This window comes from Polyodon spathula, chromosome 16 (assembly GCF_017654505.1).
Source record: "Polyodon spathula isolate WHYD16114869_AA chromosome 16, ASM1765450v1, whole genome shotgun sequence".
Classification (NCBI taxonomy): Eukaryota; Metazoa; Chordata; class Actinopteri; order Acipenseriformes; family Polyodontidae; genus Polyodon; species Polyodon spathula.
In genome coordinates, this window is record NC_054549.1 from 5,250,457 (window position 1) to 5,384,199 (window position 133,743).

Consider the following 133,743-nt stretch of genomic DNA (forward strand, 5'->3'; position numbering starts at 1 on the left):
ACCAGGGTATACCAGGAGAATGTGCCTCACACCAGGGTATACCAGGAGATGCCCCACACCAGGGTATGCCAGGAGAACGTGCCCCACACCAGGGTATACCAGGAGAACATGCCCCACACCAGGGTATGCCAGGAGAATGTGCCCCACACCAGGGTATGCCAGGAGAATATGCCCCACACCAGGGTATACCAGGAGAACATGCCCCACACCAGGCTATTCCAGGAGAACATGCCCCACACCAGGGCGATGCCACATCCAATCAGGTAGACAGGTCCTATAAAGTGGCCAGGCAGTGAATCTTCCTGATAATGCATAGGATCCTGCAGCCCCTTGTCCAGACACTTTGTGGTTAAATTTTTTTGTCCACTGGGGTCCAAGTCACTTCAATGCCGCCCTGTTTAATGTGTCACTCTTCTCTTTGATCTTCAACTCCAGGCTCAATAAAAGATAAAACATAACAATGTTTGTGTCAGGGTATTTTTTTGTTGAATCTGTAAGGCACTCATTGTCAGAGTGTGGGGTGCAGAACCTTTCTTGTGCAAGTGCATGTTTTTTTTTAGTGGAAACAGTTTTTACTTTGGGTTTTTATTTTTATTTTCATATATTGTTGGGCGTTTAATACCTAGTTTCAGGAGTTTATCATTTTTTTAAGAGCAGTTATGCCTGCAACTGTCATTTTTTTTGTAGTGTTTCATTAGTTTCATTTTTACTTCAAAGTTTGTAAACACTTTGGATGATGTGTCTAAATACTGTATATATACATCGTAGTTACTCAGTGAATACATGTGTACTAACACATACTTACAATGTTATTATGCACAGTAACAATGTACTTAATGTGTAGATCTTTTTGTATTATCTAACCCTAACCCTAGCCCTAACCCTAACCCTTTTCTGATATACTTACGTTGTGTCCCAGTGCTATTAGCCTTGTTGTTCTCCCTAATTTAGATTATGCTCCCTCAACGCCGCAGCTCCTTACAGCAGCTCAGGAGAACTGAAGCTCGGTGGACATCTTCTGATCCCACCCGCCGGGGATGTTCCGGCACCTGAAGGTACCGGAACACTGCTAAAATGCAGACAATGTACAAATTCCCATTGTATTTATATACCGAACTTCTAGGAACACATATAACAGGTAATGCATTTAGCACATTTCTATGAGTATTTCCACAAAGTATTTCTCCAGCTTCATTTGTGTTTGTGTCCACAGTCGTAGTCTGCCCCTGTCGTCTTTGTCTTAGCCTTTTTAAAGTATTTCTTAATAGAAGAAGTTCCTAATGCTCTTTTCATTGTGTCATGAGGACGAGTGACTGAATCAGACCGTTGTGTGGGAGATGCGAGTCATGTGACTTAGCTTGCCCGTTATACGAGTCCCGGCTCGACTACTGCGCTTCTGCCAGGCCAGTCAGGACTTTACTCCCAGGCCGCTTGACAGCAGATGTTGGTAAGATAGCAGGCACTGGAGGACAAAGGCCAGCCCTGCATGTGTCAGCTTGCACTCACTCGGTGTGTGGCTGAAGTGCATGCCAAAATTTCCTCCCTAACCAGAAGAATGGTCAGAGCCAATTTTCCGCTGTTGAATTCACAGCCTGGACCCTGAGCTACCCTGACTGTGTGACTCACCCTGCACACTACGCGGTCATGCCTTTACCTGGTGAGCCTCTATATCTTAAACTTTACTTGTCATATGATGGGATTGTATGTAAGAAAGCAGTGTAATGTGTTCTTTAAATACAAAACTGCCTTCTGCAGTCTTGGTCGGTCATGCCTGTCTGTCTGTCTTGGATAGTCTCTGTGGCTGTTGTATGATGTCATACTTCAATACGATTTTCCCACTAGGTATCCAGGTTCATATTTTCAATGTAAAATGTGCTAGCTTGTTAGTCAGGGCAGTGACTGTTTATTTGTTTAGTTCTGATTGGTGGAAAACAATGATGCTAAATATGATGCCCCCATCAACTATAATTCGATCCATTCTTGCAAGGGCTATATTACAGGGTGTGGACAGTTTAATAGGAACACTGGAAACTACAGAGAGCCCCCATCTTAAATCAATGAACCCTGCCTTATAAATAGCCGAAAAAGATTGAACAAATAACAAACCTTACTCAGTTTGTCAATCAATAACTTAAGAGGTACATTTTTTAACTTTTTGTTTCTAGCTTGTACTAAAATTATTAGCAGTTTGAAATCATTGTTGCAAAAAATAAATAAATAAAAAACATACATACATAAATAACTGAGGAGGTAATTTCTTTGAGAATTAAATTAAATGTGAAATGTATACTTCATTAAACTGTGTGACATTACTGTCAGATATAAAAATAGTATTTAAAATACCCATATTATTATTTTGTTTTGCTTGGTACAGTACAGTTGACATGTGAACATTTAACTCACTCTATGTCATGGAACTAGTTCAGCAGTGATGTCATGGGGCTGCTCCCACCAGGTAAGAGGCTGTGACAGGGAGGTCTATGTCACTGTGCCTGTGTCTTTACTCTGCACACCATGGTGGCTCTTCATGGCCCAACACTTTATTTCTCAGCAGCACTTAGCTGCTTGCTTTTTCATGGAATTGCAGCTGTGTGTGGTCCAGGTAAGTCTGTTTTCTTCATTTTAACATTTTCTTAAATTTCCAAGGATAAAAAAAAAAAAAAAAAAAAAATATTTGAACTATACTCAGAGTAAATAATCTTCATAACTTAAAAAAAAAAAATGAAAAAAGAAGAAGAAAAAGAAAATGGACATCAAATGGTCCTGTCTAGTTTTAAAATTGGGGTGAAAGTCACCATAGTACTTGTTTCATGTGAACGTGTATTCTGTGCTGTCAAACAGGATGCCATGTGGAAACCAGTTCCTGTAAAATGCATATAGTACTGTGTATGCGTTTTACACATACTGTGTGCCACATATAACACAGGGTTTTCAGTGGGATTGTTTAATGTGTCTGTCATACTATCTCATACATGAGGCACATACTGCCCATGTTTCATACAGGAGTCTGTACATTCAGTTGTAAGAAGGGCACATTGTAGCTTTGCTAAAATCCAATGATCGAAAGACTTTCAAATCCTCTAGAACATGCACGCCTTCAAAGTTTTACTGTAGATTGTAAAATACTTGATTATATGTGTGGCTGCAGTGAAACAGCATGATATAAGCATGTGTAAAACCAGATGCAGGGATAGCATTGTTAACACCTTCATAGAGACTCGCTAACTCTGTATAAGGAACGCTGCTGTCTTTCTGCAGTACTTTGTAGCCTTCGAAATGTCACGTTGTGTCTAGCTTTAAAGCATAACCACATCCATGTCAATTCTAAACAACTTGTACAGCAGCAGATGAGAAGTTTGGACTGCTTTAAGGAAATCTAACAGCAACCACCAATAATTGAAGGAGAGAATAAGTATATTCCTATATGATTGCATGGGGTATACATTTTAAGTATGGGTTATAAATATGGAAAACATTAATATATGTTTTATCTCTTGAAATACATCAATTTGATCATTTTAAACATATTTTTCTATAAGGAGACTTCCATTGAGTGTTTTCCATTTCCAGCTGTACCGTAATTATCAAAAAATAACAACCAATACTGCCCTCTACTGACAGGATCAGCTCACCCCTGGTATCCGAACAGCACCCCTGTAACCTCATAGAGACAATGGGAACACTGACAGGAATTACTACAGTGGATAATGTATTGGCAAGTGCAGGGTCTGCATTGCAATTATTTCTGGTGTTTTCTTAATTTTACACAAATAATCTGGTTATCTAAACACGTTACAAAATGTGACAAACAAAAGCTGGTTCCTATTAGTTTGGTAATGATTAAAAATAGGAAAAAGGATCCTGTGAGCCCACAACTGCAATAGCAGTCCTGCCTATTGGCATGTTGTTTGATTACTGACAGACAATACTGTTCATCAATAACAAACACTTTACATAGTGTCTCTTATTACTCTGTATTAACATAGTAGCTACTTAGCAAATACATGTGTACTTACATGTAATTACAATGTTATTATGCACAGTTACAATGTACTTTATGCGTAAATGTTTTTTTCATATAACTCTAACCACTCTGACCCTTTTCTGAATTATGTATTTATATATATCGTGCAAAAAGAGTCACACATTCAATACATGGTAACTATGCATAATAACATTGTAATAACCTAATAACATTATAATAATTGTCTTAATTTGCAAATGTAACTTCTTGTGAAGAGCAGTTTTGCACATGTGATCCCTGTTAGAAATCCCAGGTATTTTACTGGTCAGAGCAGCCAATTGGTTTTGCTGGGTCAAGCATGTTATTTTGAATGGAGTCTTTCTTTCCACATTGTCCAGGAAAGAAAAGGATGCGTGGCTCTGGGCGCTGTGAGAGCTGCCCTGAAGGGAGGTTCCAGGAAAGGAACGCGGATGTGGATGACTGTCAATCCTGCTTAGTATGTGAAGACCAAAGTAAGAAGCAAAATGAAAGTGGATTGCGCACTAAATGCATTGCAAAGAATCGCGTCACAAATGCTGACTTGCAATATTTCAAATTCTAACATGCTGTACTTTGTTATTATGACAGATCTGGGGAAAGACAAGTAAATATAAAATGGAGGGCGGGTTATAAACGTTTACCCCTGTATTGTTGCAGTTCTAGCATGCTTTTCCCATGGTTACAGTATGCATTTACAATAGGTTACCCTAATTTGCCATGCTTATTAATATGCTTTACCACAGCTCGCTATTCTTTACAATGCTTACCTAAGCTTTATCATGCTTTCACTATGCTTTAGTGCTATGCTTTTACCGTAGGAAACTTTTATAAGGGAAAGCAAGTGAACAAATCTCAACAAACAGAAAACTATGTTTTCGAAACTAGATTAGTTTAAAAAAATATTCAAATTAGTCATGTGGGTGGGGGCTAGAAGACTGGAAGACACAGTGTTGGTGTACTATATATATATATATATATATATATATATATATATATATATATATATATATATATATAGTGATGACATCATATGATTACAATGTTTGTAAAGGTTAATGTTTTTGTGTTATCTCTTCTTGACATAACCAGTACTGTACAGTTTTTGTTAGATATGTGAAGCTTATTTTTTCTCTTCCCTTGTTAATTAGAATGGAGTATTGAAGTGAAGGCATGCACATCGGTTTCTAATACAAAGTGTAGATGTACTGATGGATTCCGGTGCTCAGGAGAAGAGTGTGAGGAATGCTACTGTGATGTAGGCAGTGGCCAGGAGAACAATGGTAGGTGAAATGTGTCCGTTGTTTTCATGGCTGCTATTAAACAGGAGGCAGGCCATGTCTCGTTAGTTATCTAAAGATACGAAGGGAATGTTTGGTCAAGGAATGTTTTTAAAGCCCATTTCACTGAAGTTTGATTTCAACTAAAAAAATAAAAATAAAAAAAGGCCCCCAAAAATTGCCTGTGTAAATCTTTTAACCTGCCAAGTGCCAAAGCCAATGGCAAAGCGTCTTTTTCAGCTGTCGACCAATCACTGACGGTCAGGCGAGCTGTTGATAGTTTCCAGGAAGTACCTGTAATTTCAAGCATCTCTACACATAAATGGATTCATTTTTCTGAGCTCTTTCTGCAGTGCCATGCTTGCAATTTAATAATGTCTTTTTCTTTTTATAATGAACAGCATGTCAGCCCTGTCCAGATGGATATTATACAGACCAACTGAACATGAAATGTAAAAAATGGACCAAGTAAGTATGGTGTAAAGATTCCTTGAAAGTAGCGTTCCATGTTGATTGAAGTATCATTAACTTGATTTACCTTGGTTGTAAAGATATTTAGCCTAGCAATAAGAAAATCACTATCAATGAAGCAATAGTGCGTGAGCGTGCGTGCGTGTGTGTGTGTGTATGTGTGTGTGTCTGTGTGCATGTGCTTGAACGTGCGTGCGTGCATGTGTGTGTGTGTGTGTACATGTGCGTGAGCGTGTGTGTGTGTGCATGTGCGTGAGCGTGGGTGCATGCGTGCGTGCATGTGTGTGTTGTGGGGAAGGGTCTGGAGTGCAGCAGGGTTTGGCCATGCTGGGGTATCCTTTTGTCTCAAGGTCTAGGATTACCCTGATAAAGGCATTAGCTGAAACATTTTGGCAGCTTCATTTAATGGATTGTTTCTCAATGCAGCTGTTCAGAACTTGGGGTGAAAACAAATGGGACCAGAACTAGTGATGTGGTCTGCCATGAGGCTTCTCGTACCATTATACCAGCGAGAACTGCCTCAACAACCAGGGCTACAGCCCCAGCAGTGACTACAGTAGCAGGATTCTCCATTGATACTATTGTCACAAGAGTAACCACTACACATATACCTCCAGGTGAATCAAATGTTCCGTTTGGTGAGTGTTCTGTTTTTGAAATTCTGTTTGAAGCTCAATTGAAAGTTTTTTTGGGGGGTGTGGTTTACATCAAAAATATATTACAATGATAATAAACTTTATAATTTACATTTATGTCAGAGGGCCAATGCTTGGGTATATACAAAAATATACTTTAGTTTAGGAAATAAGTGGCTATACATTCTTACAACTTATTACAGGGAAAAACATATTTGAAACGTGTCGTGCCATTCAGTGTTATTACAAATAATTATAATCTATAACTACTAATTGCATAGTTAATATAAAGAATCGTGTACACCCAGCTGTACATAAAAAGGCTGTAATTCTGTTTTGTATTTCGATTTTGCTGTTGGTTAATACAGCTGTTGGTATTTGTGTTCATACTGCCCTGTTTTCTCCACAGTGGGTTTAGTTATAGTCGGCATGTTTCTGGTGCTTGCCCCAGTTGTTGCATTTTCCAGACTGGTCAGGCCTTGCATTATCAATAGGAATAAACCTGTGACAAAGACTGCACGAGGTAAGTGAATCTTAGCTGTTATTCTCTGTCCTGTTTAACACATTGAAGATTGTTTATTAATGATGTTGCTATGCTCAGTATGTGCGTGTGTTCTTTCTGAGTGGTTCTGCAATACTGAGTTATCAGGGCTAATTTTCAAAACCCTTTTCTCGAAACAGTAAATTACTAATTTTTTTTTAAAATTACGCAGCTAGAATTGAACACTGAAAAATATTCTATAAATCTTCCTTTGAGCTTGTCTGGAGCTTCCCACAGTAAGTGCCGGGACTTTTTCAACTCTGGGAACCTGTTCTACATAAAAATTGATAGGGGGAGTAAGAGGGGCTGGCCGAGCTGCAAGGTCAACTTGTCAAATGTTAAAAATGACAAAATACAGACTCTGTTTTCTTATTTGTTACAGACAACAGCTGCCGGATCCCAATTCAGGAGGAAGATGAGAAAAGCAATTCTACAATAGTTAAAAACTAATCTGCGGAAAAATAAGACGTCTGGGTTTTTTTTGTTTTGTTTTGTTTTGTTTTGTTTTGAAACCAAATGTTTAACCTCAGGCTTGCAGTCAAACTTTAACATGTGCATTTTGCTATCGCAAAAAAAAAAAAAAAAAAAAAAAAAAAATAATAATTTACATTTGTAATACAAATATTAAATTATTGTATCTTGCCAAATTTGTGATAGACACAACTTGGAAACAGTATATGAATTTGCTCATATGAAACTCCTTAAGTAGGCCTCTATAAAACAGTATATATAATGGCTGCAGACTCAACTTTGAGCAAGACTCTTCCTCTGGCTTTATGACCTATATCCCTTGTTTTAAAGGCATTTATGGACTTTGTCTAGGTCCCCTGGGATTACGTTATCTGATTAACACTGTGAATTATGAGGATTTTGGCAATTCCAGACACAGGTCCAATCCACATGCTGCTGCTTCCTATATTTGCACCTCATTCCAGGGGCTAGCTTGCATCCTAAAACACAGTGAATGACTAGGTGCCAGGAAGTGGATTTGTTTATCTACAGCGATGTACAGAAGTGTGTATATCCTGAATTAAAGTCTATAACAAATCTAAATGATTTAAATCAGACAAGAAGATGTATTTCCAAACCTCTTTGAACTGCATGAACGGAGATCACGCACAACTCTGTGTTGGTGCGTGTAGAGATTCTGTTCTGTGAATAGTGTGCAATATGTTTACTGTTCAAGGCCATTTATGTTATGTCCTGTGTAGAGCACATTTATACTGTACTATCAGCGTTTCTAATCAATGCTAAGGGAAACTAATTGCATAGCACAGAAACAGGTACAGATTTATAAGGTAAAATTGTAAGAAAAGAAGTCAAGTATACAAACCCCTGAACCACATGGTCATTTCTAAATGGGTACACTGAAGACTGTACAAGCCAAAACTTTTGTAGAGTTGACTTAGTTTCTCGTACTTTTACCTGAAAGCCCTGTATCTGCAGGCTTGTTCTTTCCAGCAAGGGAATCCAACAATGTGAATGAGGGGCATCTTGAATAAGCAACCACACAGCCCTATAGTGAAAGCGTAGTTCAGTTTTCACTGTAAAAAGACAAGGAATACATGCATTTGTATTATTAGCCAGCAATGCATAACTTCAAGCACCGATAACACATTTATTAAGTGTCTCTAAGTACACTCTAATCGCATTGTAAGTGTAAATACAGAACCACATGTGTAAATATAGTCCAATTATAAAAGCAACTGTCAACATCTTACATTGTGTAATTATAGATGATGTTGCTTTGTAACTATGGAGCCCTATGTGTAATTACTGGATTTAAAGTATAATTACTGTGAAGTTCCAGACTCTTAAAGGAACTAGTATTACTTAAAGGCATTTTGTAAAAAAAAAAAAAAAAAAAGGTGAGGATTTTATTTTTCAGTCAGGTTTTAAAAAGAAATGTGTTATTATTTACTGGTATTGCTAAAATCGTATTACTTATGACTTATTTCTAAAGTTGTATTGCTCACATTTGTGGAGCATTTTCGCAGTGTAATGTTCTATATTACAATCTTTTTTTCAGATGCATCTATATACTGTATTAGAATGCTTTCAGTTGGGGCGTTTTTAGTATGGGGTTGTCACTTCCACACACCTCACTCAAAAATGTTGAACCCCACAGTAATATAATGTCTATATATGTTACCTTTTAAGTATTTATAAATCATGCATCAAATAAATAAATATATACAACATAATTCTAATTTATGCCAAGCTTCTGTAAACTGTTTATGAACTATTTAGAACTACCAGGAGTGTAGGGAAATTGTGTTTAGAGTTTATTTCCCAGCGTCTCATTGGCTTATACCCATTAACTTTCAATAGATGACCAGGAAATAAAAAGTACCGGCATAAGTGCCTTTTCAGATGGACAGACATCCTTGAGCCATCTAATGTTCTTGTTTTAAACCAAAAAACTTGTTTCTGTCTTTTTTTTTTTTTTGTAACAGTTGCCCATTTTCTAAGTGCAATGAGACCCTCTGGTGTGGGCTGTATGGGGAAATACCGGACCTTTCAGGCGCTTTAAGGGCAATAGTGCCACCCTGACGGGTCTTATTGCTTACATATATGATATAGAATATGTTAACACAGCTGTAAAATGTTGCTTGCACAGACACCTTTGTACTGAATGTTTTAAAACTTATTTAAATTGCTTCTGTTCACAGTTTCTATGCATCCCATTAAGGTAGTTTTATTGGCTTCCTCCCAAATTGAAACCTAGAATATTATAATAAATATCAAACTAAAATAAAAAATAATTCTAGTACATTTTCATAGCTTACTTCTTAGTTTTTTGGTTTTTTTTAGGTTTTTTTGTTTTCCAGGAAGCTGTTTATTCAAACTACACAAGCGCTTTGTATTGGTTTAGAGATAAGATTCACAGAAAGCTACAGCACAATTTGAATGAAAAAAAAAAAAAAAAACATTATCAGCAATTCGATCTTATTGTATTTATAATAACGTTGTATGTATGTAATAGTATCCTGATGGCACCCGTGCAGTATGAAAAGATTATTAAAACCTCTACTTGCTGTGATACTCATGGATACTGCACAACACATTGATTTTACATTACTGCAAACAGTGCCAGTTGTATTGGACCTCTCTCACAGTCTACATTGTTGTCTACAGTACTGACTCATTCGTTTGATTCAGGCATGTTTCCCTTGTTTTACATAGGTTTGTTAGCAGTAAGTTCCCCTGGGCTCTTCATACATAACTTGACATTTATGAGTCATAGCTTAGTTCCATAAACTTTCCACTGGTGTTTCAACCACTCATTGTTCATCCATTACAAAATGTCAAATCATATTCTGTTCACTTCTTCTATCTTTAGCAGTCAAAAAGAGATATAAAAATGATTCACTGTACAATAAATCAATCAGCCACTATCACAATTACAGATTTGCTAACTTACCTGTATTCAGATGTTATCCCGTGCATAGAGCACATTTAAAAGCGATGACATTTTTATGATTTCTAATAAGTTGAGGGAACACAAAGCCACTCTGTGACTTGGAACTTGGTTTGAGGAGACAAGGTTTCAAGCCTCTGCATGTCACAGCAGGGGAGCCTTGGGGTTTGCTACTGCCTCATATAGGTCTCCCTGTTGTCTCCTGGAACCAGGTTTCAAGCCACTGTTCCTGAAAAAATGGCTTTGTGTTCCCTCAGCTTTAGACTTAGGCATGAAACACAGCAGAAAGTAACCTTTCTCTCAGGAGCAGGGATCTTTACAAAAAGCTTTAGTAGAAGAAATATGACTTTGCTGTTCTTGCACACCAAACTACAAGAGATGATATCCCTTTTACAATTACCCAATTCACAATGTACTGACTTAGAAAAAAAAGACTTTGTTTTAAAAGAGGAAAACCATCAACCCATACAAAACGTGTCTGATTCCGTGTGATTTTAACCTTTTATCCCCCAGCTACAGTGGAAATGGATGGAAATCCCTTTTTATGTTTGGGTTGAAATATAACTGCTATGGAAATGAACGCACCGACATTGTTTTGCTATATATTTTAATAACTGGTATTGATTGACATCATTCTCAACCAACAAAGTACTAACCCTTTATTTCTAATTATAACTGATGGTTTGAAAACATGTTTTTAATTATGTGTTCAATAGCAGGGTGGCACGGTGGCACGGTGGCACGGTGGGTAGCAATGCTACCTCACAGCACCATGGTCCTGGGTTTTCTCCAAGTATTCTGGTTAGATCCCACAGTCCAAAGACATGCTGTTTAGTTTACTCTAAATTGCCCTGAGTGTGTGTGTGGTGCCCTGTGTCCAGGGTGTGGTCCCACCTTGTGCCCTGTGTCTGCCAGATTAGGCTCCAGCTCACCACAACCTTGTAAAGGATTAAGCAGTTAATGATGATGGATGGATGTTCAATAGCATAGAGTTCATTTAGGTGAGAAAAAAAACTATAAAGGGTGACAATTTATTATATTTAGAGCCTGATTTACAAAGTTTTGCTTTAAAATATCAATGCTTTTTACGCCATTTTCTGAAAGAACACTTTCCAAAGTTTCCTGTTGCTTTTGCCATGGTTTATTATGCACATCTCATTTTACCATGTTTGCCACGTTTGTTTTAATGTTTCACCATACCTCTACGTGATTTGCAATGCTTACCAATGCTTTTCCATGCTTTCACCATGCTGTATTACACTTTGATAGGCTTTTTAACTATAGTACACTTTTATAAAGGAAAGAGAGTATTTACAAAGCTGCAAAGCCATTAATTACACAATGCAATGTACTCAAATAAAGCTGTTAATCATATAAAACTAATAACAAGCAACTCATCTGTTTAATTGAAGGATTTCAAGGTCTGCCTACAACGGTTGCTATTGTTAGCCTACATCAATATTTGACAAATTGCATTTTGGGAAACACGCAATCAGTAAAGTTACTAAAACTGAAATAAACAGATCAGGCATTTCATTTCCAGTAGGTGCTTCACATGCTAAGAATATGATGATAAATGTAATGAAATCCCTAGTTCTATCCTCAGCGTTGACGGATGCATACATGTTTTTTTTAGTTTTTTGTGCAATCAGATGTTTCCAGTTAACGGCTCATTCACTTTCTCACTTGCGTTTAAGTAGAAGTATACACATTAGAAAGTGTGTCAATATTAATGAATTGTGATTTCCACTCTCTCTTTCCCCACCTTCGCATGCAACCCTCTTTAAAGATCTAAGGCTAACGAGTGACTCATTGTCTTCAACTGTGAATTCCAGACGCGCGTGATGGTTTATTATTTCAGTTTAAATGGGTGTATCTAATATAATAATGTCATAAATCTTACTTGTCTTGCATGTCTATTGTCTACACAGGTCTTAAATGTACTATTTTGAAATGAACACATGATGTTTCAAATATGGATTTTCATTTTGATCTTGTTCTAAAATAAGTTGAAGAAAGTTCTCTGTTTGCCTTGCCTTTCTGTTACACTTTCACTTTCTAGATCATTTCACTCGGCATTGTCTTCAGGGTCAAACATCTTACTGGCTGCAAAGATTGTCAGTCATTAAGGGAAGCAGCTGGCTGGTTAATGACGCTGAAGGGGTGGTGACAATTTCACTCTCAGGGTAAAAATGACCATGGAAGTGCGAACAGAGGTTTCTATAAGGTGGTGTGATAAAGTAACACATTTGATAGCTATATAGTGCATGGGTGTGCATGTCGTCATGGAAAATGCACAGTATGTCATTATTTATATATCGACAATCACTTTAAAGGAAGTGTGACGGGGAAGATGACTCTTAAGAATGTAAAAACCTGAACTGCCGGAGCAAATTGTTTAAATACAAGTCGTTCACAGAATATGTTGAAGTTCTGTCTCATTCCCTCATTCCCGTTGTCTCCTCAACAGCTCCACTTCAGGGGCTCAGTGGAGCAGCCTGGGTTAACCTGGGGCTGATAAGATCCAGGGCCACACCAATTCATTACTAACTCAGTAGTTTAAATTAGATTTTTTTCACTCAAAATGTTAAGTTTCAACCGTTTTGGGGTTATTTGTTTTAGCTCTGGATCAGCACTTGATGTCATATTGGCTTGTGGTGGACCTGGTTCTTTTTTATCCATTATACACAGTATTACAGTCAAGATAATGCAATGCAGTATGAAACCAGCAGGTGGCGACAGAACATAGAGCATGCATAAAGATACAGTTGGAATTTTTGTTATTTTTATTTCCACTTTTGTAATTTCTGTTTCTGAAAAGCAGATGTAAGAATGACAATGTCGGTGGTTGTCATGGGAAGAATTTTAATATGTTTATTGTAAAAAAAAATTAACAGATAAACAATGCAACAGAACAGACAATAAGCAGCGAATACTGTGCCATTTCTCTTTGCATCTTGCACAAATTCAGTAAGTGCACTTCAGGAGTTAGAGATTTCTATCTCTTTTACCTGAATCTGTTGCGTAAATGTCATAAGTAAAAATGAGCATGCTCATTAGCAACAGTTTGTAGAACAGGGTCTTTTCTTACATTGTATTGCCCTTGAATTTAGAGAAAAGGAAAGGGGGAAACTATGAAGTTCAGTATGAAAAAAAAACGTTTTTAAAGATCCAGGCTGTGGTCTTGGTTGTGACTACAGTGTGTTTTCCATACCTGCCCAACAAAATACTAACCACACAATCTAATTCCCTTCCCAGGCTGTGTTACCCTCATTGGATAAGAATGCGACTGCTTTGGATTCTTAGAGACATCACTGTGGAATTCAAGGGAGCCATGAAACTTTGATAAGTGTGCTACTCACGGCTGTTCAAGCAATATGGCACTACTGTTGCGAACATATTAAATAGTTATGTGAAGAAAAACAAAGGTTAATAATTGAAGCCACTTCAGTTTACAGAATGACATTACATAAGTCCGATGCTGTGCTGTATAGAATTTTAGGGAAGTGGAAATGACTCTGAGAAGGGCTAAACCATGCATATGTTGACATCACAACTGCCATTTTGTAAGCTGTTGGTTCTTCATATGCAACTCTCTTTGCATTGCTTCCATGACTCCAGTCTGGGATAAGCTGGTTTGAGGTTCCTGAAAACACACAAGGGACAAGAACGTTTTCTGAACGGAAGTAGACAGATGATTTAGCAAACTGTCTTTTTCCATTTTTGCCTGCCTTCCTTTTAAAAAAAAAAAAAAGTTATTGTAGAAATGACAAGTGCAGCCAAGTTCCAATAAGTGTGGCTCACTGTGCACTCCAAAGGAAAACCACAGTGCAACCCAGACCAAACAGAGCATCACCCAATACATTCCCATGTAACGTGGGTGTGTGCAACTGAACAAACTTTCCTGTACACTGAGGGAGGGCAGTTCCGCTATTCTCCCCACCTCCTCATGCAAATTACCAGGCAAATCAGACAGTGACTAACCCAGGATAGCTGGAAACATCATCGCTGTCACCGTTGTCATCTTTGTTTACACAACAAATGTTGAGAGATTTAGCCAGGAATAAATTGTTCATGTTCAATGCTGCTGAGTGATTATTATTATTATTATTATTATTATTATTATTATTATTATTATTATTATTATTATTATTATTACCAGTTTTCATTTTGGAATCTATTCTGCATTCATTCAAATCCAACGGCAGAGCGATCAGGCAAATCACAAAGCTCACATTAATTACACTGCATTGCTTAGCAGATGCAGACCTTAATCTAAAAAAGGCAATTCTCAGAATCCAGCAGTTTAATTTACAGTAGCTTTATGAGTTCTTGTCCATACATTGAATTTGTTATATAATCAGCTTCACAATCCCTATTTGTGGAATAACTACAGTTGGCTTCTTTGGATTTTCATGGTGTCTCCTGTCCTTTGTACTGGTATATACAATCCTGCTCTGCATCTGAATATCACACAAGAAAGAAATGTAATTCTTGTAGCATGCTCTCCATCATCTCGTACAATATCTACAATATATCGTAGTGTTGAAGAGAAACCATCAATGGGGCTAGAGCTCGGCTTCTATCTAACTTTTTTTTTACGCTCTCATTCTTATGAGAAAAAAGCACAACATTTCTGCCAGTGAACAGAAGTGTGATGCAATTCTACTCAAATAACCCATATCAGTATGTTATTTAAGTTGAATGAAGTGCTCCACCCAGGCCAGTCTGCCTGCTTGGTCTGTTTTAAATTTTTTGAGTTGCAGCACATTTAAAATCAGCTTAAAGACTAATAAAGGGCTTCCAGAAAATACAACGTTACACTTGCCCATGTGTTGCTGCAACTGTTTATATAGAGTTTTCGAATGACGTTTCAAGCCACGTGATCCTTATTGTGTGTCTCGAGCTGATGGGCAGACAAGCCGTATCTTTGTTTCATTTAAAGAGGTCTCAGACCTTAAAAATAGTTTAGTTTGCTTTTATGAAAAAATAGTGAACACTTGTGTAGTCATTGGCTGTTACAATAGGCACGGACGAGACACCGTTTTATGACGTCATGGAAAACGATCTATAGCTTTCCTGTCATTTTCCTTTTCATTGTCTGCTCTAGTGCACTGATATAAGGATTATTGCCCACACTGTCAAACAAACACAACAATAACAAAACAGGTTATTATTCTTTTTTTTTTTTTTTTTTTTTGTAACATATTTCAAACTCCAGTGCACTAGAGCAGACCTTTTGAAAAGAGCTTTAAACAAACTTTAAAGTTATAAGTGTAAAAAGTTGTCAGGATGTTAACAATGAAAATAATTATATATATATATATATATATATATATATATATATATATATATATATATATATATATATATATATATATATACACACACTCCCCTTTATCAAGATTGTTATCATTCTGGCTGATCTATATCTGTCTTTAGCATGCTTTACCCGGCTGTGATCATTGAACAGACTTCCATTAAAATCACGTGACAATGTCCTTTCAACTCTCTTAGCCTTTTCAAAGATATTGCCGGTATTACAGAATATATGTTCCCCCAGGAACGAATATTCACTCCCATTAGAAACCAGTATTTGGAAATATTTGTACCCCCTTATTTATTTGTAACACGGTCATCTTTCTTTGCATATAAATTGATAGCCATGCATTTTCAACCAAACCCTTAATTTTAAAACAACTTTCCCTAAACCTAACCCATCCAGTCCTCTTTGACAGGTCTAATCTCTCGTAATTTACAATAAATGCTTGTTGGTTAGAACAGCTATGTGTTCACAGTTTAGCCAGCTCATGGGATGGGTATAGATTTCCAATGGACAAGGCCATGGGCCAAAATGTATATTTCGTTCCTTCATAGGCATGGCTTAGTCGAATGCAATAAAGTAAGTACCCAATGGCCTCTGAGCTAGTGGCTCGTTGTGATAGTAATCTTATCTGTAATGTCATCTCTGACGTGTGGTGCTTGAGAACTCATGTCTCTGTGGTTTGCTCTGCCTAGAAGCTGGATAAACACGGAGATGATTTCAGCTTGTGTGTTTGCTAATCTAATTTTTACCCAGTTTGATTTATTTGATGAATTGCTATTGACTAGCATCAGAGCTGCTTGTGTTTTAAAGCAACACTAGATGATAGCGCTTTATGTTATACGCCAAATTCTCAACATATTGGGTTAAAATGTTGGGAACTTGCAGTGATACCAAATCAGTTAATGATTTGAAGTTGCCATTGCAATCTTACAGTTACACACCCCCTCACCCCCTGGAACAGAGCAAGTGCCAGCAGTGAGCTTTCAGAACAGCAAATCAGAATCAAATTCTGCTGAGGCAAATGCTATGAGGTTGAATCAGAGGTAACACTTTACTTTAAATGTCTCTAATTACATTGTATTTACATAGTAGTTACTTAGTAAATACATGTGCACTTAATAATTACAATGTTGTTATGCATAGTTACAATGCACTTAATGTGTAAATTTTTTTGCATGATATATGTAAGAACACTTACATCAGAAAAGGGTTAAGGTTTTATATATATATATATATATATATATATATATATATATATATATATATATATATATATATATAAATATACACATTAAGAACATTGTAATTATGCATAACAACATTGTAATTATGTGTAAGCACAGATGTATTCACTAAGTAACTACTATAGACACTGTAATTAGAGACACTTAATGTAAAATGTTACTGAATCAGGTTTATGTAGCTGAAAGTGCATACATTGCTATGATCAAAAGGAATAAAAAAATACAAAATACAAAAAATCATGCTTACTGTAAGGCTGATATCTCTAGGTAATTCCTTTACTGATGCTGGGATACACAACAGGTATTGATATACCTTTGGTATTGGAGTCATTCCAGAGATCCTCCAACACAGGCACCATGCATATCCTGCCCCTTTGGCATGACTTTTTTCCCCACCCACAGAAGCATCAGCATTGTTGTTGAAGCTGACACCCTGGGATCCTTCAAGAAGCTGCTTGATGAGATTCTGGGATCAATAAGCTACTGACAACCAAACGAGCAAGATGGGCTGAATGGCCTCCTCTCGTTTGTAAACTTTCTTATGTTCTTTTGTTCTTATGTTCTCATTCTTCACAATGTACAAACCAGTAGGAGGAAGTCGCTAAGGGGAACAATAGACACATTGCTTTTGATGTTCTGTAGCTATAGCAGAGCTTACTGCTACATGTAAAATTGAACATGATGGATGTTGGGGCTGTGAGATAACAAAATGTAAAAATATTACATAGAAGTACTGTGGTATTTTCGAATGGCTCAGGATGCAAATATAGCCTTCATTCATCCATGGATTACACACACACACACACACACACACATATATATATATATATATATAGAGAGAGAGAGAGAGAGAGAGAGAGAGAGAGAGAGAGAGAGAGAGAGAGAGAGAGAGAGAGAGAGAGAGAGAGAGAGAGAGATAATATCAGTACAAGGCTGTCTGTTTAACATATTGTATTTCTTATACAGTTTACAGTAGCTTTAATACAGAAGGTCACTTGTTGGAATTCACAGTGAAAGGTAACTGCTTCTCCACGTGTACCGCAATATTACATACAGAAACCAGTCAGTTAATGCTTTGTGAATAGCGCTCACAGTTTTGTGCGTACAGCCCACAGAAATTCCTGCTAGCAAAGTTTATGAGAAACTCACACAAGCTACAGCACAGCTGCAGACGTCACAGGGGAATCTATAAAGCCTCAAACACCACAGAGCAAGTCACACATCGCTAGTGACCGACAAAACAGTAACCATGCGGATAACTCAGCCGCTCCTATCCACAGTGTGTGTGCTTCTCCTGTCTGGGATGTGTATCTTTGGAGAGGGCTTTTCAAACAGTGCTGCTATCAAGGGCACACCAGAGCCCTGCTGTGATGGGTGCCCCCCTGGTAAGAAGCTTTTGTGATGAACATTACTGACAGTCATTAACTAGGCATGTTGTTGTTGGTGCGTTGCGCTGGAATCTGAAATATAGGCATATGCAATGCACGATATGTAAAATAAGATTTAGAGTAAGGTTCTCTAGAAAAGTCGTATTTTTTTTGGCATTTCCTTCTTTTTTTTTACTTTGTATATTTTCATTGATCCTGATTTTTTCATTTCAGTTGTAGAAATTTGAAAAGAGTTTCTGTGAACTCTATGCAGTTCGTGATGTTGCCCTGGCAAAACGTTTGAATCTTGAAATGCTGGAATTGTCACACGGCTAACTTGTCTTCTTTTCAGGAACTTACAAGACAGGCACCAGCAATCTGTGCACTAATTGTTCGCTGGGCACATTTTCTTCAGAGTGGAACGCTGACAAGTGTAAGCCATGCCAATGCAAGGAAGGTAAGTACGTACACTACACTGGTACAAAGAGAGTGTTATATCAGCATAGGTGCAGAAAGACCGGCCACACTCTTTACCTGGTACAGAAAGACTGGCCACGCTGTTTACCTGCTACAGAAAGACTGTCCACACTCGTTACCTGGTACAGAAAGCTGGCCATGCTCTTTACCTGGTACAGAAAGACTGGCCACGCTCTTTACCTGGTACAGAAAGACTGGCCACGCTCTTTACCTGGTACAGAAAGACTGGCCACGCTCTTTACCTGGTACAGAAAGACTGGCCACGCTCTTTACCTGATACAGAAAGACTGCCCACACTCTTTACCTGGTACAGAAAGACGGGCCAATGTAAAGCCACATTCTTTTGATTAGGGTACGGGTTAGGGTTAAGCTGAAATCTTAAACTCAGTATTCACATTCATGATTTTTTGTTCTTGTGATGTGTTATTACCCTATCCCTAACTCTTTTCTGATACAATTGTATAGTTGCATGTATTGTGGTAACAATGGGCTTAAAGATTGTATTTTCATAAAGATACAATACTCTTTTTTTTTGTTAGATAATTATCTGCAGTGCAATGCTACCAGCGAGGAATGCCACTGTAAAACTGGCTATGTCTACAAGAATCCTGAACATAGTCGCTGTATACCAATGGAGAATTGCAAGAGAGGGACTGAACTTAAAAGATTAGGTAAGAACTCAAAGTCTTATTTGAAAGCTAAGCAGAACTATACTTGTAAAAACTCCATCGAAAAGGGAGAATTTGCTCAAAGCCCACCTCTTATTGTACCACAGCTATTGAAAAACTGGCAGATATAGAGTGGTTATATTTTTAAAGGTTGTTGAAAGTTTGTTGAGCAAGAGAAGTTGTCCTTTTCTACTGAAACAGGTGCAGCTTGATTTCACCTTGTCAAAAGCAGAGCTATTTGCAATGGCTGTTGCAGTATATACTGTGTTATGGCACAAGTGCTATTGAGTTATAGTCTTTTACATTTTCAGGCACTATCACCTATACATATAGATGTGAACAGTGTATGAACAATACCTTTTCGGACACAGAAGCAGGCACCTGCAAGCCATGGACTGAGTAAGTACTATATCTTCAATTTGAATTGGCCTCCTAACCTTTACAAAAGTTGCAAAACATGCTAAGTGAAGTTGTAAAATCAATTTTCTCAAAGCAATATTATCGCTGTTATCTCTTTTCTTCTATGAGATACAGTTATTTGCATCTGTTTTTCTACTTAAATTTAGAATATGCAGGTTCTTCAACGAGGAGTACTAATTTAATTGACTTGCTGAATAATATCTTAACATTGACATGAATACAAGCAACTGTCCCGTGGCATAAGACTGGATTTCAGAATTACAAATGACAATCGTCTTCCCCATCTATATTGCTTAGTTCTGCAAAATGTGCACATGAGCATTTAATACAAAACCTCAGAGTCTTGCAAAATTGAGAACAAAGTCCAAGTATATCTGTTTTCTGTAGCTCAGTGTCAGTGTTTTTCTTACAGTGGCATCAAATAGGTACAAAACAAACTGATCTACTTGTCATTGTTTTACATAGCTCATGGTAAAATGAATAATTTATAACACTTTACAGTGTGTCTCTAATCACTATGTATTTACATAGTAGTCAATTAGTAAACACATGTGTACTTACACATAATTACAAAGTTATTATGCATAGTTATTACTAATGTGTACGTAAGTACACAATTGTATCAGAAAAGTATGTATGTTTACTTCACATAAATGCATAATTATATCTGAATTACTGACACTTATTGTGTGTGTAATCAATATTAACGGTGGGCTGTGGAAACATATAACATTCTTAGGTGTATCCATTCTGAAACGGCAGTAGAGAGTTTCATTGGTTTAAATGTGATCTCTGAATATTTATGGTTTTCTGTCTGTAAGTTGTCAGGCTTTGGGTCTGATTACAGTCACCCCTGGTAACCATACCCACAATGCAAAGTGCGGATGTGAGAACGGTAAGAATAACATTTTCTATGGTTCCTCTTTTAAAAGTGATCTTTAAATTAGATGAACAGTCCATTAAGATATTTAGTAGCCAAGTTGTGATTTGAACAAGTCCTGTAGATGTTTGTATTTTCCATTGTAATACAGGTGTATTCTGAGAGAAACATTGTACAATGCTGAAAAATGCCAATGAGTAACGTCTGCTTCTTTCTTGTTTTATTTCCGAAGATACCAGATACCAAACCATTACTGTGGTGGCTGCATTGATTTTATTTTTTTTCTCCATGATACTTCTTTTTGTGAGTCTCTTGATATGGAAGGCTCAATGTAAGAGCTGGACAATGACGACTATTGCAGGTAAGTTTTCACTTACTAATTATGTACCTACAAACTTGCACCATGGACCAAGACAGGCCTGGGGTTATACTATTGGAATTGGATCATTTGTAATTATATTATGTTATTATTTTATAATAACATAATATAATTACATTATAATTATGTATTACATATACAATGCATGTCATTGCAATTGTAATTGAATTCAGGATCAATTGCAGTTCAATTAAACATTTATTTAGCTTACTTTTTCTTCAAAATTTTAGAATTTGGTAAACATGTAATTGTAAATCATAATTATAATTGACCCCAGGTCTGGGTCAACTTTCCAAACATGTAATCAACCTGGTATATGGGCACTTCTCTAGGTGTGGTTTAATTGCTCTGGAATTACCTCTGTGTATTAATTACTCACACCTTCCATTAATTACCTGCTAGTGGTGAGGTGCGTCTGAGAAATTTAACATGATTTCTACCTACCAGAAATAGTACATTCAACATAACAATAATCATGTGGTCATGTGAAACATTTACTGAACAGAGAGGAAACAGAAAACATACTAGAATGATTCTTATCGTTTAATTCCAGATAACAGCTTCATCAAGCTCCTTTTTGATCTTTCGCCAAGGCAGCGTTGTAGTAACTTTATGAATGACATGCAGTTAACACCTCTTAATCCTGGTACCTAATTAACTTGAAATTAAGACTGCCTTTTAAAGCAGCTCTAAATGAATTGTCTGCTCCTTTGCTGTTTTGTTAATTACTCCAATGCACTTATTTCTATGATGTGCTGCAGAGTGTAATGTTCTCTTATGTATAAGGTGGGTGTGTAACAGGCAGAGGCTGGGTGCAAACCGACAACCCAGCGCACCACAAGCGAACGTCTCAACCACAGTGCGAAAGAGCCGGGCTCCTCTGCAGTCTTGAATTTATCTCAAGAGTCATCTCATCTCACCAACAGGATCCATAACCACAGTGCTTCACATACAACGCTGCCCGTTACACCTGATACACTTTCTAAGTATCCAAATGTAATGTTTTATGACTTTCATCTTTCAGAAGCAGGTCTCAATCCATTGTTGAAAGAAAGATGCCAACCGGAAGATGCCTGTAGCTGTCAGATATCAAAAGAGGAAAGTGGAGACAAGTCAGTAGAGGATGACAATATAAAAAGCCACATTATCGGTGCATAGGATCCGAGTTAGAAGAGCGGCCGGTGGCAAAAGCATACCTCAGACAAGGAGTGAAGTTTTGATTGGTCTTCAGAAACCTCAGCAGCCTCAGTATGGTATCAGAGGAAAATGAACTTCCAATTGGCTTTTAAAACAATTTGTAAGAACAAAATCTCCGGTTGGACGAACAACTTTACCAATATTTACAAATAATCACCCTTAGTAAGCTATGACCTGCAGAGCATTGCTGTTATCTTAAAGGAAATGTGTTTCCTCTCGGATAAGATGAAACTTCACTAGAAAACCAAGTCCTGTCCACAAAACTTGAACCTACGCAAAGACATATATATATATCTATATATATATAAGAACATATATATATATATATATATATATATATATATATTATATGCTTTTTTTTAATGCTTTTTTAAACCCTCTAGTGCTAACAGAGGAAACAATCAAAGAACCTGAGCTTGCGTACACAAAGTGTTGAATAAGTTCCCTGGGCTCTCACTATATGGCAGCATCAACTAAAGAGTTTGCAAAGAAGTCGAACCGTTCTGGCCTTGTTGTTGTTGCTATTGTTTGCACAATCAGTTCAGCAAACAAAAAAAAAGACAAAGTGAATTCCACAGTGTGTAGACACTTTTGCATCTCCTCATCCAACACCAACTCAGTCTAAAAAAAAGGTAAAGTTTAAAAAATATTTAGCAATGACAATTTTGTAACAATGTCAGATGGGGGGAGAGGGGGGGGAATGCAGATCAGCTTGTATCATACAACCCTCTACACAATATACTCTATTTAGTACCAGTGTGATAACAAACCAGGAACACTTTGCGATATTGTTTTCATTACCTACAGAGTTGACATTGTTTTAATGCTGTGGGCTGGTTATAGTTTAGTGTTCTGTGAAAATCATACAGTATTAAAATGGTGTCTCAATGATATTTCACTTTATCCTTTAAGGGAAAACAGAAAACAACGCCAGTGGCACTGTTTGTTTTGTTTTTTAATGGAATCTACCTCTGACCTGTAATATGTTGATATGCAACTAATGTGTTTGCAATAAGATTGAGCTGCAGTGCATTAAAACAAATATTTGTATAGACAAGCTTTATATGCATCTGTGTTGGCTAAAGATGCTATACAAATGTAAATTAATAAATAAATAAATAAAATCTTTGTTGTACAGTATGTAAATATTTTTTTGGGGGGGGGGGTTTCACAAAAGAACTGTTGAATGGCACCTGCGGTTCTTAAAGTGTGACCTTTTAAAAACGTGAAAAATGTTGCATGTGTAAATTTGCAAAAAAAGAGACACAGTGTTGTACCTTTCCATTGTCTTACCTGTTGCATGTCTGATGCCTACCCATCAGTTAGTACATCCATCAATAGGGGCAAAAGACCCATTGTAAAGCACTGAAGCCCCACACATAGTCACTATACTATTCTATAGAAACTTTGGTGTTTCTATTGCACAACACACTTGCAGCACAGCAGTCTGAACTTGTGCATAGCTGTAGTTATACCAACACTGCGTATTAATGTTTTATAAATATATAATAGATGTTTAATAACTATGTAATAGAGTGTTAATAAAGCATCATATATAGTTTATAACCATGCTATAGCCATATACAGAATTACGTTTAAACACCCGAAGTACAATAAATAACTAAAAACTGTCCCCTTCATAAAATAGTAATTTATGGCTATTGCATGGTTATAAACCATCTACTATGCTTTATTAATACTATATAACATAGTTATTAAGCACATATTATATATTTATACAACATTTATAAAACATTAATAAGCAGCACCTTAATATAAAGTGTTACCACTAAACTTTTACACCTTATTAATCAATGTCAGCTTATCTACTGGTTTTTCATTGCATACAGGCATATGAGCAGCCTGCAGAAATGTGAGCATTTCACTGACATTACCTTGAAAAGCTGAGCTGTCACATGTAATCCTGACAGCCTACTGCTACCAAACCACAAGATGTAAACATTGACCAAACATGGTTCCTAACAACCGTGGGAGAGCACATACAGCAATAACAGAAAACAACAAGTTTATTATAAGAGAGGCGTGTGCTGTAAGTTCATTTACAAGAAACCCTTGCACCAAGCTGAATGTATTGTGTGTGAGCACTGTGGTGACACTTTTACAATGCACAATGTGATACAGCATACCACCACTTTTTTCAGTTAATGCATTATTTTTTATACTGCAGTGCTCAAATAGAAGACTTAAACTTCTGAGTAACTGTGATGAGCAAGTGGCTGTGATGAGAGCAAGCTTTTCTATATCGTGACATGCATTCTGAAAACAATGCATTTAAGAGATACAGACTTTCTAAAATATATATTATATATATATATAAAATTTCAAATTATAATTATAATTTCATCTCTCTAATGTTAGTTCGAAAACTAAGTGTCCTTTGCTTTCCTTAAATGGACTGTGCTTCATGCAGACCATTTGTGAAATATGCATTCCAATAGGATTGAAATAAGACTCCTATTGCACAGCAGTTTCACCCATTCCAGGTTTTAATATGTGGATCAAACTGCTATGGAAAGGGAGTCGTATTTCCTTCCCTATAAGCACACATTGTAGGTCTGTGTGCTGACCTTTTCAGGTCTGGTTTATTAACAAAGGCGTTCTCCCAATCCTCGTTGCTTTATTTTCATGTATGTTTGTGATAAAGTGAGGGTCAGATTTAAAGCTGTGTGGGTTGATATTTTACACCTGGGATTCAATCTTTAACGACATGTCAAAACATTAGTCAAATGAGTTTTAATGGGTGTAGGTGAGTGCACTACACTTCACATATACAGTAGCTTGGCATTTCCCTGAAAACCACTTAAATGTCACCTTCCATTCTGACAGTGGTTCAGACACATTTTGCAGCATAGACAGTAAGTGATTCAGTAAGAAACTCAAACTAAAAGTTGTTTTTGTTTATTTTTTTCTAGTAAAATCCCAACTGCTCAAATACAAACGTGCCAGTTAATGATGAGGTAATGTTGATGTCCCAAGAGTGGACAGATTCATATTTCTGATAACGGCGACAGATGTTGGTTCATATTTATATAGCAAAAACTCTTCAGTAAACCACTTTCTTTTTTCACATTACATTCACGCTCACAAAAACAAAAAAACAATTTCAGTCATACAGAACATTAAGCATGGAGGCTGTTCAATATGTTTTATATTTATTTTATATTACATTGCCATTTCATGGTTGACATAAAGGGTAACTTGATTCAGGTCTGGAATATCACAGTTATTTTAACTAATGTATTTTTTTTCTTGTTTAGAATCACATTGTGGGAAGTTACAGAGAAGTCTTGTTTTAGAACACTTTTTGTGGCAGTTTTAGTTTCTTGTCCATTTTTAGTCCAGACCCTTGTCTCATTCAACTCTACAAACTTTCACAGCATTGCCATACAGAACTCCAGCTTTTTATTAAGCATGTTTTCTTAGCAGATATATATTTCTGACAGGAAGCCAAGCCATTGTCATTGAGCTTAACTACACTGTTGAAATATGGAGTTCCTTCATCGATGATAAACACATTACCACCACTTTCTTTCTTTGACGTGACTCAGAAGATGCAGTACCTTATATTTTACAGTAATTCTTAACATATCTGTGTTACACCAACACAGTCATAGTTTTAGCAACCATATCTGACTGGACTGTGAGAAGAAACAAGATACTTTGTTTTTAAAGTGCAGTAACAAAGGCCTAGCAGAACCCAACAAGCCTCACAGAAGCTGTGGCATATCATAAACAGATCTGTTTTTTTTTTATTATTTTGGAAATGCTGTTCTCTGCTTTACAGTTAAGGGCGAATACATTTCAAGCAGCTTCTTAAAATAAATACTCTCCATTATTTGTTATTCAGCGCGTCTTTGAAAGGAACAGTTTGTCCATACTTTTAGTGTAAACTCTAGTCTCTCTAGAGCCTGTCTGCTGATGTGCCAGCAACAGCCCGGCTATAAAAACACTGTCTCATGCTCGCAGGCTATCGGAAGTCACATGCGTTTTTTTCTTCTGTTCATCATTTTTGGGAGGGTAGACACAAGGTGACTGTGGTTGACACCTGCTGTTCAAACTCCATAGCTTTCATCTCATCTGCAGTGGCACCACAGGATTAACTCTTCTGCTTCTTTGGTATCAGAGGGGGAGGCTCTTCTGTGATGGCACTGAAAGTTTGTTCGGGCTGAAAGAAAGAAAAAAAAAAGAGATTTGTATTACTATTCTATTTCATTGTAAGAATGCAGGTGATGGTCCCTATTTCAGTCAGGAAGCATTGAACTATTGATCTCAAAATATATTTTTACAATGTTCCTCCAGCTTACTATAATCATAGCGGTCCAGTTGGCTGACTTCTCAACAGCCAGGGAACCATAGACAGGAGGTATAGGCCTGAAATAAACAGGCCTTCACGTGCCGTCATGGCAGCAAACGGAGACATGTAGGCCATGACATGCAAACCACTTTATATGACCCTATATGTTTGAAAAACATAAGGCCCCAGGTCTGCTACACACTTTAAAGATGGGGACCAACACACCATACCTTCTGCAGTCGGAAGAGCCAGTTCTCATAGTCTTCAGAAGAGAAGCAGGAGACGAGCATGGGCTCCATCATGTCCCCTGCAATGAGGAGTGTGGCTTTTAAAAAAACCATAAAACAGGCGTCTAATAAACACACTGCAGTCACATATTGAAGAGTTAGGGGTTTGAGGAGATAACAGCCTTCTGAGTGGATACAAACTTTAATAAACACACTGCAGTCACATAATGAAGAGATAGGGGTGTGAGGAAATAACAGTCTTCTGAGTGGATACAAACTTCAGCAAAGTGCATTTTATGAGCCCTTGCAGTTATACCTATTATATGTTACATGTTTTGTTTGTTTTTCTTTTCAAAAAGTCATGTGTTGCTTCTGCTTGGAGTCTGACTTTCAACTGACTGATGCATCAAGGACTAAAGCGCACAGAGACATTGCCCCCGCAAATCATGTCTTAATTGCATGTTGTGTGTGTTTTATAAATCCCATCCAAGAATTCAGAACCCTCAGGACGTGTTTTACGGTTGTAAAACATGCGCAATCCTTTTATAAATGTGGGCCTATGTGCTCAACGCACCTGTAATTTCAAACTCCAGTCTTCCCAGCAGTGCTGATTTCTCCACAGCCTGGATGATGGTTAGGGGTAGACGTCCCTGAAGGGAGAGAAAATCACATCAACCAGGTGGTGTTAACAGTAGAGATGCATGTGTCAGTAATTCTGGGCAGGAAGCCCAACATGAGGACAAAAAGGACTAGAAAAATTCAAATACAAATGTTTTTAAAATAATATTAACAAGCCATATGCCATTGCCATCAATATACCTGAACACAGTATTGCATTTTTCATTTGGTGGTCTAACCGCTAATGAAGGTATTCTATAAATGAATGTATTACAGACTGCAGCCAAAAATCTGCCACCCCCACATATGTGGTCTTTTATCTAGCTGCATGGTGACGTGTCATTGTAGTGCTCATTGACGGTGCGTTTCACTGCTCCCACGCACTACTTTCCACATAATCAGATACGTCATAAACCATAAACGCCACTTCTCTGTCATCTAGTACAAAGAAAGAGTTTTGAAAAGGTTATCTTAGCTATGAGTCTTGAGTGAAAAAAATATCATAGAGCGCACATCTAAATGTCTGAAGTTTACAGTAGTGAGACCTCACGATGAAAAGGGAGACCTCGTTTGTACACAGGTGGCTTTTGATAAAACACAATTGTGGCCTATCTTGGGTCTTGTTCAGGTCTGCCTCGTTGCATTGAGCTGAAAGTTACCATTCATTTTTGTCTAGGTCCTACAGTATTATTAATGAGTCATTTAGCAGATGCTTTTATCTACTTTGGTAGAATGCCAGCTGTGGGCAGGGGCCTGCCAAGTCCGTTTCATTCTCTGAAATGGCCACTGGATTAACATGAAGCATTGACTAGCAGAACATATCAGATTGATCAGCGCAGCCTGATATAACACAGCACTGTTATTGGTAAACTTAGATTGGTATGATTGAGCCAGTGTAATGATTCACAAAGCAATCAGTATTTTACATCAATGTCCCATGATGACACGGGCAATTGCCACAGCTGTAGCCTGTGAGACTGAGACTGCTGTGAAACACAATCCGGTTCCACTGCAGTGCAGAAAAATGGGAGTTTCCAGACTGCAGAGCGACCTGATCTTGAACTGCTTGGAAACTGCAGCTGTGGGGCAATAATCTGCAGTCTAACTTCAGTCCTGTGGATTTTATAACCAATCAAATATATATATATATATATATATATATATATATATATATATATATATATATATATATATATATATATATGCTTTTTTGTAAACTGCAATTTGCAACTTTCTTATAATATCATATTCATATTTTTAATACAATATATTAAACACGTTAATAAAGTAGTTTGAAATGTACAGCTTGTTAGATTAATAACTGAACTGTGTTCTCATTTTCTTAAGGAATTCTAATAAAAAGCAAAATGGGCATATTGTGCCCTCAGGTTGGCAAGCTTAAATCGCATAGTAGCTTTACGTTTTCTCAACAAAGCTATTCCAATTCTACACCTCCTCAGGAGTTATCTTGCTACACAAGCTACTTGCTACTGCTGTGGCAGTAAAACGTCTATACACTATTGTATTCAATATATTTTTTACTGATGGATTTACCAGAGTATTTACCACTGATTTAAATATGTTTGTAGAAGCTGGCAATAGGAATAAGAATGCTGGCCGCTATAGGTCAGCCCCTCGCCTTTCAACAAATGTTAAATTCATCACCAGTATCTTGAAAAGCCCTTTAACCACCAGGGACACCCCCTCCCAGGGGTGGTTCAAAGAGCTGTAGGTGTGCAAATCCATTCAAGTGCACACCTGTATTTAGAAACTGCACTTTCACTCTGACTTGTGTGAAAAGACCACCGTTTATTTCATCACAACCATCTTCGACCCGCATTAAAAACCAAAACCATTACTGACAGGTAGCAATCTAAGGGGGTAGGGTGCAAAATCAATGCTGTATGATTTACTAAGACCACTGCGCCACCTTGCTGTTAATCTATAACTGTCTAACACCACACTGCTTCCCGGGATAGCTGGTCATGTGGTTCACAATGAAGTATACCAGCCCATACACACACAATACGAAACAACCATTTAAAAAATAAAACTACATTTCTCGGAAATAAACAATGTTGGTATTCCCAGTACAGTATAGCATGCCTTCATTTTGAGTGCACACATCTTACAAGCCCAATCAACGACCCTTCAAATCTATTTCATTTTTCAGTTGCATTTTTCCAATTTGAAAAGCCTTTCGTACTAAAATTTTCCTTTGTGCACCCTTGAAATTCAAAGCGAGGCAAACAAAGCGGTCTATCCTGCAATGGACCATATTCAAGCTCAATAGAACTATATATATATATATATATATATATATATATATATATATAAAATTATTATTTTAATACATTAGATATTAAAATAAGCATCTTCTAGTTGGAATCTTCTTGCTCTTAATATAGCCCCCTATGCAATTCAACCCAAAACCATTTCAAGAACAGATGTACTGCAAAATAAAAGCACATTAACAAGTTCCCTGTTGCTACAAGCACACAACTCTGTACGTTAACAACATATTTAAGCACTAGCATTAAAAATTGTAACAAAGGGGCAAGCACAGCGCAGTTAATGTATCGGTATTTTGTGTTTCAAACTTGATGCATCCCAGCCAGTCAATATGATTTTAAAGCACACTAGCGTGAAAAAGAAAATGTGAAGATCTGTACGCTTGGCACCCTCTGGTGTTTGAATACACGTATGTTTTGAAGTAGAACATTCATAATTGATTAGTTCTGATGATGTTACATTATCAAAAACTATACCTGGTAAAGGATGTTGGCTCTTTGAAAGTCAAAGGACAGTATAACTAGCTCACTGGGAAACAGCACCAGAAGTCTTGTTTGATTTCCCTGCAGAAACAATAAAGGCAGTGGTTAAATTACACAGATGGCATTTTTCCCTTTCTTTGTTTTTAAACACTATGTAGAGGAACCCTCTCTTCCATGTCCCTCAGAACCCCAATGCAGCCACACTAGGAGGAGTCCTGAGGAGAGGGCTGCTTGAAGAACCAGTTTGGACCAATTCAAACCTACCTCCTGGTTTGAGTTGGTGACAGCAACCATAGATATATATTGTATGTTTCCCAGGTGTTGGATTGGAGTTCCCTCCCAGTTCAATATTGGATTGAGCAGCAAATGCTTCTCCAGCTCATTCTTCTTCCACTTCACATCAAAAGGCATCTATTGATTTAAAGAAAGAAAAACAAATCCTTATATAGCAGTAATACGATTGCACTAAATAGAGTGGGTGTATTACCTGCGGTCCTACCCATTGATGGCGCTATTAACAAACGATGAGATGTTGGTTTGACAATAAATTAGAAATGCTTTACCCTAACAGTCAGCAGGGTGTAGAGCCACCATAGACAGCCAGGATAGCAAAATTGCTGTCAAGCAGGGCCTCTGCTATAATGGTTCACTGCTATTAAACATCCCAATCCCAATAAATACATAGAAATGTGAAAATGTGTTCTCCCTACAATCAAACTCCTTTCTATTGCTTTTAGTGCTGACATTGCACATGTAGATCATAAATGTGGATAGAGCTGATGCTTCAATACAAAGAGTTGTATTTTGAAATAAGCCCAAGAACCTAACAGGATAGTTCTTGTGATTAAACTTCTGCCTTGTCAGGCATCTGGCATTTGAGAGAGAATATGTGCACAGTATTAATGTGATGCAGACTCCCTGATACCATCTTGTGGCCCGTCAGGGCCCCCGGCCCCTAGTTTGGGATCCTCTCTTCTAGAAGGTTTAGGTGTCTTGGTACGTTGTCCTCTAAATGTTTGTATTTTTAAGTTCATTAACTATTCAGAGCAATGTAAGACTGGTGTATAAAAAAAAAAAAAATGAAATCTACTCTTTATGCAGAGTGAGGATTAAAATAAAATTAGTTGTTTCATAAGCTTGAGATCTTCGTATGGTTGTTTTTTTGATCCACCAGTCATACCTTGAGCTGCTTAATTAGTCAATTGGGGAAAGTACCTTCTGCTCGGAATTACTTTGGTTTGGCTGCATTTAAAAGAAAAACAAATGAAAGACAAACCGCGAGGGTGCCGTGTGTTATCAGTGTTTTGTGTTAACGTTTGTTTTTGTACTTGATAAATTGCTAAGAAACCCCGGGAACTGTAACTAACATGACGCAGCCCCACCCCAGAATTCACTGCGCTAAAACACCCTGTTGCAAACAGCTGTTCACCCACTGGCCTTTGACTTTGAGTTTCTGTTAGTGTGTCTTGTGTTGTTATGTTTGCAGCTCCGTTTTGAAGCGTTATTATTTTGGGGATAGAAACCCATGTTTTCCAGGCTGCGTGTTACACTTAGTTGTGTATCATCAGCCACCTATTGTCTTCAAAAAGGAACCACCAAGGAAGAGCAGTAACCCTATCCTTTGAACTTTGAGTGGTTCACATCATTTTCTGCACTGCATCACTTCCGCAGCTGTGCACTACTAACTTTGCCACAGTCGGATATGTGAGTGCTGACTGTAGATGAGTTACTCACTGAACTAACAAGTATCATAATGAAATTCATCCCTGCCACTACAGTTAACAGATGACTAACTTCATGTTGAAGAACATTTTCAGAGCGAAATAAAATAATTTTATCACTACAAATCGATTAATTTCATCATTCCTTCATGTGCGGTTAACACACTGTTTCCTGTTAATTTTACACCAATACACAGTTGTTTTATTTATTTATCTATTTACTTGCTTGTTTCTTTTTATCTTGGTAAACATGCATGTAACTCTTTCCCTAGTCTAACCCAAGATTACAAAGGGAATTTCATACCAAACAGGATAAAACACTCTGAAAGGGCACCATGTGCTGCGTCATGGATTTCTGCACCCGGTCCCTGATGTTATCAACCCAGAACCTCCGCTCTGTAGGACTGGTGCAGATGACCATCTTAGGCTCAACCATTGGAGCTGTGGAGACAGAATCATACTGCAGTATCAGAAACAGTTTTCAATTCAATTGTCAGCAGGTAGATGTAGACTCACTCTCTGTAACGGTAGAGAGAAAAAAAAAAGCCTTCCAAAAACCCACTCATGCAAAAACATTAATGTTATTTTTATTTTTACATTGAATGTTCAGGGCAACGTGCAAGTGCAGTTAAAATGTAAAGTGTAAATAAGTGCAGACAGGCACAACCATTAATATCTTCCGTGCTATGAGACAGAACCACGGATCGCAATTTAATAGTCGAGGCAATTAATGCGTCCCAGCTAAAAAGGATCTGAAAACATTTGCAGGTCTATTTAATGGATCTTAACAGTAACTGCTCTAAATACCATCATCATTCAGATCAATAAAAAAAACTTCTACAAGTTTGATATGCTGTTACTGAAGGAAATACAGTAAAAAAAAAAGTCAGGAGCTGGAAATCAGACTGCACAGCAGTTTCACCCACCTATTAAACCAGGAATGGATCAAACAGCTATGCAGTGGGAGTCTTATTTCCATCCCTGTAATTCTGTTACATTAATTCTTTCAGTGGTTTCAAAACATATTGTAATGCAGTTATTGAAACCAATTAGTAATTTAAAGTGCTCCTTGAGAGTATTTCCCTTCACAGAGTACGTTGCGAGACTGCGTATGTTCTACAATTTAATACAAGAACAACATGAAAGTACATTTAAAACGCATATTGCTCTGAATACGGGTACTTTTGAAAACAAGTGGTTTCGGTTTTTGGTGCAGACAGGAAATGTATTTTTCATTTTGATCTGTCGCGATGTATGATTGTTCTGCTAAGCTGTCGGAGAGTATGATTGTTCTTCTAAGAGAGAGAGATATAGGAAGCTTTTACAAAAGTTGTGTGCTTGTGTTATTGAACATGTGAGACTGATGAAACAAAGTAAAGCTTCACCAGGTTCTATCAACAGCTACCATTAGCATTCAAACCTGGTATTTTGACCTTTCTGTCTTTGCAGTGTGCATCGTGCTCAGAGTGGATATGCTCACCTGTAATTTCAAACACGTTTGAAACATTTTCACTGTTGTTTACTTCTTGTATGGTCATTCCTGAGAGAGGGAGAATCCCCTACAATAAAGTAACCTGGTTATTAAAGACATGTAATGAGAGACATGCCTACATCCCATCCAGTGCTCTTGACATCACATTATTACAGAGTGAATATTCATTTTGTAGTCAGGGTTCTAATAATAATAATAATCAATGCATTCGATTTGTTCTTTTTTATTTTCTCATTATAAATGAGGGATGAGAAGTCAGGCAGTCAGTGTTAAGGATTTATCAGTTTCCAGTTATGCCCTGTGTATAGGTGTGGTCCCAGGCATCTAACACCTTTTTATATTTAACAGTATTTCCTGAGCATAAGATCAGTTAAACTGTGACTACACATCGCGTATTAACTTTGTGTTGCATGTATCTCTTTCATTACATTAGTAACACTGGGCATGCTAACATTACTACTTTTCACATAGTTTGCTGTTTTGCACATCAACATGTTAACAATACGCTACTAATTTACAGAACATGGCACGTTTGCAGTTAGCACTAGCCATCTTGCAGACATGTGAATCCCACCTTATCTTCATATTCAACCTCAATTTAATGTAACAACTCCTAGCTGTGTGCACTGATGGGATTCACCAACCCTCTATTCTGTACATGTACTCTTTTTAATTGACACAAGAGTTTGGATCTCGTCTTCTTGTCTAGCAGTTTGATAGAATAGCAAAGTGGGTGGTTGTGTTGGACACAATTAACCTCTTTTACCCTAACCTATAATGAAAGAAAAAAAGAAAGAGACACTAACCTGGTACACAAACCCTCTTTTAGCATGGTCCACAGCTAATATTAGCAGGTGGAAAGAAAACAAAACCAGATATATTTCGCTTCTTTCCTATAAATAAACAAAAGGAGTTAGTAGGTACAGTGGGACTTTTGTATGACTTAAGATCATGAACAGTGAGTTTTACACAGCTATTGGAAACTGAAATGGGTTTGTCTAAAGATTCAGGTCTGTGTTCTATTATATGCAATAATTTGGACTGGCTTCAGGGATGAAAGCTGCATGCAGGTGAGACTGGTTCTGATTTTATTTAGTAATTGCCAATTGACCCAATTTGAAATGTCCAATTGTATTTTTTTCCTTTTAGACTATCACCCCGGTTGGCAGTGGAATAGCCTGGACTCAAACCAGCGACCTCCAGGCTATAGGGTGCATCTTGCCCTCCACACGAAGCGCCTTTACCAGGTGTGCCACTCAGGAGCCCCCTGACTGGGTGTGATTTTTATCAACAGATATTTTCTTTACCCCAGAAGACCTTTACAAGTATGAGGTTGGTTAGCAACCAGCGTTGGGGTCAATTCCAATTCCATTTTTAATATCTTTTTTTAAATCAATTCCCTAATCCAATTCCAAATCACCATTGATAAAAATTGCAATTTGCAGTATTCTGTTAAAAGGAGCTTCACCAGTGGCAACACATTACTTCAGTTGAAGTCTCTGGTAGTCAATTAAATTGGCTTCAGATGAGAGCAGTGGAACAATCACAACAATTATGTCTCTAAATTCTAATTCCAGTTCCTTCAAATTTAATGTATTTTAAAAAGGGATTGGAATTGACCCCAACCCTGTTAGCAACTTTACAATCCTGTTGTATTTTGAATGATGTAAATTGAAGAGTGGTATTCCCTATCTGCAATTATCTTTGTGGCCTTTGCACACTGCTATTCATTTCCAATACATTGCTTTGAAACCTCTCTGAAAGCACAACAGGGACCTTGCAGCCCTCTGCTCCATGAGAGCACCCCACTGCCATTACAGCAGGATAGGGGAACAGGCATTCTCAATGGAAAGTAAAGGAAAGCACAGAGAGCTCTCATAGATTCAAAACAGCATGTAAATGAGGGCTTCCTCTCTTCAGTGGCATACAGTACCGCTACACATTTTTATCCCTCCCTTTCAGTCTTTAGCGCTGTATGTTAACATATGCTGTTGGAAATCACATGGGAACCTCACAGGACTCCTAGGTCCCAGTCTAAGCTAGAGTATAAATGCATGTAAAAAATACGTCTTGTTCTCATGTGTACTCAATAAAGGAGTTCCCGTTTGAATTATATAGCTTAATTTCAACAAAAAATATTCGGGACTGAAAGGGTTAAGGAGTGTGTGAGTCTGCAAAGTAAATTTATGTGAACAATGAAATGAATTCCTAATAATATTAAAACCACCCGTTATGATAATAAAATGACAGAGCAGCTGTCCTTGCTTATCAAGGGAATATTACCTGAGTATGACTGTTGAGCAGATTTGCTAACGAGGACCAGATGATTTCTCTGTAGGTGTGGATGGCCTGTCCTTCCCAGCCGTCTATATGATCGTTATATATCTTGCTATGGAGAGTTTCTCTAGTCTGCCCCCAAAGTACAGCCTAAAGGAAAAGGGCAGCAGCAGGAGTCAGTAGCTGACAATGTATTTGACTTTTCCCAGATTAAAAGTTAACTGAATCTGTCTCAGTGTGCAGGAAGCAGCCCATACAAATATACAGTAACTTACCTCATGCAGAGTTTTGTTCGATATTCCACTGGATACTGGGCTCTAGAAATAATGTAAACAGTTTTATTCAATGTTGTATCTTAAACACTGGATCGATATCTACTGCAAGCATTCTTACCACAATAGCAGTGACAACAGCGTGTGCAAGCTATTGACTTTTCGTTTTTGACAAGTACATTTTGTAATTGATTAATGCTATCTCAAAACAGGTAATTTGTACAATAACCTTCAGTGATGCTGTAAACTCATGAATAGTGTCTGACATAAATACATATCATATAATCTACACTGGCAAATCCAAATGAATGTCCTGAGTTAAAATGACTCAGCCCATGAAAGAATTTGGGCAAGGCTTTGTTAACTCAAAAATTTGGATTGTGTTGGTGGTTTGTTTACCTCCTCCTGCAGGCTGAGCCCTAACACCATGAGGGACGTGGTATGCTGTTACTCACCTGAGGAGGGAAATCAGCAGAATATCCTGATGTGTTTTGTAGTGGAACACAGTGGCTTGTCTCACCTAGAGACCATATACTAAAACAAAATAAAAACGTTTTATGAATGACTTTTTTTTAAATGTACAGTATGCTGAATTTGCTGCCTGTTTACTACGTTCTTGCAAAGCGTTTCCATGCTTTCCTCAGAAGGAAGAAATGTAGAAAAGCACCCTGAACTGCACATGTCAGTGTCTGCATATGCATCTCTGCAGAACAGGAAAACACAACGTTTGAGTTCAGGTTTCATTATTGGCCTGGCTTGCTCACAATTCCTCTTTTTAGAGTGAATCTCCATAGCTCATGGGGTTCTTTTTCAATGCAGGCCTCAGTGGACTCATTAGTCTTGCTTCTTTATTGCAAGTGGCTTATGTAGAATTTGAAGAAGCTGTTTAATCACAAAGAAACACAAGCCGCCAATTAAAGATTTTTCATGGCCCATTTCCGTGGTTATTTTGTTTGGGTTTACTGTATACTATTATTGCATGCTTTATCACAGTTGGGAAGTTTTTTTTACAAATATTTACCCTGTTTTCCTGTGCTTTACCCTGCTTTTAATGAACGCTTTACCACTTTGCTATGCTTTTCACATGGTATCCCACAAGAAGCATGCAGATCCTTTTTTACGTCACTTACACTGCACAGTAGTTGCCAATAAAATAACCAAATAAGTGAAGCAATCACCTATAAATCAGTCAAATGAATACTTTATTAAGATTAATTGATTCATTTACATGATGGACTTGAAATGACCAACAAAATATTCTGGTGCAAATAGATTCGATTTGAGTAAGAATGCCTTTACAAATACAGACACCTTGTTGGCACTTGGTACTTACAAAGGAAAAAAAGAAAGGATCTGTTACAAAACACACAATACAGCATCTATACATGTGTTATAGGAAATGTAATAACACTAATAATAGCAATGGTAATACAAGTATAGAAAGTATAACACATGCAATAACGTAATTATAAGAAACTATCACTGCTTTATAACAAGGATTTCTAAAGTTTAAAATTGTAAACAAAAAACAACAACAAAAAAAAAACCTATAGTCCATGTCGAGAACTGTCATTATTACTGTTGTTGTTATTAAGGAATCATTAAACAGTAGACCATGAATTTCACTTGCTAATATTCTGTAAGTAAGCTAACTGATTTGGCTGAAGCATGCTGGAAGCCTATACTGATGAGCGTGGGCTCAGTCTTTTTCTCCTGAGTGGCAGTTTAGAAAATGCATACACTTACCCTCCGTTCCCTGTTTCTAGGAGCTCCATTTCTTCAGGCCCAACCTGGTCAGTCCCAGAATGCCTCTGGGTCACGCTACAGCACCCCATTCCGCTTGGAATCCCCGCAGTCCTTCGATCGGAGAGCTTGCAGGTTTCAGTCTTCAAACTGGGAAATCATAGACAACTTCCTCATCACTAGATAGTTTCACAGTGTCTGTGTGTCAAAGAATCTGTCGGTGAGGACAGGCAGTTTGGAAAGCAGCTCCACTAAGATGGCTAGTTGCATAGAACAGTGAACAAATAGATAACCTAATGCGATTCTCTTCAAGAGCTGAGTTTGTATTGGAACGGATGTACTTGTCACCTGACTGACCGAAAAGAAACGAAAAGCCGCTCTTTCCTGTTGGTTTGAGCCTCACTAGCTGTTACACATGCTACTTCCTGTTTGACACTTTCTGTATGGGAAAGCAAGCAAGCAAGTTTGTGCTTACAACACACAGGATTACTGACATGATGAGTAAGTTAATGCAGAGCAGCATGGTGTGAAACCTATCAACCAACAACCTACCCCAGACAAAAAGTTGTGATAAAACCTTCAGGGCTTTTCATAAGCGCAAACTGTACAGCAGTAATTGTCTTAGTAACTGCAATGACTAGCCTAATGGTAAATGAACGATAACAATGAGCATGAATATGTGTGCAAGAATTTCATTCCGGCAGCAGAAGTGTTGATTTACAAACCCCAACACCAGCATAAGCATTTCTTTTTAAAGTTATCGCGATTGTGCATCAGAATTGCATGAGTAATGCAGTGCTCAAAGAGTTTCCGGTCTCATTAGACCACCCCTTTCCATCGTCCTGTTCCCTCCTTTTTATGGGGCTTGGTTGACAGTGTCAGAAACAGGGAGTGAGATCCTATCCTATCATTCCCTTAAATACATGTTCCAACACTTAATCGCGCAGCCGTCTCACGTATTGAATAGGAGTCCCAACAGTAGTATCAGAACTGGGCTTACGAAAAGTTTTATACAGCAATTACAGTGGAGAATTCAATGCTGAAATCCCAATTGCACAGCAAGAATGTTCTGGAACACAAAAAACAATAAAAACCTGTGTTGTACAAACAGTTCGTCTTGCGGTATGTCTTTTACAGGTCGGAGAGAGAATTATCAAAAACAATCGACTAAACTGCTGCATTTATAAGCTGGAATGGTCTTGCTTGCTTTCATTCAGTTGTAGAATGGCTATGTGTGTGGCACGTCCAACAAAGCCTGTAACTCATGGTGATTTCTGTCACTTTCACAGTTGCGAATGCTAGAAGCAGCAAACCACATCTTCCGTTCTACATATTGTTTGTACTTCAGCATCAACCTCTGTAGATACGTACAATGAATCACAATATCCCTTCAATACCTAGAGAACAAAAATACCAGCCCAGAGCAATGGCAATGCAATGGCTTCAGAATATTGCAAATGAGTCCTAATAAGTTATTATGTCATTACAGTAGATGTGGTGTTCTATGCATGGGATGACATCTGCACACAGGATAAGAGGTAGTGAAATGTTGGTAAATACATCACTATTATTGGTTGATTTCATATATGCGATTTACAATGTAGCAAATTGTCTGGTAAGAAGCTTCATACCGTACCATCATAATGCCACTGATAGGTCAAAATATTAAAATGTTGTGGTATATTTTAACAGTCATTATAATGGGCACAGAAGTCTCCAGATGTCATTTTGCCAACCAGGTCCAACTTCCATTAAAATATACCGTGCATCTTCATAAAAAAATAAACCACCTCAATTTTATTTTTATTTATTTCAAATATCTCCTACATTTAAATATGTACATGTAATTATATATATATATATATATATATATATATATATATATATATATATATATATATATATATATATATATATATATATAATTATAAAATAACCGTGAACAAATGACAACAAAATTATACAGTTTGCGTTTCATATATTGTATAATTAAATCACATCTGAAACAAAGTGACCAATTTGTTGCACAGATTCCTTCGGCCCTCAGTAAGGAAGATCAAGCCCCTCGGTTGGGCACTTCCTTTCCTGGTTTGGGATCTTCCTCTGAAGACCTTTGGTGGTCTTCTGCAGGGTCAGCTGCCATTATCTCCTCTTTGTTCAAAATCTTTGCTGCAGGAACCCTGGGCTGGAGTTTTACTGCTGTAACCTGGGCGCTGCCTAACCCAAAGTAACCATAGCTCCTGCTGTTGGACGCAGGAGACTTTTCCGTGGAAAAAGATCGTGGGCGTGAAGAGGTGAAAGACCTTTCTGACAAGACTGGCATCGAAACAGTGGCGTCTTTCGCTTTCTCTGTGCCTAAAATTGGGGAAGTAAGATTTCCGAGATCCAATGAACTGAGGTCATTCCTATAGGATAAGGTGCTTTTGCTTTGCTTTAATTCCGTCTTGTTTTTTGGCTTAACTGAGCTTGGAGATGGGTTGTTCGGTGTCTCTGTGCCCTCCCCCTGTGCTGGTCTTTGAAGAGGCTGGCTCGCTGCACTGATGGACACCTTGGCTGTGAAAGGTCCTGCCTGCCTCTGCTTTTTCTCGGATGGTTTGGGAGGGGGTGGAGCCGCGCTCTTGGGCCGCGTTGCTGTTTGAAAGTTCGCCCCAGCTGCTCTGGTTCTCATTGGCTTCACAAGGATGTCGTTGAGTTCCCCGCTGTACAACAAGTTAAAGTCCTTCTGAGCACCCAAGGGCATGATAGTTTGACCTTTCCGGAGCTTGTTAAAAATCTCAAAGGCTAGATCTAAAATAAAAAAATAAAAAAAAAATGGAGAGAGAAATGAGTTCAATTTACAGTATACTTTTTTCACTTTGTTCACAAAGAAAAACGCCACCCATGCTTTGCATTAATATTGTTTCTCTTTAGTAAAACAAAAATATTTTAATAACATTCAAACATGTGTTTACCTCATGAAATCTCTCTGCTAAAACAATATCTCACTTACAGTAAGCGCTGTAATTAGAGCACCTACACTGTCAATGCAGCAACTTGGAGAACAACAAAGAAGGTCTTCTTCGGTGAGCATTTGGTGCAAGAATAGAAATAAAGCAAACATCTGTCATGGTCATGGCACTTTCGGCATCCCACATACACTCTGTATATTGTCAAGACAATATTATGGTGGGTATTAACATGTGTAAAGTTAAAAAAGACAAGTACAGCTTACCTAAGGTTTCACTGACAACACTGGGAATGACCTCCTTCAGAACCTCACAGTTAGTGTTCATCTCCAGGAGCCATACCTAAATACGAAAATAAAAACACATGCTGTGTATTGTACGCTCAGTGTTAAAACCAGATCACATTTTATTGAGTGATGTAACAATGATTTTCCATTGCAATAACAGATTAAGATAGCGTGTATTTAGTGCTTGGAGTAGAGCCGGTGTTAATAGTAACGTGAGAGAGAAATACGTGTGCAAGAAGTGTAAAAGGAGGACTGCAAACGTCCAAGTGGAACTGTGTCATGGTATATTTAAATAGTGTGGAGTTGAATCTGTCTTTCTTTGTCTGGTTGAAATTAGATATGCATTCTTTTTTATATGGGCTCCTTAGATACACAGACCTCCTCACACACACACAAGGACCATATGACATATCTCCTTCACTAGACTGGGGCCTGTCTACAAATGCCAATACTCTCTTTTGCAGGGACTCTCTATAAATTCTTATATTTAAAAATGTATGAACCCCCTTTGCTAAACACAGGCACACATAAATTAACCACCTCTTGTAGCTCTGGATGTGATTGTGAATTGGGCTCATGCTGGGAAACTGGATTAAAGGCTCATGTAAAATGTCCTCTACAAAAGGGCAAAGGGGATTAAGACATTAACGAGGGTCTCTGGCCACAGCTCCTGTTAAGGAAATTAACAAGGTTCATTTGAAATTTTAATTGAGTAGCATAGCAGCATATTTTGACCCTCACTTGCACTTTCCCTGAGTAGATGGATTAATTTAGTCTGGCATCTTCTAAATCTTTACAATCTAATTAAACCTGACAGGATTGTAGATTAAAATGTTTTGTTTCCTGTTTGCCACAGGATGGCAGTATTACTTCAGCAACCATAGGATCTGATCTCATTTACAGAAAACCTGCCTGGATTCAGGAGTGGACTTAAATAAAACACACATCCATATACTGTATGAAAAAGATATGTGGGCATGTATATAGTTGAGCATACATACATTCTGAATTAAGTTATCTTTCCTAAACCTGTGCGCAGGCTGTAGTGCTGAAGGAGTCAGTGGACTTAATAAATAATAATAATTCTGAAAATGTTTCTTCTGAAGTAGCCTTTACAAACTAAAAAGGCAACAAGAACTCCACACTGTAATTCCACTCAAACACTCACATATTTACTTTTTGGCTGCATCTGAACACAGTAATAAATAATACTGAGTCACCTGCTTTCTAAAGGAACTTTGCCTAATGTGATCAGAGGTCTCTTTGCAAGGCGTAGAGCAACACACTGTTGTAAGGTGACAGCCTGTTTGAGGGATAACTATAGCAGCAGTAGTACAGACCTGTATGTCTCTGTCCTGCCTGTTGTAAGTAGACGGTGACAGTCTTAGAATTAAAACTACAGTCTTCGCAACAGTCGAGAAGCGCTAAGGTTATGGGTCTATATTTTGCATGACTGCACGGTTTGCTTTTTATAATAGTAAAATCCAGGGGCGTCCTATTTATTGGTACTTGATTTCCTGGCTGCATCTGGTGGCCACTTTCATGTCTGTGATTCAAACTGTTTAATCATAAAAGCTGCCCATTTTGTGGACAGCTAACTGCTCCAGGCCTGATACACTGCAAGGTCCATCTCCTGAGCATTGTCACAGGATGTGGCTGCTTTATTTCCCACTCATTTACTCAGCTTTGCATTTCATCTCTGCCCAACTTAAACACCTTTAAAGTAGGTCACTTTGCACACCGCAGGACATGCTTAAAAGGAAGGCACTAGACAGCCACACGGTCAAAAGCAAAGCTGAAAAATCTCCGTGTTTTTTATGTCAGAACATTCTTTACTGAGAGAGCTTCTAATACTTTATAAATCTACTATGCAGGCTGTTAATAAGAAGTAGTATTCCAGGTCAAAAAAAAAAAAATCCCGGTCAAAAAACAAAATATTGGTATTTGCTTTGTTTCCATTGAAATTGTTCGGCATTGCTGCTAGTGGTTTTAGTATCATTTTAGACAAGATTAATTACATTGTATTTTACTATAATAAAAAGGACGTTTTCAAAGAACATTAAATAATGCCTTTTACAGTGAGACTTTGTCTCTGGTGCAGGAAAGGTACAATGAAGTTTTTATTTGCTGAAATTGCCAGTAGCATGTTGGAGTACGATACTACATTTCAGAGACAAACGTGGAACAGTAAATGAAAGGTGAGGCTCCCTGCATAGCTGTGGGGAGGGGGAGCAGGGGGTAGCGTTACTATTCCCTATCATGGAAACTGCTTCTAATAGCCAGGCTGCTAAGAGGTGTGCAGCTAAGTAAATGTAACAGGTAGGGTCTGGATTCAGCTTTGTGTTTTCAGGTCTGCCTTTTGTTTCATCCTTATGATTCACACAATGGTGGTACCTGTCTAAAGACTTTCAATACTATTTTTAGTGTGCTTCTTCTATAGCAACTGCAAAATAAAAGCACTCTTAAGCACAGGCTAAACAATGGAGCCTTCAAGCACATTATAACTGGGGAACAGTAAAGGTGTTCTTAATTAAGCGCAATACTTGACAATTAATTGCAATGATAAAATGTCAGCCAGTATGGTGCAGTCAAAAATGAGAAAATACTATATATATATATATATGTATATATATATACACACACACACACACACACACACACATATATATATATATATATATATATATATATATATATATATATATATATATATATATATATATATTAGATGGGCAGAATGAGAAATAGTTTGCACTGTATGATAAAGTAGTGGCTGGATCACCGCGTGTTATTTCCTTAGCTGTGTATATAACAGTGCCGGTTTGTGCTGTGAAGCCCACACATGGCTGCAGTTAATGAAGACTGCACGATGAAAGATCAGTCCTGGCACGTCTTACTTGAACTCGCTGAGTTTCAGAATGATTGGCTCGTGGGCAGAGCTCCAAACATAATCTCATTCCAGCGTGGCAAGAGATCAAAAACCTAGACAAATTCCCATTCTGTGGATGAATTCAAAATGTGGGCTTTTTTTTTTTTGTTTCGTTTTGCATTTAATATTTGGGCACGTAAATTACTGTACATGCTCGTTTGGCCACCGGAATAAACTCAGTTGTTTTTTTTTTCCTTCAGTTCTACTTGCCTGCCACTTATGCACGTCTCAGGCTGGCTCAGCCACAGTGTCTGTATAGAAGTGAAAGCCCATAGCATCCAGTGATTTGCCACTTTGAATCTTCCCTTAATTTATCCTTTCGCTTTGCTGGTATAAAAACACGTTGGCTGATCTGACCTACTTTGCATTTGTCCATTTCAGGCAACTAGAACTGAATAGCAGCTGCTGAACTAGTCTAAGCAATCGAACACAGACTTTAGCAGAGACTAAAACACAATAATACAGGAGTCATTTCAATAAGAACCACCAACATGACAATGCTGTAAGTGGAATAGTAAATACAACTAAGAAAGTGGATTTAAGTTACTTTCTCTTTACTCCTCCTCCCTGCCTCCCACGGCTAGCACCTGTATTATCATTTTAAATGGAGCAACACAGCGTGATTGATATCGGAAAATATGTTCCTCCTGAGTTCATCAAGTAAAACAAGGTTTACAGAAACACATTTGCAACAGCAAGCACGAGAAATAAAAGACCCGGTCTGTATAAACGGGAACACGAACGAGCGTCTGCAATCTTCAAGGAATACCGATGCAAAGCAGATATTTAAACCATTCATAAGCGTGGTGGAGTTTATACCTAATTAATGCTAGGCTGGACCAACTGCTGTCACACCTAATAATAAGATCATAATAGAGGGGTGCAGGGCATTGCTTTCTGTTGTTAGGCCTGTGGGGTCTGCAGCATTGCTCTAAATGCCATTTTACTGAAACTTGAAACGTCTTTGCTTTCTAATTTACCAGCAAACCTTGTCTGCTTTCCATTCACTCTGTTCCAACAATAGCTGCCATTGTTCAGCCAGTTGCATGTTTTTGAAAATGTCAGGGTGATCTAATCCAGTCCCTCTGCTACCACTTAATTTGCATGAATCAGTGTGTTTATCTCAGATTGCTGGGATATTGCTAAGCAACAGGCTCTCAGGTGTTCTGTGTATGTTGTGTTACTAAGGAGGACCGGATCTTGTTTACACCTGGATTTCAAGAGCACTAGACCTGCTTTGCAAAAACTGCAGCTGCAGCTTCTGTAATTCTATAACTCCTTTGGTAGTGTAGCAATATCAAGGTACAACGTGGTTCTGTAATTAAGCACATAAGGAGAAGTGTAACGACCAGGTAAATATATGGAATTTCAGCCAGCTTGGCTAAGGGGGCAGCTCCTTCACCTTGCTTTGAGCCAGTTAAAAAAAAAAAAAGCATTAGCCAGCAGCCTCTGACTTGTAACAAAATGTTTTGATATTGTGATCTACATGCCCTGGATCGTTTATCAGCTGGGGGTTGCTAATTAAACACTTTCACACCCCTTCACGTCATATTGTCACTGCTGTGTTTTCAGAAACCTCTCTTAACATCTGCTGTTGTTGAAACAAAGAAAACAACAGATCGGTTGAGGGGGCTAAGGTCAATTTGAGCAGAATCCTCTGAGAGCCTTTAATCTTGGGTATGCTTATTCTGCATTGCATCATCTGTTATTTAGAAGAAGAAAATTATCTACATTCTATATTTTTAAGAATGTGATGTAACTGGAGTGAATGGTTCCCTCATTTTTCCTTGGGGAACCCCCCCGCCCCCACCAAAGGAATTATGTGTGCCATCAGTCATGGGGTTATCCCAGATTGAGCAAAAATAATCTGATATAAGATGCATTCTTCTAACCTTAAAGACTGTGTACAATTCAAAACAACATTGTAAATATGTGGCCATATATATATATATATATATATATATATATATATATATATATATATATATATATATATATATATATATATATATATATATATGTTAATGAAATCATCAATAGACAACAATAGGAAGGTTGATGTTATTCATGAAACAGACTTTGAAAAGGCGTTCTTTAAATAACCTATAAAGGTTTGTGAATACAGACTATTGTATACTACTGGTATATTACCTTATATTTATTTTCCCTATGGGCAATTTCATTCTAACAGTCTTTAAATGCTGCATGTTATTTTTGTGAACTGATCTCACCCAATCGAAGGGAGTGGAGCGTGCTGTCTGCGTTTAGATAACTAGTCTATTCTTTCAAAGGAGATCCTCTATATCTGGGAAGCTTTAAATCAGCAGTCTGCTTGTCTAGTTTATCAATTGCAGGGAGTAAAGCATGGCCTGGTGTCTCGCTTCAGGGCCCACACCCACTTGTGTATTTGAATCCCTTCCAAGCTGGCCAGTGCAGGGGTAGGGGGCCAGCTACAGGGACGCCTCACCTTAAAGTCTTCATCAATCAAAAAGTCGCAGCCAATGAGGTCGAAGTAGCCCAGTTTTCACTCCAGTTTGGATTTGACTGTGAGGAAGCTCTGCATCACAACCTGCTGCATTCGCTTCTAATTGGGTACAGAATATATCAGATCAGAACTTCATTACCAACCAAATCTGAGTTCTCCTCTTAAAAAAATACCAATGCTGCTTATTAAGTGGATCTGTATTATAATCTTCATGAAGGTCTGTTTTTAATGTCTCTTGCTTTGCACCTGAGTTAGATGCCTGTTATACTTGAGCTAAATTCACTGAGCACTACACAATGTTAGCTTCCTGCCATTGTTTTAATTGCAGCCTGTTTGATGTTAGCTGTGTTGACCCCATCTGCTCCATTGTATAGTTGAAAGGTCACTGGGCCATGTGATTTTCTGTATTGAAGAAATCAAGCACAAAGGCAGACAGCACCGCAAGTCCTCAGCGAATGTATTGCAACAAACTAACCAGTAGTCCAACAGAACCATGAGAATGATTCAAGAAAAGATCAAATCCCTGTAGCATTCCCTCCCACAGAGCTCAACTGTGACTCCTACAAAAATATTTCAGTCTCTGAACTTTGGCCAGTGCTGAAACCAGCTGTGAAATTATCAGGGTGCAGTACAGTTTTCAATTCACAGTACTGAACCCCTTCTCTCAGTAAATCTACCCAAATGAAAAAAGCAAAAAAGCTAGGATATTGCAGTTTATATAATTTAAATATCACTATGTTGTCTCTGAAATCTATACACCGATACAGTTTGACAGATGAGAATATATATTCAGAATATAAAGTATACCCACAATAAATCACGTGTTTGAGAAATGCAATATATTTCATTTGAAATATTAAATACATGTGAAAATACCACAGCTATGGCCAAAAGTTTTAGACCACTTAGAATGTTAGGGTTGAGACATAATTTAATAAAATAAAAAATAAAATAGAACCATAATTTAGATATTTTATTTAACACCATGTAATCAAAGAAATGACACTGCGCAAGTCTACCTGAAGCAATAATAGCAGTAGTACAGTATTTCATGTTATATTTTGAAACGTCACACTTATCAGCTTGTGTCAGTTTTTCGTAAGTATATGGAAAACTACAAAGATGTATGCAATTCAATATGTTAACATAACATTATTCAACAGGTTTTATTCGACTTCATGAAGCAGAATTGGTTAATTCTATAGGGGGATGCAACACTTTCGGACATAGCTGTATATTTTTTCATATAGTTTACTGTACACAATGAGTAGTAATATACTCTATAATATATTCAATATATCTTTTGAAAACACCCACAAAAGATTAAAAACAAGCCTTTTCATCACACTTTCTGGTTCTAATCATATTACCAAGGTGCTGGCTGTGTTGTCAAAAGGCTTCCATGGCAACAAAGGAACATCACCTGCATCATCCATGCTGTTTGTTTCCCTCCCTCCCCACCCCACCCCTGAGACCTGGCTCACTGAGAAGAGGTCCCATGATCCTAATTAGGATCTCCTACATCAGCTCTTGCACGCAACTTACTGTAAAAACAGTGTAGACCCAGTCCTCAGGGAGCCCTTTGGCAGCTCTAGACTTCTCATTAACATAGTCGTTGAAGCGCTCCATGGACCAGACTGTCTCTTCCTTCAGCTCATTATAGAGCGGATTCTTCTTCTGCATGTACTGTGGGTGAGGGCACACAGAGTAACAATTAGCACAGCCAACGAGTCCCTTCCAGGGAGAGGAGGGGTGAGATTGGTCAATCACCCTTGCACCTGGCTGTCTCACGAGTTTAGACTCTAGCTGTAGAGTGACTGAAAACCACAACGCAATGGCAGTCTGTGCTTTCCAGTGTGACTTCGCCTCCTGTCCACCCCAATTTTAGAAAACTTGATTTCACACTCGGCACCTTTGAGCAGATTGTTGGACAGACATGCAGCCAGGCAGGCAAACAGACAGTTTGTTATTCTAAGTTAATGCATAAAGTTATTCTAAGTTAATACATTGTGTGTGTAGGGTTTGTATTGTAGGGTTTGTATTTATGTTATAATAACAGACCCCTTACGCACCACGTGTTTACTTATTACAAATCACAAAATCAAAGATTGTAATCAAGAACAACTATTGAACGCATAATGTGTTCGAGTAATATGCTCAGTGCATGGGATGACATCTATACACAAGGTAAGATGTACCGGATTGTTGACAAATCTTTCACAGAGATTGCTTGATTTCTCAGGGGTGATTTATCATGGTGGAATGATATCAGATTGGCAGTACTGTCATTTCTTTCACACACCACATTAAATAAACCGCTGGTAATCCATTACCAGGATGTTACTATCTCAGCAGCACTGTGCAATATTTACAATCCTTGTGTTGCCTTTGCAGGCAGAGCTGTTTCATCAGGGTAATATACTGGTGTTTTAATGGTATCCCAGTGGTGATGCTTTCCAAGGGAAGACAGTACATCACATGTATATTCAGTGACGCTGTCAGTTCCAGAGTCTTTTTCTCCATTGAATATGACCTTATTGAAGTACATTTCCCTATGCACCAACACTGTGCACAATGCATGACTCCGTTCTCTCAGAAAGCACTCTGTATTTACATGTGGAGTCCCACAGCAGGCAAAAGGCGCAGTTTGATGTGCATTTCAAATGAAATGCATGTCTTGGGACGTGTGATGAAATTATGAAATAAATATTAATAACAACAACAATAATAATAATAATAATAATAATAGTAATACAGTAATCTGTCACGTATCCACCCTAACCATTTATCTGCTATGATCAATCTCTTCAGTAGCGTTAATTTATTATTGATTAGTTCAGAGATTGTAGATCCTACCAAAGTTTTCGTACACTGTATTGTATGTACTCTGTGCACCACCGTTGCTGGTAGTGTCACTGTTCGCCTGAGGGGGGCATATCAACTTGAACCTCCGTCTCGCTCTCCTGCCTGTCACTCAGCAACAAGGGATTTAGGGGAGCTCCCTATTAAAAGCTGAATCTCAAAACAATAATAGTGCAAATATAATAATTGTTACAGCTGTGTATAATCGCATTTAAAACTTTTGACATATCCGCCCTTACTCTGGTTCCACCGCAGTCAGATACGCGACAGATTACTGTAATAAACTAAAATTGAAATAAACACAGCCAATAGAAATGAGTTAAAATGTACCGGTGTTTCAATCTTCGTGAAGATAAAGAAGTATGGACCAGCCAATCTATATAAATCACAATGATGAACAGAATAACCCAAGCTGGTTAGAAATCTCAGTGCAGAATGGTACAAAGGATACAGTAATCTTAAGACCATGGTAGCCTTGGTTTGCATTAGAAAGACCTACAGCTCAGTCAGTTGTGCTCAGTTTTACATTGCAGTGTGAAGATTTCACGAAGTTTTCCATTTTTATTTTGACGACAAGAGTCAACGTGTCACTCGGCGTTCAGTCAAGGAGGATTCGATTCTACAGCTGCATGCATAGGCGGCCCGCCACTGGTAACTAACTCTTATCTTATATTCCCCAAGCTGTAATGGCACAAGCTTATTGAAGCCTGCTTTCCACAATGTTAATCAGACCTATTTGCAGCAGTACTAGTGTTCTACAGGTTTTTGAAAAGTTTGAAAAGACGGTGTACTTAGTGATTTCTGGGCGTATGGATAACACTGTTATTGTGTGGCTTTATTACAGCATGAGCTAGAACTGTCAAAATATAACAAAATCAAAGGCACAGAGAAGAAAAAGAAAAAACTAACGAGCCGCAGCATGTCACAAATGGAAGTGACACAGTGTAACAGACGTGAAGCAATTGCCTTTATGTTGAACGCCCCAGGCAGATCAATCTTCACAGGTAGAGAACAATAATATATGGTTAAAAGGAAGCTAGAAAGTGGAAATGTAACTTAGTTTTACTTTTTCAAGCTATATTGCGGAGCTGGATAAACGGCTGGAAATTGAATTTAAAAAAAAAAAAGAAAAAAAGGTGAAGGTTTAAATTTAAAGTTAACATTGTGTGTTTCAAGGGTTGTTAAACAAAAAGGTACCAGACCTTATCTGTAAGGAAGAGGGATAGCATTTTTCTCAATAGCCCTAATTGACTGACTGATTTACAGTGAGTAGATTCCATACAGGATAGTTCTCATCTGCTGTGGTGTCAGTAGAGACAACCTTTGCCTAGCAGTGTTCAAGTTTGAATAATACCAGCAGCGGGGTGACTAATCTGATGAACAGGATGATAACATAACTGCTGTTAAGAGTGCTCATATTTTGGCGTTGTTTTTGAGAGTAATACAAATAGTAATTGTCTTATTCTTAGAGATCGCATCTTACAACATATTACAGTACACTACTGCCATTCAATTCATGAACCATATGGTTCATCATTTGCAAACTGACAAAAAGGCCCAAATGAACTACTGGTGTGTTTTGGGTCTTAGCCTTCCAACCAGAATTTTAAAGTTAGGCATGAAAGAACAGGACACATGTACAAGCTCCAGTCTAATATTTAAAAGCTAGAAATAAGCTCATAGGTTTACAAAATCGAAAAAAAAAAAAACCCTACAGCGCAGCTAGATTTACAAACTGTCCATTGCTGGTTTATGATATAGATTTTTGTTATTGTGTAATAAACATGCCCACCTGTCCAGGTGAGTTTCCTAGCCCCGCCTCTGCCAGTTTCCTGTGCTAATGAACACCTGTCCCTAGGGTGAGTGCAGCTGTTACCAGGACTCTCATCTGTGCTAGAGTATCCCCCCCAGAGCACAGCCTGAGCAAATACACTGCCAACGAAAACAGCCACCACGCACCTGAGGGTAAAGAGCCAGCATAATCTGATTCCCAGTCCTCACTTTGAAAGATATATACAGGATTACATTCACATCCTGGCTCTGTGCTGGGTAATGATTCTTTTATTTTTTTTTATCTAAATGGTCTGGCAATAAAATCTTCTTGGTAAAATTGGTATTTTTATTTTTCTGATCACATAAAGATCTAACAAAGATGCTGAGCCCATATGATTGGGTGCTGTAAGGTCACTAGAGTTAGGGGTTGTAAAAAAGTGAAGTCTTTGACCATGTTTTTCATATATGTAAATGTACCAATCATAATGTACCATAGCTTGTCATGTTTTTCACCATGTTTTATCAGATTTGTAAATGCTATGATTACAGTAGTGCTCGGTTAGCGTGCCTGAGCATGATTTAGCTATACAGCACTAAGTGAAAATCTCTCCTTGTAGCATTTATTTCCCCCTGCAGATACCTTTTTGCTAGAAAATATTAAACAAAAAAGATCTGTTCATAAACAACTCTTGATTTCTTGTCCCCTATTATTAGAATTATCTGGTAATATATTCAGTGCATTATATTACATTGTTATTGAATATAATAATATCTTCACTTTTATAAAGCACCTTTCATAGTGGACTCCATCACAAAGTGCATTACACAGGTAGGTTGTGAACTGTGCATTATATGCAGAGTCACTTACAATAAGACACTGATTTAACATCTCATCTGCAGGATGGAGCACAAGGAGGTTAAGTGATTGCTCAGGGTCACACAGTGAGTCAATCAGTGGCAGAGGTGGGATTTGAACCAGTGACCTTCTGATTACAAGCCCTGGACTTTAACCACTGGCACAGAATTATACAAAATATTCTAAAACATCATAGTTTGCCAGGGATAGACCCAGCATTGTGGTTTCACCAAATCCAGGTTTTACTACAAGCTTGATTAGCTACAGTGCATAAGCTCAGGTGTGTCATAGTGAAACCAGGAATGGATCAAACTGCTATGCAATGGGATTCATCCCTGGTTTGCAACTACTGAGTAGTACAACTGACTTTTTAAAAGAATAATAAAAGGTTCTTTACACTTGCAATGGTGTTTGTGTTTTTGGGTAGTTGGCCAGTATTTCTGCATTTTGTGTAGAATTCTATGTTCTAGTTCTAATTCTAATTCTATTCTATGGGAAACAGCATTCTCTTCCTGCTCTATGTGGATATCTTTACCTATTGACCTGTACAGGAATCAATTGAGATCTGTTCTGTAAACAGAATGTTCGAAGGTCATTTAGATGTCATGAACTGTAGCTTATTTTTTTGTAACATAACGGCTGTCAGCACTGGTGAAACGCTGTACAATATATACTGTACTGAACTATCTATAACCTTTTAATTCGATTTTTTTTCTCTCTGGACTTTTTATCCTTTTACAATAGCATCCCTGTTAAAGATTTGAGCTTACGGGCAGTGTGTCTGGCAGAACTCGTAGCGCCCAAGCCAGTCTTAACCACCACACAAGAGAATCAAATACTTTTGGAAGGGTAGACCTCTCATATCCCATTACTTTATCTTAACCACAAGGGTCAACAGGTTCCTTAACAAGAGATACGCCAATGCCAGCTACACCAGCAGAACAGGTTTAAAGCTGGTTGGAGCTAATTTGCTGTTTTTCAGCCTGTCGTGTTATTTTAAAAAGACTAAAAAACCAAACTCATCATGTATGGGTTTTCTGATCATGACTTTTGATATTTGATCTTGCAAAGAAGGCAAACCCACCTGATTGGTTAAGTGTGCTGTGAGGTCATTGGAGTTGGGGTCATAGGATTCACAGGTCAATCTGACGTAACCATGGCGGAAAAATACCATGTAAGGCACCGTGCTGGCAATAAGGAAGTAGGAACGGATGTCAAACTTCTTTCCTTCTAGGAGCAGAGGGTTTTGAACATACCTGTAAACAGATGCAAGGAATTAGACAAAAGGATCCAATAATACTGGAGGATCTCCAGACACTCTCATTGTTAATACAACGTTAAAGTATTGTCTTTAACAATTTGAAAGTTTCTTTTTATTTATTTATTTTGAGTATTTGAAGCAGTTGGAAAACAAAATAAGCTTCAATATTTGCACTAGCCTGAACCATTGCCTAAAAACAAGGAAGGCAGCTATGTTGAAACCTGACTCTGTCAGATTTATTTAAAGAATCAGTGTGTGGGTTGTTTGCTTGACTAGTCTACAGCAGGGGGTGCTGTAAACCAATAAACTGTACTGATAAATGCCTGGAAGCGCCAGACCACTGATGCATTCCAAAACTATTTTTTAATCAACGTAATAAATACCATTTTGGGATTCTAGTCAGACTTTAAGTATATGAATGTACAGTAAAAATGTAAAACAAGAAGCTATGTACTCTGTTTTATCTCCCCAATCCTGGCAAGATTCCATAGGGGGGGGGGGGGGGGGGAAGGGATTGCATCTGCATTATTGGAATTCATTGGATCATTGCATTTTGTATTACATTTAAGTCCCTTATTGGTTAATTTTATGGCCAAAAGCATATTTCATAATGCAATATAATTCCCATATAATATGCTCTCAATCTAAATTTGTTTTATATTGTTTAACACTCTTCTTAGTTCAAAGATGTTTGTGTTACTGGTATTAACTAGCAATGAGTCTTGATTGGCACGGAATTCAGGTAATGGAATGATGTAGCCAGACATATACTGTGTGTGTCCACTAGATGACATCATGTAAGAAGCATGCCTGAGAACACTCCAGCGGAACTTGTAATACAGGGAGTAGATGGATAGCAATTTTGGATGTAGAGAGTGCGTCTGTTGAGATGCTGTGTTAGGTAAGGACAGTGTGGCACAATGACAGCTTGCGTGGGTAGATGCAGGCGCCCTATTTTGGGAAACGTTCAGTGACTACCTCCTATGTACATGTGAGTCAGTTTGTTATGCATTGATCACCTGAGTGTGAAGGTACAGTTTCTAAAGAATAAAATCAAGGGCAGAATGATACAAAATAAATAAATTAGGTGGCAACATCTCCAATCAAATCTGAAAAAAGCTGAAATTGAAAAAAAAAATGAAAAAAAATAATTGCAGAAGTGAGAAAATCTAATTATACATACGAATGTCACACAGCCAATCAGAAATACCTATTTGTTCCAACTGTTACTTTGCTATGTAATTAACTGTCACATTAAAGATCACACAGACTGCCAAACCATAATGCTAACGAAATTAAAAAGATGCTCAGAGCTGGCCGCTGCCAAACTGAGGGCAGCGCAAACACGCCACATCATTTCGCTCCTGCTTTGCAAGTATCTAAATGAGATGTGATTATGCTCTAGACCCATTCTGACTCTGGCCTTTTAAAAGACTTTAGGAGGGAGAAGCATGAAAATCGACAGATGCCCGTTTTTAAAGGGGAACTACATGTATCAGAGTAATGTTGTGAGGTATATTCACTTCACCTAAAGTGGCGGATCGAATCATTAACATGTGTACACCTCTAGTGCAATGGTGATGTTAGCATCCACCCCCATTTAGATCAATTGATTCGATGCCAGTGTTTTAAAGAAGAGTGTATTCTATACTTTATGCTTTTTTAAAATGATAGCACTTGTATATTTATTCTAGCAGTGTCTATTTAAACTATACAATGTCATCAGAAGTATTATTCCTATGCAACTTGAGAAGAACCAAAAAACTCTAATAAAGGCAGTAGTTTCCCCCAGTTTTTCGTCTCTCTCTCTCATGTGTTATTGCTCAATTGTTACAACTTTCTTTCTGTGTTATTTTCCCTGTTGCATGCAGTTCCCCTTTAAGACACAAACCCTACAGAAGGAAAATTCCTTTACCGTTTCTCTGAACAAGAAAGTGTAGGCAGGTACACTCTTGAAACATTGGAAATGAGGTGAAGCAATCAGGCAACACAAAAACACTGCCATACTTAAAGCTTTAAAAAAAAAAAAAAAAGAAGATCTTTTCAGAGTAACTTCTAGTAGGCGCACCCTTATAATGAGAGGGCCCACAGCATACCTCTGCATGTCTGAGAGTAACTACTTTTTCCCTTCTGTCTTAGTCACAACTTTCGACAAAGAAACTTCTTGTCAAGACCAGGTCTCTTGGTTAATTGACTGCTTTACTTAAGAGATGAACTATTAGACACACACCACAATTATGAGACAAGGTTTCAGGATTACCTAACACTGTGATTTTTATAACAGACGATGCTTCCTGTGTGCTATCATTTTAACCCTATCAAACCGCACAGGGACTTTTTATTTAGACAAGGGTGAGATAGATAGATAGTGTGATGAGACAGAATCAGAAGACATTTGGTAGCAATTCTCCAGTCAAAAAGTAAACTAAAATGTCAATCACTACAGTACTTATGAATGATTTAGTTCACAGAGATTGAGGAGTGGTTTCTCAAGTGTACTATCCTACCTTTGTACTATTCTAGCCTGAGGCGATTTGAAAGGTATCTTTCTGTAAAGTGGGTTCTCTTCAATGTTCTGCAGCCTGGAGAGAAAGTTTTCCATATCTTCAGGTGTCTTCGGTAGGAAGATCCCGCGACCTTGATTCAGACCTGTGGGCTTACAAATCCATACCTGTCTCTCTGCACCACAAACCAAGACAGGAAGTTAGCCAGGATACAGGGCATTAAGGAAAACCTACAGATCTACCGTGAACCTACTATGTGTGTGCGTGTGTGTGTGTGCATGTGTGCGTGTGCATGTGCATGTGTGCGTGTGCGTGTGCGTGTGCGTGTGTTTTAACTTAATCAAAAATGATCAGGTGATACTTAAACTGATTACAGTGATAATCTCTTTTTTTTTAACCCTGTATTTACAGGTGTCTTAAAAAAAACAAAAAAAACCTTTTGATATGATTTTGACTACAGAGATATTTCAAACTTTAATTTCACTTTGACTCAGGTGAAGCTCCTGCCCCCACACTATAAAACTCCACTTCCTGTGCAGCAGGAAGAAAGAAACATGTGGCGCTCTAACACTTGCTGCATAGCAAGTTAATCTATGGCAGTGGTGTCCAATCCTGGTCCCGGAGAACTATTCCACTCCAGGTTTAACAGGTAACATTATAAAATTAACTACTTCAGGGTCTGGATGGAGGTAATATTGGATCAATTAAACAATTTAGAACAAGGTTGGAACAAAGACCAGGAGTAGAAGGGACCACTTTGGACAGCCCTCATTTACAATGTGCTGGAATTACTCTCTTGTTTTGTTTTTTTTCAGATTGTCCACCCCCAGTCTGCTAACCCTCTGAGATCTAACCAAAGGTAGTAATTATCAAAGATTATAAACAGATTGCATCTCAAGATTATGTTCCCAGTTTATTACAGCAAACATATTGTATTAAGCAATGCTATATAAACATAATTGTATAAAAGCTTTACACTGAATATACTATCAAAAAGCCTGTATAAGACAGAAATGATAGATATTTGGCCAGCTTCACCTTCATACAGTGCAAAGAAAGCTTCCCTTTCTTCCTTTACATCCATGTGGAATGTGTCAGGGAATAAATCTTCCAGTTTTAATAGCCTGCAGAAAAGAAAATAAAAGGCTGTCATCGGGAAGTAAACAGCAGAGCAGCAGTGACAATACAACACGCCACACAAAATCATCTCTGAGAAAAACACACATGGGATGGGTGTGATAAAGCAGAAACTAATTTATTCTGGGTGTTATCTGTATAGAAGTTGTGTGCTTGGCTTCAAAAATTCCTTATATTTCCACCAGCCTTTTTCTATGTGACTTCTTAAAGTCTTGCTTATTCTAGTGCTTGGTCATCTGTTGTGACATAAATAATACAGTAACCCTTGGCTTAGTGGCCACACAATCTTCTCAACAGTAAATGTGGACATATTAGTAAGTATATATTGTATTATTATTATTATTATTATTATTATATGTTGTGTTTATGTGCGAGCTGACGAACTGTCCATTATTATATATTATTTGAGACCGGTGAAAAGCCGGCTATATAATGTGTAGCTGGGTGGATGGGGTTAATTCCCCATCCCTATATAAAGCTTCTGGGAATGTAAGGCTGGAGCCTTGATAAGGTAATTGTTTAATGGGTAATTAAGGCTCCAGCCACAGAATATAAAAGACCCACTGCAGGCTCAGAGGGGGAAGAGAGCTGTCAGTTAAATAGACCAAGAGTAAATGCTACCAGCCAGCAAACAAGATACTCGTTTTTGTAAAATATAGTTTGTTTTTGTTTTGTTGGCCAGTGTGCCGTGAATGGGAAGTCGGGCTTGCCTTGTGGAGACGGCTGGTCCATGTTAAAGGCCAGCCCCTTGAGCCTGACACTTACTTTGAAGCTCTGCCCTGCTGGACCTTGGTGACAACCCGTTCATACTCCCTCAGGCTGCTCAGGAGGCCTATCTTGGTGGTCAGGACCTTGTTATTGGGGATTTGGTAAACAAGCTGCTCACCTGTAGTGATGAAAGAAAGAGGACGGAAATATAGCTACACGGCTGTTCACACCCAACACATAGAGAGAAAGACATGGTGGGGCAGGGCAGAAGAAGAGCACATAATTAAATGTGTTGTGCTTATTTAGCACAGGTGAATGCATGCTTATGATTTAAAATGTATTGTTTAAGTTTATTTAAAACAGGTGATGTTATTTTTGTTGTGTTTGAATGTATTTTGTGTTTATTTAAAAAAAAAAAAAAAAAAAAAAAAAAATTTTTTTTTTGTTTATTATTGTTAATTTAAATGTGGTCTGGCAGAGGCAGTGTTAGCAGTGTGTCTCTGCCAGACAGCTCGTGAGACTGTCTGGCAGACTGTGCCAATAGTATTGTTTGGATCCTAGTTAAATGTTTCATGCTCGTCAGTTTTTCTTTCGCGTTTGTTAGTGTAGTACCCAATTGTGAGAGCTGGGGAGTGACCTGAGAAAGCTTTGGGTTGTGTGTACTGTATTCAGAGATTCTTATTTCCTGTATACCATGCAAGTGGATCTATAAACTCCTCGGTTTTCTTTACCTTGGTGAAAGTTGCTGTACGTGGCATAGGATTTGGTCATGCACCATTTCAGATAATAATCCTCTCTGTTCCTGTTGTTGATGCGCTGCCAGCCTTTACTTAAACAATAGGCACCCACCCTGAATTAGAAATTAAGAAATAAACAAACATACCAACCTTGTTACAGTTTCCAGATTGCATACTTCCACTTCTAGTATAGAACTTTTTACAATGTCTCTTAATCACATTCTACAGCTACAAGAATGATATACATATACAAGCTTGTGCGAATGAGAAGACTGTATAGAAACATATGTGGGAGCTGCTGTCCCGCTCATATCTATCTGTAGATGAGCTCTGTATGTGAGCTACACCATGAAGCAGAGACGCACTGGCAATGGGTTCATCTTGCATTAAAAGAGGCTAGGTGGCAGCAGTGCTAGACGAGTGCCACTAAAGCATACAGTGCAAGAATGCATGTTATACACTGGTGCACATCGTATACTGATAATTACAGTATCCACTGCAATTAGATTCACCCACCTTTAACCTTTTACGACCTTGTTTTAAAAATGCTAATTTGAGTTGTTGTCTGTGCAAGTTCCAGCTCGGTCCACTTTGATTTGAAATATCATGATAAAGACTGGGCTCTTAGAGCAGAGGTATCTGAGCAGAATTGCCTTTTGATTATTCCAGTATCAGAACAACAGACACAGTCAGCAGATAAGCAGACTGGCGCAGCTCACACAGGACAGGTGTCTTGATTAATGTACAACCAAACAACCAGGAAGAAATCCAACTCCTGCTATCTGCTCATAAACATAACGGACTCTGCAGCTTTACAGCTCTTCCTGACCTTCAAATCACTGCATCTTTTTGTAGGTTTGGAGCTGTGCAAAACTTGAATGATTTGCTGCAAATTACCTCATTCGAACATGACTTTCATGCACTTAAAATTAAACATAAATAGAAAATGTTTTATTGAAGATTAAAATAATAAAAGTACTGTACATGTTTTTTCGTGTGTTGACATTGTGAGGAAGACTATTGTCCACCAGGCTCTAAACAGAGACCCCTAAACTGATGACGTTTAGAAACTGACCCAGATTTGAACCTAGGCTTCCAGAAGGTAAAATCTTGGGAATTAGCCCACATTCCTATCCTAGAACAGTAGAGAAGGTTAAAATCACTCACAGGGCGCTCCTGTTTGCTTCTCCTATATAAAAGAAAGGCCCAGGTCCTTTGGGCTCCTGTTTTTTGTCAGACTCTGAGCTTCTTCTAAAGCTAAATTTGCTGGGGCCTTCTGCTTCCCTACAGTCCGGAGACTCGATTACGAGGCCGTCTGGGGCTAAACAAAAGATCACATTTAAAAAAAAAAAGCATTATTATTTTCTACAATTTTATTGTCTAACTAAAAATCAAATGGTAAAAATAAATATTTAGTATCCCTTTTGTAATAGTAAAATGTTATGGGTTCCCACTGTGATGTCATAATCAACATCTTTGGAATAAATGAATGAGACCATAACTTTTATCACATGTGTGAAAGTGTCATGCCACTGATAAAAGTTGCTATCACATACTAATGCAATATCTGCTATTTACACATGCTACACATGTATGGGGACAGAGAAATAGAATACTTATAATCAATAATGCATCACTTTTGAAACGGTTTCTTACATGCAAACATACCTGGGAAATTGTAAGTTCTCCTGTCAGTGAATTTTGGAATGAATTGGGGGATGCCGCAGAGGCTACTCTTGAAGACCTGTTGCACAAAGAGAATAAGGCATACCTTATCCTGAAGCCATGTCATCTCCAGGTGGGTTGTACGTAGGCTGTTGCAACAGTAGGTTGAGTTAGAGAGCAGGGCATCATAAAGCCAAGGCATACAGGAAGTGCTAACCTTTTGTGCCTTGTGCTTTGTTACACACCGCTGATCAGGTGTCAGGGCTGAGAGTGAAAGCTAGCAGCTCCGTATCACTTTTCTATGTCAGTTATAGCAGATCACACTTACCTGGACGTCTGTTCTTTTTACGAAAGAGTAGGAAGCACTGACATTTTGTTACAATCCCTTCAGTCACAATTTTTTACTTTTTTTATATGAACTTAGTGGGGTACGAGAAGTTAGCCTGCCAATTTATGGATTATAAAAAGTATAGCTGAAATGAGAAACTTAACACTGAACAATGTAGTGACCGAAAGGAATACTTACATATTTAAAGTTAATAGAATCATTGCTGTTTTTTTAGACAGTAATATTTTCAAACGTCACTGTTATTATGACATCAGGTGATTAACCAACACCTCCTTCAGAACTGCTACAGAGAAGTTGGTTTGGGGTTTGGAAAATTATTGGTAGTTATGTGGTTGCATGCAGGTTGGGATTGGGTTGGGTTGATGATATCAGCTAAAACAGACAGCCTCATAAGGGTTTGTGTGAAACAAGTAGAGACTTTTTTAAAGTAATTTTAAGAAATGGGAATGGCCAGGCTAGTTGATGTTGTGTTACGTTGGCTTTTGATTAATGGAAGGTGATATGAGGTGTGACATGACATCTCAAGCAATTATTTAAACACTGCAAATGAAAACAGTGGTTTTGAGTAAAGCAATTTTACATGTGCATATATGCGACCGTATGGTATTATCCTAGTGTATTATCCTAGCGTATTATCCATCCAGTAAATGATCAAATAGGAGATATTATATATCCTATTTACTCAGCTGCAGGGAAATAGGACTGAGGATTTCATTTCCTTAGATTTTAGACAATGGGAAATATGGGCAAAGTGCATTACATGTTTTGCATGCTCTGAGTTACACACACACAAGGTAGGCTGTACTGTAATGTGCTATATAATGGAAAATGTTCACAGCTCACTGGGAATCAAACAAATTGCTTCTTTATTTAAAAATATATATATTTATAATAACCATGGTTGAATAATAGAGTGGTTGAAGCAGACCATATTTGCAGACATTAAATCTTTACATTGAAACCAACAATTGTGCAACAAAAGCTATAATTGATGGGCATTCTGTGGTTGTTATGGCAACTCCTGAATTGACGTACACAGTTCTGGGCACCTCTTAGGTTAAGAATGTGAAAGGAGACATAAACATGCCCTTAAATACCACCGCTGCCTAAAAACCCTGTTAGATTCCTGAGAATGTACTCAAATAGCAACTGGTACAGGACTGTTCATAATTTGTTTAGTTTACTAATTATAAAAAAAAAAAAAAATAAATAAATAAATAAATAAATACATTAATGCAATAGAAGCATCATATACAGTAGTGTAGCTTCATAGAGCTCATTTGTCATGCATTTTTATTTGTTAAATAATAAAGTTTATTACACAGATCATTGAAGGGAAATACTGTACCCAAACAAATTAAATACACTTCATTGTATAGAATATATCTTTATTCAATTCTTGCAATGGTGTAATTAATGAATGAATGTCAGTTATTTCAATTGAATAATTAATATATGTGTATGATTCAGCATGGTGGTAATTAACCACATAGTTTTTTTTTTTTTTTTTTAGTTTTAGTTTTTTTCAATTTAACACAATTCTAAGTGAAGAAAGAACATGGAAAACCAGTGTATGATTTTTAAAGCAATAGTCTTTTATGATTAACTCTTTGAAGCTGGTTTAATTCCAAATGGCTGGATGTCAAGTGAGCTTCCCTTGTTCAAGTCTTTCATAAGCAACACAGCCATGACTTTGCCAAGGCTACAGGGAGATGGCTGCTCTCAATGGGGGATTATTTTAATGATCTATTTAGTGGCAGATCTGCATACCCTTATTGTAGATTATGTATGCAATATAGTATGATGCATTCATGAATATATATATATAGGTGTGTGTGTGTGTGTGAACTGATGTGTAAATATAGTATGTAACTCTCTATAATATATATGCTGTATATATTTATGGATATTAAAATGAATGTGTATAGCTAGTTAATAGGCATCTAACTTAAACTTTAAAATTTGAATGATTTATTACTAATGAATTTCTGTTTTTAATCATAATGTGCTACTCTTTTGAGAACCACTGCCCTAAATGATATACACTATATTCAGATTGATTTGTAAAGCTACAGCACATGATAATTGTACATTATTCTTAGTGTCGTTATCTATCTTGATTACACTAGTCCTATTTCCACAGACACACTCTTTTGAGGTCCCAGCTAATAAAACAGAATACTTGCACACAGATACGTTTTTTTTAACTGCACAGAATATTAAATCAAATAACTCTTGAGGATACATGCTAACACAACTGCAAGCACACATATAACAAGAGTTGCCGTGGTAACCCCATAGCCCAGCACCCCTGGCCCACCTTCCTCAGCTGCTGGTCCTGAAGCACACTGCTGCTCCTGCTCTTCCCCTTGACCTCTGCACTCCACCTTCTTCTTCTTCTTCTTCTTCTTCACTTTCCTTGCGGTCGCCCCGGCCGTCTTTGGGTTTGCGCTGGAATCCATCTTTGTTTCTGTTTTATAGTCGTTCAAAATATTGTTACTTTTGCTTTCTGGCTTGGCATCTGGGTGGTAAGTTTCCTGAGCTTGGTTGTCCAGTGCACGGACCTCCCTCTCCTTTGGTGAAGCGCACCCCCCTCCCTTCTCTGTGCTTGGGGAGTTGATATTAATCTCTCCCTCACTGTGAACCTTTGATCCAGTCTCAGGAAAATCCTGTAAGTCCTTAGCTTTCTCTGGCTTGGCTTCACTTGGCTCTGTTTGGTCTCCATGTTTCAGCTGCATGATGCCCGGCTCACTGTTTGACTCCTCTGGTTCGATCTCCTCTTCAGAGGGTTCCTGCACATCCTCCTTGTAGAAGATGGATTTTGGACTTGGCAGCTGCTTTGGAAAACCCCACTTGTGTTGACTGCAGTGACTGTGAAAGAAATAGTAAAACGATAGACTCAAGCTTTAACTAAAAGCTTAAAATAGGTTTAGAAAGACCTACTTTATACCATATGTTATTCAGTTTTTCATTTACAATACATTGAAACTACATAGAAAAAAACAAGATTAAAAATTGTAAACTAATAAAAGGTGATGTCATAAACCAAAAGTTTCTACAAGGGCGATGTCATAAAAAGAATATGACAGGTTAACAATAAAATATTGAGTACAGGTTTGCTGGTGAAAGCTAAACAGACTGTTATATGCAAGCTATATAACATAAATGTAGTAGTAGAATACCCATCTAAAACATGGTTACAAATAGCTTGGAGTTTGAAACTGGTCAGCAGTAAGGTCATCTTCAGGGAAAATTATCTTGGTAATACAATAAATCTCTCAGGTTTTGAAATTTAAAAAGTGAATAATCCATTAATTGGATAAATAGTGGATAGTCACTACAGTACAGTGTAACTACAGGGATTAAATGAGCATTTTTTCAAGTGTATTTCTAAGTAATGACATTTAGTTTTTGTTTTTTAATTATATAAACATATATAGCTATTCCTACACTCAAGTTTTCAGTTTACCATACTTGTTCTGTATTTTATATTCCTATGCTTATATATATATATATATATATATATATATATATATAGACGGGTCTATTGAAAAACATTACCAATCAGGGTGTTTTCCTCCCAGATATTTCTACTTTGTTGTACAAAAGTTGCTGAACAAGGTTCAGTAAACCCTTGGCACTGCTTGTTGTCCTAGCAACTGCTGTCTTGGTAACTGTTGCTGATTGTAGATGGATTCTAAAAACTAGGTATTGAACAACTTCCTTGTGGCAGTGTGAGCAGGAAATTATTATTATTATTATTATTATTATTATTATTATTATTAATAAAAGCACACGGTCTTGCATACATTTTTTCTTCAATATTTTAAGGTGAATCATTCCAGACCACCAATACAATTTAAACAAAGTTAACAATAGGATGTAATATCCCACCCACACCCAGACCAACGGTTAAAACTGAATGCAAACAAAGCTACACCACCCCCTTTATTTAAACAACAGTAGAAATAAATAGCATTAAAGTGTGCAGGGGTGTACAGAAACAGACCAGAGCATACAAACCCCTGTCCCGCCACACTCCAATGCACGGACTGTTTAAATTGCCAGCTGGCATCAGAACCTCAGCATGTATCTGTCTAGCAACTGAGCTCTCATCCTAAAACAAGCAAGTGAACTAACATAAAATACAACAGCTTAAATTGACAGGGGAAACACTCGCAATGACTAAAAACACTGCCAGTTAACCAATTATTTAAACCTGCCTTACAGGTTCAGCCTGACTATAAACACCATGAGCGGTGTGCTCCCTGGCATGTTGCAGCCTGCTTAGGCCTTTCCTGCAGTTAGTATCCCATGAAATACTTTGTAGTTTAGTGTGACAGATTCTGTCACAGTGGTGCATGCGGGTGGTGACGTCAAACCAATTAATGAAACAATAACAATACATGCACGGGGCAAAACGGCGCGGCTGCACTTGTATTTTATTAATTAAATATAAAGATTTAAACAAAAACACACAAAGAAAAAGGCACTCTGGAGTAAAACAAACACTAACAAATAATTATTTTATATATAAAAACTAGTACCTTTGTTCACTGGCTTGGTAGCATTCGCTCTGACTGTCCTTCACTCTCCTCTCGACTTTTTGTCCGTCCGCACACATATATACAAAAATATATAATAATAATAATAATAATAATAATAATAATATAATAATAATAATAATAATAATAATAATAATCATCATCATACATAAATAATAAGAGGGGTGGGCACCTTGCCACATGCAATCATGACTCTGAATTGCTGGTAGATTATTAAAGACTGTGTTCTGGTTCAAATACATGAGACATGGTACTAGGGATTTCCTTGCCGTCCTGGTTACAGCTTTCATGAAAGATTCCTTGCTTGAGATGAGCAGGTTATAGTGGCAGTATCCATAAGTACTGCACATCAGGATACTATTATAGTATTCATGTGTAGGAGTTCAAAGTACAGTAGCATATTGTTATCATGCTAGGCATAAACTACAGATAGGAACCATATTAAGTACTGAGCCATTAAAAAAAAAAAAAAAAAAAACTCTGTGGTTGCTGTTCAGCTCTACCACACCTCAAGCTATATAGTCCTCTATCCCAGCTACCTTTTCCAGTAACAATTACTTGCAAGATGCATTAACTTTCAATGCTTGTGCATGATATTTCATATACTTTAAAGCACTGTGTCCTATCCGTAAATACCAAGGATTCCAGTTTCTCTGCATAGTCTGACAGTGCTGCTGGAGTAGTGATTTACGAGGAGAATGCTAAGTTAATTTCACAGTGTTGCCTGTACGAAGATGCTTGCCTACTCTTCCACGTGCCATTTAAAAAGCATCGAACGGAAACCGGAAAGCAGCGCTACAGGCACATTAGCTGCTTTCTGGGAAATCTTGAGTGGCTCTACAGATAGCCTGAAGATAATGAATAAATAACAAACGCCAAGGTACCGAGCACCCTGCTGGGAAGACCTTCGCATCTGTTTATTGACTTGTCAAACACAAGAGCAGACTGCATCTCCCTTTAAAGTGCACTAAACTTACTGATATCACAGCAGTGTAACCATTCGCTGAAAGATAGCGCAGTAGAAATGTACGGCCAAAGAAAACAGGCTGGTGTTTATCAAATAGTACACAAAAAGAGGAAAGTGCTGTTGTTCCCATAACTTTTGATGGAAGGGCAGCATAGAAGTATTGGATCAAAGCTGTGCTTATTCCACGCTGATGTCTGGAAAGCAAGTGGATGTGCAGTAGATTGTGTTTTTTTTTCCACCAAGGAGATGCCTGCAGAGACAGCCAGGATCAGTCGGACTATGGTTGCTATATTACGGTAAAAACTCACTCGCTCTCCAACTGCACTCAAGCATGCACTCCTATTTATCTCTTTGCATTAAACCGCTCCCTCCATCCGCCTTCACCAATCCTGGGCATGCAATTCGGACCCCAACCTTCACATTTTACGGGTACAAATGCATGTCCAGGATTGGTGAAGCCAGATAGACTGGCAACCAAATCAGACCACTGTGAAAAGTGTTTAGTTGTGCTAATGTGGCGAACCTAGCAGTTCCCGCTGGCAGAGGTTTCTCACAGGCGGAGGTGGGACGTCAATCCGGGACCTCCCGCTCTGAAGCATAGCGCCGATACCGCTGGTCACCAACCAACCCTGACTCCTACTCCCGTGCATGCTACACTAACTTAAATTTTTTAATAATTAAAAAAAAAAAGAATAAATCGACACTTCTCAGAGAGCATGGCAAACAAGGTAAGAGCGTTCCCCAACGTTATTAGATACAGCAGGGGTGTTAAATGCATGGGCCTGCATGTCACAAGGTAATGTTTGTTGTCCTTTGCTCTATTTTTTAGTACTAATAACGTTACATCAAAGAACTAGTAATATCGCTGTTGCAGCATTTTAAAAATGTTTTACACACAATAGTTTTAGATATATTACTTGCCAGTAGCTATTGAGTTTAAATAGGTATGTACCAGTCCAACACTGGAGAGGATACCTTTAGTTCATGTTGTGCCCCAAGACTTATGAGATGAGCACAGCCTTTCCTGCACCTTACTGACCTTACACAGATTCCTTGGAGCCACGTTTCAATCGATTTGAACTGGTAATTCATTTCACTGTATGAAGAAGAAACAAACTTGTAGGAGTCGAAGACCTGCACTTTGCCCTGATGCCAGCGAGCCCCCAGGGTGCGCTCTCCTTCCCCTAGCCAGATCTCCACATGAACCATGTCATGGGTCTGCTGCTTCACTGGAACATGCCATAGAAGAACAAAAATAAACAGCAATTCAGGAGTTATAGCGATGTGGTGCTGTGAAGTGGCTAGGAGGCGCAGTTGGACTTGTATTTCAATACAGTGTCAAATTAAAATGTGCTTTCCTGGGAAGAAATGCAAGTCTATTCTCCATGAGTCCTGGGAAAGGAACAGCTTCTGATCCTCCCATTAATGCCCTCAATGAAATCACTTCAATGACTCCATATAGGGTAGTGCAGTTAGAGTAGGAGTAGGTCGGAGCACAGCAAGCGTGGGCTGTGATCCATGTATGATAGGTGGGGTGAGGTGAGGGGAGTCACAAGTGGCTGCTTTAAAACAGCACTTTCTTCATCACATTTTATTACATTTTCTACAAGCTTCTGCCAGGACAAAAACTGAAACAGCACTTTCGTTGATAGCAGTGGCAAGCTTTGCATTACAATGCAGATAATATTTCACACTTAAAAAAAGCTATGTGATCCAGTTTCTTATATAGCCTCTTTTTTGCTGTACATTATGCTGCACTGAGAAGCATAATGTACAGCAAAAAAAGTAACTTAGAAGTACTGCATGTTCACACTGAGACTTTAAAACTCAAAATCCTTGTATATGTATATGTATATAGTTATATGTACATACGTGTGTGTGTATATTTATATATGTATATGTACAGTTGTAGTCAAAAGTTTACATACCCAATGGAAATGTATAATTTCTAGAAATTTCTCAAAACAAAGAATTTTAGAAAAAAAACTTTTGTAGCAAAAGTTTTGCTTTTGTGGATGAGGAAAAAAAAGTTAGACAAATAGATGTCTACAATTATTTATTTCAGCAATTTTTTTTTGCAAAACTCCAAAAATGCTCATTCAAAAGTATTCATGCTCTTTGGTGCTATGATAGTATTGTCTACAAGGCGCTAGAAATTTCAATATGATAATGCAGAACCTAATTCTAGAAAAGTCTGAAAATGCCGGATTGTAGGTGAACATTCGTATAGGGTATAAAAGGGTTAGGTATAGGATGATTACTGTCATTACCAATAAGTCATTATGGGAAAAAGTAAAGAGCTTTCTGAAGACCTTAAACAGAAAATTATTTACTCATAAAGCTGGAGTAGGATACAAGAAGATTTCCAAGTATTTGAGAATAGGAGGTGGTAATATCCTACAATGGGGCTGTTTTTCCTCTAATGGCACAGGAAATGTAGTTCTAATACCAGGTAAAATGGATTTCATAGCATACCAAAAGATATTGGCCAATCACCTGAAACCCTCCGCTACCCTCCGCTCTAAAGTGCAACTGGACGTTCCAACACAACAACGATCCAAAGCACACATCAAAATCTACTTCAGAATGGTTAAAGAATAATAAAATCAAGGTTCTGGAATGGCCTCGTCAAGGTCCCAGTCTAAATCGCATTGATAATCTTCGGTATGAGCTGAAGAAGGCTGTGCACAAGAGAAGTCCTCAGAATTTGAATGAACTGGAACAAGTTTGCGATGAGGAATGCTCAAAAATCAATAAAGAATCATGGCAAAAGCTCACTGACAAATATCCTAATCATTTAAAAGAGGTTATTATTACTAAAGGTGCCTCAACTAGCTATTAATTTAATTTTCCTTGACAGGGTATGAATACTTTGGAATTAGCATTTTTGCCAAAAGATTGCTGAAATAAATAATTATAGACATCTAGTTCTTGTAACTTTTTACAAAAAAACTTTTTCATCCACAAAGCAAAACTTTTGCTACAAAAGATTTTTGCTACAATTATTCTGTCTGTAAACTTTTGACTGCACTATATATATATATATATATATATATATATATATATATATATATATATATATATATACACACACATATGTGTGTGTGTGTGTGTGTGTGTGTGTGTGTGTGTACATTGAGTATATGAAGTAGGGCCCTAATGTTGTTGTTTTTCTTAATGGTGGTGTTTTACAGGACTTATATTGTCATTTCTCCCAAATATCAGCAATGTGCTTCATTTCTAGAGAAGCAACGAGTTCCCATCTGATAACTGTCCATTACTGGCATGGGCACGTTACTTTGGGGATTGAAGTATGATCCGGAGATGAAGACAAGGTCCCCAGGTTTCATATCGGCCTCTGTTGCCAAGGTGATAGGGAGGGTGTCGTATTGATAGGCCTGGTTTCCGGGACCAATAACAAAGCCAAAATCCTCCTTCAGGTCAAGCAGCACTTTTCGAACCAGCCCACAGCAATCCAGAAACAGAGGGGACTCGTACTCCGGAGCTGAAAACCAGGGGAGATAGAAGAGCGACCCCTGTCTGAATCAAGTCAAGTGACAAACCCAAACCCTTCACTTTAAACACTCAATCACAAGGCACGAGGCTGTGTTTTCAAAGTGCTGTCTACAGTCTTTGAAAATCTGGCCCATATTACTGGACCTTTTTTAAATGTTTGTCTAAACTACTGCTTTCTCTCAATACAACTATAGACTTGTAGAGAGCAATACGACACTATTTCAATGATCAAAAGCAATGCTGTCCAAACTTTCTGGTGAGAAAAGAGAGAGATGCTGATTACCAGGGAGTTGTAATAGTAAGAGAGAAAAACATTGTTTCATTTAATAAAAAACAGACTACATTGTAGTTTTCTGCTCATTAAATATTGCAAGTTTGAACATCAGTTTGATTACTTGCTATTACCTAAGACTACAGATTGTCATTGTAATCAAACCCATTAAAAACCTTAAGTGGGATACATATTAACATTGCTACATACAAATACAGGTTTGTAAAGTTTAGGGTGATAGTATTAAGATCTGCCACTGATTAGATCATTAAAATAGACCTCCTTCTTCTCTACAGTAGTCATATCTGCAGTCAATTCGATTTGTCTGGCCATTGCTCTGTTACCAGAAATAGAATTAGCGTTGGCCATGTTGACTGCATAATCAAAGTATTTGAAATATCTGAGTTAATATTAATAGCACATTCTGTGCAGGAGAATGTTTATGAATACTCTAAGCTGGCCTCAACTGTTGACGACCACTACTTTGAAAATGTTGAATGTAGAAATTGTTTCTTTATTATATGAGACATGGTAATCCGTTGTATATCCGCCCGTCACATATCCACCCTAACCATTTATCTGCCACGATCAAGACCTTCAGTACAGTGGGTGTGTGTGAGAGAGACAGAGAGAAAGAACCAGAACCAGGGTTGGTTACCTAAGAGTGAGTAAGCAAGTCAAAACCACTGACAACCGGGCAAGTAGCCCGAGTTTGTTTATTATTGAACAGAGAAGATTAGTTCAGAGATTATAGGTACCACAAAAAAGTTTTCGAGCTGTTCAGTGTGTTGACATGTAAATAAATCCTGTTCTCCTGTGGGGTGTATCAACTTCAACCTCCGTCTCCTGCCTGTCACTCAGCAGCAAATGCATGCATTCACACGGCAGACGGCTACTCTGTCACAAACATTAATGCCCTGTATCTTTCTAAACAAGGGATTTAGGGGAGCTCCCTAATAAAAGCTGAATCTCAAAACAATAACTGTGTGAATATAGTAATTGTCACAGCTGTGTATAATACTATTCAAAACAGGATTCATTCATCAGGCTTTTACATATCCGCCCTTACTCTGGTCCCACTGCAGTCTGATAAGTGACGGTTTACTGTGATTGGTCAATTAACAGATATGAAAGCATTTAAAAATGCTGTTACAGAAATTCCGCAAAAATAATCCAATTAGTAGCTGCAATCCATTAAGTTTCCTCAATATCATTGGGCAGTTACACAAGACAGCAGTAACCTGTGATGCGATTCTGATGAAATATGACATGTTTGTGGACTTACATCCAGGCTGGTGGTACCTCTTGTGGTACGGCACCCCAATGTAGCTTTTAGCTTGCTGCAGGAACTTCATCCGCAGTTCCCATCTTCGATCTGGATCTTGCAGCCGCCGCTGGACATTGACTTTCATCTGTTTCAGCTTCTTGAGTCTTTTCTGAGCAGAACGGAAGACATTGCTTAATTCAGCCCATTTCAAATGGATGTCCAACCTGATAACTCCTGCGCTGTGTTACCAAAGCTTCAACATTGGGGATTGAGGTGTAGGAGATAATGTACCTTTTACCACCTTTTAATGACTATCTTTATAAGAGTTTACCTTGGTAAACGTGCACAGTAATGTTGCCCTTTTCCCATAGTTATACTATGCATTTACCATAGTTTACCATTGATTACATGTTTTTTTTAATATGCTTTACCAACCTCACGTTACGCTTTGCTAGGCTTTTATGGTAAACGTCTGTAATAACATTTACAGTATCGTAGACATGCTAGCCTTGGGCTCTAAATTCAAACAGCAATTTAATGCTTTCATTGACTTTGAATGACTCACACTATAATACCTGTTCTCGTCCAGAATTGTATCACAATATGTGTTTTTCAAATATTCACAATGTTTCTCTTAATTTCAAAATGATATATTTCCAGGCAGGCTTGGTACAACAATAGGTGTATAATAGCGTATTACATAACATAAGCAAATTAGCAGACCTCAACAGAATGCTACTATAGCACATTATATAAAGAGAGAGAGAGAGAGAGAGAGAGAGAGAGAGAGAGAGAGAGAGAGAGAGAGAGAGAGAGAGAGAGAGATTATACCAGAAATTATAAATTGCATGAAAGGCAGGAACTATTGTTTTGTCAAAGGAACACGTCTGTCTGGTTTCCCAGCTAGAGGCAATATGCGCGCCTGCCTGGTAAACAGTCACTAGAGCAGGTATTCATTGACCGGATAGGGCCCACCTGAGGAGGCGGTGTCATCTAATCTCATTCTTACATTTTTAACTGTTTAGAATTCCGGCTGCAATGGTTTTAAAGCAGCAGGTATCGTTCCTGTCTATATAAATAAACAGGGTTGAGATGTATGGAAATATATTTCAAGTTATTAATAAAAGGTTTCTAAAATGACAGCATAGCCACTTTTACCCGAAAGCTGTTCCTGTTAAATGCAATGCATCCTGGCTCCATGGAACCACGTGGTCTAAGTAGTGCTATCGCATTGTTATAATTTAAACTACATAACCCCTCAAATTGATTTGTGAGTTCAGTTTCCCATCTAAACTTAATATGCAGTGATAGCAAAGAAACACTAACAAAAGTAATCTTATTTTGGTGCAGCAATATAGGATCTAGAGAAAAGCATTCAGAAAACTTTTCCCAGGGATAAAAGATATGATTTGTGAAGTTAAGTTTAGTTTAGAGCACAGAAGGGTTAGGGAATACTAGTTTGAAGTTTTTCAAAACCTAAAACAAGTGGATAAATTGAGCACTGGTATGTACATTTTTGGTAAATACTGTAGTAGTGTTCTGTGGGAAAATCCTAAAGCACTAAGGTGTTTTGGAAGGATCCATTGCTCTTGTATGATCCATGTAATATAGGAATCGAGGTGGCAGCCTTTCTCTGTTACCCCAAACAAAGGGATGAAGCTTATTTTACTGATGCTCCGGAGGCAAATTCAGGCTTGCCACCTGGTATTGTTGACTGGGGTCTCCAGTTATGCTCATCCCCTAGAATTCTATTTGATGAATTGAAAAGCAAGCAGCAGTTCTATGTGCATGCCCAGAGGCTCCCCCTCACATGCATTGTATTCGCAGAATGCTTCTGTCTGAATGGCAAACTTAAGGTTTGGGGCTTAGGATTGATTACCAAGAAAAACTGATCAGGTTTTCGCAGTCTTGGAGGAGGGAAACCTGAGCTTGAGAGTAGGCACATCTACATTGCATTTAGAATACAGACAAAGGGACCTGCCCAATGCTCTGTGCAAACATGTTGTCAATTAGGGCACATTAAACTGAATACGGATTCTGATAGTCTCAACGTGACTGCCTGAATAGCTCTCTGGCAAGGCACAGGTTAAACTCCAGCTCGAGCTGATTGTGTGGGAGTGATTGTGTGCTGTACCTGAACCTCTTTTTCACAGGTACACATTCAGACTTGTACTCCTGTGTGGCAGATTCTCATAGCAACCGATTAATGTCACTGCCAGCCCTCACCATTCAAACCACAAAAACAGGAAGCACAGCATAATTTCGGAGTTTCGATCTTAGACAACGGTGAGGGCAACCTAGAATTAACTGTGTCTGCTGTTCAGCTAGACATGCAAAGCAGCTTCACCTGCACCCTTTAGCAAAAGAGGTGCAAAGCTTAGATTCCAAACACACTGTAAAGCAGACTTACAGTACAGAGTAACTGTGGACATGAAATTTCATGTTTGAATTGAAAATCAGATAATTATCGAAAATGAACAATAGCTGCGCATTCTTTACTGCACTCCCTCTATTTAAGTGGGATATTTGTGGCAAGTTTGCCCCCTTCTTGAATTATGAGCAATGCCTTAAGCAGTTGCTAGTGAGCTGCTGTTCTGTTCTTTTGGGGGAAGGCGGCCACGTGGCTTCCTCCCTTTAGTGAGAAAGGAGTCATCTTTAAGCAATCCTCCCTGTTCCTGGTATTTCAATGCTCTCCCCTGATAATCCCAACATTCTAACTAAGTTATCTGACCTTAAGCTCTGGAATTGAGGTGGTATAAGAAACTCCGAACTCCTACTTAAACTTCTCTCTAAGAACAGTCAGATCAGCCAACTGAAACCAAGGGTCAAGCAGTAGCTAGACTACTGTTTACAAATATGGGAGGTCTAAGTGAAACCTAATGGCATTCTCAGTAACGGAATCAACAGAACACCAACAAAATAGATTTGCAAAACATTACAGGGAATTCATTTAAAATCACTTGCACAACCAAAAACAAACGAAATAAGGTATTTCAAAGTCACAATCCCCAACTACAAAAAAAAAAAAGAATGACCTAACAGAATAAAATGTTAGAATGCATTCTCTGTCAGTCCTGTTAACAGAAATATCAACTTTATAAGCAGCCACTTTTAATGAACAGAAAATGACTTATAAATAAATAAATAACACAATGGTAATGATCAGGTTCACACCGACACTGGCCAACAAAGCCCCTCAAATTGTACAGGACCTGTTATTTGATATCATTGAAGGGGAGCTGTACCCTATGATTTCATCTCACTGGTCCGTCTAGCCTTTCTTCAGACAGCATGAAAAAAAAAGAAAGAAAAGTGTGAAGAAGGCTATTGTCCGGCAAAGGGTTTCCAAAGAATTGTTGAACTCTGAGCACCCCTTTTCCATTGTATTATACACCCACAGATCTATAGGAGGCTGTGTGGTCCAGTGGTTAAAGAACAGGCTTGTAACCATCAGGTCCCTGGTTAAAATCCCAGCTCAGTCACTGACTCATGGTGTGACTCCGAGCAAGTCACTTAACCTCCTTGTGCTCCGACTTTCGGGTGAGACGTTGTTGCAAGTGACTCTGCAGCTGATGCATAGTTCACACACCCTAGTCTCATATCTTGTAAAGTGCTTTGTGATGGTGGTCCACTATGAAAGGCGCTATATAAAAATAAAGATATTTTTATTACAGCACTTCTAAGGACTGAATAATGGACCGATGCTGCAACTACACACACCTCACATTTTGCCATTGTAAATGATTATTAGCTTGTAGACGAGTGTTTCACTTGCTTTACTGCTCCTGTCCCTCTGGTCTCTGCAAACCTCCTTTCAAAGGGGCCAATTATTTCATCTACTAGTATGGTAAGAAGTGGCTGCTATAGCAGGTGGTAGTCTAAACCTTACAACAAGGTCCTAGCCAAAATTATTTAAAATGCAAGTTATTTAATGTCTGTTTTTATTAAAACAAACAAAAAATACTGTTCGACATTTGTGAAACTGCAGGGTGTTTAACAGCAAGATAGAACATGTTTATATTATCAAACCATTTTATTCATAATGTCATTCTTTAGAATGTCATTAAACTGATTTAGTATAGCACCTGCTAGTACTTGCTGCAGACACTTGGAATTCACACTGCTCAGCTGCACATACGCATGCCCTTACATTGGATATGACATGATGTTGCAATATAGCACAAAAACAAAAGAGAAAGTGCCATGAAAAAAGTGCCATGAAAAAAGTGCCATGAAAAAAGCAAGTCTCCAGTGTGTGGTGTGTCATGCTCTGGATCACAATGCTTAACCATTTGCTCTCTGGCAATGGGATTCACTGCTTTGTAATGCATCTCCTATGGATCAGCCACTACATATAGCATGTGAGTTTAAACAGAGATCAAACAGCCTTGTTTCATAGTGTTTAGCCCCCTCGCTGTAATGCGACCGTTGATTGGCTCAAGTTTGGGGTACAGTATGTATTACAAGATTTTCCAGTAGGCTTGGCAGCACACTTGGATTAAATGAGACATGCATACTGCAAAAAGGTACCATTAACCCAAACTAATGAGACCTTCTCATTCAAAAAAGCACGCACCCAGACTACATGCAGCATTCATGACCAGATCCCACACAAATACCATTATTTCACTACTCAAGTTTGTTTAGCCCTCTTCAAAGATCAATGCTATTTCCAGACTCCCTTTTCTATACCAGCAAGGTTCCACCTTAAATGGGCCCCCTCCTTAACCTCTTCACTCTCTGAACTAGCAGAAAAGAATCCGCCAGCAGTTCACAACATGTCCAATCCTGCAGGCCAGTCTTCCCTGGGAGTTTTAGGAATCTCTCTCTCTCTGTGATGTCACAGACGTCAAACCTGTCAAAGTTATCAGATACTCTCCAACTACTCTGACTGCAATTAAACCAGCGATTCACAAAGGTACAGGCACAAGATCCTGGACACAGTCTCCAAATGAGAAAAGCCCCAAACTTTTTTTCTTGTCCATCCTGTAGAATTTGACTGTATTTATCTTTCACACTGTCTATGCTAATACTGCACATTTTACCACACGTGTGGAGAGATCTGGCATTGAATCTACAGCTATGGTAAAAAGTTTTGCATCACCTAAAATTTTAGGATTGAGATATCATTTTTAAAAAATAAAAAATAAATACAAATTATATATATATATATATATATATATATATATATATATATATATATATATATATATATATATATATATATATATATATATATATATTTTCTAATAATAAAATGTAACATAATTTAGATCTTTTACTTAACATTATGTAATCAAAAAACTTCTAAATGATATCGCAAAAGAATACCGGAAGCCATAACAGTAGTACAGTATTTCATGTTCGGTTTTCGAAAAAGTCACATTTAAAAAATGCTGTCAGTTTGTCGTTAAGTATATGGAGAAACTACAAAGCGGTGAGTAATTCAATATGTTAAAGTAACATTATTCAGCAGGTTTCATTCGACTTTACTTAGTTAATTCTATAGGGTGATGCCATTTTTAAAATTTATTTTTAACATTGTTTACTTTCAATGCATCTTTCTAAGGAAAGAAACGCTCCACTTTTTTTTCCTGACAATGAACAGAGGTAGTTTGCCAGGAATGCAGTAAATTCCACTGTGCAGAAGGATATCCCAGCTGATCCTGTGAAAACCTTCAATGTTACAGGTCAATACAAATAAAGGAGTGGTCCGTGTAGCTCTGAGGAATTTGCCTATTTTTAAATAATTGGTAATAGGGCACTGACTATAAACCTGTCTGAGCTGTGAGTGTTTCTAAATGTAATTTAAAAAAACCTACGCAGATTCCTGTGAAATAATACAGAATGAGTATCAAATTAGTTCTATGGCAGTAAGTGATAAGATGTAGATAAATATGATTTCCAGGAAGAAATTCAAAAGTTTAAGCGTCTATAGTCTTGAAACCTTAAAGCCTTCAATAATGTTGTCAGGATATCTTTGAGTACCCCCACTTTTCTCTTGGTTTTGCATGTTATGTTTTCTAGATGTAGGCACAAGAATTTACAACCTCATGGGAATATATTCACCAAGCCAGGACAGAAAATATTGTCAAAACACTCTTCACTCTGTTATTGGCTCAGTGCCTTACCCTTTGACCTGGGCAGATCCAATTTTTAACAGCAGTGAATTATTTACACTACATTTACACTACAGCAGTACATTCCCTAAACACGTGCAGTCTGAGTCTGAGTAAATGAGGACACACATATACACAAACACACTTACTGTCTATAGACACAGAGAGGCAGTCCATTCAGTCAACAGTACTGACCACATGATGTACATGTCATGTTTTCAGGGGTCAAAACTACTAGTGTAGTTACAATATTATAAAGTTAGTCAAAACATATTTGGCAAACTTTACAATGTTTTTTTGGCTAACTGTAACTTAATAAAAAATGTTATTCCTTAAATTGACCACCACAGGTTCTTCAGAGCTGCTGGGTCTTATTGTGTATTGTCAGTCAAATCCTCATTTCCTTGTCAAATGGTATTCAATGCCAAACACAGTTTTCTGTATTAAGGAAAGGGTGGCAGGTATAAGACATTGACATGATGGATTTGGAGTGGTAATAGTTTCATATTTGGACATACTAATGGCATCACAATGGTTTGAAACGATACACACTGGTCACCTATTGAAGTTCATGGTACAGTACCTTATCATGACTGCAATATGTGCCCTAAACCCATTGTGTTGATATTGCTGATAATGATGTGGTCTGATAAAGGTGCAGCTAGGGCTACTACACTGGTATTATAATGGAATTGCAGGGGGGGGGCTTTTTACTTTTCAGTAAGGTGAAAAGCTGGACTATATTGTCTGCAGTTTGTAAAACAAAAAGTAGAGCATTATCCATTGCTTCAACAGAATCACTTGCCGTGTGCTTATCGCAATATGGAAATGAGCCGTTCCTAATGAGGCCAGGGACTTGGCTGCTGATTAGCTCAAGCTGAGTGGTGATTATCATCAGCATTGTGCTTGAAAGATTTAAACAGGAAAATCTCCAATTAACAGCTCATTGCCTAATGGGTGCTGTATTAATATAACTACCAGTGAAGGCAGCTGTAGAACAAACAAAATGTATTACAGACAAATAAAAGAGCCAATCCTAATTCAAGCTACCCTTTTTGTGTGTTTGTTCAGGTCCCTTTAAGCTAGTGGATAAATGAGTGCCTGGGCTCAGTTAGATGGCTAACACTAAAGCCTGCTTTTGGAGGCTTTGTACTGCATACAATCAGGTCTTGGCAAGAGAAAAGAACCTGAGGGTAAATAGACCCATTTAAAAGGAGTACTGTTTGCTGGTAATTCTATCCGCACCCTGCTGTGATGGCTGGTTTTGTTTGGAGGATGTGATCAAAGGCGAACAACTGTGGCAAGTATTGCACACCACTATTAGGGTTTTTATTTTTTATATTGATGCAAACTGTGAAATGAAAAGCATTGAACTGTGTGAGGAGTGGAAAGCAGAGCACAAGTCGATTTCCTTGTCTCAGTATTTAGTTCAGTATGATTAGTAATGTTACACTAGCTGCATATTGGTAAGCTGTAGTAGTCATACCGGAAGTGGACCTGCTGGGCTTATGCAGTTTGGCAAGCAGACACATCATGTGTTCCCTGCAGATAAAAGTACCTTTGGTAAGCAATCTAGAACCATGCTAATAAGGTCTGCAATCAGAATGCTCAGAAGGATAAAGAAGCTTGTGATGTATGAAGAGGATCAGTGCATTCTAAAACGTTTCAGAATTCCAGACCAGATGCGTAATAAGGTGTGTGTTTTAAAGGCTGGAAGAATCACATGGCTATATGGTTCAAATATGGTTGCTTCTACTCCATGTGATCACTATGCAGATATAAATACAAAAAATATAATTCAAATTTAACAAAGGGGTGCAAATAGGATTTTTTTTTTTAAGTGATATTGTAAGAACCATTTTTTTTAAAACATTTTTTTATAGAACACTATCCCTTTAGTTGGGGGCTCCTCTGATCAAGGAGAAGTGTGTACACAGGGGAGTAAAAGGGCCATTGTGATCCAGGGGTTAGGGTGTAGGATGAATAACCAGGATATCCTGGGATCAGTCCAAGCTTAGAGGCTGGTCACATGTGTGACCTTATTGAAAGTCCATTCACCTCTTCGTCCCTCAGTCTCACTCAACTGGAAACAAGGTGCTCTATTTCACTTTGCTAATTTGAAAACCAGTAAAAGTGATAGTGTCATTTTTTGAAGGTTAAACTATATGAAGCTATAATTCATATGCCTTTTATTAGGAAAAGAGCATTTCAGTATAATATAAATAAACAATAAACCTAATTAAAACATTTTCGATGACAATTGAAACATAATCTTCACATTCTCTCTGTTAAATGCATGACTACATTTTCATAAAAGGTTTTTCCCCAGCTCAAACTTAATTGAATTGGGCTTTAAGTCAAGTTGGCAATTGTTTTGGCTAATTTATTAATCACTGTTCTTTTACATTTAGAGTGCTGTACCTTTCGATATAATTAATAGAAATGACACACCCAGTATGGCACCAAAAACATTTTTGTGGCAATGTGTCTGTTTGTTTTCTTCATCGGAGAAGACGTCTTAACTGACTTGTACAATAAACTTTCATTACCTCAGTTTCCACTTCTTACCCAAAGAAGACACCTTTATTATTGAAAGGCATCACCTAAAAAGACCTTTGTTGTACCTGGAAAACCTGGTTTATAATCATTTGAATTGCCACTCAAAACAAAACTGGAAAATCTGGTCAGCTTATCCGCTCATGTTTTTTTTATTATTATTATTTCTTTGCTGTTAATGTATTCCTTTATTATTATTATTATTATTATTATTATTATTATTATTATTATTAAATGGTCAGTATCACTCCAAAATAATACTGTACGCTGTTGTATCTTTGGGGCTGATCAATGTAAAACATTGCTTTAATCATGCTGTGTACTGCAGTGTATTTGTATGACCTTTCATTAATATTTGATGTTATGAATCAGTTGCAATGACTGATTTTCCCCAGTGAAACACAATAACAATACCCCTGTTCATTTTCTATTGCATATTAAGGACACTTAATATTCAGGAAAGGCTGTCTGTTTAAAAGCACTCTAGTTCCCATAGTCCACTCCATTTAGGCCAGTTATAGGTAATGCTGCAAGGTACAGCAGAAAGTACACTGAAATACAAGTTTATTTACGTGACCATGTAGCACTTAATACTGTACTAACTGAACAGTTATTTGGGAGTTTTAAAAGCCAGAAATCAGTATACCTCTTACAGACTTTCTAGAGTGCACAATATTCCTAAATCTGCTGGGTTAGCGTTACCTTTTTTTTTGTGTTTGTTTTGTAGTTCTGGACTCACTTTTTGTTTAGCTTGTTGTGGTTTCACTTTAATAAAAGTTACCAGTCATGATTCTTTTTTTTTTTTTTGTCATTTCTTATACATTTTTTTTTTTATGTAAACCTTGCATTAAAGAGACCAACAATGCAAACAAGTTTTAATTGAAACTTTATTTTATTAAATTGCTCATACAAACTGTTATTGGTTCCTACAGACATATTTCAGCAACTGGTATCCACATAACTGACAGAAAACACAAAGTAAGATCAGCTATTTCATAAGGAAACTTTGCCAACCAACATATCTAAAATAATGAGGTTTTGCTGTGCCAGTGAAGTGAAAGAATACAGTGGACCTGCTATGCCAGCTTGGCTGTGTCATGCTTGTTTGGAATTCAGGTAACTATGACAACTGTGAATTTCAGTATACAGGCCTATTTCTAAACACAATACTCTGGTTTTGAGTTTAAGAGCTTTTAATATTACAAAAAAGCAGAACACAATACCAGTACTCAAACATCATACGCTGGATTTTATACATTAAAATACAAAACGTAAACACAATATCCAAATCCAAAAACAACATCCTTTGAATGTTTTTTCAAGCGGTTTGTTTTCTTTATTTCTCTAAATATTATAAGAATGATTTATAATTATTGCTAAATTACAAAATCTCTACTAAAAATTGCATTTTTTGAGTCACAATTGCAAAACCACACTTACAGCGACAACACATGCGCACCTGTTCAAATCTGGAAGAGATTAGCAAGAACTACAGCTACAGTAGGATACAAAAGTAGATGCTTTGAGGATAGTTCAGCGTAGACCGTTACAAACACTGCAAGGTGTAAAACTGGCAGGCCAGACGTACTTACGTTTTACTCTGAGACGATGCACTTGGAAGAGCTTTTAAAACACGCCCATCTTCCAGTGCAAGGTTCATAGTTCATGTGGCCATCCCCCAAAAATGTGGACTGTCTTTCCCCAGAAAACGAAGAGTTTGGACCGTGTGATCGACGGCATTACCAGACAGTATTAGACAGGAATAGCTAGATCTAACCTTGTCTGGTAAGACATCAATCAACAGGCAAGTCAGGTTGTAGGCATCTGTAACCTTTGACCTACACCTGGAGCAGTTAGGATTCCAGAAAAAGAAAGGTGAAACTGAAGACAACGACAGTAAAATTCAAGTTTTAAAAGGGTTAAGGTGACAATCATGAAATAATAATAATAAAAAAAAAAAAGAACTACATTCGGAACAGAGCTAAACTTCAATGCAAAGCTATTGTAATTTCTGGAAAGCATTTGGTAATTAATTCATCATATTTGTTTTTACTAATAGCTGGATGCATTATTTTATATGAAAAGAAACATGTCAACATGTGACTGTTGTCGTCAGAAACTCTACTCCTCATGCACAGTACATTCAATAGATTAAATAAACATAACACTGAAATGAACAAAACCAGTTAAACAATTGCAAGAAAGATTACTGTCTAAACGACATGCTTCAGTGTCATTTTATGAAATATTTTGCAAGTGTTTGTGACTGGTAAGCGGCTTAGCCGTCCTGTCTGGTAGTGAGGCATTGTGGTTAGTTTAGTTAGCACTCCAAACTGGAGTTAGGTTTTGTTTTGTTTGAGTGAAAAAAAAAAAAAATACAGGCACTGCCCTGTTTATAGCATCCTGCTTGCTGATCTAACTATCTTAAGGTGTGTGTATTTAATGAAACATCAATGATCAGTTTTAATGTGGAAGGGAAAATATTACTGAAGATCACGTCATTGCATTCTTTTATGACATATTTCCTTATAGTTCCTGTTCAACTGAATAAATAAAGGTGGGTGTCTATTTGCTGGCTGGTTTGATATTAAACAAAGAATAAAGCTGTTCTTCTGCTGTACGTAGCTGCGCCCCTTAGCAAATAGAGATAGGGCACCTATAACACAACTACTGGACAGACAGGTTATGGTACTGTGGATCTCCTGCATCAGCAACGTAAAAACTGAAAATAGAACTAGTGTTTTTATTAACAAAATTGTTCACTTGCGGAAAAACAATTATTGTAAGATAAAGAAGAATGGAAAGTTGTTCACTAAATGAAATGTGAATGTCAACTATGTTAATGGTGTACACTGCATCAAACTAAAAATTAAATAATACAGCACTATCTAATGTCAACAATATTATGAAACCACTTTATTGAATATACCGAAAACTTTTACCCAACAATACAGAATACATGCTAAAGGATTTCATCACAACTTTAATAAAAGTTCAGTTCACATTCTTTGGGGAAATGCCACTTAAACACGTCACCCTTATTTATAGTATTTATGTCATATAAATGATCCATCCTTTTAGTTTAATGGAAAACCAGAACCTGCTGCAAGGATGAAATACAACACATAAATAAGTGCTGACGTGGTTCAATAAAGGCAACCCAATACACTCGAAATCTACAAATAGCCCTTGGTACAGTTCCTGAGCCTGGAGTCTTCTGTCATAAGCTATGACATTACAGCACTGTCAATAGCAGCTATTCTTTAACTAAAGCTGGGTGGGGCAATGGTCTATTCAAATGGCAGCGTAGCAAATAAATCTCCAGGACAAAGAAGGGTCCACACCCAGTTTCTGCTTTAAATATCTATTCTACCTCCACACCATACTTGGAATGTCCCGCTGCATCTAAGGGTATACCTGTCTGCTCCACACACTGTACATTACAGTACATATATAATGTTTAAATACGTGTGTGCCTGTGAATTGCAGATTCACCTTCTGAATGTACTGCCTACACTGCACAAGACATCATTCGTTAGTATTCTTTGCATACTCATGCAGGGCTGTATAAAGAAAAGCTGAAACTCAATTCTGTGGTATGCATTCATAAAACCGTTGTGGGCTTTAACAAAATGCCACTCAAGGGAAAAAAAAAACTTAAAAAAACAGGACGTACGGGATGAAGTTTTGCAACCTGCCCTCTCTATAAACCTTGGGGTTTGATCAGTGTCCTTGAAATATGCTGGGTAGCTGAGATGCAGAGATCTCAGGCAGGGTTCAAAATGAAACGCTGATGTAGGCAACGGCAGATCATTATCTGTCACAATTAGTCCCCTGGTCACACCTGTCCAACGAGACACAGGTACTTTGATGGATCCTCACAGCAGCCTTTGGTTCACCCTTTAAACATCGTTACCAGACAGTGTTAGAACACAACAGCACAATCCAGCACTGTCTAGTAAGATGTCCACAGAGGGCCATTAATAGCTACTCCAGTAAAGCGGGGTAGCTCAGCTCTAACCCTGGATGTTATCTCTTAGCCTAGCCCAGCGTTTAAGCAAAGATGTGTGTTTCTGTGTTAAAAGCCGATTTAAAAAAAAAAAAGTTTATTTACTGAAGTCAAGTAAAACATGTTAAGCTAAGAATTTCTCCAAATCAAAAAACTTAACCATAAAAAAAAAAAAAAAAAAAAAAAAAAAAAAAATTCTGTGTTTGTTTCTTCTGGGTAACATAAAATTCCTCAGATGAATGGGGAAAACCACTATCATCATTACCAGGCAGTATTAGAAAAATAGTTTACATCCAATGCTGCCCAGTAAGATGTCAATGGCGATCCAGAGTAGTGTGAGCGCTGGTCTTGATCCACGGGAGTCTTTAAATTCATCTACTGTATTATTACCAATAAAAGTAATCGCCCAAATTACATAACTTAAAGCAAAACTGACTGACTTCTATAACAAAAACTAGCTCACTGGCTTCTTGAAGTAAAGAAAACTACATTCAGGTGGTACTAAAGAAAGTCTCTAGAAAGGTTTCAAAGATCAAGTTAACACAGGCAGGCTGTGGCTAGTCAATGCTGTATTATTAATGTGTTTTAAATGCTGCATTCCCAAACCAACTGCAGTAATTACAGGTTAATGAAAGCAAACATTGGTTTAACTTCCAGACACATTAAGAAAGTCTCCAGTCTCCCCTTACCCTGTTTAAAAACACAGTGCAAACGGTGTGTAAAAATGATTTGGAATTTAGCATACAGCTACAAACCTGAAGACATGGTTGACTTGATAAATTAAGTGTTAATTGAGCATGGCTCATGCAGGTTAGATTAATAGCAGGCATGGTTCTTGTTATACACAGCAGAAATACAAATTAAAACGGTTCATGAAAGCTCAGAAAATCCATTTTGGAAAGCAACGCTCTGGAAAGTAGATTCCTGTAGTCTCAAGTGCATTCCTCCCTAAACAGGTAGGAAGTCTTTTTATGTTAAGTGTATTGACTGATTTGACAGAGACCACACTGTCTACTGTTGCCTTTCTCATTTTATTGATTTATTTCTTTTTTTTTACAAAAGCTACTTGAAGGACTAATTACTCCCTCAAAAATGCCACCATTTTGTGTAGCTCTTAGGTAACTTACAGCAAAATGGCCTCCTTGACCAAAATTGGGCCTGATACTTCAACAATGAATTCAGATTATTTTAATAGCAAAGTCACGTCACAAAAGACAAATAACCTAGCTCTGCTAAACCCTCCATGCACACACAGCCCAGACACTGTAAAAACCACAACAAGGTTATGTGATCCATGTTTAGCTTAACTAATTAATGACAGACACAAGCTGTACAAGTATTAGTCCAATAAGAGACAGTACTGCACTGCAGCTAGTGAGAAACAAAAACACAAACTCACTCCCACAGAATATGAAGGCCTATTTTGAGCAGTATTGTGCATTTCATTGATCTGATTAAGTCCCAAACACCTGACTCAATTAAAGACAGTGAATATATTTAGGTTTATTATAAGTGTGTATTTATATTATTATTATTATTATTGTTATTATTATTATTATTACAATCTTAAAAGCAAAAACATGTATATACTAGCTGGTACTGTATTTCTTTTTGGCTTTTTTAGATTAGACTAACTGAAAGAGTTGTATGTAAATGTGTAGTAACTGCCAACTGTCTCTCAGGGACAATAGCCTACTGTTCCTCTTTTCCTGTTCTCCTTTTAAATAACAAAATGTTTCTTCTGGCCTGTCATTTTTTATTATTTTTTTTAAATAGGCGAATAAAAACACGAATTCAGAATTTTTAAGCGCAACCATAAAAAACTAGCCTACAATCAGTACATTATAGTAACTTTTATGTTGTAGCTAAGTGTTACCTTGTAGCTAATTATTAAAATAGTGAGTTTTCAGTTGATCGACTTTCTTCTTATATTTCTATACTGTTGTAATAAGTTAAACGCCTTTGTTGCAATGTCTCAACACTAATAAACCATACTGCAGATATGTGTGTTAATAATTACTGAAACCTGCTAGGACTGGTCTATTTTTATGACTGCTGTTTGTAACAGGCAGTAATTATAAGAGACAGACAAGCAACAAGGATGGAGGCAGTAGCCTAAATCCTTCCTGGGGGGGTTCAACTACAAAAATGTATAAATAAATAATAAAAAAAAAAACATGAACCATTACTGTCCCTACAAGTCTTTTTTTGGAATATTTGTACATAGAAGAAACAAAAAAATAATTAAAATTAAAACGAAGTTAGCCAATCCATACCTTTCACCCTTTGAACAGAAGGCAAATAAAGCAAACACTGAAGCAAAGATTGTTTATCGTTGAAATAATTACACGTTTGTGTCAAAGCTGGCTACCTATTCTGCAGTTTAGTATCCTTTCAAGTCGAAACTGAGTATTTCACTTCACCCCTTTCTGTTTGTCCTCTCTGATGGACGGAGATAAAATTCTGTTTAGAACGTTGAACTAAAATAACCTGTAACATGCTACTGCCCTTAGAAGGTCATTCAATGACACCCAGTTTACTGAATAACTGGAAAACTTTTGTTTTCATTTATGCACTGTTTTTACACAGTGCTTTTATATAACTACAAACTCATTTAAAAAAAAAAGCTTTACCTGGCTTTAATCTTTCATTCTATGGTTTTTCACTGAATCACTGTTACTTTTACAAACTTGTTATGCACATAATAAAATAGAGTCTCTTATTTATTTTCTGCCATCATCTTCTAAACCACATGTACAGCAAACACTACATACATTACTACACTACAAAAAAAAACACTAAACATAAAAATTTTAAAAAAGTAGATATTTCCTTGCAGAAATAATCAAGAAATTCTCACGCTGGAAGAAACAGGCCTAGTCAAGACTTCTAGAGCCTCATCCACTTTACTACAATATAATTTACAGTAAGCATGTGGGAAACACCAAATATTCTAAAACAAACATATTTTAACATCTCTTACCATAACAAATCAACAACATTATCCGAAACATTGATAAGTAAACATTTAACAATGAGATTCACTACAGCTCATTTTCTAGTTGACTATTCTTTTTAAATTAAGTTAAACTGTACTTTTTCACCGCATAACCGATACAAAACTTGACAAATAAAAACCATGCAACTCCATGGTGCACACTCACAAAAAGCATTACAAAATCTCCACACCGAAAGAAGAAATACGAGAGGTGAAGCAGAGGAAAGCGTGCAAGCTGATAAAAGTTCACGTGGGAATGAGAAATCACCTGTAACCTTACCGTTGTGAAAAGGCCAAGGAAAGAATGCAAGGGAGAAATCTCGGTTTTCCTAGTCCTGAATACTGGTCAATCGGAACCCTTGAAATAGAAAACCCAACAACTGGTTGCCCAGGCAACAGCCCTCATTTAGTTAATCATCAGCATTATTACCAATGTTCAGGCCTTGGGGGGGAAAAAGAAGAAGTAAAAAAAAAAAAGAGGAGAATGAATAAAGGCGACAGAAAAAAAAAGGAACCTAACCTGGACTCCTCCCTGCTTTAAAGCTTGTAATTACCCAGTGGTGTTACCTGGGCGTGCTCCTCCCCTTTCAGACTGAGCGAAGTTTAAAACATTTCAAGAAAAAATGAATCAGGTAAGACCATTCCCGCCTCTGGCCTCTATTCAGGTAGTCTTCACAGTGGAATGTGACTCCAGTGTGAAACAGGCAACCTGTTGGTTAAGCTGACCTGCACCTTAATCAATAGCTAGTAACTATGTAAAGGACAAAGGGAAAGAAACCCAAAACCTTATCTAAAGCTGTACCTTATCACAGTTACCCTGAGCCTGCAGACAAAAAAGGCCCTGTTTTCGATTTGAATACTAGACTGCAGGCTTTAAAAAATAGTTGTCTTTTTTTTTTTTTGTCTGGCTTACAGGCATCTTATAGCACATGCAATTTACTATTTGCATATTAAGACTGTCAGGCATGCAAATTAATAAATATATATCTATACACACACACAATTGCCTTAAATGCTTTTTGTTTTTCAGAGAATTTTGTACTTAATCTTCTGTTTAATTGTATAGCATTTTTAATATAGTTTTCAGAATAAATAATCTGTTTATTATAATGTATATATATACATATATATATATATATATATATATATATATATATATATATATATATATATATATATATATTTACTTAGATATCAGTTATGAAAGTTAGTTTCTTAAAATGTAAAAGTTACAAAACGTGCAAAGAAAAAACAACTCGGTACTTTGGAGGAAATAATAATTAAAAAAATATATATAATAGTCTATTTTTAAACTTTGCTGAACTACAACAAAACTGCAATTGTATTGGGACACCAGCTCTTCCAGAGACACACACGCAACAGAGAACGAAACCAAGCCACATACTAAACTCGCGGTCAAACATTTATTTCATTTCCAAATTTATAATAATTAGTTTTTTATATAAAGATTTTGTAACTTTTTCCTCTGATCTGCAATGTTTTATTTTGCAGCGTGTCTTAGGTACTAATAAGGAATGTACGTTAGAAACCATGCAAATGCTATTTCTTGAAATAAAACAAAGAACAAGTTGCTTAGTCATAATTACAAAATGGCTGTCTTATACACCAGGCTTACTCTGACTACAAGCTTTTCAGCCAGCTTTTCACCCAGAAGAAGCAGCCATTAAAATTTAAACCAAATACATTTACAGCCTCAATAAAGCATGAAAATGGTGGTCCCAAAGCACGGCATATATGACACTTAAGTTTGTAACTGACCTCTATCAAATAAGCATTACAGCAGTAGAGACAAGATCTAGAACCATTCAACTGACACTTAACATGATAAATTGAAGTTTTAATCTACAGCAGCCACGATATGTGATCTGAGATTGGGCAATGTCTCATTTTAGTTTTGTAAGTAGCTACGACTTCATTACGATTTATAGTAAGGACATTCACTTCAAAAGGTTTAAGGTGTTATGAAACACATACAATGAAAATAGGAATGATACATTCATTTATTAATCAACTGGTGATGTCAAGTATCCGCCAAGTTATACTGTAAAAAGATCACAGTTTTTTTTTTTTTTTCTCTCAACAGAATTCAGAATAGAACAGTTAAAAAAAGGTAGATTCCCAGCTCCATCTAGCTTACTGTATACTGTATTTTATTATTTTGAGGTCCACATTGTCTTTGGTGGCAAAAACAGCAATTAAACAACATCTTGCTATCACACGATTTGTTTAGCCAACACCACTGGCACCATTTTCTGTTCACTTAGCAGAATATGGAAGCAGAAAAATAAAATACAAAGATGTATCCAACTTAGAATACTAAGAATTAAATATACTGGAAGAGTAGATAAGTGGTATTAACATCAAAGCAAAAAAAATAAATAATATTTTGTCTAACAGATTCAGTGCCATACCAGACGAAACAAGTAAGGACAAGACTAGATCGTCAAAAAGCACCACTATTCTACTGAAAACCAGCTCATGACTAACACAATAAAGTAAAAGACCAAATACCAATTTAGCCGCGTCATTTTTAGAATGCCAAAAAACAGCAGCAATATATAAACTTTTCTGATTCTACATTAAAAATATATTTTTTAAAAACAGTAAACTCATGCAAATGTATTATGTTTTTTGTCATGCCGATAGTTCCTCAAACCCTCAATGGGTGAAAGTCTACAGTATCTATGTCTGGATCTTAAACAACTGAATCCTAAAATCTTCCTGTTATTTATTTTCTTTTTAAGAAGAGCCCTCTTATTTAATACATTAGCTGTTTTATTTAAGTTTCATTGGGTGGATTTTGTAAAGACAAATGTAGCTTTAAAAAAGAAAGCCGGCTCTCACACACAAAAAGAAAAAAAAAAACAGCCTTATTCCTTCTACCTACCCAACAGGTTTAGCCTGTTGAAGAATGAATGTTTGAATGCGCTGTCCGCCCCCTTTTTAAATAGAAATCTGATACTAATGACTTACTTTTTGTATAACCCCTACTTCCTGAAATCCATCCGGAAATTATAAAAATCAACATTTACAAACTTTAAAAACACAACAACCGTAGCCTAAAATACAACTGATTTATTCTAATAACAGTAGTTCAGAGCGATGGCCCCGCATAACACAAAAAATACATTGTAAAGGAAAAACCTTAAAAAAAATAAAAAAAATAATACACTTCTGTGACCTGGAGCACAGTAGTGTGGTGCTCCACGAATCGAAAGCCGACCACCTTCAACAAAAAAGGGCCGATTGTCTGGATGCAGCAAAGAATGGCTTTATCTTCTCATCTCTCCTCTTGTTGAAAGGCAAACGACTTCTTGAGTGGAGCCTTTGAGGTAGCATAAGAAGACCAACAAACTTTAAACTTTTAAGAAAAAGAAAAGAAGTAAAGACTCTTCTCTTGGTAGCCTTCTTCGGAAGCTCGCTGAGATGCTACCTGGTTAAGCTTTTAATGCGAAGAGACAGAATTTGTAAAGGGCTTGGCTTACATGTAGCCCTCCACCCCTCCCCACGCAGGTGTACTATTAACAACCGACCAATCTCTTTGCCTTTGGCCATTGACAGGTGTGTCCTCAAGCCAGGGATAGGCCAACCGAAGCAACTCGTTTGCGTGATGTCAGCCTGCTTTCCGTGAGCATAATCCCCCATTGCAGACATACCTGCCTTCCTGCCTGCCTTACAGGTTAGGCACTGAAAAAATTAAAAAAAGAAAGACATGGGCGGAAAAAATGTGCAGGTACAGATTCAGCCCAATGCATTCAGATGTAAGGTGCAGCGTGGGTTCAGCTAACCTCTTTATCTCTACAACAGACGCTAGGACTGATAATGAACGTATACTTTTATTATTCTAACATGTCCATACACACACACACATGTGCATGTACAGAGATAGATAGATAGACAGATAGATAGATAGATAGATCTTGGTCAAACAATAGAAAACAAATATCTTTGCCATTTTTGAAAAGGCATATTTGCAATTGCTCTAGTATTGGTAATATGTGTCACAGCCAGAGCCTTAAGGAACATTATTATTTATTTTTTTTACAATAAGGTATTAATAGAAGACTGCGTCATATTAACATGCGTGGCTCAAGGATGCATCATATTACCCTGCTTTGAACAAAATGTACTTCTCAACCCCTTGAAAGATATTCCCTTGGTAATTTTCACCAACGAACCGTGTATGTACTGACATCTAGAAAACAGAGTTTGAGGTACAATATCTTTTTGAATTGATTCACTGAGATAGATGACTCGCAGGGTTCGTAATGATTCGAAACAATAAAACATAAATATCAGCAAGGATCACAGTGGTAGCAAGTTACATTAAAATAATAATAATGATCAAATCTTAGCGTGATGTGTTGTTTCAAAGCAATTCTAGAAAGCTAGCACCCTACATTTCTTGCCAGACATCTTTGAAAGGGCTTTAGATGAGAATGATTATGATGATGAAAACCGCCCAGTTGAATCGTTCAGAGGTTTGTTTCTTCCATGTTTTACATCTGATCAGAATATTGCCTTTATTTTAACCATATAAACAGGATTTCTGAGTATCTTTAAAGAAAATCCAATGTGTTTTTTTTGTTGTTTTGTAACATATTAATTATTGTTTGGTCCAGGTGTTATTAAGTAGTTAAATGATTTAAATATTTTTGTTTCTACCTAATAAGCATGATATTTATGCTCTGAAAGCCTTTGGTTGATTTTACATTAACACGCTGTTTAAAATCCCAAAAGAGGAATGAAAAAATTGATTCAGAGCAAGTACTTATCAGTCCAAATATAAATTGCACTGTTTGCATAACAGGGCATGGCATCTTTTTTTTCACTTGAATCCAAGATGACTACCACAATGTGAACAATCATTAATCCAAATGGACTTTTGGATAATCCAAAACTGTACATTTTGGTTTCCCTGCGAAACGCAGAGAATTATTCTATGAAAGCCGTGAAGGGCCAATAAGAAAGGGCTGGCATTAGAATCCTGGTAAAGAAAAGGCGTGTCCCTCAGACACAGAACAGCTCTTATCTATAAAGTTCATTTAAGTAAGGGATTTAAATCACCTGTGTTTGGAAGCTGAGCCACAAAACACATACAAAAAGATTAGCTTCATTCCCAGCTCACCGCAAAAAAAGGATTGTTCTTAGGTTTTTGCCCCCCCAGTGTTTTATGGCAAATATTCCTACTTTGTTCAACCTATCCATAAAGCCTCTGCTGCCTCAGAAATGTATGACAGCATGTCCCGTCTTCTATTTACTCTTCTCAAACTTTTCTGAATGAAATTCTTGCTTGAACAGGAGTCACGATTGCAAACCAAGGGAAGGCCATTCTTTTAACCCTTTCCTTACTGCAAAATGTAATCTTTATTGATTCAGTTATGCTTGCTGTAATTGTTGCTATGTTGCACGCGGCTGTAGCCTGTTGACCATGCACCAGAAACAAGCTACTTTATTTAGGAGTAGCAGGGACACTGAATAGATCACTTATTGAGATTAGTGTTCTAAACATTTATGTTTCATATTGCTTCTCACATATACATGAGGTTCTACACTAGTGTCGGCACTCCATATTCATAATTTCAATTACAGTAGGTTTTATCCCCTCAAAAGCAGCCTGTATAATATTCTGTTAAATATTTCCTATATAGGAATAATTGCTATGGGCAAAGGCAAGTCTTCTGAAAGGAATAGAATAATTTTAACAGAATACAATGCGCATTTTGTAATTTGCTAGCTATATACCATTAAAATCAGTTTGAAATATTTGACTTTGCCCTCACACACATAAGGTCTGTATTGACTATTTATGGGGGGGGGGGGGGGGGGGGGGGCAAAGCAGTATGGCATACATCCCAGAACCTGAGATAAACCCTGTGAGTGACTTACTCTATATATAGCTGAGCTTAAGAGTTGCAATGAACTTTACTTACAACATACTATAATCTGTACCTTTGCACTCTCATTCAAAAAAAGATCAGTCAAAAAGCCTTGAGTCAGTTACTGGCAGAAAATGAAAACACCTTGTCAGGGTCTGTGAGCTCAACACATCAACAACGGTTTACAATCAGAATATACTTTGTGTTGTAAATTACTTAAAAAAAAAATATATATATATATATAACTTACAGCGCTTCTAAACATGGCTGACAGTGCTCTCTGGAAGACGGATTAGCCCTCCTGTACTGTAAATACAAAATCAGAGCTGCTGTGACAGCGTTGTGACCAATTACATCACCGTCCACTGTATGTACATATTAAAATGTAAGTGTGCTATTCGTGCAGATAGAAAGACAGGGTCCTCTGTATATCCCTGAATTCTGACACTCAACAGTTTGTGATAAGGAATGTTATTACCTAGTTTATTACAATTGGATAAAGTTTTCTTGGTTCACAGGAAGTAAAACTCGAAAGTGGGACAAAGATCTATGGATGCCTCCCCCCTACCCCCACAGCATGCTCCCCCTCTGATGGATGACTTACTGTAACACAAAACTTGAGACAACAGACGCTATTTAAATATAGACGGCTGGGACTAATAATGGCCCTTGGCAGGTATTTTTAAATAATATTTGTTTTTCGTTGTCTTGTTTTGTATTTAGGCCTAATAATTTTCATATCAGGTGAGCCAGGTGCGGTCAATATTCGGCGCTCATGACTGGTTAACCCTTTGAATCTTGTCTTTATGTTACAATATGCTCATTAGAAGTTGTTTATGTGCCTTCTTCTGTACAGTCTTTCTATTCTGCTGTCTGCAGGACTACAGCTGGCAAGAATGTTTAATTGCCACTCTGGGGTTCAATCAAGCATGGAGAATAATAATTATGAAGAAGGCCATTAATGCATACAGGTGTGTATGTATGTAAGTATGTGTATATATATATATATATATATATATATATATATATATATATATATATATATATATATATATATATATATAGCATTTGCTTCACTATAAACTATACTGATCCACTAAGATAGTAGATTTAATGTGTTTTAGTGTATGATAGTCTGTCATATAGAATAACATCAAGAAGATATTTATGCCAAAGCGAAACATTAGATGGATCTTCTTAGATCCAGTGGTATAGGCTGCATACAACAGAATGGGAAGCAGTTTAGATTGAGTTGAATTCTAAGTACCATCTATATCTGCAGCCCACAAATAATTAAGAGCAGTCAACTGCAACGCTCTTAACAAAATGATCTACCTTGGGGCATAACCAGAAACACTGCGTGCCCCAGCTATAATTGTGCATTTATTACACAGGTGCATTTTCAGATCCAAAATGTATTCGGTACAGCAGGTGTATTTTATGTGAATTTTATGCAGAATTTTTAACTGGGTCTCTTTTACTTGATCATCTGAATTAATACCATTGTGTATTCACGATCATCTCACTCCAATCATTAGTATATTTTTAAGCAATAGTCTAATATCAAGCAAGTTGCTGAAACCTGTGCTAGGATAGAAAGGATCATTAAAGAGTCATCAGCTTGGCTAATCAGAAACCTAAAGCCACAAAGCTATGGCTTCCTCTGGTTGGCTGGACTTCCAGTGTTTCACTCCTTTGAATTTTGAGAATTCAATTTCCTTTGCCTACCTCTTCCCCCTGCCCTTCCCAAACACAGTAATGTTGGTAGCGACCCAGGTCCCAACCCGGCATGGCAAACAGAACGCGTTCCAGGTGTCGCTTCACACACAGTATTGACTCAATACTAGACTGCGAATAGTCCTGTGGCAGGCAGTCAGGCTATCGATTAACCATAACCTGCCAAGACATCTGTTAGCCTAAGTGGATTACTGCAAACGGTAAATTAGAATTTGAAGAGGCAGAACTATTAAATGCTTGGTTGATTACCTTACATATTTTCTTTTGGAAGGGGTTTTAAATTACAGCTAAGATTTTGAACCAAAATAAAAAATAATAAAAAAAAAAAAACACAAATACAATAACACTGTGCAAGCCTCTGGCAATAAAGAAGTTTTTTTTTTCTTTTATCCAATCTGTGTTTGCAGACAAATAGTACAGTATGATAAGCTACACATTTGGTTTTGTCTCTTTCTGCTGGCTTGGCATTTCTTATTTTGAATTGTTTTAACAAGACAGACTAGTTGAGAGGTAACAAAGCAATGATCAACAAAGCAATGAAGCGTCTACAGTAACCATATCAAATCCTTTAAATCACATGTTCTTTAAACACTGAACTGCATGATTGTTTCTATTTCTGAAAACTGGGCTTTTCTACTTTTGTAGAGTTAAAAAAAAATACATTGGAGAGAAACATTTTCAAAATATCTCCCCTTTATTTCAATGGCATGCTGGTGGCGATTCACAAAGAAAACACAGATAATGTGAACTTTCAATTCGCTATTCTCAACATTGCTTGTACAAAAAAACCCTGTTATATTGCCTCCACTGATTACATAATGCAGCTGCCCCAGAACAGAATATTACTTTTCTCAAAAATTAGCTTTCATAACTTCAGACAATGGATAGTAAAACATTGTATTTTTCCCCAAAGTCCATATGCTTAATGATGATATAACATAATCTGTATTGCTTTCCCAAATACTCTGCTCGGCAGATGTGCTCCTCCATTCAGATCCAGGTATTGCTCATTACACTGGACTGCACGGCTGGAATCCAATTAGGCACTGCCATTGATGAAAGTGTTTGTAAAAGCGAGGTCATTGTAAGGGTCCACTTGATTCCACATACCCTTTTATTTCGACTGCATCCTATTCCATGTACTGTAATCAGAGATAATACAAAGGGCATCTGTCACTGCCAACCCAACCAATAAAGTTGCATGTTTCGTTTATTTCAACCTTGCTGTCTTTCTATCAATAACCATTTAATCAAACTCATCAGTTTTTAAAAGGAAACACCAAAAACTCCTTTTATAGCTGTAACAAAAATAAGAAACAACTTGAGGCTAGTTACAAGACCCATACGTTAAACACTTGAGTAGTTTCTGGTTTGGCAACTTTATTAGGTGTGTTTTTTACTAACTGAAAAAAAATAAACAACTTGGAGTAAATAGCTTTGAGAATCGGATTGTACAGCTGTAATTGCTAACTGCATGAAGACACTGTATCCAAATACAAAAACAAAAATGTGTTTTGTTTTCCTTTTAAGTTTGTTTAAATTTCTAAATTGACGAAGATGTTGCCATAGGTTTGTCATATAGTTGAACTGGCTTTTTTTTTATGGCTTTGCGGTGAAAAAAACAAAACATTTACTATGTGGTGAAAGTAAGCCTAGTAAAGTCCAAGAACCCTGCATGGCAGATCTTGGTAAATGCATGGTATAAGCATGGGAATGCATGTGAAACTGCACACTTACTATGGTAAAGACATGCAGGATGGGGAGCTAAACACTATATGCTGACTGTTGACCTTTTTTTATAACCATTGCTAAATATCTCCTCCTGCCTCTTTACAACTGGCACCTGCCAAACCTGCTTTTGTCTTGCAAAGGAAAGCAGAAATAGGGAAGGATTGTTCTTCCCCGTTTATTAGGCCTTGACCCGTTGGCTTTTATTTTAATAGGGAACAGATTAGGACCAATCCAGCTAATAGTGTAGTTCAGATAAAACCTGTTCTACTGTGCATGCAGTAAAGTAGCTTCTCGCTAATCAGAACCACCTGAAACCAAACCCTCTTCTCATTTGTTTAGACTAATAATCTGTACCACTCTTCAAATGTTAGTTCCTTTCAAATGATGCCCTGCATGCTATTGTACCATACATGTGTTGTGCATTGTAAATCCTTTTGATTACTGAAATTCAGAGTATACATAGGATGCATTATAATATTTGTCTTTTTTTTTTTTTACTTCAATAGAAATTATTATATTTAGTCAGGATATATGCAGTTCATTATTCTTTAAAATAAACTGTACAATTGTGTTTGTTTTTATATTAGTATGTTTTTTTCATTATTGTTGCATCACTATGGTCCACATCTTGAAAATAATTTGTGCACTGCCAGTATTACAATACTGGAAAGGCAAATCATTTTATTTATTTATTTTCCCATTGATTTCCTTAAGAAAATAGTTCATTTGAATTTTAAAATACTTTTTTGTCCTGCTATTTGTATTTCTCATTTCAAATCACTGTAACTCTAACTAGACACAAACTAAACGGTCCCTTAAAAAAAAAAAAAAAAAGAAAAGAAAAAAAAAAGCCTTTACAATAGTTTTCACTTTCATGAATCACATCATGCCACATTTGCCTGGCTTCGAGAAAAAAAATTGAAATTCAAAGTGTGTCAACCCAGCGGAAAGCATATTTCAATATACCATGTGCAGCTGCTGGATACAAACAACTGGTGTGGTGTAAATCTTATCATGATTCTTTTTTAACTAATCAGTTTTTAAATCGACATCTAAATTGTAGTTTTCACATGCTTTTCCAGTGGGTATAGTATGCATTTATCATAGTTTACCATGGTTTGTCATGTTTTAAAATATGCTTTATACATTAATGGGATTTACAATGCTTAAAAATCTATGCTTTCACTCTGCTGCTTTACACTAGGCTTTTGCTATGCTAAACTATTACAAAGGAGGTCCCAAACACTTTCCATTTTAATAACAGAAGTTTGTAGAAGGGTGTGTGCACTTCTATACACTATACACAACTTTAGGCATGCATGCTGTGCTACAAACTGTATTCGCCTTTAAGATTTTCCTAGTGCTAGCATGGATTTAAAATCTCCATCTCTGATGTGATACGGCATAGTTACACTTATCTGACTATCAGGCAGTTGTGATGTTTGAACAGACAACAGATAAAGGGGCACAGGCACGCCGCCTTGTTTTGAAGAGAGTTCCCTGCACCTGCTGTCTGTAATGCATGCTTGTCTCCAGTGAAATAATAACAGCATTGCCTAGTCAACATACTCAAAGTTTATTAATAATTGATTCCATAGTGTCATCCCATAATCAAAGCAAGGTTAATTAAATAGTCTTCATAATATACAGGTAGTACAGATAATTGGGCGGGGGGCACTCGACTCAAGTCTTTACCCCCTTGTGACTCGACTCAACTCGAGTCCCAATTACAACACTGGGCAAAAGGGCATTTTCTTACCTCGTCCCTAGCCTTTGGAGTTCCCTAACACCTTTGGTCAGACAAGCAGAGTCTGTCCCTTTTTTCAAATCTTGTTTAAAAACATTTCTGTGTGAAACAGCATTTGTTGGTACATTGCCTGAAAGTTGAATTGATTTTAAAGAACTGACTAACAACTAAAATGTTTCTTATTCATTTTAAACTTTTTTTTTTAATCGTATTTGCTCTGGCAAAATGTGTTCAGTGCTTTGAGAGGGCCTGGTCTTGAAAGGCGCTGTACAAATGCAAAGTTGCTGTTGCTGTTGTTCTGAATCAAATAAGAACAAAATGCAGTAATAGTAATACTCCAAATCATCAACAAAATGGCTTGTGTTGTTGTAATTTGCAAACAGGAAAGCAACAGAGAAAAGCATGTGGCTTTGTTTAGCAATTGTATTTGAATTGCAAATATTGCCAGGATCCAGCCTCATGCAGTAGCCCCTGATGATCAACATCTCATTTGCACACTGATAAATATCTGTGCTGGATGCAAAGCTCTGTCACGCAAGGGGTTCTAAGAAAACTTGTGAAAAATGATGAAAGCCAATGTAACTATCACAAAGAATTAGAAGTGTATTCATATAGCATTGGGACACAGGTTGGTAGTCTGTAGTGAACAAATCCAAATGTGCACAGTACTTATCAAGAATCAAGTGCAAAGTTTGGCACAAATGAATGAAGAATTAATTGTGTCCCTCCTGTAGTACAGGATCTAGGCAACCAAATACTCAATATGAACAAGATGTGTCATTAAAAAATGACTGTGTGGCTTTTTAACTTTAGAATTGTACTGTATGTTCTCTGCATGGGATGACGTATGTAAAAGAAAGAAATGTTGACAATTTCTTATATGTGATTTTAAATACAAAGCTAACGAACAGTGATTGCCATTCCTTTTTCATGCTTTTTTTTTCTTTTACCATGGTATACCACAGTAAGCCTGGCCATGATAATACCCATGTGATCTTACACTAACACTCAATTAAACACAAAAGACCTGGATATCATTTTCAACTTCATCTTCATCTTTAAACCCAGTTTTGCTTCCAGGCCCCAATCACGATTCTGAGCAGGTACCCAATCTAACAGGTGGTGCAGTGGATTCATATTTAATGTTGTCATTAAATCACTGGCAGATAAGCCACATGTTTATGCAAAGAAAAAAAGGCCTTTGGAAAAAGAAAGACATGTTCAATAGAGCCTGCGTCCAACTGAAGGGCTCTCTAACACCACAGCGTATCAGACATTTAATTATATTTCTAATTGAATTCTGACTTTAAGAAATGTTTATAAAGGACTTTTTTTTAAGCGGATTAATTAAATCAAGTTTGCACTTTCATGAACTCCATTTACAGCTGTTTTGAGAGGGTTTATTAGTTTGTTCTCCTTTATCAAACGCATGGTTTAACCTAAGGGAACGTTTATAACCTGATAATGCATGACTAGTTCCACAACTAGTCACAAAACATCCTTGTTCCAGCTTTTCATAAATACTCTTAATACATAAGTAGACTGTTCAGGTAGCGTGTTACCCGTCACAAGTGTCTAGATGCCTCACATGCTCATTATAACCCAGTCTTGAAATGGTTAATAGAGTTCTCCACCTGGTGCATGTATGTATCATGGGACATTCCGTGCTACGACTTTGCTAATTCCCACTCCTAGCAACGGCAGCATTGCGTTCAGTTTCATCTGAGATAATTGGTCTCTGAAGGGAAGGGAAATGTCAAGAAGCAGACCCTGGGCTATAAGGTGAGGTTAGAGAAGAAACTTAGCACCAACCTTTCCATCCACATTTACATGTAATTACTTACATTTATCACATCAATAACTGAGAAACCACTGGGCACTGATAAACAAACTCTTATTTAATGTGTTATCGTTGTCAGAAATATTACCGTTTTTCCTCACTGCATGACAAATGGTAAGGTTTGTCTTTTGACAGATTAATGGTGCAGCTGTTTGATTCCAACATTGGAATATGTCATGATGTAACACAACAAACTACGCATATCTTCCAATGTTTAAATTTTTTGGTGCAAACTCACCCACACCATGGATATCTTCAATGCTTTCTAAAGTAGTATTAGAAATATGCAATGCATGGGGCATACAGGGTATCCTGCAAGTCAGACATGATAGGAATTGTTATTGTTGGGTGACTCTGTTTCTTTCAGGCGTGAAACGTCTTTATCTGAATTTGTTCCACTTTGCTTAATTTGTATGCGTGGTGCAGTTTGTCAACAGAGTGTGGCCGCCCACATCTTAATCGGCATGTTATATGATATTGTCACTGATTCATGACCTATGATTCAAGTGCCATACCATGTCAGTCAAGCTGAACCAAAGAACCTCACCTTTTACCGAATGAAAAAGTTTCCACTGACAACTGATTTTTAATGCTGTTAACTTTTAACAGTATTTTTTACAGTCTTAATGCAAGTTAAATGTATTCCACGATACCATTTCAAGAACGCTTAAGCCAAGATGTATGCTGTTTCTTACAGGTGAAATGACTCTTCAGGTTTGGTTGCCATGGGGAGTACGGCTTCTGTTACTGTGAAATGATAGGACCCCAAGCACATCATTTTCAAAAAACAAAAGACAGCAGGGGAGAGGGTATTTATTAGTCAGCCAATGAAAAAAAATAACTTACTATGGCTTATCTTGTATCAGTTCTGTGCTATCCACCTATAAACTATCTGGCAGTGTTTCAAGATATTGGTTAGATTTAGAGCTTGCAGTATTGAGACCATATCAAACAGCACAAGCTGTGCATAATGTATAGGCAGTTGAGAAGACAAAACCTTTTGCGGTAAAACCTGTCATTGACGGGCCCCCCAATTCCTATGACAGGTGGTCCTCTACACACAGCAGTTTAAATAAAAGCAATTAACTGAATCCCTTCTGAAGGCTACCCGCATATAAAGCAGGTGGTCTCTGATTCCACTGTTAGGTCATGCTAGAAAAATCTGACTTTACAAAGCGAACAGCGTTTACAAAGTTTCACGTATCAGCCCCCTTGTGTCGTCTGATAACTCACTTCGGCTACAACGTATAAACACTTAAGCAAAGGATATGCAGTTATAGAGAATAAGAATTTAGTCAAAGATACGCAGTTATAAAGAATAGGGATTTAGTTATGAGATTAAAAGATTATGTCAACGAGACGTTACTGACATGTTTTAATAATATGTTAGTCTAATTATAAAACTACATTTAGTTTTTTTGTATTGCTGATTATGCTATTGCTTAATCCATCCCCCCATAGTAAATATTCTGATACTAGAAAACAAAGTTTTTTTATATAAATTCCTAGCTATAATTAAGGTTAACTACAGTGTACAAAACATATTGCCTACAGTATTTGTGCAATAGTACCATTCCATCCACACCATTTTGCAAAGTTTCTCAGTTACCTATTTCATTATTCAGTGCCGTCAAACAAGCTCCTACACAATGTGAAAACTTAGATTCAAAATGACCTTTATATATACTGTACAACTCCCAATGTTTAACCTTAACAACCCCCTCCTTGATTTTTGGGAGAATATTACTAACAAAGGCATATTTGAGTAAATAGAAAATTTTACTTAAAATATATATTTACTCTACCATACTCAAAGGAATGTAAACATATTCAACAAGATAGAGTAAACCTAAAGAAATGAATGTAGTACATTTTGACAAGTATATTTTCAACGTCTACTCGAAACGTTTAGCTACTCCAAGACAAGGCAATCAAGCTGGCTTCCAAAAATGTGAGTGAGAAGAAAGTGAACTCCTACTTCAGTCAGGTCATACGCCACGTAACGCACCCCCATCTCTCATCACAGCACTCTGTGTTAGACATTACATTTACTTTACATTACATTACTTTTAAATGCAAAATCAAAATAAAAAAAGAACTACAGGTATAAGTGAGTGGTGCACTTTGGGTAATTATTATTTTTCAGTTTGTTCAATGTTAGAACTGGCATCTTTGAAAAGTATAAGAGAATTCACCTAGCACTGCGTTGACTCATGAGATACTGCAGTTCAGGCATAAAACATATGAAAACTATGATTAATAATTACATTATGGATGCTGTACTGGGTTAGTAATTGCTTATATAATCTGTTTGGTAAAAACTTTTTTTAAGTTTCTCCTCGTATATTTATGACAGGTTCTGCTACGTAAGTCCTTAAAAATACAGCATTGGAACCCAAATGATGAGACATCAGGAAACATGTACAGTAGATTGGTTGCTGGTACATTATGCTCTGAAATGGCAAAAGGCTGATGAAGTATCAGAATGAGTTTGTCATAATCTGTTGTTCATCCATGCCTGTAAATACCAGAACCTGTGACTTTGCCATTTTTGTTATCACCATAATAAAAAAAATGATGCGACGGCAGCCAGGTTTTGATTTTCATTTGGCATGCTCATGAAAAAGGAACACGCTGCAACATTCTATTCTTCTGCCTGTGTTTGTATTGCAAATATGAGAATAAAACACGAGAGCACTATTTACTGTGGCCTAAAAATCTGTCTGAGCCAAGTGCTTTCAGTCAGACACAGTGGATTCAAACTTAAATGATAAAATACTTGCATTAAACTTCCTAGTTACCCACCTTTGGTGCAGTATCCTTAATCCCTACCCATTGTTCAAACTAATGCACACACATGAATGCACACACACACACGTCCTTCCCCCATGACCTCCAGTTGACAATCGAGCGCACCTGGGCTGGTTTTGCATGGAGCTGTGTGTTCAGCAACAACAGTATGACTTCAGAGTTTGTTTAGGAAATGAAGAAGAAAGTTGACCTGACGGTCATTATCTTTGTTAATGGAATCGCTGTATTATCTCCATGGGACCCTTTATATTAGTATTCATGAAAGCATTTTTTATTTACCTAATATATAAAAGAAATACCTTTGATGCATTAGATGCACACTAATCCAGAGCCAGCCTTACACATTTCACAGCCCTAGGCAAAATATAAATTCGTCTTCCATCGGTCATGGTTCATAATGACAATAATTAGTAACTGTAACTGCTGAACAGAAAACAAATCTAGTATAATCTAGTTTCCGTTAACTCAAAAGTGGGGTTTTAAGAATGAGGAAATTATTCAGAAGTTATTATGCGCACACATCATATATTCAAAAACTGAACCGCTGCGCACAAATACACACACGTATGTTTTGAAACACCTTTATTTTATAGCTAACATATTAAAAACAGACAACACAGAGAATAAATCAAGCTGGTGCTAGTAGGTTCTCTTAAACGACTGAAACAGTCTAAAGAGTTGTCTTTCATTTTGCCACCACAGGTGTTTGCCTACTTCGTCTACCGCTAACACTGGGCCTGCAGCAATCACAATGGGGTACAATTGAAAAGTACTGTTTTACAGGATTTTAGGACTAATATTGAAAAAATGCCCTCCTTTGAAAAAATAAAATAAAATTATAGCACTGTACTCTTGTGTTTTACATGTCTTTGATTAATGATTTTTAGTATACAATAGTTCACAAACCAATTCATTGTCTTAATTTTTAATCCTGAGGTCATGGTACTGTATCAGATAACCAGAGTGTATTACAGCCCAGTGTTTTGCTATTGTCAGGACAACTGTGTGTGCAAATCCATTGTGCTGCCATTGCTGTAAATGCTGTGCTCCACCAATGGTTCTCTGTAGTGTTCAATGTCTTGGGATGCTGTACCCAGAGCGGGAGGTGCTGACAGCTAGCTCTGCACATACTCCTCATTAGAGAAGGCAAGGTGTTTATGTTTCTTAAGCTGTTGCCATGCTGAGATAAAGTGGGCCACATACAGTGGAAACAACGACTCTTTAAAATGAAGGTTATTTTTTAAGCACCCATACTGGGTACTAGTGTAATAGGGTACTAGTAGTTTAAATGAACCTAATTAATATTCTAATACAAACTATACCATATCCTAGTACTAAACGTCTAGTCACATTGACTACAGTAAGCCAGTGTTAGGTTATGCTCCATTTTGTTTGGTAACAAAACTATTAAAAATTAACTTTTGGTGCTAATTCTTTCCTTAGTAAATCTGGCTCATTGTCCAGTAAAACAGCTTGCTGAAAATATTGACTTACATTCATTTGAAATTGGGATTCACCTGTTGATTGCAGTTTAAATGTTTAGGTTGGACTCGAACGAATCCGGCTTGTTATGTGTATATGTGATCCTCTTGTTGCCAAGCCAAACCTCTCTGTGAAGGTACTATTTACAGTATAACAAACAGCCTCAGGGTTAACTGACTTGAGCATGCTATTCTACAGAAACAATTACATTGCTATGCTCCACCTTTGTAAAAATGGAAAACACTGATTTAAAGTTAAATATGATTGATTTCTTAAATTTGAAATTATAACAATTATTATTGCTACTCTTTGTGTTATTTACAAACACCCCAGCCCTTTCAAAACATGTAGTACGTTTACAAAGTAATATTACAGTTTTCAGGGTTACACGTCTTTTTACAATATTTCCTAGATATCTGTGATTCACCACACATTTCTGTACTTGACTACACTTTGCTATGCATTTACCATTATATACTTGGGGCAGTCCCATTGAAGAATCTTATAAGTTTTACCTTGAAATTCCCATTGAGCATTTTGAAGTTATGGATCACCCACTAAAAAAATGAGTCTTTAACATCTGATAGAGAAACCAATATTATTGCCAACCGCGACATTGCATTTTATAATGTGGTCAGCTGGGATACTACAAGCACCCAAACAGCAAACACATCCAAATTTTATCATTAGAGAATTGAGTTGCAATCCAACAAATGTCCCACAGATTAAAGCTTTTAATGCAGTAACGATGACTTTCGTCTATAAACCTCCCAGCTCCACATACATTTTCCTGAGATAATCTGAGCAGGAATCTAGTTTCATACCCAGGAAAGCATGGCTGCTCAGTCTGGCATAAATCTTAAGAAATCGTTACCATAGCGTTTGCCCCTTAAATGAACCTCAGTTATCAGCTGTGATGTCACTTGTTCCTGTTGGGTCGATCACACTGAATTTGGCTTCATTGTGCAGCTTTACATTCATTGCACAGTCTGCTTTATTGTAATTTTTATTTTTTTTAAACTAATATAATTTCCTCGAGGTGATCTCACTTATAAGAAATGAGATTATCTCTCTGGCCAACACCAAATGAGAAAGCCCCCTCTCTTATCTTTTACAGCACACATGCCCACAGCTCACTCCCTTCTAAAATAAACTTCTTTAAATGCACACTGTTCTGACATTCCATGCACGTAATGTAATGCATAAAACAATACAACACAGTCAGCATGTGTAGGTTCCAATGTTACTCTTCAAATTCAGTACCTGTCTACATCATTCTTGAATTCTGTTCTGACTTAATCACATTTAAAAAAAAAAAGCTGCTATCTTCTCTAAAGAAGATATCCACTTGAACCCATCCACAGTACAGGAGTATCCTCAATTTAAAACAGACATTGTACATTTCCAGGGACTGTTAAAATGGAAGACACTCCACCATTCAGACCAGCATTTTGACCATTTTATAACCTTCATCCCCCCCCCCCCCCCCCCCCCCCCCGAGTCAATTTAGAATGGAGTGAACCATAAAAAACTGTAATTAAAAAACCTTTGTGAGGTCTGAAAATCATAGGAAGTGACAGACCACAGGTTACAGGGGGAACTGTCTGAAGGTCACTGACAACAAAGGCCCATAGACAGACGCTTAAACAAACCACTTGATGTCATGCTAGCTTAGACACAGACGTTTTCATTAGCCTATACTTACGGTCTGTATAGCGGCAGCTAAAGCTAGGCTATTATGTATGATTTTAGGTAGTGAGATCAGGGCCTAAACAACACAACAATGAGAAGAAGGTGTTGGATTAGTAGAAGACAGACACAAAGTTCAAAAAGAGTCATTATGATGAGACTGATCTCACTTCCACAAGCCGAGTATTCCTCTTGCAGGTGAAAGCCTTCTACCCAACTTGTCAGCTAAGTTGAAGTCATTCGGTGGCCTAAATGTACATTGATTTTGTGCTTTTATTCTCCAAGTAATCACTGATAAAAGGCGGCAACATTCATTTGTTTTGGCTCTTTACAGTAATTCCGCTACTTTAAATCCAGGGACATTTCTGGTAGCCTGTAACCCCCTTCCTCATTGAACCAGAAAGGCAGTATAAACTGCATACCCTATTACTGATTACATGTGGGGCTTTCATCAGCACATCACTGCACTTCCCAACATGATCTCTATAGTGAATTTTCCAATCCAGCAAGCATCAATCTCAAGGGTTTTATTGAGTAGACATCTTGGTTTCTTTAAGATATCGTTTTGATAACCCCTTCTTTAACAGAAAGGTTTCATGAAATAGGATTGGAATATTTTCTTTTTACTCAGAGTTAGGGTATCATTTCATGCCAATACTGTACATATGCACCTTTTTAAATACCACATACAAAGTAAAACCTGGTACATGTTAGGGCATGCAGTAACCACCTGTCTCCCCTCCTGGATTTGTCTAATGCCCAGACAGAAAGAAGTGTGTGCTCAGATCCCCTGGGAGACCTTTCAGCACAATGAACCTCAGGTCTATTCAAGTCTACAGCTATGGCCAAAAGTCTACCGGTGGAACTATCCACTTTTTCCAACAAATTAGAGCTGACTAGTTTATCAATAAATTATTGACAGTTTAAAAATCCTAAAGACCGGATTAATACATTATGGGGCACAACACTGTATAATTAGTTAACAATTATATGTTAAACATTATCCTATTAATCATGTTTGTATCCATGCATAACATAAGTCTACAGTGGACTGACAATACCTAGGAAGCCTGGAAGTACTAGGTAAGATTCACTTTTATTTCCTGATAATGAAACAGGATTAATAATCTAAATCTAAACCTGACCTGTACAGTACTGAAACGGACAACGTTTTTAGCAACTTTTGGCAGTAACATAGAATTTGAATAGGGGAAACCTTCAATACAAGCTCAATCACTGTGTGGGGTATTCATTCCATGCATTATATATACTTGGTTATCCAGGAAAACGTGTTCAGCGTCGCCAGCAGAACCCAGAATCTGTTTGACGGAAAATGTTCTTGCACAAAAATTACACAAGGAGGGCTGGAGAGTTAACCCTTTCATTATTGGCCACAACCAGTCAGCAAATCATAGCTGTAATTATAATGTCTTATATTGTAGTTATCTAACTGCTGAGTGTAGAGTGAAGAGTGTTGATCCCTGCTTTTGCTAAGACCTGATTAATAAGGAGAGTTTAAACCTTTTGGTAGGACAATACAGACAAGAAAGACTAAACTGAAGACATTCAAATGACACCCCATCTCCTGTGAGCAGGAAATAAAGCATATTCTAAAAAGGAAACTGGATCTCCCTGTAATTAGAGGTGGGCAGGTTCAGTCTGGATAATGACAGTACCTGCTGCCTTTCAACTCGGCACAACCGAGATTCAAACAGTCCCCAGCCATCCCAGGGTTCAATGAATAATCTGTTTCCAAGACACGCAGTGATATACCACTAATACTGATATACAGCTTACAGACCCCAGCTTCAAGTTAAACGCCAGCGATGTGCACATACAGTACATCCCCACTTGTTGGCCTCAGAGTTTTAATTTGAATAATTTGAAGCTACTTCCTCAAAGTTTTTGTAAAGAACTGTTTGAAACACTGAACTACCAAAGATTTGTTTCTATAGAAGATCCATAGTTCATCTGGGATTAATAAAATACAATACCAAATTTAAAGAATTTCTGAAAAGAAATCGAACATTCTAATTCTTTACCATTTTTGATGTTTCTGTCCGTGACGATGCATTTCAGAAGCTTACTCCTGTAAAACTAAATTGAATCAATAAGAACCTCATTATGTTTGAACTTCTATAGAATGAAACAGGATGCTGCCCAAACCTGTAAAACCTGATTTTTGAATTATAGACCCGAGATACCTTTACTGTGTTTAATATACGTTATGCTAAATGATAATGATTGTACATTACCGAAGATGCGTCATCATGATGAGTCATGAATTACAAGACATTCTTGTGCATCTTGTGCTGCTCTATATAGAAACCTGTTGAACAATTCTACATATTTCTTAAGCACGTTTACACTTGCTGAAATAAAATTGTAATTAGCCTCTCCCATGCCTCATGTTTTGCTAAAGTCATAAGGGATTTGAGCTAAGTGGTCTCAACCTAGACCCCTGATTGTAAAACCACACAGATTCCCCTCTCTGTTTGAGAGATCCCCAAAACTGAATGACAGGGTGTGTCAAAATCAGGACGAAGCGGAATGAGATTGATGATTATAGCAGGGGGGCTTGCAGGGATCGCTGCATTGACCTTTGCTGGTCCATGGGTTCGGTGGCGAGTTGACATTTGGGGGTTCCAAAATTGCCCAAGAAAATGCAGAGTCAATACGTAAAAGGATATTCACAGTAGGTATTGATGTTTTTAGTTTGACTTCTGAGTTATTCCTAGTTTTATGCTGTTGTTTTATTTCTTTTTGCTTCATTTAAAATAGGGCAAATTGTGTAACAAATTCTTCAAAATATCACTTTAATATTCAGCTTTTAAAGACATCCTTACGAATTTGGCTCACACGAGTATCTCCTCACAGACACTGTAAGGTTTGTTGTCATCCTCGCTGCTACTGTTTTGTATGCAGTTACCCCGTTTTATACAGTGAGACAGAGAAAACAACAAAACGTAAATAAAAACATTTGAGGATGAAATGGTTGTCCCTACAATAAGTTAACAGCATGGCTCTATCACTAAAAAATTATGAGATAATATTAATATTCTTTTTAAGTGTTAGGCTGCTGTGCACATTTTAAACAACAGACTAGAACAGATGCCTGATTATTAAACTTTATTTTATTTATAAAAACCAATATAAAAATAACTCCAGGGTTTTTATGTTATTTTTATTGGCCCTACAGTAACGGAATCTAAAGCCTTCCCATTTTTTTCTGGAACTTCTTTTCTTCCTCAAATCAGTCCCTGCAAGTTTAGTTGCTTATTATTTATCTACTATATTTACAGGTGCGAAGAGATTTGGACAGCAACACTGACTCTTGCTTTTGTTTAGGATCCTGAACAAAATGTGTTAAATATACTGTCAGCAAAAATATAGCATCTGTCAGCAAAAGCATGTCAGAAAAAAATACTAGAATGCCACTATGCCATGTGAAGAGAGAGAAAGAATACAAGCTGTAAATCTCCCTCCCGAACAGAAAGGGAGCTGCGTAAGGTTGGTGGTATGCTTTCCCCTAGACAGGTCAGAAACCGTAGGTTGGCCATCTTGACAGAAGCGCGTAGCTGCACGTACACAGAACGACTCCCTTGCGATCAGCTACGGGGCAGGCAGCGATTGGAGAAACCCTGGCGCCGGGCAGACAGTGATTGGAGAAACCCTGGCGCCGGGCAGGCAGTGATTGGAGAAACCCTGGCGCCGGGCAGGCAGTGATTGGAGAAACCCTGGCGCCAGGCTGATTGCAGGAAGGAGTTCGGTAGTACAAAGTGGACGCAGTTACGTAAGTACGGCCCCTTGCGCTGAATGTGTAACACACGATCTTTGTGAATGGTGTTAAGTTTCTGTTTTATATTGCAGAGGAGGAGTAGACCAGCAGGAGCTGCAGCCAGCACAAAAACCCTGAGCACTATCCTCACTGCACATCGTGATCACAGGCCAGTAAAGATAAAGCTAATAAATAGTGGTTTATCGTCTTCGTTAGAAATATCATATAAATAAAAAATAAAAAAATTATAAAATCATCTGACTACTGTCTATAAGTCTGCCACACAATGCCAGTTAAAGGTAACATTTACAGGAATAGCTGGTCAAGCTATCACAGTATTTTTGCTCAGAATTCAGATGCATGACTCAGCTGTATAGAGCAGATAAAAGTATAGGTTATCTATCATGGCTGTTATGGGTTTAGAAACTTGAACAGGAAAGCCTAGTGCAATTGTGTGTTTTACTGCTTTGGAAATAAACCGTACAACCATTAAGTTTCGAACAGGTGCACTGCATGTTCATAAAACACTTTATTTGTATTATATATTCTTCTATTATGCATTTATGTGTTATTGATACAGCCTGGCCCCACCCAATCACTGTCTGCCACCAGTGTTCTCATCAGGTAAAACAAGCTTACCCCATTGGCTTAATATTAAACTGATGGAACAATAAATAAATAGCTGCTTTAAAAGTACTGTACAAGCCCGGGTTTAATACACTATTCAGTTACTGTGCTGCTGTTAAACGCTGGCTTCTAAATTGTTAGCAGGGTGTGCCCTCTGCAGAGATGTATATACTTGCATTGCTGAACATCACACAGTGATTAGGCTTGACTGTATCTGTATATTAAATCTTATTCAAACTTATGATATCTGATGCAAAGAGGTTATATATTTACTTGCTACAGTGGAGCTAGTAAAATTCCTACAGAGATAGATCATATCAAATCTAAATACTATACTGCAATAATGCATAAGACACTGGCACTGAACAGTTGAATGGTTTAGTATTACTACCATCAAGCTCCTTTTAAAAGCAGTAGAGTGGAAAGGTTGGTTGATTTACAACTATGGTATACTGGTATCATTATTTACTTATTAAGTTTCTTGTGTTATTTGGGCCTACATTTTGACGACCAAAACCTTTGACTTTAGAAATGACAAATTGGAAATTAACACCTTTTAGAAAACAGCCAAAAAGGCCACTCTGTCACATCACAGAATACCGTATGCAATAGACAAAGAGTTGAGGTTTACACTTTTCTTAATGTTTTAGAAATACCCAAACACAGCTGTATACTGGAGGTTTTAAATTATAAGAAGAATACTGAAGCTTAGGATGTGCCACTCGCTCTGTTTAGCCATTCTATTTCAAGTTGAACCCAATGACAGACATTCCTAAAAAAGAATACGTACTTTCCCATGCTATGTAAACTCTTTCTATGACCAAGTCTACACATGTATTTCTAGGTGAGAGAAAGCCTAGCATTGTGAGAATGAGAATATTTGGAATTCCTTCGAGCCTAGAGTGCATGAAATCTTCATTTAAACTATAGTGCTGCTGCTACTCCTTTCTAATTTGATACAGGTGCCAAGATACATTTTTGATACAGGAATATAACCAATATTACCATATTAAACTACCAAGAATCAACTTAATGCAGGAATGAACAGTTCAATTATTACACCAATGATTCTGTTCGTCTCTGATTTTGCCTTTGCACCTGACTCAAACTAGGCCTGTATTTCTGTATCTAAAGATGCCATTCAGTTCTCTATTAGTTTCTTTCTCCAGAGTGTCCTACCTCTTGGGTTTCCTCCTTCAGATAAGAAGACAAGAGGACTTGACACCTCTCTACCCCCCCCGGCGATCACTGCGATCCATCAAAGAGCAGCATGGCTGAGTTTTCCAATGCATTGCCTCAATTCCAAGAAACAAAACAAAAAAAATACAAGCCTACCTTAAAACTCACAAAGCTTTTGCAACAAACTCCTTCTGCACAATATGCACATTCCACGAGCCCTCGTTAATCTATAATATTTCAGTCAACTATTTCACCTATCAGGCTTCAGGGTCTCCTACAGCACCTATTAAAAAAAGTAAAATGAAGTGAGAGGCTAATACTCCTGGAAAGATGGGAGAAGCCCTGATCCCTCTTGAAGGAATGTATTTCCGTTATCTCTACTGGTTATGCAAGAGTCGTCTGGTGGAAACCTTTGCCTGGTACAGTACTGAGCCTCTTACACTAATACACAGGAAGAGGAATTCTACATTCAATCATTTCTAATTGTTCAGCCAAAAGCGAAAAGCTTACACCAATCGTCCTAGCGATAAAATGATTCCGTTCTGGTAACCCCCGGTTCATCTCAAGCTTCCTGCTGGAAATTTCAGCACTGAAATTGTTACCTTTTCTTATTACCATTATTTATTTATGATAATTTACTTTAAGAACTTGGTGTCACTTTTGAAACAGCCTAAATGTAGTGCATGGTACTGGGATTAATATAAACACCTACCCTTGTGATAGATTAACCAGATATCTATTCAAATATGAAACATTTTATTTACAAAGGATGTCAGCATACAAATAATGTACAACTGCTACTACTTCTAGCTATCATCACATTTTTACTTATATAAAAAAATAATAATAATACCACAATACTCACTTCCTTCAGGATCAATCAACAAAATATGTAATGCTACACAAAACACAATTGAATTAAATGTATTATTAAATTGTTTTACTCTTAAGTAGTTCATTTGTGAACTGGTGGTTCTCTAATTAGTGCATGTTAAATGATTTAGTTTGAGTTTTGAGCAACATTGTGGGACCATAAATATATTTTGATACTATGAATTTGTGTTGATTGATACTTTTTGTAGTATTAGGGATACAATCAATATCAACAATTCAATTTGAACAAATTAAACAAAGCACACATTTTCTATCTAAAATAATGGCGTGTAGTCTATTTGGTATAGATTTATATGTAAGATTTGCTGTATATTTATATGTACGATTGTCACCTGTTACCCTTCCATCCACAGAAAAATGTAAATTAAATTCTGTTTGCAAAGGTAGATTATACCCTTAAAATTAGTCCCCCTTCAAACAAGTGCAAATACGCTTTGCCAGATTTATACCCTGCTGGCAAGGGATTCTCTCCCCAGTTTCAGTTGCAATTTGCATAGCATGGAAATGTTTAAAGTCGTCCTGTGGGAAGAACAAAAGCAAACTACTGTGCCCCCCATGTGTGCTGGATGCAAGACAGAGAATTCCGATAACAAACAGTACTGTAGCTTGAGATTGCATTAAAGATTTCCCAAGGCTTCAGAGTCTGGTTAGCAGTGGAAAAAAAAACACTCAATAAGACCTGGCCCTGTTGCTGTCTGCCCGGGTTTGCCTTGTCTATGGAATAAACACACAGCTGGCAGTGAGAGTGTCATCGGCCCCAGATCAAACAAAAAACACAGTGTAAAACAACTGCAAACGTGACCGGGCACTGCACTCACTAATTAAAGCTCTGTAGAGATATTCATGTGTTTAGATATTTATTGATGTGTTTCTGCAGGGGAATACAAGAGTGCTGTAATTTATGTTACATTATTCTGCAAAGGGCTATTCAAAAGTCTGCGTCATGGCATGGTTTCCTTTTAAACTTGCCATGCAAGAGTTGTTTTTCTTATAAATATTAATATGAGAAAATACTATTTTGTTTGCACCGTGATACAGTTCCATTTCTTAAATATGTTTTAATAGCAGTGTTTCTTTCATCTAATGCTGGAGTTTTGAATAGCCTTGTGTATTTATATAAAGATGTCTCAGGATTGCCGAAACATAGCCTCCAGCAGCTGTTAGTCCTTTCAAAGTATATACACTAGCTGGATTTTAAAACTACATTTTTGCAAGTAGGTAATAGCTCTATGGCAAGCCAGCCTATCATTTAAAAATATCTCAAATTGCATTTTAATATATCTTGAAATACTTAAGAGATATCTGTAAATAATTTGCAATTATCTTTTAAAATGAAATGCTTAATTTTCTGATAGCTAAAAATAAAATAGAGATATCTCAAATTGATTTACACATATCTTTAAATAATGTTTAACTGTCATTTCGAGATATCGATATGAACAGGAAGTGAGATATCTCAAAATCACTTCCTATGCAAATACTCCACGTTTTGAATGTACTTCCGGTCAACTTAGAGATATCTTTAAATGATTCAAAGATATCTGAAAATGCATTTTAGACATTGTATTTGAAGCCCCATTTTAATATATGTGGAAATCATTTTCAGATATCTCTAAATGTATTTTAGATATATTTAAATGATTTAGAGATATCTTCAAATATTTAGAGATCTCTCTAAATCATTTAATTTCTAGAATACACATTTAGAGATATCTATAAATGTATTTAAGATATCTCAAAATGCTAATTTGACTTGCTGTAGACCTCCCCCTATCAGCACAGCTGCTCATCCTGAACCATCAGTGTGGTGATTACAAGGAGATGGTCAGCCTCTTTATAGTGTGTGGAGAACCAATAAAAGAATGCCCGGAAATGTGCAAGAAAAACACTTCATTCAAACCTTCCCTAGCTATGCAGCTGTTTTATTTGTTGCTTTTAAAACATCAGAGCTGGTTAAATAATCCATTTTAAATGGAGGGCACAAACCATATTTGTATTGGGAAACTGACTTTATGAGCGCATAGAATAGATTGATGTTAACAAATAGAGTGTGTTTACCTAGCTGCTGCACATTACCATCAATGCACTTTGAATAAAAAGAGAGAGCACGACAAGCCTACCAACATATTAGAGGGGAATAATATCTCATTTTTGTTTTGTGAGGGTGAAGGTAAACGTATTGTAGCAATACTAGGATCTTCTCCACATATACAGTACACAATAACACACTCACTCATCTGGAACCACCCTCCTGCTGTTTGTTAATGCCAACATGGAGAGCACTGAATTAACACTGAATTGAGCTATACTGTAATTAGTTAACAAATCGCATTTTTAATTCTGGAAAATATCACCATTGTATCATTTACTCTGATTCTTGCAAACGGGGGTAAAATCACATGTAAAAAAATAAAATTTAAACTTACACAAGGGAAAGTGTTTCCTCCATTAGCTAATCATGACACAGCAAATATATGTGATGTATTCCAAGTCGTTTCTGTGCCAAAGAAAAGCTGTGTAATTGATGCCCCCACATGGCAAGAAAGTGACTGAAGGTAGCAAAAAATATCCCCCCCCCCCCCCCCCAAAAAACACTAGCCTGTTTACCAACAGAAAATAATGAACTGGCATAAGTTATTGATATACAGTGAAATCGCTATCCCTCAAAGTGCCCCCTTTTTTAGGGTCTGAATTTGAAAGATGCTCACATGGAGTTAATACAAGCTTATCATATTCATAACACAAGCACTTTACTAAAAAGGAAAGGGGAAGAGAAGTGAAAAGTGAAGAGAAAATGTCAAAGGGCAATCACTACCTACTCAAATATATTTACATGGCCTCAGGTGAGCTCACACCATTCAGAAAGCAGGGAATGTTTGTTAGTCAGTGGGATTTATGCTCAAACTATGCAAATGTTCTGATTTATGAACTGCCAAATATTAAGTTTAAAAGCAAAGACAAAAAATGAACAGGAAAAGATGACTTGGCGTTTGTCTTATTTCTTCACCTTTTGTATCAGATGCTTAAGTACTGCTGTGTCACTTATCTGGGTGGTTTTTCAGCAGAGACGGCTATCTGTGGTTAATAATGTCTGCTATATCTCTGAGGGCACACCATCCAACAGCGATAGAAAGAAAGAAATTTGAGGCATTTCAAATTACCGCAGTAGCACCTCATACCTCACGTACAGTATGACCTGGTTTCCTCTTTTATTAGATGCAAGATAACACTCCTACAGATATTTGAATGATGCATTGAATTCCTGGCATTCAAACAAAACAAAAGAAAAAATGGAAAGTGTTCTTCCATGTATTCAGCTAGTTTACTGTCGATCACTCCAAATTCATACAGATAATTTTTTTGTGGGCTTCCGAAAAATATATTCCACAGTACATGATGCAATTCTCAGGATAGTTCAAGAGCAATCTTTTCAACACTTGCATCATTGTGAAATGTACACTGACAAACATAAACTGGAGCCAAGGTGTACTATCTTCCACTAAACAGTATATACTTTTTCTGCACTGATGCCATTTGTACATTTCAAATCCTAATTAACCTACAATGAAGACTCAGCTACTAGTAAGCATTTAGTTCGTGTTACATTCACCAGTTAACAAGGTTTTAATTACAGTGTAGGCACGACCCCCACCCCCCACCCAACCCTTATCCTTCAGTACAACAGCCCCCACATAATTACTGCAATTAAACTACGGGTTAAGAAGAACACCCCTGTAAATTAGGAGCCACCTGCAGGGACATCCTGACAGATGGCAAGAAAGAAGACAGCTTCAGCTACTGAAGTGAATAATACTGTGGTTTCTGGATATGAGGGTCCATATACAAGAACAGAAAAAAAAAAATCTTAAAATATTCTGGTTCTATAAAATACTCATTGGTGAGAATCAGCATCATCTGAATACAGCTGCCTGACAGGGTAGTGCATTTGCAGTTATGTTGTGTGCGTCAAACAACAAAAGGGACATAGATTTGAACCCCCAGCTGCAATCTCCTTATACAAGCTGACCCCAGTAAATTTCAGGGATGGACATGAGACTCCTATTGCATAGCAGTTTCACCAGTTCCAGGTTTTAATATGTGCTTGAATAGCCACAGTGCAGAGGTAACACGCTCAGGAGTGTCTGATTAAACAAACAATAAAACCAGGACTGGATCAAACTGCTATGCAAAGGTTTTTTTTTTTTAATTTCCATCACTAAATTTGCACAGCAAGTTTCCACTATTCCATGCAATGATCAATCCTAACCATGGAGTTTACCATTCTGTGCCATTACAGTGATTTTTTTTTATCTGGGTGTTACAGTATACAGAAGGCATCTTCTTACAGGTACCCAGTGTTAGGGCGGTTTTACATGCTTATTGGGTAATTTAATAAGATGGAGAGATTGCATCAGGGGGCGGGGAGCATTTCTTGATAGTGGTATGGTTGCTGACCTCTACAGGGATAGGGAAATGAAAAGAAAACAAATGAAGAATTATCCATGCAGATATCTGACTGCCTACTGTAGAGCTAGTTCTAGTAATGGGCCTTGTCACTGCTTCTGGGGCCACCTGCAGCTACTCAGCATCTGCTAATTACAACAGGCATGACTGTGAACCAGGACAAGGGGATTTTTAAAGGATAAGGGAAATACTATCCAGTGGCACTGTGCGACCACTAAGGTTTCACAACCCGCACTACAGGGTCTTTGCAAGCTTTTCATTTATAGGCTAATATTATTCTAAAAGATACAATAAAAAAGTTGGAAAACTGTAAACATAAAAGGTACTGATGCGAATTAAAGGAAAGGTAGGAAAATGTATTTAAAAGCTTTAAATTTCTACTCAATAAAGTAACACGTAACAGTACGTGACAGGAATTCCACTGTTTTAACAATTGAAGTACGATATTATTTATGATTGAAGCACAAGGAGGGTATTACAAATTCCACACATCATTTCAACCCTTAAGTGCCCATTTTTCCATAGGTATTTATTAAAACCCAGGGCCATGTACATTTCTGTGCAGGAGACAACAGAAACTAAATCTGGAAAACCAGTGCTTCATGCCAAAGACCATTCTCTTTGATGGTCGCAACAGAGGTATTCCACTAACAAGTATGCACTAACAAAAGCACTAACAAAAGAACCAACAGCCCCCTCCAATGGTCACAAAGTATTCCTGCAATGTTTTGAAAGATGTTGAAATTTAAAAAATGGAAAATGGAATGAACATTGGCTAAACCATACTGGTGGGACTACAGAAATTATTATTATTATTATTATATTATTATTATTATTATTATTATTATTGCCTGTTTTCCCCATTACAGAGATATACAGATTACAGCTTTTTCCTGTACTCTAGGTCACATGATCTAATTGCAGCTAAACTATTTGCATAAAATTCATCTACAGCACAGGAAGTGATTAGGTACCATTATCAGGAAGCAAAATCATCATGAATTCTTAACACACATTTATTTATTTATTTTTTATTTACACAAGTATGGTTCTGGATGCTTTGCAATTACTTAAAATGACCACCAGATGTCAGGATTTATCTAGCTAAAGCATGCAAACCCCCTTACTTTTAATGTATGTATTTTATTTGAAATAAAAGCATTTCATAGTTTATGTCATGTTACATGGTTTATGTTTTTTTTTAAACATGCTCTTTTAGTGATCTTTTGAAAACATACACCTAGCTCTTTAAAATATACATATTTAAAATAATATTCACCTGGTACAGCAAATGACATACCCCCCTACGAACTATAGAGGCATGCTGCTATGAGTAAAGGTTTCAGAAACATTCAGGTGTACTGTATCCACACACTGTCAAACCTCCGAGCAGAAGACATTTAAAATATGAACATAATGTGATCCATTGTTCTTGAAATGACACTCCACATAGTGTCATCAGAGTAGTTAATTATACAAATACACCAGTAGTAGAATAATCTCATACCGGAGCAGTCCTTAAAAACGTAAAGTGACACAATTTTCCATTTCTGGTGGACACTAGCGTGGCAGAATGTGATCTATGTAAGAATCCAGTTCCTCCGAAAGCACATGTCCCAGAAATCATCCATCTCCCATTCATGAAGCACTGGCATACTTCTGTGCATTTACAATCGTGCTAATAGACACTTAGCAGATCAGTACAATGGCAATGTAATTGTTAAGCAGTAAGAGGAAACAGTATCACAAGGGGGCAGTTAAAATGGCATTAACAGCACCACTATGCCACCATGGTAACATTTTCTAAATATTATTATACTGGTAGAGACAGATGCATCTGTTGTAGAGCCATGGTCCCACATAAGTAACAATGTGTTCCTGTATTGGTGTTTGTTTTAGGTTCACTGTGTTGCCATTGCTGGTAATGCTGGGGTCTGCAGCTGGTTCTGCTCAAGCTTCCTTTAAGGTAATGGAATCATTAAACCTTTCTGTAAGCATATGACTAATGCCAGACAAAGAAGTTGGTGCAATCCTGCCTTCAGTGGATTGCATTACCATTTCATTAAAGCAATTTATGAGCTGTCCTTGCAAGTAGAGACCAGACAACTTTCATCTGGTTTCACAGACCCTGATTAGCACTAATCTAGGCCTACCTTACCTACAGCATCACTGGGTAGTCCAAGATTAGTGCTAAGTACCCATTTAGGATTGGTCACGACTGTGGACTTGTATAAAGATAAGTCCACTCAAAACTGCAGAACAGTTCTGCAATATAGGAAAGATAATGTCACGCCTACATATTTTACATATGTCTGTGGTTATTTTGTGCTGAAAGATTTAAGATCCAAATCTAACTTGCAGTTATTAGATTTTTTTTTTTTTTTTTTACACAGAGAATTGCGAGGGTCTGGAATCAAATCCCCAGTAATGTTGTTGAAGCTGACACCCTGGGATCCTTCAAGAAGCTGCTTGATGAGATTCTGGGATCAATAAGCTACTAACAACCAAACGAGCAAGATGGGCCGAATGGCTTCCTCTCGTTTGTAAACTTTCTTATGTTCTTATGTTCTTATATACCTTCTATGAAACTGGAATGGCCTTGCAATCTCAGCCACAGTAAATACTTTATATAAATGATGCTTTATACAGTACCAGATTATTAAATACTGTACTATATACTCAAAGTTACATAAGATTAATGCCCTAATGATATGTGCAGTACATATACTGGGTATACTTGTCATTCAGGACAATGAAATTGAGAGCATTACTGAGAACAATTTGTGAAACAAAGCCAGTTAACTTTCGCCCACTAGAGCCCTTCACTCAGGAAATCCTGTATTGTGTTTCAGGGCAGCCCCCTCATTTGCTGAACAGAAGTTTATTGGTGAAGTTGCCTCTGAAAGCCACTGCAGCTACACAGCTTTCCATAACCTTTCCACAACTTTACATTACCGTCTGTACTTCTTTGCAAGTTATGGCAATTTACTCCATCACTAACAGATATAAAAAAGTAAGTTTTATATGCAGAGGGTTTTTTTTTTTTATTTTATTTCAGCGTTGTAGACATCATAGCCATCCCAACAGAGTGTTTGGTATTTCTGTGAAAATGTTGCCTTCTACCCTATAATCATAATGTTTAAACACCTCACTGAGACACATTCAAGACATAAAGCAGTTATTTCTGTGGCAGCTGTAGTGGTCAGTAACAGCACCTTTTTTGACTGGCGGTAGTCTTAAAATTGAAGAGGCCAAACTTGCCTACACAGAGAGAAAATTGTGACCATCAGCATCTTACAAAATGATGTACACCAAATTTGCAGAAAAGGCAAATGATCTTTGTCCATTATTTATTTGATTTCCTGATTTAGACACAATGGCATTTCAAAAAGCTTTCTAGATTTTAAAAAATGGCTATCGTTTAACATAGAACACTATGCTTTACCAAAGGTTTGAGTTTCCCACACTCCTATAAGAAATCTAATAGGAACAGGCAATGTCCTGATAAATAAATACCTGGTGCATTTGTCTGAACTTCTTAAAGGCTTTCTGCATGCTTTCTTGGTCTGTGTTTTGTTCATCTTGAAAACGCACTGTGAAACACGTGCTCCCTTTCTTCATTGTTCCAAAATGACAATGTCTCTGATACTGAAATGAAATAGGAATTAACCTGTTTTTTTTTTTGTTACACGTATAGAAAAGTATAGTAAACCAAGTTAAACTCTTTGGTGCAAGCATGTTAAAGCATACTTAATCCCTAATACAAACTGGCTACGATAAATGTGCTTGGCACAGTAGTTTTGCATTTACAGTGCTATGGTGTTTATCAAGTACGCAATTTATTATTATACTCATCTGTATTTAGCGATTAACTTTGCTGAGCTTTACTGTGATACACAGTAGGAGTACGCGTTTATATTAGCTAGTATAGTAATCTATCTGGAAAACGTACATTTTCTGTCTTGGTTTATTTTCGATAGTACGCTGAGAGTTAAATGAACCCTGACGCCCCCTATGTACTACTGTGTGAACCGCTACAAGGACTCTAAACACCATGCATTGGAAACTTAATCTCCAGTTACCCTTCTAACTATGCACCTGCTGATCGTCGACAACTTTAAAGTGTGTTCAGGTAAGCCAATAAACTTTTAGTTCTGCTTAGTTATATTTACTCAAATGTAATTCTAACTGATACAATGGTGGAATTTACGTTTTTGCGCACTTTCTCTTACCTGTTGAGGTCTTCCAATGCAGGGCTAGTTACAATTTCTCAGTCTGGTTTGGGTATTGCTGTTTCCTAGCAACAGCATACAGAAGCAGCGCTACACGCTTTGCTGTGCACGGAACCTCTAGAACCGAACATTAAACCATTCAGTATAAAACAGCTTTTAATTGTTTAAATATTAATTCGGTTGCAACTACTTAGTTCCGTGTCCCACAATGCACACATGTGGATATGTTAGGCTAATATAGCCTTAACCGTCAAGCCACAGTGATCTACTTACTTAACAGTGTGGATTTGCTGATATCCATATTACTGCGCAAACGAAATACACCCATGCCAGCTGTTTTGGATTGCAAGGAGAATGTTTTAAACATTTTAAAAGCCAGATGACCCGCCTTTCTGTCTGTTCGACTTGAAATATTTTGGTATTTGCGTCAGTGTGTGGTCTGTTTTTATCTCCACTTTGAGCTAGGCCTGCCTGAACCCAATACACCCTCAATCCGGTTTTCGCCGACACACATTTTCAGTTTTTCTTTTTTCTTTTTGAGTCCTGTCAGTTAGTAGGCCATAAATGCATACGAGATGTGATTTGCAGTATTGAATGATTCTCACTGTGTTGTTTTGTGCAGAGTTAAATTGTAGCAGTGGATCATAAACACGCATTTGCCAGTTTGGCAGTGTTGAAAAGAATTAAGCAAACTGCCGCGTCTAAAATAAGTTGAAAAGGAAATAATGTGAATTTAATTCACTATGGAAACAAAAACAGGAAACAATAAGTAATGCACATTAAATAACTACAGCAAAATGGCGCAAAATTATTATTATTATTATTATTATTATTATTATTATTATTATTATTATTGTGATGAATACAAACCTAGCGCTATTTCCAAAGCTAGAAGTTATTGACCTTGATCCAGTAACAGTCAATTTAATATCAATAACAACAACACAATAAAGTTTTCATTTTGGCTCTGATTTAGCCCACACAGCAGAAGTCACGAGTTGATACGACCTGCATTGTGTTTACGGCTATGATTAATTATTTACTTACTGCATATACGTTCTATTAGATGTGTTTTGTTTTGTTTTGTAATGGTACGTAAGGTCTGCCTGTGTAGGTTTCATACACGCAGACTGAGAAGTTTCCAGATGTGAAATCAATGTGCCGGAACAGAAAAGGGGTGGGGAATTGTAGCAGCAGGCTGATAAGGGCTCCTTGTAACCTAGCAACCAGCCAGGCCTGCCATTACAGAGGGGAACTGCTTCAGCTGTGAGCGATCTGCTCGAATGTCTCAACTTCACTTCCTTCGGAAAAAGGTAAGGCGTCGTTTGTTTTTGTAGATTAAAAATAGTATTTACAGATGGGGCATTTCGTGTTTTCCAGACGCGTGTACGAAACTTGAAAAGCACCTCAGATAGGAACGCCTTAAAGTTTGCTAAAATAGCCTCGTGATTTATAAGTTAATCTTGAGGGCGGTGTTTATTTCAGTGTCGCGTACTAACTACCTGCATATAAACAAAGCACGACGACGACGGCATTTGTTTAATTAGGAAAGATAGGCTACTACCATTTTAGTCATCCAGAATTCTAATTTAAATTCTGTTCCTACTAGGGTTCGTTCTCCCGGCAATGGCGGTGCAATGCATCTTAATCTTGGCAGGACTTGCGTTTCAATTTCTCTGTCAAACTCCTACAATTCTGGTAAGGCGCTTCACAGTATGTCTCCCATATTCTTTGTAAGGATGTCTGTTTTGTACAGTAAGCCACAACCCCCCCCCCCCGTCCCTCCCGTTTAAAACCCCGCCTTCGGATTTGTACAGGATACAAATAGGGGGATTACCAGTCCAGACAATCTCAACCTGTTATATACCCTAATATGCAATGTTATACACAAACTGTCAATCAAGCAGTTGCATGCATCTTAAGTCATAACATGTATCATATGATACACTGTATTCTACTCAGGCACATGATTTAAATACACTATGTAACACAATTTTTGTTCCTGGGTAGTAAGTGTTATTTCCTAATTGCTTATGCCTCAAAAGTATAGAAAATGGCTATTATTCCCCACAGACTTTGCTTTTGTGACCAGGACAGTGATATTTCGAAATATCACTATTTCCAATGGGAAAACGGGCAAATGTGTGTCCTTTCGTTCACATAAAGTCAGAAAAAAACAACATATGAATCCAAATTAACATGTATTTATACTAAAGTAATACAAAAATGACTACAAAAGATTTAGAAGCGAGTAGTTTTTTGAGATTTACGATTATACTGTATTTACACAAAAGCAAAGTTTGTGGGGAATAATAGCCAGTTTCTATACTTTTGAGGCATAAGCAATTAGGAAATAACACTTACTACCCAGGAACAAAAAAAAAAAAAAAATTGTTACACGGTGATATTAGACATAGTGTGTTATATGGTTAATACATTGTATTTTAAGATTTTAATCCTGAGAGAGGATTTTATTCTGTCTAAGAATCTTAAATTTTGTAAGTAGCAGTGCAAACTGTGTGTGTGTGTGTGTGTGTGTGTGTGTGTGTGTAATATATAAATAAATGTAAATGACTCACAGGATTTTTAATACAAAACCAATGCAGCAGAATAATCCCTTTTGGAGGGTTTAAATCATTGGAGAAGCCACATGGAGGTGGTGGGGTAGGGACAGCAGCAAAGGTCAAGTACGGTAACTCGGCACAGGGATAATTAGGGCCACTACAAATTGTGACTAGACAGTTGAAACAATACAAACGTGTACTACTGTATAGCTGTTGCATATGGCAGCTATGAAGTAAACATTGAAATGCTACCTACTGTGCACAGAAAGACATGGCATATCCAATAGCAATGTCAAACACAGAAACATTTTGAAATGCCATGTTCTAGATTATTTTCAATTCTAGTTCTAGTTATTATCATTATGCCAGCTGTCTTTTTAACCAGTTAGATTGCAGCAATGTTCAAAGTTTATTGTTGCAGGACAATATATTTTAACAATAATCTGACCTAGCTCTCTTTTAGTTTTAAAGCTTGCTAGTTCGCTGTTTTACAGTCTTCCGACTCCATCGTAAATTGCAGTGAATGGGCACATGCTTACACGTTGAGTGTTAAGAAAAATTACAAATGTTAAAACATATTTTTCATAGTTTTATTATAATGAAGCTTTTATTATTTGACTTGCCTCTAATATTAATAAAAGATGAGTTAGCTGTTAGTCCTGACTTGTCTGCCTTCGACTGTGGCTCATTTATGGCATGGGCTTGTCCAAAATGTATCTTCTTGTAGCAGAATGCCGATGAAATTCAATGGAAGAGAGATTCCACCTGTCCTTTGTCGTTACTATTAATTACCAGTAGAGGGCACTGTAATACACTCAATTATGAGTTTTAGGTTTCATGTATTTGAGCAAGTACATGTTGGTACATTCCAGGATAACATTATTTTCAACCTACCCTACTTAGTATTGTTGGTAACGCTGTACACACTTTGGTTTGTTTTAGTGAATTAATCATCTTTATGAATACCCTTTTAAGATATTTTTATGTCTACTTTTTTTTTTTTTTTGGATTCAATGCATTTTAAGATACATTTTGTTACAAAGGGATAATTATTGCAATTTAATCAGGTAGTGGAAAGCTGAATCTTATAAAACTATGATGTTTTGTTAATCTGCTACAGTTGCCTCATTGTGCTTCACTGTCTCTGTCTGTGTATGTGAATATTACTGTTTTTTTTTTTGTTGATAAGGTTATGTTTCAGATGCTAGTCATTCATCATCTCCTATCTCTTTGTCAGTAGCAACAGGTATATTCTGGCTTGACAGTTTCAGATTTTCTTACTTCAACATTGTGATTTTGTGTTTTTGATTTAGTTTTTTCGATTTAACCCACACATCGCAAACTTGTTGATTTATCATTTTACTTGGATAAAAGTGGTTGATTTGCATTGCTGTTTTTTTTTTTTTTTTTTGCAATCCTTCCAAGTTTCAGTTAGTCTTAATGGTTGTGGTAACTTTCAGGATTGGTGTCCGTTCCTGTTTTTTCAAGCCCCATTCCTTTTTAAAATGAATTCCAATTCCAATTCCCTTGTAATCAAGTCCAACATATAATTGATTGTTAGCAATTTGTGAGTCAAGGTACCTTAACACTTTGAAACGATATTCTGAGCATTTTTTTATTTCAAGCATTGCCAGTGCTACTAACTACTGGTCAGATTAGCCTATTTTTTTTAGTGACATTTCACAGCTCTGCTTTAATGATCTGATTGCCAGCTGATTTGTACTTGCATGACCTGTTAGAAATGTTCATTTTTCATAGCCTCACGGTACCCTGTTTAGCCTAAAGGTTCTAAACAACAACCCAGAACAGAATTCCACTGTGTTTTGCTATAATGAACCTGCATGTTTTAGTGAAGCACGGCAGTTATCAAAAGTCCCCCTTTGTATTTGTTGCAGTTGCTGGGGATAGAAAACAGTTTTCTTACTGTTTTTGGTTGGTTCATTTTACACACAAGCACCGGTGTATTTGTGAAACGCTCAGTTGCTCTGCCCACCCAGTGTTTCTTTATTTCAGGGTGCCTCTTTGTTTCATGATGACTGCTGCATGGATGAACTGGATGTGAATGGAACCTGTCCAGTTAACACTCCGTGCAGACCAGGTAGATAAGAGTAGAAACTCTTGAAACACTGTGAATACAGCAACAGCATAACCTTGGGTGAAGAAAAGCACACACACGTGTGTTCAAATGTATGTAGCGTTTTATGTGTTTGCATAACGCATTGTTGTCAACGATGTTTAGGGTGGAATTGCTAAAGGATGTTTTGTGGGTATTTATTTCTTCTAGTATTAGGTGTATTCTTATATCTTGGACGAGATGGGAGTAGTGGGAATTTCCGTCACTCAGGCTTCTGGGAATAATGCTCTTGACTAAGCTTGCTGCTGATTTTAATTGGGTTCAGTATGCACCAGCTGGGAACTTTTTAATGTTGCAACAGCAGGGGTGTGTTTGGGAGGTATGTCCTCTTTGTCAGGAAGCTCATAATAATCATAATAATAGTAATAACTTTCAGAAGCATTTCAATTGAAACAGGTTGAATCTGGTTTAAAACGCCTTTTTCAAAGCAATTTGGTTTGCTGGGAATGAGGAGTGTGAGACTCCAAAAGTGTCATCTGTCCTGTAGGTTAACTCTTTCAGTTGGATGTATAATAGTGTTGAAAGTTAACAAACAGCATGTATATAAGGCAAATCAACTAAGGATTATATTACATTTTAATTTTCACAACAATAACCAATTAATGTCACATTCCCAACATTTGGAAGCTTCAGTTGGAAGTTTTAAGTACAGTATCTCCATGAGATCCATAGGATAACAAATTGTAAATTAACATTTAAATCATGCTAATGAACTTTTTTTTTTTTTAATCTTTTAAGCATTATGTAACTTTAGTGTTTGTTTTAACAGAAGACTAGTGTTAAACTGAACAATTGTTTAATTTGTAATTGTTTCTGTACTTGCTTAGTTCTCTAGGGGCTGGTTTTTAGGGATACGCTCCTAATAGTATTATTTTTTTGTTTCTTATCAGGTTGTTATCGGCATCACTTTGAGAATGGCACCACATGCCTCCAGTGCAAGTCTTTAATACTGCTGTATAATGTGACAGAATGCAGCAACAGTAAGTAACCTTTCCTTTGTGTGATGCACAAACTTGTATCTGCAATTCGATACGTTCTCACTTTTGGTCTTGCACTTCTATGTTGGATTTTTATTTTTTATTTACTTAAACTTTAAAATTGGATACTTAGTGCTTACTAAGTCTATTAAAATCAGTTTTCTTGACATTATTGCTGTTGTCTTGTGGCCAATTTTCTGTTTCTTTTTTATGTTTTATTTATTTTTTGCATGACTTCAGAATATGCAGATATTTCACAACAGTAAAGATAATCTGCTCAATCCTGATACCTTTGGGTTGTGGTTTATGTTAGACCATTGGAGTGGGTTTTGAATTACAGGACATGAATTCATAATATGCCACGAATCCACAGCAGCTTTTCATTTGTAAAGTTGACTGAAATATCTGTAAAAAAAATAATTACTGATTCTGCTTTACTTTAATCTCTGGCTTCCCCAAAGGGGAAGTCTGTTTGTGACATGGTCCATGGATTTACTTATCGAAGGGTATTTACAGTGCCGTGCCTCCCTTGAGGTGTGAAGTCGGCAGCAAAATAATTAGATCAAAGCTAATTAAACTGGGGGAACTCTGAATTAAAATTACAGAAATTGATTACTTTTATAACAGTCCTAGAAAGAATCTCTTCTGATATATTGATATGTTTTGCATCTTGTTAATTGTAAAACTGTTAATGCATGTTATCCTATTTCCCCACCAACAGTGAACTCCAATGAAACCTATTTGTGGACAAATACAAGCACTGCCGCAGCACCACCTCAACCCACAATTGGTAAGATAGCACAGTTCAATACATGTTTACTAGTCCATCTGATATTAATGTTGTTTATGAAGTGTGTGTTTAAGTTCTAATAATCTCAGGGTATACACTCTGCATGCAAACTTTCCTTTGTCTATTCTGTAGCTTATTTGATTAATTCTAGTTTAATGTATCACTCTTAACATGCCATGACCCAACAGAGAATATTGTATTTACCTGCCCTGTTAGGACAATGACATCATGGCTTTTTTTTTTGTGTGGCAGGTGGACCAGCAGTAGCAGCCTCTCTTCTCTTAGGAACGCTGTTTATAAGTTTGTTTCTAATCCTATCGGTGGCTTCCTTTTTCTACCTCAAACGATCCAGCAAACTTCCGGATGTTTTCTACAGACGAAACAAAGGTACAACCCTTATTCTTCACTATATAATCCAAAGGCGGAGTAAGTGTGTGCTAGGCAGATTCTTTGCCCTGTTGGATTTCATTTTAATACAGTAGGGGGAGTGTAATAAATTCCTATGGCGAGGAGTATGCTTGTTATTGTACAGAGCAATGACCCAATACACTGACCCAACAGTCCTGTTTTAAAGTAAAACAATTCAGATATACTGGGAATTTTACTGCATACACTGTAATTTTGTATCAGTAATAATCATAAAGTAGGTACTACCTCTAAAGTGTCCACCTTCATACAAGAATCTGTTATTTTTTTAAGCAAAAATAATTGCTCATACCGTGTTTGATTTTTCTAATGCTTGTGGATATAATTTATTGCAAAACAATAATGTATTAGGAAGCCAATGTAAACTGTACAAAATGCATTCTTATATTTAGCCCTCAAGTATGAAATTCACATTGACATTAGAGATGGACCTGATGTTGCACTCTGTACTTTATAACAAAGTGTTTTTTAAATACTCCAAGGTACACAGTTTTATATATAAAAAAAAAAAAAAAAAAAAAAAAAGACAGGCAGTGTTTTATTGCTGTATTTCCATCTCATGGCTCTAATAGGGATTAGTTTTTATTTCTCTGTCAGATTGCCTCATGGGTTTAAACAGCTTTCTAATACACTGCCTGTCCTTCATTATTCTCTGATTTACTCTGGTAAGTACTGTAATGTCAATGGCAGCTGTTTCTAATGCTGAAACCAATCTACAGTGTTTACAATAAAAACACAAATACTGTGCATTTAGGATTGTTTTTATGTAAATGAAACTCTCTCTCCTGTGTTTAACAGTTTCTTGCCATACAGTAGTTTATATTGATGTGTTACTGAAGTTGTACCTTATGATGCTTTTCATTTTTCCTTTTTGTTTTAGCATCTATATTGCAACCCAGTGAAACAGTAAGTTGTATTTTTTTCAAACATCTGTATTTGTGTGTGTATATAAATCCTGGTTCTATTAAAAACAGTGTCTTTCCCATCGATTGAGTTGTCATACTTTCACTTTAGCTTTTGAATAGTTTAAGAACTACTCATCCAGTTGAGTTGAAATTTGATATGGGCATTCCTTAGAACCAATTTTCTTCACCGTATGCTACTTTTCTAGGTAACTTATTAGTTTGTCTAATAAAAGCACTGCTAAAAATTGCTCACCCAAATTTGATAGAACTTTGCAATTGGTACAATAATTTATTCCACATACTGTGAATTTAGGTTAATGTGTGTGATTTGAGATAATCTGACAAACCTTATGTTGTTTCAGGCAGTGATGATTCCTACCCCAACATCATCAGGTATGATATCAGTATTAGTTACAGTAATAAAATCTGCTTTTTTAGTAAAAGCGTTATTCTATCCAGCTCTAAAATTAATACAGACGAGCTACAATTTATTTTTTTTTTGGTTGCAAATTATAAGTCATAGTAATCATTAACAAATGTTGTTAGACTTGGAGATGCTTAGATTTCCCAGAGTAAAAATAGCATTTCACCTTTAACAAAACCAACTCTAATCATGTTTATTATCAGCACCTTTGTCATTGATGTTATTAGAAAAAAAAAGTTTCCTCCTGCACAGGAACAGAGTCTTTATTGTCCCGAAGTTTTTGCAAGCAGACCTTTTACCTGTGCAGTAGCCAAACTGAAAGCGCCAAGAAAGATAATATACATATGATCAGCATCCATGTGAGGCCCGTGATTCATTTCTAATGGTGTTCGGAGGATAACCAGTCCTTGTTTCTTTCTTGGTACCATTCCAAGGAAATGTCAACCTGATTCAGACTCTTCAGGTTGTTCTTCTGCATGTTTTTGCATTGTAATGTAAAGTAGTCATTGATTGTTTGTGATTTTCAGCAGTTGCTGAACACAATCTTAGCCCTTCGGAAATGCACCGAACGACATTTTATTTATTCTGTTTTATACATTTTTGAAAATATAAAAATACATTAATTCAGCAGTTGATTTGGAACTTTTACCTTTTTTTTTTGTACTAATGAGCACTTGGATGCTAACGGTGTGTTAAATTTAAAATCACTCTGTGTCATCTTTAAAACTGTTTGAGCATATTGTAGATTTGTACAAAGAAAGAAAAGGTTTTGTATTATTGTATCAAAAAAAAAAAAAACAAGAGAGTATTACAATAATACTAATAAACCAACTTCAAATTTGTTAAATTGCATTGTTTTTAAATGTTAAAGAACTTTTAATAAATGCCAAAAGTAGCTGTGGATTCTGCAGACCTGTATGTAGCATCAGTCAACCTGTTTTCATGCGTATTCCCCCTGATCTTCAAGATAAGGCTTTTTAATGTATGCCTGTGGTATTTTATAACTGCTAACTTCAATGCCATTGACACAGATAACAATATAGTGCTTGAGAGCTAATAGAAAAATATGGAAAATGTGTAATTAATTGCTTTTTAAATGCATTTACCCATTTTATATATTTTTTTAACGGGATAGCAATATGCAGAAAGACTAATACTGAACTTCTAAAATAAAGATTAAAACTGTTTCAGGGCAACAGGGATCCTCGGGACCATGTACACCACAGTTTCACACCATGTACTGTACAGTACAATATATTCTAGTGTAATAAAAATGCATGTCAGTTTTTTCAGGTGCTATTACTATGATGAAGTGCAGAAATACAGTACTAAAAGACTTTGAATTTGTAATTTAATTTACTAAGTTTCTTTTAGTATTTCTACAGTTTGCACTGTTGCATTAAATGTGGATGGTAGGACCCAATTCTGCTTTTGTTAATACATTTAATATCAGTCATGTGGTTAGGTATAGAAGCATGGAAAGCTGTTAAAGAATTTGATACTGCTGTCAAGAGTGATTTCAACCCCACCCCTCAAAAAACAAACAAAAGCAATGTAGACATGTAAGCAAGCAGAGAAAACTCATGCAAAACTAGTCGTCTACAATATTCAGAACCAAAACAGTGGTACATGCCTATCCTAGCACTTAATTCTTTCTTGGATGTCTTGTTTGCCAATTTATTTTTAAATGGTAAGCCATGTTTGTATAGTGCAAATTTATCAGATACAGAACTGTTCATTAACACATATTGTAAGGCAGGTGTTTTTTCATTTCAGTATTTGAAAATTGAATTTTTTTTTTTTTTTTAGTACGGAAGCCAAGATATGTAAGAAGGGAAAGACCTTCAGTCATATCTACTTCAGCTACAATGTCATCAGCCACAACCACAAGAGTGAGCAATGTGTAAAGGTTTCAGCTGTAAAAACATGCGACTTAAACACAAAAAAGGATGCTCAAAGGAGTGGTTTTCTTCAGTGCATGAAGATAAAGGTTTGGACAAAGACAGAGCGTAATAGTTATTCCATCCACTTTGTGCAAAAATACTGTGGGCACCTAAGCAAGAAAAAAATAGGGAAGAGATGTTAACATGTAACAATATTTAATTGTGATTTGCAATTCACTGCTACTTACTAGTCTTACTTCCCCATTTATATTTGGCAGTGTGGATCAGGTACAAGAGAAAAGTGTATATAGCTTTTGTTTGATTATTTTAATGTCTTTAATAATGCACTCCTAGGTTTATTGAGCTGTGACAAAGCACTATTCGTCTACTTCTGTTTTCCTGACTAAAGCTCTTTTAATTTTTTTAAAATGATTTATTTATCTACATGCTGTAACTGGTAGAAACCCTTGAAGGGGAGGGTGGGTTCTTTTTTTAGAAATAAGTCACATGCCAAAGAATTCTTTTTTTATTGCCAGGAACTAAATGGACTGCCAAGAATAATTTTGAACTTGGATACACTCTCATAGATGGCTTAGTTGCTCAGGCAAATTAATTTAGTTTAGTTCATAGTTGTTGATCAAAAAGTCATATTTAAGTCCTGCAGTTGCCTGGTTATGAAATCCATGTGAGTCTCTACCACACAGTCAGTGTTTTGTTAAACGTCCAGGGCTGTAACCTTCACAAAGGACGCAATCTAGAAACTGGTTATACGTCAGTCACTACAGGACAACATCAGAGCTTAAAAAAGAAAGTTTCAACTAATGTTGGTCAAGAGTAGACTGATATTCATTCATCAATCCTACGCAGTGAAATGATGAAAATAAGACTAAGCCCTAATCTTACTACAAGAGTGGCAATCATATGAAGATGTAAAAGGTTCTAAGAGTGTTTACCTATGTGACGTACACTTGAAGAGTAAGTAGCGGGGTTCCAAAAAATATAGCTTAGTGCTGTTGTAATATTTTATTTCCTTGTCATACGCAATGTGACATGTCAATCCAATTGACTGCCTCTGTGTTAGGAAATCTAGAATGATGTATTGCCAAATGTTTATTCGAAGTAAAATTATTTTTAAAAACTTTGTGGCAGTGTGTCAAAGTGGTTTGCACTTTCTGTACTTGTGCTTCATCATGTATGTATATAATTGTTTTAAATAGTTTGCCAAAAGTGTGCCAATATTTCTGTCTTAATGTTTTTGCTTTTGTATAGCATATGGGATATAAAAGCCCTAATTTATAATTAAATATAAAGGTTGTATGAAATATTCTACATGGAAAACTAACGGCCTAACAAGAAAATACATTTGCTAGATCACAGTGGGGTCTGATTTTGATCCAAACGTTGATCGTAATAACCATCTACATCTATGGCCAAAATTCTGCAAAATGATGTTGCAAAAGTCTACCGGAAGCCATAATAGTAATACAATATTTCTTGTTAGATTGTGATATGACACTGCCATTTTTTCAATTTTTATTAGTTTTTTGTTAAGTATATGGGAAAACAACAATACGGTACGTAATTCAATATGTTAACGTAACATTATTCAGCAGGTTTCATTTTACTTTTGTGAAGGAAAATTAATCTATTCTGTAGGGTGAGGCAAAACTTTTGGTCGTAGCTGTATATTATATTTTATTTTACCCAAAAGCATCAATGCATTGATCATGTATTAATATTACTAAATACAGTAAAAATACAGTGGAGCGAGGTTTAAATCAGGTTTATTTATCTTGGGCCGGTGCTTTCAAGATCTGCCGCTGTTAAGATTTGTAAACTAGACCCCAATGTATCAGTCCAGTATGTTGTTTGATATCTAAATTTAAAATAAATAGAATTTGGATGTTTGATTCTGCATTGTGGGGATTGCTCTCTATAGTGTACAGAACAGCATACTTGTTTTAGTACTAAACTGATTCTGTGCGTGTACCTTTGTACGTACGATCAATGTAAGTGTCTTTGATGTGATCTCTTTCGAAAACTGTATTAGGAGACAATATCCTCCTTTTTGAAACGGCACTGGCACTTAGTGGTTTTGTCGATTATTCAAATTTTAAACAAATATATGCAGAGGCATTTCCTTAACCAAAACCCAAAGCGCAGATATTTCCCTGGTGGTGTTGAATTCAATGGGCTGCTGTTAGGTTTATATGATTTAATCTGAACTTGTCATGTGACCAAAGTGCTGTATTACCAGTAGCAAATTACATTTGCCTCCATGGACTATAATGAAGCCCTTTTTGGGATTTTTACGTAAACAATATTTACAGCACTGTTTTTGTGTAATAGAAGAGAGGAAAAAAAATTCCAGTGCTGTCCTTAGCAAGTCGGGGGGGGGGGGTGAGAACGGATACTGTCATTAGATATTTTGTATGCTTGGTATAAGACAGCATAAATAATATTTATATACTACAGCTGTTATACAGCAACTATATGACTTGTAATTGTGTACATAAATGTTTATATATATATATATACAGAACATGCTGCATTTATTATTTTATTTTGTACGTATTGCAAAATGTAGTTTTTGTATGTCTGTTAATAAAATGTGCACCTTTATGGATAATTATGCTTTAAAAATAAAATAATCTTCCAATTTTTTCTAATGTCTTCTCAATTTGTATCTTTTTGTGTGTGTTTTTTTTTTTTTAAACTAATTAAAGTATTTTTAATTTTACATGCAGCATAAAAGCAATGGAATGCAGAATACATTTAACAAAAAACCAAATAACATAATTCCTCATAATTTATCCTGTACGTTTTGTAATGATTTATCTGTGAATATGTAGCCACTTGGAAAGTAATATAGTCTGAAGGAAAGTTAAGCTTATGCTTATGAAAAACCTGCCTATTCTTATTATGTTTTGTAAAGCAACTTGTATAATTCCATCATTTTAGGTTGAACTTGTTATAGACAGCACATTTTACATCTTGTAAAACAAGTTTATATTAATG

At 37.1% G+C, this 133,743-nt stretch overlaps 5 protein-coding genes and 1 long non-coding RNA gene across 8 annotated transcripts; 3 read left to right on the forward strand and 3 right to left on the reverse strand.

The window, feature by feature from the left end:
• The first annotated feature begins 5,157 nt into the window (after positions 1 to 5,157).
• Positions 5,158 to 7,446, forward strand: LOC121328414. The gene is made up of 5 exons (XR_005951683.1): positions 5,158 to 5,283; positions 5,682 to 5,748; positions 6,178 to 6,389; positions 6,796 to 6,909; positions 7,310 to 7,446. It is a non-coding gene; the product is annotated as an uncharacterized LOC121328414 (long non-coding RNA).
• A 10,711-nt stretch (positions 7,447 to 18,157) lies between these two features.
• Positions 18,158 to 22,571, forward strand: LOC121329380 (tumor necrosis factor receptor superfamily member 18-like). The gene is made up of 7 exons (XM_041274959.1): positions 18,158 to 18,303; positions 18,638 to 18,742; positions 19,302 to 19,433; positions 19,742 to 19,829; positions 20,672 to 20,745; positions 20,963 to 21,091; positions 22,134 to 22,571. The coding sequence occupies exons 1-7, from the start codon at positions 18,168 to 18,170 to the stop codon at positions 22,265 to 22,267; spliced, it is 798 nt and encodes a 265-aa protein (XP_041130893.1). The 5' UTR covers positions 18,158 to 18,167; the 3' UTR covers positions 22,268 to 22,571.
• Positions 22,572 to 25,120: 2,549 nt separating this feature from the next.
• Positions 25,121 to 38,111, reverse strand: LOC121328490 (probable pleckstrin homology domain-containing family N member 1). Its single transcript, XM_041273174.1, has 12 exons — positions 37,749 to 38,111; positions 36,458 to 36,536; positions 36,006 to 36,047; positions 35,737 to 35,880; positions 34,260 to 34,346; positions 33,442 to 33,520; positions 32,266 to 32,402; positions 30,505 to 30,651; positions 30,235 to 30,321; positions 27,423 to 27,498; positions 26,852 to 26,928; positions 25,121 to 26,492 (listed from the first exon to the last, which is right to left on the reverse strand). Exons 1-12 carry the CDS (start codon positions 37,835 to 37,837, stop codon positions 26,424 to 26,426), a joined length of 1,113 nt encoding a protein of 370 aa, XP_041129108.1. The 5' UTR covers positions 37,838 to 38,111; the 3' UTR covers positions 25,121 to 26,423.
• Positions 38,112 to 39,722: 1,611 nt separating this feature from the next.
• On the reverse strand, positions 39,723 to 66,984 carry LOC121328905 (protein polyglycylase TTLL10-like). The gene is given in 14 exon segments (XM_041274046.1): positions 39,723 to 40,532; positions 40,957 to 41,032; positions 46,374 to 46,490; positions 47,937 to 48,077; positions 52,967 to 53,138; positions 55,651 to 55,822; positions 56,686 to 56,771; positions 57,550 to 57,670; positions 58,224 to 58,342; positions 59,397 to 59,550; positions 59,898 to 59,973; positions 62,564 to 62,655; positions 62,744 to 63,114; positions 66,815 to 66,984. Coding segments are annotated over 14 exon segments (2,598 nt in total). The 3' UTR covers positions 39,723 to 39,801.
• Positions 66,985 to 68,904: 1,920 nt separating this feature from the next.
• LOC121329145 lies at positions 68,905 to 120,153 on the reverse strand. Its single transcript, XM_041274537.1, has 3 exons — positions 119,907 to 120,153; positions 70,848 to 70,998; positions 68,905 to 69,280 (listed from the first exon to the last, which is right to left on the reverse strand). Exons 1-3 carry the CDS (start codon positions 120,126 to 120,128, stop codon positions 68,997 to 68,999), a joined length of 657 nt encoding a protein of 218 aa, XP_041130471.1. The 5' UTR covers positions 120,129 to 120,153; the 3' UTR covers positions 68,905 to 68,996.
• Positions 120,154 to 121,765: 1,612 nt separating this feature from the next.
• Positions 121,766 to 133,330, forward strand: LOC121329105 (uncharacterized protein C1orf159-like). 3 transcript variants are annotated; one of them, XM_041274448.1, is made up of 9 exons: positions 121,766 to 121,935; positions 122,232 to 122,320; positions 125,200 to 125,284; positions 126,211 to 126,300; positions 127,019 to 127,087; positions 127,340 to 127,474; positions 128,394 to 128,419; positions 128,781 to 128,811; positions 130,652 to 133,329. In XM_041274448.1, the coding sequence occupies exons 2-9, from the start codon at positions 122,249 to 122,251 to the stop codon at positions 130,747 to 130,749; spliced, it is 606 nt and encodes a 201-aa protein (XP_041130382.1). In that variant the 5' UTR covers positions 121,766 to 121,935; positions 122,232 to 122,248; the 3' UTR covers positions 130,750 to 133,329. The 3 variants fall into 3 exon arrangements, with proteins under 3 accessions (XP_041130382.1, XP_041130383.1, XP_041130384.1); XM_041274449.1 differs by lacking the exon at positions 122,232 to 122,320 and having other exon boundaries at positions 130,652 to 133,330; XM_041274450.1 differs by lacking the exon at positions 125,200 to 125,284 and having other exon boundaries at positions 121,769 to 121,935.
• The last annotated feature ends 413 nt before the right edge of the window (positions 133,331 to 133,743 follow it).

What these genes read in the sequence shown, in the direction of transcription:
- LOC121329105 (XM_041274448.1), top strand. Translation starts at nt 122,249, where the DNA reads ATGGCGGTGCAATGCATCTTAATCTTGGCAGGACTTGCGTTTCAATTT. An exon ending in TAACACTCCGTGCAGACCAG is followed by an intron (nt 125,285 to 126,210) that starts GTAGATAAGAGT and finishes GTTTCTTATCAG; the next exon opens with GTTGTTATCGGCATCACTTT. An exon ending in TGTGACAGAATGCAGCAACA is followed by an intron (nt 126,301 to 127,018) that starts GTAAGTAACCTT and finishes CCCCACCAACAG; the next exon opens with TGAACTCCAATGAAACCTAT.
- LOC121329380 (XM_041274959.1), top strand. Translation starts at nt 18,168, where the DNA reads ATGCGGATAACTCAGCCGCTCCTATCCACAGTGTGTGTGCTTCTCCTG. An exon ending in GCCATGCCAATGCAAGGAAG is followed by an intron (nt 18,743 to 19,301) that starts GTAAGTACGTAC and finishes TTTTTTTGTTAG; the next exon opens with ATAATTATCTGCAGTGCAAT. An exon ending in GACAATGACGACTATTGCAG is followed by an intron (nt 21,092 to 22,133) that starts GTAAGTTTTCAC and finishes TTCATCTTTCAG; the next exon opens with AAGCAGGTCTCAATCCATTG.
- LOC121329145 (XM_041274537.1), bottom strand. Translation starts at nt 120,128, where the DNA reads ATGCTTGCACCAAAGAGTTTAACTTGGTTTACTATACTTTTCTATACG. An exon ending in AGTTCAGACAAATGCACCAG is followed by an intron (nt 70,999 to 119,906) that starts GTATTTATTTAT and finishes CGTTCTGCTCAG; the next exon opens with AAAAGACTCAAGAAGCTGAA. An exon ending in GAGGTACCACCAGCCTGGAT is followed by an intron (nt 69,281 to 70,847) that starts GTAAGTCCACAA and finishes CCTGGTTTTCAG; the next exon opens with CTCCGGAGTACGAGTCCCCT.
- LOC121328490 (XM_041273174.1), bottom strand. Translation starts at nt 37,837, where the DNA reads ATGGGGTGCTGTAGCGTGACCCAGAGGCATTCTGGGACTGACCAGGTT. An exon ending in AAAGAGGGTTTGTGTACCAG is followed by an intron (nt 33,521 to 34,259) that starts GTTAGTGTCTCT and finishes ACTTTATTGTAG; the next exon opens with GGGATTCTCCCTCTCTCAGG. An exon ending in TCACCAACTCAAACCAGGAG is followed by an intron (nt 30,322 to 30,504) that starts GTAGGTTTGAAT and finishes TTGTTTCTGCAG; the next exon opens with GGAAATCAAACAAGACTTCT.